The sequence below is a fragment of the Crassostrea angulata genome, chromosome 9 (genome assembly GCF_025612915.1).
Source record: "Crassostrea angulata isolate pt1a10 chromosome 9, ASM2561291v2, whole genome shotgun sequence".
In the NCBI taxonomy this organism is placed as follows: domain Eukaryota; kingdom Metazoa; phylum Mollusca; class Bivalvia; order Ostreida; family Ostreidae; genus Magallana; species Magallana angulata.
Window position 1 is genome coordinate 18,681,758 of NC_069119.1, and position 144,179 is coordinate 18,825,936.

Sequence of the window (144,179 nt, forward strand, 5' to 3'; positions counted from 1 at the left end):
TTCCTATATCTACATACAGAGCAGCTTCCCTTCTTAGATTAATACAATCGCAACTTCTCGGGCCTTTCCGGCAAGCTCGGAAAAACACGTGTTTTTCCGAGCTTGCCGGAAAGGTCCGAAAAGTTGCGATTGAGATTAATAAAGTCTAAAAATGGCCTCGACCATCCAGCTCTATTAAATCTCATACTGTTGAAAAAAATTTCTTCCACTGGGACAACAAAAATGTTCTTCCCAGTCTAAATTTCTTATATCTCACATTTACAGTAACAAGCATTAGTCGTAATTCTTTTTACGCATATTTAATTTTTAACCATTTCTTTTTGCTTTAAATATCATACTAACTGAAAAATTAACTATGCCTATCCCTCCCTCACGTACACAATCTACTTTAATTGTTTTTCTGTATTTATATATTATACTGAATATGTATGAAATATGTCTACAATTGAACCCATTCTCTCGTTCTTTCTCTATTCAAAACAAAAAATTAATGGTACACTGGTCTGTGATAAACATTTGGAAGAACACATCAAACTCCATGTCCTTTATGAGCTCTCCTTCTTTGGTCTTCTTTAGGAAGTGAAAATACGAGACGGCAACATCTTTTGGGTTCCTGTAAATGTGAATGATTTTACACCGCCTTTCAATAGAATCTCTGGGCATATGTCGAGGCAAAAGATGGGACACTCGAACCCCATCGGGCACCTGCCTGAGTTTCTCGACAGGTAGCCTGTCAATCAAAGGCGGCGATTGTTTAGTGAGCTCTGAACTGTTATTTCTAAGCATGGCCACGATTTCATAACACCAGTGAGTTCCTGTAGTGGAGAATGATCATAATAAACATCCATTACATTTAAGAAGTTAAAAACACTGTAACACTGTCAACCATTACTTAATCAAATAATTGATGCTTTGTTCATGAATGATTCAGTATCAAATTAACGACTTAAGGTCAGACGCGACCTATCTTCCGTTATTTTTTCCCATCTCTTTAATGTTAGATTTCTACTTTGTATTTCAAAATCATATTTTCATATTATATATTTTTTATATTTGTGTATATGGTTTCAATTAGAGAGATATACTATGACTTTATTAATAAGCATTCAATTGTATTTTTTTTTGCAATTAAAAAAAACGCAAAATATCATAACTCCAAAAATAGCCTGGGTTTTTGGACATTAAAAGCAATTTAAGAAGAAATAATCTTACATGAAAAATTATGTAACACTGAGGAACGTTGCGTTTGTCTTTAAAGAAATGAACGTAAAAATTCAGAGCAGTATTTTTTTTTAATAGGCGATCATTGAAAGTTCATTTAAGCCTCATGGTTTTGATTGTTTTTTTACTTGGCTAGCCAAATTTACCTTCAAATGTATGAAGAAATGTTATGGACATTATTGAGAAATAGAAAGCAAATATTACAACTAATACTCGTACATTCGATATAAGGATGTGTGGATCTGAGCATTCTGAAATGGAACATCAAGAGAACAGGTACCACTTTAGCGAAAATTGCGTCAATAAATACCATTCATTTTACCAAAAAAAAAAAAAAAACATGCTTCCTTGCTCATGATAGTAAATTCAATAATAAATTTTATAAAATATTAACGTTTATGATAAATTCAATTTTTGATACAAAATTTGAAATACCCGAAAAAAAAGTATTTATCTGGATCTTCAATGGTTTTTCTTCAATTCATAGGAAATAAATTCATTTTTAATCCTAATGGTTTAGATACTATTATATTTTTAACTCGCTTTGAACAATGTGCAAATTGTTGTGAAGAACTTAATTGTTACTTTAATTGATTTGATTTTTATCTATCATATAATTTTGGTATCAAAATAAAAAAAAATTGTTTTGATGATTATCTTAAATCAACGTATCCATCAGTTGTTTGTGACTGCCACATGAAAATTTTAATTGCACAAACGTGTACATCACTTACAACGAAACGAACATTTATCTATATTACGTTGGGAATAAAGAAATGCATCTTCTTGTACATTTAATATAAGCAACCAATTATTGATTACAACAAATCTCGACAAACATCAATTATGATAAACAAGTGTAGCGTAAATTAAATCATGTCATACACAATATAAGTACATGTACATACAAGGATAATCATAAAAGAATTATAACATAGACTGACCAGATTTTGGATATGCTACAACAAAGACATCACTCTCCTTGAAAGTCATTCCATTGAGTTCTCTCAGTTGATTGGCTATGTTCCCAAATATAATTGCAGGAAAGCGAGTTCCATCATACTCAACAGCACGAAACACTACTTTCCCTGTCGGATCTTTCAAGTCCCGTTCAGTCATTATAGTAGAAAGCAAATAATCCTCAAAATAAATGCTGCGTTAACGATATATCTATGCTTTTGGATTGTAAAGCCTGCAAAATATTGTTACATAAAAAAACAAAACAATCTCGCCTTCTCGCATTGCTGTGTTTTACTACAGGGTGTTTCATAATATGTTTATGTTTCAATTCTCTTTCCATCCGACGCTTAAAAAATAAAGAACTTGTTTTAATTTTTCGGAATTGTTTCTCCTTTCCATTAGCAGCCAGTAGAAAGCCGAGTGGCATCCTACCAAGCTATTCCCCAACTTAATCATATTTACAATCAGAGGAAATCTCTGTGTGAAAATATATAAGATGATAATTATTTGGCAACATTTTAACCCATCTTCCCTCATTTGGGTATTGTCTTTGATCCCCGTTGAAGCAATAGGTTACACTAAACGTTCCTATTAAAGTTATATGCTGAATATCATTCATGCAACTTGCGATATACATGAACAATAATTATCATTTTCAAATTGCTTCTTCTTTTCAAAACAACTCTAAACATTTAGCTTTTATACTCTTAATTAGGTGCTTTTTCATTTTTATATAATCATGTGAAAGAAAAGAAATCCTTTAATAGCAAAAGTTCTTCTGATTAAAAAATAAATAAATGTTTATTTCATTAAATGTAGAACATACAGTGGTGTAAAGAATATTGTGTAAGAGGATTCAACAGTGAAGTGCTTTCTGTGTGTTAAAACTTGAAAGTTAAGTAATCAATTCAGAAATCACAACAAATCACAAAAGATGGACATTTGCAGTCAGAAATTGCATGCAAAGAACACTACCCCAATGTATTTGTAGTTCGTTTATTAAGCTGAACATAGGAATACTGTTCTTGGCGATAATACACAACGATTTTACCCCCCCCCCCCCCAAAAAAAGAAAAGAAATGGGCAATTTAATTATGAATCAGATATAATACTGAAAGCAAAGAAACGTTTAAATTTACCTATTTACATCGTTAAATGTCTCATCTGTTTACAAAAATCTTTAACATCAACATATTATATCAAGAAACAATTCATATCATGGCTTTGCATTATTTATCTTCGTGTACTCCTTAAAGAATCACACAACATTGAAATAGTGTATGCTACAGCATGTTATACCGGTATGCAAGCATTATCTCAATTTGATCACTGCGGCTTATGTTTATTCTGTTTTATCATTTAATAAGATATGTACAAGTATATAAGGACAATCTAATGATATGCACATTGTAAGATTTCTTAATCTGCATATACGTAGCCGCCAAGGCTTATAGAAAACCTTGCATTGATTGCATTGGGAATTCACACACGAACACACAAAACTACAAAAGTTCAATTGCAAATTATGGGCTTATCGTGGTTATAAAAGTGTTTCGTTCTCAACTTTGACAATAGTGAAACCCCCCCCCCCCCCCCCCAGAATTTAGGTATAATATATCACATGTATAAATCCTATAAAGACTTACCTTTTTACCGAATGTTAATCATTCAATTATAAAATCAGGCATTGTTCAGAATACAACGAATGAAAATGATAACAATTACACGCCCTTACCATAAACATAAACAGATGAGTCTTTATAGTACGAGGCCGCCTCCTGCCGGACGTTGACGTTTTAAATGGGTCAAGTTTGTATCACTTAAGATGGAGGACAACTGTTAAAATGTTTACTTAAAATTTTCATTATGTCTCATATATCAAATATAGTCAAAACCTTTTTTCTTATGGTGTGTAATGACTTGATATTGGGAAAATATAACTACTTATTAGTAGACACGCTGTCTTTCAGGCGGTTAACCGTATTTTTTTTTTTTTGCTGTTAAATAAGTGATGCTATTGGAAACGAAGTAGAGACACGTGATGCAAAGCATGACAGGCGGACATATATTTTTAGAAAAGTGATAATGATATTGAAAAAAAAAAGAAAACAAAAGAAAACAAAGAAAATAACGTCAGCAGACGGGAGTGTGGTGGTGGGCATGATAAAGAAAAGACAGATAAGAATTGTTTTTTTACATTTCAAAATTTTGAAACTTTGATTTTTAGATTTAGTAGTAGGCGGACATAGATTTTTTGAAAGGTAATTTTTGCCTAGAAAATTATATTTCAATAATAATCCTTAACATGTTAGGTCAGCGATGGCACAGTTTGGGTGTGGGGTATTACCGCTGAGGATGGAGACCGGACGATTTCGGGGGGAATCCTGTCATTGAGCGCACTTGTAAATTCTGTATCTTGGACGAAATAGAGGACAAATTCCACTTTCTTCTAAAATTTGCTCTATATAACAATCTCAGAAGTGAACTTTATCAAAGTGTTAATTTTTCGAATAATTCGTATTTATCTCAAAACAATCTATTTCAAACTCTCATTTGCAACTTCCCAAGACAAACTGCTAATTTTAATTTTAAACATTCTGGATTCAAATTAAGGTGGCTCTATACACCCACAGTTTATTCCAATTTTCAATAGACGACCACAAAATATATACTTATCAAATATTAAAATGATGATAGGGGTACTATAGGTATTTTTAAAGAATTTTGAAATGATTTTTCGTGTTTTTGTAAAATAATTTTTAAAAAGTTTACTATTATCAAATTGAGAGAATTTTTTTTTTCATGTGATGGATATTTTCTCCGGACACCTAAAAAAAATATAATACTTCTTAACACTCAAAAATTTTATTATTGCAATTTTTTTTTAGTATTTCCCCAAAACATAATTTTTCATTTTTTCTTACTCTGTCGACAAATCTGAAAAAGCTGCTTGATGTTACAAAAAAATGTATTTTATTAACCGTGACATAAAAAATTTAAATAAAAATCATTGCAAATAAACACAAAAAATATTTTTAATTTTATTTGGTATGAAATTTCCTCAGGTAAGAGTTATCGTTCCTAAGTCCCAAGGCCCAAACATCTTGGGGGCTTTTTATTTCTGAGTTAAAAATAATTTCCTAAATATCACGATGGAATGATACATACATACATATTTCACTATAGGCCTATATAAGTGAATTTATTAGCTTTAATGCAAAAGTAAGTAAAATGAATAAAGTGGAAAATTAACTATTAGGATATATGTATCCCAACCTGAGAGAAATTCAAAGCCACCCTCCTATCCCCTTATGATGGTTAGGAACATCTGTCAATATTAGTGTGGATTAAAGTATATTATAATTAAAATACTTTCACCGGTTTAGAATTTTCTTTCAATTATTCAACCAAAAAATACGTTTTAGAAAATTTTGGAAAGTTAAAAATTTTATAGTCCTCAATGGGATTTGAACTCATGACCTACAGGATTGTAGTGAACCCACTAACCCACTGAGCTACGCTGTAAGATGTCGAAAATCGGAAAGAAACTATTTTATTTAATATTTAAAAATTCAACTTGATTTTATTGGGTTTTTTTTCGATAAAAATAATAGGACACAACGTGAAGGTGTCACATTACTGGTAAGTAATGATTTTTCAATTAACAAATTAAATCGAAGACAATTCATTTAACAAATTTGTTAAAAGAGCGGTCCCCATACAATTCGCCTCAGTTTAAATCAGCCAGTACCGGAATTGCATGCTTCCAGATTTACTTTTTTGCGTACTGCGTCTTCAAAAAGTGGTGTATAGAGCCACCTTAAGACAAAGTAAATTCTCGCGCATGTTTTGAAAATATTTTACATAGTGTTCACAGTGACTTATAGGTCCAATGGGCCGGGCGTTTGATCTAATTGTATACTACTCAGTTGTAAAAGATGTGACACATTTCACTGTAATAAATAAGTGATGATGATGATGATGATGATGATGATGATGATAATGATGATGATGATGATGATGATGATGATGATGATGATGATGATGATGATGATGATGATGATGAAAGGTGATAATGATATTGAAAAAAAGAAAAAAAAGAAAGATATATGTGAAAAGACTGAAATCAGACATTTCACATTCTTCTTGAGATATAGTTTATGATTTTGTAAAGCTTATAAAGGAAACATATCTTTTACTAAATTCAAAGAATACTAAAATTAAAAAAAACCAACCTCATCCAAATATATGTGTTCAGTGTGATGAAAAAACCCAATGTGGCTGTAAAATTGAAAATTGATGTAAAAATAAGCACAGTTTTTAGAATATCTTATACAATCTTTTAATTAAATCATATTTGTAAAGCTGGATCCAAGCATGGCTAATTGTCCAAAACGCTTGAGATATTGCTGAAAGCAAAATTCAATGAGGAAATATTACAAGTATTAACTGATAACGTCATTTTATTTAACTTTTGAAATATGGGTATAACTTGCCGTTTAGTGTGCCGTTTTATTGACCGCTTGCAAATGTCGAAATGAAAGAATACTTTTATTGAAAAATCAAAATGTAATCTTAAGATTTATTTCATATAAATACATATTGTGACTCTCCACTTACTCTGAATGTCAAAATCTTATGCAAATTTTAAATTAGTGGCATTGAGCGTCGAAAAATTGGAAATTAATACAAATTTCAGATTGAAAATTTTGTTTGATTAATCGTTTAATATTAATTATTTATATTGCATACGTTTGTTTTACCCGAATTCATGTTACCATATATGCAAGAAAAAGCAAAGTACAAGAGTATCACGGATTTAATCTTTATATAAAGTTCAGGTTATATGTAGGATCATCTCATGTTTGAAGCACTATCTAAGTTACTTGTACATGTATTACCATGTGGGTGAGGCTCTTTTACATGGACGGTGGCTGGGTGGCCTCCTTATGAAGACGAGCTCTGTATAAAAATATAGTATGCTAAAGACCTGAAGGATAAGAATTTTCATGATTATGAGAATTATCCTTCTTTTTTCTTTTTGCTTGTAAAGATTTTTTGGGGGAGGCTGCCATCCCCCCTTTTATTTAAAAAAAGAAGAAAACAACGATGTATGTTCCTGAAAATTACCGTAATAATAGTGAATAAAATAAATGTGAGCATTCATCCAAATGAGTGCAAGTTACAACTGTTTCCTATATCTGAAGAAAAGTCTTCAATCTTTAGCTTTGAAAGATTTTGAGAGGATTTTGGTAAATTCAGCAGATTTACAATAACTTCAGTTATAGTAATTTCCCCTTATTGTGACGTCAAAGTTCACGTTGGTTAAGTGTCGACTGACTCTTTAAAACTCCCATGAGAAATAAAAGTACGCGAAGTTTACTGTTTTATTTACTTAAAAAGCATGATGTTCTTAAAATTACACATCTTATATGCTTCTTAAAAGTTTTTCTTTTGTTCTCGCGAAAACGTGAGGTTGGAATCCTTGGTACTTTGAATTGTACATGTGGGTCAAAATCTACTGATGCCGAAAAAATCTATCGGATCATTGTGTAAACCTTTGTGACGTCACTCAATTGTTTTTAATTGAGAGTGTACTGAGGTGAACTTTAGAGGTAACAGAAACTGTATGTCTTTATTGTCTTGCTGATTCTCATGAGAGTGTGAAGTGGTGAAAATTACCATGATTACAGTGAACTACTGGAACGATTAAAACAATGCATTACTGGTCCGATTTACTGACGCCAAAAAAAAAATCCGTTGAATGAATGTGCAACTTAAGTCCGAATTTTCTATTCACATACGCCTTGCCAGTAGAGCTCGCTTCGTGCCAGCGAGCTGCGCTCGCTTTAAATGATAAAAATAGAGAGTAAAAAACTTTCTCATATTCAAAACAGAGCTATCATGTAATATGTACTATATAAAATGTCAATAAATTGTTTGTTTACACCTTTATTAAGTCAAATTAAGTCAGGAAAAGGTAAAGATAAATAGTTCTAAAGATGAAAAAAAAGAAAGTTAGAAAAAATAACATTAATTAACAAACATCTTTCACATAAACCTTCATTGTTTCTAAGAATATCATACATGTTTCCAAAAACCCATTAATTACCAGATACAAGTAAGATCAAGTGCACTTAAGCTATAGATAATAGGCCCTTTTTCAGTGCCCTTTTATGTAGAAAATATCAACAAATTGCTTTTTTCTCGTAATAGTTAGGCACTGATGAATACTTCCGATTTATATGCACGTTTAAATTTAGCAAAATTAGCATTCAGTTTAAAAAATTGAGGATTTTTAAATGCCTATGAATAATCTAAATTCGGAGACATCGAACCGAACCTACTTGAATTGTGTCCATTTAAATCAGAGGGAGGAGAGATTTAAATCAACATTGTTCTGTATGTGGATCGATTGGCGAGTTTGCTGAATTATGCATTTTAACATTGTTGTACGTCTGGAAAAAAAATGAATAAAGTTTTGAAGTTGCATATTACCATAGTGACCAAACAAACATTCCAGACCATACAAAGACGATGGAAAGCGATTTAAAACGTGTCAATATTTTACAGTGAGCACATTTGACAAACCTGGATAGAACCCACGTGATTGTTTGAAATAATTTATTCCATGCGTGGGTTCAAACATGGGTCATGCATGTAATAGCTTTTGCTTGCTATAGGAAAAATCTTGAAATTTTCATACGTTTTTCATTTTTAAGGTACCAGCCTAATGTAGTACAAACTTCTTATTTTTACAGGAGTTTTCTAATGTATAATGCGTATTTTGTCCACAAGTTTTTACTCGGTAGGGCTGGCAGTAAACAAAGGCTTTGAAATGAATGCCCGTCCTCGATTTGCTATACAAAATCACGAATATCGGCTAACTTCTTCTATGTTGTAAAGCTTCGTGCTTTTTATACACAATAAATTCAGCGCTGAAACCTGTTAATTCTTATAGAATAGATATCAATAGACAATGTTAGGGGGAAAAATGCTTAATTTGAATCTTCATTTTTTTTACTTTTTACCGGGGCCCATAAGTGCACTCGTCCTTTGAAAGATGTATCTGTTTATTCATCGTATATGTTACCAAGCACATTGATTTGACAAAAATGAGAAAGAAGCTTTATACAGATGATGTCATTTCAATGTTAATGAGTGCTATTCTGGTCAGTTCAACTAAACTTGTTAATTAATTGCCATACCTTTAAATTAATTACACAACTGTTATTTACCAACGTGGTGATAATTGCATAGATGAAGTCTGAGGATGGTTTTTCATCATGGTTTTCTAACAGGTTAATGTAGAATCAATTCAAATTTTGGAAGAGTTTTCTCTTCTTTAACTTTATTCCAACATCAAAAGTGTCATGTTTTGAACGATGTGAGATCTGACACATATTATTGAAAAAGAAAAAAGAACATTTGAATTTAATTATTAACTTAAGGTATTGAACGTAAATTGAGATAACTCTTTTAAAAGTCATTCCTTTTCTCATAACTGCAAATAACCTCAACATACACATAGCATAGAATACGACATACACTTACTTCGTTTGACTTGTATATAAGCCAAATGCTCTTAGATTTGGAAAATATACTGCTGTATTTAATATCATATTTTTTAAAAACTTTTTTAAAAACTTTTTTTTAATCAGAGAAAAAAATAAACAGTTTTCATTTTCATATATGCTTTGCAAAAGAACGCCGTTTTACATATGTACCACTTAAGACAATACGGAGAATTCGAAGAATGATTTATCTAAAACTGAAAGAATCATTATAAAAAAGTAATGCTGCGAAATATTTGTAGTAAGTTACAGATGCTAAAATAGTCAGTTTTGTGGCCTTTATGCGATAAAAAGATGCCAGTTTTGGCATTTCATTCAAAAATAAAACTTTAGAGTTTAAGTGAAAAATAATAAAAAAATAAACAGGATGTATATTTAAACGTTAAAAGTAAAAAATAAAAAGTATAAAACAAAAATAAAATAATATCAATTCTGTTTAACTATCAAAGATCTATATAGAAGTCTGGCAACACATAGTCACAAATTTTCGTAAAATTTTATACATGAATACACATTGGAGCCTTTTTTCCTTATCAAAGTCTATCACACTGTAAAGTATGTAGAAAATCAGTACAAGAAGTTAACTACATATATGTTATCCGCTTCTTTAACAAAATTGTAGGTGGTGGAAACGCTTCCTTATTATTGCATTGCTTATTCATCGAATTTTGATAAATGTCCCCCAAGGTTGCAATTTTAGAACGCAGTAGTAGGTGGAAACCATTCCTCATTTCAAAATCCCATTGTGCTTCTTTAATGTACCAATATCATAAAGCAGATTATATACACAAAGCCGAGATTGGATAATTTGTCATTAGCACAACATCATCAAACATGCATATAATGTTTAAAACTGTTAATAAGCCTGGTTATACATATACATTGTATTGGTTAATATCTTGAGACATGAAAACGTCTCTGCCCCCTACCTCCCAAGTTTTTTTTTCAGTTGATTTGAAGTTATCCCATTAGGTTTATCTTTGTTTATTTTAGAATAACAAGTATAAATTGTAAAAATATCACATTGTTAAGGTGTGTTTATATCCCAGGAAAGGTAAGCTATGTGTACGAAAAAACCTCTACAAAATTTAAACACAGGTATCATCCACTATATCCATCCTCTAGAAACTTTTTGCATTCACCGTTAAACTTCACAATTTTAAATGCACCAAGAAAAATAAAAGAAGAATTAGATAAATAAAAAATAAAAGAAAAATGAAACAACTTTAAAAATTGCGAACAATGACGTCATATTAAAAACGACAATAGCTGCTATTCCGGTCAATGCAAGGTTTTTATACGAAAACTGATGATTCATTACCACCTATTAAAATTGTTTCCGTTTTTTTTTTTATTTTAGTTACAATCTGGTGTTAATTAAAGATATGTTATATGACGACATTGTGCTATCTTAATTTTTTTCACAGATGAAAACTATGATAAGTGAATAAATTTCTCTAACATTTATTCCATTCGGCCTTCAAAGGTGTCAAATTTTTTAAAGAGTTGCCAGGCAAATGTGTAGTTATGCACATGACTCTACTTCGGGTTGTATGAGTAATTTAGAGACTTACTCATCAGAAAACTGAAAAAATAACCAATAAATAATATAGCGGCAATCTATTAATAAATACACTTCATCTTTTTGACCAGAATTGAAATCATTGTAGCAAAACTTTTTAATCTGTTAGTATGTTAAAAAGAACAGCATGAGAATAGGTAGTTATATATAGAATAAATGATACATACCAACTAGCCACAAATACAACCTTATAAAAGTATATTTCTGGATTTAAACTAATCACCGTATATAAAACGTAAAGATGATTATTTTTGTTTTTCTTTGTGTTTTCACTTTAAAAAATCATGAAATAAAATGCAGATTTCATCTTGGTAGAATTGCCCAAATTAATTTTTTCTGTAGCCTTATTTCACAAATGAAATGCCTTTTTGCACAACAAACACAAACAAAACAACTATTCAAACATTTAAGAAGTTTAAGAATAAATTCAATTTGAAGGTTTGGCAGACAACGCCCCCCCCCCCCCCCCCAAGGAATGTTTGTTTGGTCACTATGGTAAAAAGCAGTAGGTAGAAACCCTTCCTTAAAATGCCAACAATGCCTTGCTTTGGTTATCTCTCTATGGTTATCATAATTATCGCAAACTTGAAATCAGGATTCGTCGAAATAAACACAGAATTATGAAAAACATGCATACAACGCGTAAAACTGTTTATGAGTATATATATATATTAAATATATAGATTCGACTGGCTTAAACAAACATAAATGATATCAAGAAATGAAAAACTGTGAATGTCGATGGGTTATCCCAATCAGATTTTATTTGTTGGTGTTAAAGCTTCAAAAGTGTGAAATCTATAGCGTGGTTACAGCCTGTTTCAGGTTAATGTTTTTTTATGTTAACCTTAACATAGTTGAATCACACGTTCGTTAATTTTGACAACTACGTTCTAATATAATTTTTTATTTACTAATATTTAAATACATAACTTCATAATCTAAGTAATAACTGTATTGAGTCTTTAGTTATCCGACAATCTTTCCTAAGTACACAAAGATATCTCTGAATTCAAACTAATCACCATATATAAAAAGTAAAGATGATTATTATGATTATTTCTGTTTTTCATTACTATTTTTACTTTTAAAAAATCAAAAATTTAAATGCAGACTTCATCTTTGTAGAATTTACGAAATTAAATTGTTTCTGTAGCCTTAATTAGCAAATGAAATGCCTTTTTTTAAATACTAATTTAACACACAATACAATTATTCAAAAGTTGAACGAGGTAAAAAATATATTGAAGGTTCGGTAGACCAAAAAAAAAAACCCCCCAAAACAACAACAAAACAACAAAAACAGAAACAACAACAAAAAAACATTCCCTCCCCCAAGTGAAAACCAGAACCCCGAAAAGTATTTAAAAAGCAGTTGTGAAAAATTTAATTCTTACGCTTACTTTTCCATGTCGAAATCGTGTAATTTGATAACACTCAGCTCATTTGTGTCTTAAAAAATATGAAATTGAGGAAAACAATTATCAAATTTTTAAAATGGCTGTAAAAAAAATTAGAAGATATCATTGAACACTTTTCATTCTAATAGCAAGGTAAAAAAAATGGTCAAACATTCGTACAATTTGAAACAGCATCGCCATACCCCCCCCCCCCCCCCCGAACCACGAAATCAGGACAATACAGTAGGTGGAAACCCTTCCTTATATTGTCAACAATGCCATGCTTTGGTTATCACGGTATGCTACTCAAACATATCGCAAACTTCAAACCAAGATTCATCGAAATTAAAAAAGAAATATGAAAAACATGAATCCGACGCGTTAAACTGTCAATAAAGACATGTCAAATTTCTCGATTCAACTGGTTCAAACAAACGCGGGCGATATCAAGAAATGAAAAACTGTGAATGTTGATGGGTTCTTGGGTTATCTCAATCAGATTTTATTTGTTGGTATTCAAGGAATAGTGTTAACGCTTTAAAAGTGTAAAATCGATATTGTGTGGCTACAGCCTGTGCTAGGTTAATGTTTTAATTTATATTAACCTTAATATAGTTTAATCATAGGTTCGTTTACTATGAAAACAACTTGCTAATATTTGGTGTGTTTTTTGTTAATATTTAAATACAGTACGTCACTATCTAAGTAAAATCTGTATTTAGTCTATAGTTATCCGACAATCAGACTTATGTACCAATTTCTAAGCAATCACATGTACATATAATTTAGTTGAAATCAATCCTTGAATCTTTAAAAGAATTAAATCTGCATTGACAATCTTGACAGGAAAAATAATTTGAGCTCTTTTTCAGTTTCAAATTATAGCAAGAAATAATATGGTTTAAACATTTTAAGAACAATTGTTGATTGATATATCAGCCGACCGATACTATCATATAAGTATCCCCCGATACTAAACAACTGTTGAAACAGCGATCGTCAAGCTCTAAGAGAAGATATGCTTCTTTGACAGAAAAGTATGTGGATACCTCTCATAATATTTCTAAAAAGAACTTCGTAATACTGCATGTATCTTATTTTGTTTTTTCAGCATTGATTAATAATCAATTTATCAATCAGATTATGGTTGCCAAAGAGAAGCCAAAGACTTCCTGCAGGTAACACAAAAAATTAAACATACCTACAATGTATTAATAGGTTAAAATTAAGTTCGGATCATATATCTAGATGCCGGCTGAATCATTTTCATTGAAAAAAGTTCAGGAAATATCGATGATATGTCAGTGTGCATTTGTTTAACATGGAAAAATAGGAAGTATACTGATATGAAATCATAATTATGTAATTTTTAGATAGATAAACTCGGGGAGCTTTACATGTTTTCAACGAGAAGAAGATAGAGAGATCGCCAATCTTCAAATACGACTATTAGTAATATAGAAAAACAAGTGTTATATATATTGGTCTATTGTTTATTGTTAGGTCATTGTTTATAGAAGCAAAGAAAAAGAAATAGTTATTAACACATGAGCATAGATAAAAACCCGCAACAATTATACTATAAATAAGGTTCCACTTTAATACTGCGTAATTGTCGAAAACCATGTCTTACTGTTTGTTGTAGCAAAACCCCAAAATATGTTTTAATACGACCCTGGGTATATCATTGAACATAAACAACTTAAAACATGTAGCTTATTGTTCATGCAAAGGGTTTTTTTTTATATCATTGACCCTTAATAACTAAATAGGTCATTGTTCATGCAAAGCATATTGCAAGAGAAATACATTTCTTGATTTAGATTATTCTTCATATGAATCATTGATATTATTTGACTTTTACGTTGATAGTTGTGTCGTTCATTATAACACGTGATGATGTCTTCATATTTAGGCATAAGTTCTGGCTTGAAAATAAGGAGAATTTTAAGTGGCTTTTTTCTTGTCGTGTTAAAAAAAATCATTTTTAAAGTCTATTAATTTTTTGTATGTACTAATGGAAAATTGAACTTTAGATATAATACAATGATTAAAACAAGTCCAATTGATTTGTTTTGTTTTGATCAAGATAATAACAAATACATGTTGCTTTGAATTTATGCATAGTTATGTTTATTTTCAATTAATAAACACATTCGCATCGATTGCTGCTTGAACAGTGGACAAGCCTACATGCCTCTCCTAAATCCGAGATAGAAAACCCATCACAGTCCTTGATACTTCTGCATGACCCTTAAAAATACAAAGAAGAAGAAAAATATCAATAACGGGCTCTTAGGCCACGTCGCGCACATGAGCAACAATCGACCACGACTATAGAACTGATAAAAAAGAATCCACAGCATTTCACTTTGTATATAAACTAATATACTTTATGTGTGTTTTGTGGTTGTAATGCTAAACAAAAATGTCATATTTGCAGATTTAAACAGTTTAAATTTTGATTGGTATATTTTTTTATCATGAAAATCAGGGACCGCGGGTTGGATGTCGGGAGGAAGTGGTCTGATGAAATGACCGTTGGAACCGCTGTCTGGCGTATATTTAATTTGGCATAAGGAAAAAATTAAACGAATGAGGTAATAAGAGTTTTTAATATTTAAGATGTATTCATTTTGTTTTTTACTGTCATATTTTACTGTGGTTTTAAAAAGGAAATAAATAAACTACGTTTAAAATAATTATGTCATTGTTTTTTAATGGAAATTTTCAAACTTGTCTTCATTGTAATTATGTTACAAGTATTTTGTTTTATAAATAAAATTTAAGAGTTTAACGATAATCAGCCAAATATAATTTTTGATTGAAAGTCAAACGTTTAGCATTTTGCTCTGATAGCCTAACCCATTAACATATTTCAATATCTATCATATTTAAATTACTTTATTTTGTAATAGATTTGATTTTCCAAGAAAGCATTGTTAAATAAGGCGTTAAAATCTCGACCCAGATACGTTTTTGTACGCATTTTCAAAGAGTCGTACTTTCAGGAAATATGTGTCAATAAAATCATCATATTACTTTTGTACTTACTTCCAACTTGTTCTGGATCTTCTTCTTTCCAGAATTTTTCATCCGCCTGAAAAGAATCAACCTTGGTCCCATCTTTGGCCTTTATTCGCACTAAGTGAGACAATTGACGGTTTGATAAAGTGATGGATTATATCAAAATGTTTGAAGAAGTTTTGTTATTTTACATTAAAGTCTTCATTTATATCCAAACTGTGAAATGAATTTACTAAATTTTAATCGTAGTTTTAAAAAAAATCTAAACAATTGGTTTTTTTTTCAGCATTGCATGAAATCGCTTTTCAACTAAAACTTTTCTACATACTTACTTAAACAGGAGATATTAGATATAAGAAAAGCTAACAGCAGAATTCTCCAACAGCACATGTTGACTGGCGGAATGCTCACGATAAAGTAAAGAACAAGATGATGTTTTTAGCTCACCTGAGCTGAAAGCTCAAGTGAGCTATTCTGATCACATTTTGTCCGTCGTCCGTCTGTCCGTCTGTCTGTCCGTCCGTCCGTCCGTCCGTCCGTCTGTAAACTTTTTACATTTTGAACTTCTTCTCTAAAACCGCTTATCCAATTTCAACCAAATTTGGCACAAAGCATCCTTATGGGATGGCGAATATAAATTGCAGAAATAAAAGTACGATCTGTATTCAAAGCGGAGAAAACCTTGAAACTGTAGAAAAAGGGGGGTGCATTTTTAAAAATCTTCTTCTCAAGAACTACCGAGGCAAATTCAACGTAGTTTAGCATAAATTATCCTTATGGGAAGGAAAATATAAATTGCAAAAATTAAGGTCTAATTCAGTTTCAAATCTGAGTTATTACGAAAATAATGATAAAGGAAAGGCGTGTTCAGCTTCGGTTCGGTTCGGCATCCGGTAAAATGGGTAGGCAAGACTTGGCCTGGTCAAAACAAAAGATTGGCAGTTATTAATCTGCCAATCTCATTAAAATTTCAGGATATTTGATGGACCAGTTATATTTGTATTCGCTGTAAATATTGCCGCAAAATAATGCGTATTTGGAATTGACGATTGCCGATCTGCCCCGGCTTTTATTTTGCCACGGCCCGGGTTTGCATACCCATTTTACCAAGACTCGTATTCCATACTTCTAAAACGAGGTTCTTTGTTTAAAGCAGCCATGACATTATACGAAAAAGGGTCGATCTGACTATGATGAATTTGCTTGTTATGCAACAGTTCGTGTATGAAGGGAAATTTTTGAAACATGCAAAATATATTGGTGCCGGTTTTGTGAAGTAAATTGAGGCTAAATATTTCAATGCGTTGACAGATTTCACACATGACGTTGGTGTTAGCTTGTTCTGATTTTCGTTTCGTTTTCATTATTTATGCTTTGTAATTTAACCTGGGAACTCTTGTATTTCGTGATTTTTACGTATCAATTCAAACAGAGACTTCGGTAAATCAAACAGTTAACTGTTTACCTGCGCAAATTAAGCAAAATCTGATGTATCAAAAAAGTACTGAAATACAATTCATTCTATCGGTAATTCGGCTTTATCTTTTGCGTAATGGTAGATTAATGCAATAGGTTTTGTTGAGATCGATGCTCGGCATTTTCTCGAGTTTATTCAGTTTAAATAGAGTTTGATATCGCTGAAGGAAATATGTAGGTATATATACATGTATATATATGATTCATTTCGAAAAAATAAATTGTGTTCTTTATTTGTTATAGTGCATGCATGTTTCTTGTGTTTAATTGTTTACAATTTCTATTTACTAACCATATTTGAGTGTTAAGCTTCGAATTATAAGCAAGATACAGAGATTTGCTTACAATTCTATGTTTGTACACAGATCTTAAAAACTAAAGATTGAAAAGGTAAAAAATTTGTCAATATTTATTAATAAATCAATATTTATTAAGAAGTCTGTTCTGCCAGAAACCAATTTTAACAACTTATTGTATTGTAAACTTAACCTTTTTTCGTCATTATTACTCCTACTGTACATGTGATCCTTGACTGTGTTTGTGTACATTTGTATAAACTTATTTTGAACCTTAAATACCAATGAACTGGTCTTGAGTGAATAAAAGAATTGAAAATCTTAGGCCATTCTTTTTTTCCATTTTAAATGCTGAATAGGAAATACCAAGTTAAAAATCTTAAGCTGAATGTAATAAAGTCATATCAACAAAATATGACTGAAACCTAGGGAAACTGTGAGCTCTGTATCTTGCTTATAATTCTACGATTGACGCTGAAATTTTGGTTGAACATTAGAAATTCTATATGAATTAGAGTATGTTAAATACTTGTACAAACAAAATAAAAGAATGATATTCTGTATATACCTACTCTCTGGGGTCCCCTCATTATACAATAAATAATGTGAAATCTACATCAATTTTTATAGTTTTTCAGACACGAGTAAATAAAAACGACTTCTTTAAAACAGTTTCCATAGTTCTGACACATTTCTGTTATAAGGATAAAATAATTATCGCTATTCCTAAGAAAATATCACAGCGGAAAATTATCCTGGTTTGTACGCGAGGTAAATAACAGTCATTTAATTATAATGGAGAAGACAAATTAAATTTTTGAATGTTTTAATTTGAGGAATTGAGCACATTGAGGTACAATTTTCTTCTTCACATCTGTACATGTAGGATTTTTAAAATAAAATACAATAACTATTATATATTTTTTTTAAATACAATAACAAGTAAGTAGTTGATGAAACAAATGTACCTATATGCTCTCATATATTTTGATCGCTTTACAAAGTGGGGGGGGGAGGGGCAGAACGAAAATATAGGGAATTGGAAGTTTTATACAACTTAACAGTGTACCCCTACCAAATGTTTAGTTTTATATCTTGCGTAGGATTTTCTTATTCTGGTAAAAAATAGTATTTCATAAAGGTACAATGTCAAATATTAGGTGTATGCAAAAATAAGTGTAAAATTCGAATACTTGACAATATTTATTTTTTGTTATTCTACCGAGGGACCATATGGCACAATATCTTTTGAACGCCAATTGTTGCTCAGGTGAGCGATGTGGCCCCATGGGCCTCTTGTTTTATAAAGTAGATACAAGAAAGCACATCAAACATCAATTAAAATTGATTAAACCAAATGCTTTTTTCTATCAAAGGACAGCTGTCTTTCACATAAACAACTGACGCAAAGTGATATCTTTCTAAAGAATCACGAAATCATTGATCAAATGTAAATCTTTTTCAGTTTAACAAAGACATAGGTTTAGATTATTATGTACATAATTGTATGGTTATCAGTTTTCAACAGATAGAAGTCTTTCTTTACATTAATTTTGAAAGAAATGTTAGAAAAGTCGATATATATCATTTTGACTTTGTATGGCTTTTAGAAACATGATGTGGCATGCAGTGTCAAATATTGATAATATGGGTTAACTGCATTAAGTGCATGAATACACCATTTATTGTACGCCTTCTTGCAGGCGCATATTGAATAGCCTTATAATAATTAATTTGATAATCTTTTCGAAAAGAGATTTTGAAAAATATTTGCATATTTTTGATAAAATTACTTCAAAAGGCATTGATATAAAACATAAATTTAAATTTATTTTTATGGATTAACATTTCCAACATTCAAAAAATTAAACAGAATGAAAGTGAATCCAACTTGATGTACATGTACCTGACCAGCATGAAGATTAGGGGACTGCGATGTCAAATCTTATTATAATTTGTTCTATTTTGTCATCACGGACATAACCGATGTAATATTAAAGCATAAATGGCCGGCTGCTTCATTGAATTTGACTAGAATCTGTATAGTAATTGTAATGTTATTGACGGAGATCTAGGCAACATTTGAACTGTTAGACCTTAAGATCTAGACAGAAACACACATGACCATTAGTCTTTGGCAATATTTCTGTTTCAGGTTCAACAAATCATACATAACCCTTATACGCAGTCAAAAACCGACATCAACCTAAAAAAAATGAAAAATCATAAAATATCCTAATTCTGATAACACATCTATTCTAGCTCCAAGATGTTTAAAAGAGAAAGTTTTTTTTTATTTCTTACAACTACTAAGAAAGATAGACCATTCAAGAAAATAAAAGAACACCATCGTTTTGATCTTCTATCATTTATTTGTTGCCGTTATGTACGCAGAAAAAAAATGACTACTGAAATCTTTCGATTGTATAACTACTGCAGTGTGGCGTATTCAGTTTGTAAGTAAATATTATCATTTTGAAGCACATGGTACATTGATGTATACAAATTTTGCAGTAAGAAGAAACAACGTGTTACAACACAAACAATGTCATTTGTGAAATCTTGTAGCATGCGTTCACTCAATTTACAATAGATTTCCACTCAATCGCCCATTTGAAATCATTAATTCCTGCAAGGACCTTTAAAAATGAAATGTGTTTGACCAATCAATTATGTTTAAATCAAAGTTATTGACAAGAATGAATATTTTTTTTATTTAAGAACAGTATAACTGTAAATCTAAATACAAAACAAAGCATTAATTTAACCTTCTGTAAAACTGAATCATTTGACCAGGAGAGAGAAATTAGACCAGGAAAGAGCTAGGCCATGAAACTTAATGTTTCGATGACCGTGGTCATTTTAAGACCTTATAAACCTCCTAAAAAAGAAGAGCTCTATATAAAGATATACAAAAACTTTCAAATTTTAAAGCTAACATATTTGGAATTTTCTTTACTTATTGACAGTTTATGGCTTAAATACATTTTTTAATGATGGATTATCTGATGGATAATTTGTTGACCATGCAGTCTCCTTAACAGTTATACGTTACTTAGGCACACAAAGAGTCCGCTTTTAAACACTTTAAAATAGTCTCTTATAAAATCTGTATTCTTTTTAAAAGGGTCGAATGGTCATCGCCAATTTTAGACTATTTTGATCTCCTTATAAGAAGAGCTTTGAATAATAAAAGGAAATGTTCAAACTTCAAACTTAGTATATATTGATTTTTTTTTCCTTTATCATTCCTTCATCATCGAAAAAAAAAAATAACAAAAAAAAAAAAAAAACAACAAACTTTTTATCATGTACTCAGGTGGCACCAACATATCATCTCCAGTCGTAATATGTTATCATAAACGAAGCCGCAACTTGTGTTCTCTGATTATTAAACGCATAAAAATAAACTATTTATCCACATAAGAGTTCTTAATCTAAAACATATTTTAATTATGCCATTTTGTGAGTGATGACGTCGGTGCAAGAGAATTTACAATTGGTAGTATAATTTCATTTTTACTTAAGGAATGAATTCAATATTTATTTGTTTCATACGATATAAAATGGTTTGGGGCAGTTTACGCTTTATTAACCGCGAAGCGGTTGATAAAAAAGCGTAAACTGTTTCAATTATCAATTATTATCTCAAACTCAAGAAAAGTGACATTCAACACTTGTTTTTAAAACCATTTTCGCTAAATGAGTAAAAACGTTAATTTGTAAAACTTTAACAATGATCAAATTGTTTCATTATGTTTAGTTGGCAAATCAAGGTTAATCCAATACCTATTCCTTTCGAAAGTGTGAAAGACCTGTTGTACATGTGTTAACACGATTGAATAACCATCCCAATCTCAGCTACTAATTAACAACCAAAACGTGTTAAACTGTTAATACACGTGATTCATTATTATTTTCACTTGTATTTAATCCCTTTGTTTTAGTTTTTGTTGCCGAACCCAGGTCAATCCACTACTTTTTAGTTGGATACTGTGAAAGACTAGATTAACTCTAGATTGTGATAACTAGATTGTCAAACTCTCTCCATCTTACATCTAAGAGGCTACTACTCACAAACAAAATGTGTCAAACTTTTAATGCTAGTGACTCATTGCCGTTTTTATGATAAACTTACGAATGAAAATGAAATGAAAATGTTACCAGATGTTTTACTTTACAGTGAGGTCTAATGAAGGGTCAATATATAAACCATCCCCCCTTTTTTTTAGAGTATGATTATGAAAACTCATTTTGATACAAGGAAAATATGAGGTTTATTTTTAAATCTAAAAATATCAAATAAACAATCAAGAAATATTTCCATGAAAATTATGCCCTCGTAGCATTCCTGTACAATAATAATTTAAATTGCAACAAAAAAGCGTTGTTTCAACCACTATTGAAATAAAACCACTATTGAAATAAATTATTTCAATAGTGGTTGGGAATGCATTTCATTAGCTATAGGACAATCACTTTGCAGCCACTATTGAAATACAACAACTATTGAAATAAATCATTTCAATAGTGGTTAAGGATGTATTTCATTTGAAGAATCACTTTGCGAGCACTATTGAAAAACAACCACTATTGAAATAATTTATTTAAATAGTAATTGGGAATGTATTCCATTTTATGAATCAACGTACAGACACTGTTGAAGTACAACTACTAAAAAAATATTTTTTCAATCGTAGCTTAGAATGAATTTCTTTATAAATACTACTTTGAAAATTTATATCTTTTTACCTTTCTCTTTGTACAGAAATTTCATTATCTATGAATATTGTAAATTATTTGTACAAGAGTGAACATCTTGTAAATTGCCAACACTTTTATTCAAACCCACTGTATATTGAATAACTATTTATTGATAAATATTATTATTTGTTATATTCAGTAGTATATTCTCACTATATAACTCTATATAGACAAATAGTCAATAACTGTAATATTAGCTCGTCCGAAAAATATTGACCGGTCAATATTTTTTTGATATTGACCGGCTAGGAATAATATCTAGAGAACATTCCCTCTATTTCAAATAATCGCCTCTGATTTGTTGATTCGTAAACGATGACGTAAATAACTTTTCGCGACTCCAAAACAAGGTGACGTCATAATAGACACCAGTCAAGGCAGTAAACTAAAGACGCGCAATGCGACGATTTGCTATCATAACGGATATAAGGATTTGCGAATTACTGTGAAATGAAATCGGGTAGAACCTCTGTTGGTCGGCGGAATATCACCAGTGACCGTTTGATGCTGATGATATTTTGAAAATGAACTTTGCACAACATTGAATTCGTGAATTCTTTGTTGAGCTGAAAAAATTACGGCAATCTGATTTCAATTACTTTCTTAAATTTTGGTTTGTTTCTCATATAACAAAACAAATGTTGACTGTGTTTTCGGGCAACATTGATTATATTAGCCCCCTTGGGACGAAAATATTGCCCTCCGCTTCGCGTCGGGCAATATTTCGTCCCTCGGGGGCTAATATAATCAATGTTGCCCTCAATCCCAGTCAATATTTGTATAATATATCAGCATTGAGAAAATTATTTAAATAGTGGTTGGGGGTGTACTGCATGACGACCACTATTGAAATATATTATTTCAAAAGTGGTTTGGGATGCGTTTCCTTTCAACCACAATTGAAATAATTTATTTCAACAGTGGTTGTATTTAGATAGTCAGGCTACTTAGTGATTCTAATGATGAAATAATTCCTCAACCAGTATCTGAATAATTTTTCTCAATGCTGATATATATAATAGCATTTATTTATAACAAAATATTGAATTATTATTTGCAAATTGATACTTATAATGAAATACATCCACGACCTATATAAAAATAAATTTATCATAAATGTGATTTGTAAAATGAAATTTATTCCCAACACAGCAGTTATTTTTATAATGAAATACATCTATAACCACCATTACGATAATATATTTCAATACAGATAATCATAATGATATATGTTATAGAATATTTTAAATGGTGTTTGTATTTCAATAGTAGTTGCAAATTATTTCTCATAATAAACTTCATAACCAACCATTATTGAAGTAATTTATTTCAATAGTGGTCGTAATAAAATTCATCACCGACCACTATTGAAATAATATATTTTAATAGTGATGCATATAATTACATGTAAAAATATTTTACAATTTTCATAAAACATGATATATCTTAAGAAAGAAAAAGATAAAGAAAAGAATATGAAAACAATTGGTTATTTCTGCACAACAGTGAAAATCCTAAGATAAGTACGTTAAATTCATAGTCTCGATTATTATTACCGCAAATACGAGGATTGTCCAAAAAGTTCGTGGACACATGTGATTTCATTCTAAATAACGACGCTATATTTAGAAAAGTATTAAAATATTTTAATATAGACTATAATAATGCATGTGTATAAAATTCAGAACAATGTACATTCTCATAATGTAGTTATCACTACAAAAACATTGCCTGTACAGGCCGCACGGCCCAGTCTGACGGTTACACGACGTTTTTATAACGTCGTACGTAGCGCGTTGGTTTCTGTTACTTTTCAACGTAGTCACCTTTGCACTGCAAACACTTCTTACACCTTCTTAGCCATGAATCGAACACATCCAAATACCATTTACTGTCGAATTTAGATACAATGGTTCGAGTAGCATATTTAAGTTCATCAGAATTCTCAAATCTTACTCCTCTTAGCTGTGATTTGATGAAAGGAAAAATTGCAAAATCCATCGGAGCAAGATCCGGACTGTATGGCGGGTGTTCAAGAAGATTGAATCCTAGGAGTTTGATTTCCAGACACGTGGAAGCTGCCGTATGTGCAGGTGCATTATCTTGGTGTAGGATGATATTTCCAAGGTCCACAGCCATGGCAGGGCGTTTTTTCTTAATTGCCTTAACTAAGTCGCGGCGTAACACCTGTATTAAATAAAACCAATGTTTCGTTTGGTACACTGTATGTGGATTTAGAATATGTGGGTTTATTAATATATATCATCTCCAGTCGTAATATGTTATCATAAACGAAGCCGCAACTTATGTTCTCTGATTATTAAACGCATAAAAATAAACTATTTATCAACATAAGAGTTCTTAATCTAAAACACATTTTAATTATGCCATTTTGTGAGTGATGACGTCGGTGCAAGAGAATTTACAATTGGTAGTATAATTTCATTTTTACTTAAGGAATGAATTCAATATTTATTTGTTTCATACGATATAAAATGGTTTGGGGCAGTTTACGCTTTATTAACCGCGAAGCGGTTGATAAAAAAGCGTAAACTGTTTCAATTATCAATGATTATCTCAAACTCAAGAAAAGTGACATTTAACAATTGTTTTAAAACAATTTTCGCTAAATGAGTAAAAACGTTAATTCATAAAACTTTAACAATGATCAAATTGTTTCATTATGTTTAGTTGGCAAATCAAGGTTAATCCAATACCTATTCCTTTCGAAAGTGTGAAAGACCTGTTGTACATGTGTTAACACGATTGAATAACCATCCCAATCTCAGCTACTAATTAACAAACAAAACGTGTTAAACTGTTCATACACGTGATTCATTATTATTTTCACTTGTATTTAATCCCTTGGTTTTAGTTTTTGTTGCCGAACCCAGGTCAATCCACTACTTTTTAGTTGGATACTGTGAAAGAATAGATTGTGATAACTAGATTGTCAAACTCTCTCCATCTTTCATCTAAGAGGCCACTACTCACGAACAAAATGTGTCAAACTTTTAATGCTAGTGACTCATTGCCATTTTTTTATGATAAACTTACGAATGAAAATGAAATGAAAATGTTACCAGATGTTTTACTTTACAGTAAGGTCTAATGAAGGGTCAATATATCAACCCCCCCCCCCCCTTTTTTAAGAGTATGATTATGAAAACTCATTTTGATACAAGGAAAATATGAGGTTTATTTTTAAATCTAAAAATATCAAATAAACAATCAAGAAATATTTCCATGAAAATTATGCCCTCGTAGCATACCTGTACAATAATAATTTAAATTGCAACAAAAAAGCGTTGTTTCAACCACTATTGAAATAAAACTACTATTGAAATAAATTATTTCAATAGTGGTTGGGAATGCATTTCATTAGCTATAGGACAATCACTTTGCAGCCACTATTGAAATACAACAACTATTGAAATAAATCATTTCAATAGTGGTTAAGGATGTATTTTATTTGAAGAATCACTTTGCGAGCACTATTGAAAAACAACCACTATTGAAATAATTTATTTAAATAGTAATTGGGAATGTATTCCATTTTATGAATCAACGTACAGACACTGTTGAAGTACAACTACTAAAAAAATATTTTTTCAATCGTAGCTTAGAATGAATTTCTTTATAAATACTACTTTGAAAATTAATATTTTTTACCTTTCTCTTTGTACAGAAATATCATTATCTATGAATATTGTAAATTATTTGTACAAGAGTGAACATCTTGTAAATTGCCAACACTTTTATTCAAACCCACTGTATATTGAATAACTATTTATTGATAAATATTATTATATATATCAGCATTGAGAAAATTATTTAAATAGTGGTTGGGGGTGTACTGCATGACGACCACTATTGAAATATATTATTTCAAAAGTGGTTTGGGATGCGTTTCCTTTCAACCACAATTGAAATAATTTATTTCAACAGTGGTTGTATTTAGATAGTCAGGTTGCTTAGTGATTCTAATGATGAAATAATTCCTCAACCAGTATCTGAATAATTTTTCTCAATGCTGATATATATAATAGCATTTATTTATAACAAAATATTGAATTATTATTTGCAAATTGATACTTATAATGAAATACATCCACCACCTATATGAAAATAAATTTATCATAAAAGTGATTTGTAAAATGAAATTTATTCCCAACACAGCAGTTATTTTTATAATCAAATACATTTATAACCACCATTACGATAATATATTTCAATACAGATAATCATAATGATATATGTTATAAAATATTTTAAATGGTGTTTGTATTTCAATAGTAGTTGCAAATTATTTCTCATAATAAACTTCATAACCAACCATTATTGAAGTAATTTATTTCAATAGTGGTCGTAATAAAATTCATCACCGACCACGATTGAAATAACATATTTTAATAGTGATGCATATAATTACACGTAAAAATATTTTACAATTTTCATAAAACATGATATATCTTAAGAAAGAAAAAGATAAAGAAAAGAATATGAAAACAATTGGTTATTTCTGCATAACAGTGAAAATCCTAAGATAAGTACGTTAAATTCATAGTCTCGATTATTATTACCGCAAATACGAGAATTGTCCAAAAAGTTCGTGGACACATGTGATTTCATTCTAAATAACGACGCTATATTTAGAAAAGTATTAAAATATTTTAATATAGACTATAATAATGCATGTGTATAAAATTCAGAACAATGTACATTCTCATAATGTAGTTATCACTACAAAAACATTGCCTGTACAGGCCGCACGGCCCAGTCTGACGGTTACACGACGTTTTTATAACGTCGTACGTAGCGCGTTGGTTTCTGTTCCTTTTCAACGTAGTCACCTTTGCACTGCAAACACTTCTCACACCTTCTTAGCCATGAATCGAACACATCCGAATACCATTTACTGTCGATTTTAGATACAATGGTTCGAGTAGCATATTTAAGTTCGTCAGAATTCTCAAATCTTACTCCTCTTAGCTGTGATTTGATGAAAGGAAAAATTGCAAAATCCATCGGAGCAAGATCCGGACTGTATGGCGGGTGTTCAAGAAGATTAAATCCTAGGAGTTCGATTTCCAGACACGTGGAAGCTGCCGTATGTGCAGGTGCATTATCTTGGTGTAGGATGATATTTCCAAGGTCCACAGCCATGGCAGGGCGTTTTTTCTTAATTGCCTTAACTAAGTCGCGGCGTAACACCTGTATTAAATAAAACCAATGTTTCGTTTTGGTACACTGTATGTGGATTTAGAATATGTGGGTTTATTAATATATATAGTAATTAAATAAATCAAAATTAAGATTAGAATGTCCGGGTATTAAATTTATGAATTACGATATGCTAAATGAAGCTAAATGGACGTTTTTAAATCTGTAATTACAATTTAAATGTGATGAAATGGATAGTTCTCTACCTTGGAGTAGTATGCAGCATTCACCGTCTGACCGGAGGGTACAGCGTGGACCAAAATCATTCCGTGCCGATCAGCAAAGAATATGTACATTTGTTTACCCACGGATTTCGCAACCTTCGCCTTTTTCGGTGCTGGTGAACCACGGTGTTTCCAAATGCTGGATTCTGTTTTTGTTTCTGGATCAAAATGATGCAGCCAAGTCTCGTCCGTAGTAATGATTCTGTCAAGCCACTTCTCTCCTTCTCTTTTGAAATTCTGTATGAAAGCCTTACTTGTCTGCATTCGTCTTTTTTTGTGCTCATCGGATAAAAGTCTGGGCACCCATCTTGCGCAAACACGACTCATACAGAAGTCTTCAGTGAGGATATTAAAAACCGAAGATTTGCTAACATCACTTATTGATGCGACTTCTCTTAACGTCAGACGTCTGTCCTTCATGACAATGTCATGAATGCGGGATTTCGTTTTATCGTCACAAAGCAAAGGCCTTCCACTTCTTTCAGCGTCTTTTAAATCGCAAACTCCATCCGAAAATCGTTTGTGCCACTTGTAGACTAGTGATCTTGATATGTGTCGATGCCTTTTTGTGTTCTCCACCATTTGTTTCGTTTCGATAGGTGTTTTCTCCGAGTCTACGCAGAATTTAATGATGGCGCGCTGTTCCATGCGATCCGCCGACTTCGCTTTTTCTGGCGTTTTCAAAGACATGTTCTTGCCGTAAACTCCTTGAAATATCCTCTGCTCAATTAAAAACGGCTTTAAATAACGTATAAAAATGAGGTTCACAATTCTGACTACGTCACAGTTGAATATTTTGACGTTTTTACCTGTATTAAAAATACTGTTAATATTCTTATCTGAAAACTCAATCTCGAAGTTTGGACAATTTTGACAATGGGGCGTTAGTGCTTTTCGCGACACTTTAATACAGTAAAATTTAAGTTTAATTTTAATGAAAACATTCAAAACTACTTTAAATTTAATTTGTAATTTTATGACAAATATGTTGGTATACAATATGCATATATAAACCCGTTTAAAATAACAAAAACGCGATTGTCCACGAAACTTTTTGGACAGCCCTCGTATGTCTTAAAAACCTTTATTATCAATTTGAAATTGTTTGTTAGATAGAAACAATTTTATGTGCACGTTAATATGCGAGAATTGGTTATTTATTTCTGCACACCCGTGACAATCGTAAAATTATACCATATTTTTTTTAGTCTCGGTTCTTAATACCGTAAAATATGCAGGTCTATAATACATTGTGTGTTTGAAATTGTTCATTAGATAAAGTGTTTCTTGCATTTCAAAATAGTTTGCAAAAATGATGTACAACTTCTTTCTTTCCAAATGATTACAAAGAAATATTCATAAAAAGTTCATTCTCGTCTACGATTAAAAAAATAAATTAAACATTAGTCTTCAAACGTGTCTGTAAAGTGATTCTTATAATGAAATGCATCTCCAACTACTATTGAAATAATTACTTCGATAGTAGTTGTACATCAATAGTGGTTGTAAAGTGATTCTTGTAATGAAATACATCCCCAACCACTATTGAAATAATTTATTTCAATAGAGGTTTTATTTCAATAGTGGTTGCAAAGTGATTCTTCTAATGAAATACATTCCCAACCACTATTGAAATACTTTATCTTAATAGTGGTTTTCTTTCAATAGTGGTTGCAACAAAGCATCGATACGGAACCGAAGAAATATAGTTCAAATTCTTTTAACATAACAATTGCCTGTGCAATCAAATGCTTCTCCGTGTCTTTATCAAAAATATTTCGACATTTCGATGGTGATTGATCTTTCCTTTTAGTTAGAGTGCAAAGACGGGGAAAAAGTCATTTGATTACTGTTCAAATGACTAAAACTGTTTTCGAAATCGATCCTTTATGCAACAACCAATATTTTTAGAAGGCTCCACGGACCATTGCATTGTCATTTTTTGTATCTTGAATAAAAGCATTTTGCAGTCAAAATGGATGTTTCGAAGATCGGTGAGTTAACTTAAGAAATGAAGATATTAATTTTTCTATTGATCGACGTAATCAAAAAAAAAAAATTGACCGGAAAACGTTTTCCGGTCAATTTTTTCTTTGATACGTGGATCAAAAGAAATATTATTTCTTATCATTTAATAAAACATTTTCAAATAGAAAAATGTGAAGTGTCATTGATCAAAAATGTAAATAATGTAAAAGAAGCGGCGCGTATGAATACAAAACAACAACAGCAACAATATTCAAAGTGGATGCGCCTTCAGCTGATGCAGAGCTATTGAGCTGAATTTAATGGATTAAACACAACTAGTGAGTTAAAATCTGAACCGGCCGAATTGAAAACGAAAGGAAAATACATGCGATAGCTTGTGATACATGTGTATTATTCACTGTGCAGAAAAACTCGTACAGTACCCGCAACGTTATTTTTTACAATCCTGTCCTATCGTATCGTGTATCAATCCTATCGTATCGTGCGTGTATACTGTTCTAACGTGCGTTAATCCTATCCTATCGTGCGTGTATACTGTTCTATCGTGCGTTAATGCTATCCTATCGTGAGTTAATCCTATCAGGTTTATCGTTCAATTTTAACAGTTTTTCCGTTTATCATATCGTGTTAATCGTTTTGTGCCTTTTCATAAGCAAGTAAATTAATATATTTATTTCAAAGCTGCAATTCGCTCAGTGCGCCGTATACGAAAATTTATTGAACAAGAATTGTAAAATCCTTTTCAGCAATCTATAATGATACTAATTTCTTAATTTTTTAGATCAAAATTAACCAATATTACTTGTAAATCATATCTGTAATAATTAAAAATGAAAACTAAATGTAAATTATCGAGGTTCTTATGAACAAGGTAACATATTTACCTGTATATCGAATATATTAAATCGTATGCGAGTGTATACTTGCGTAAACATTAACTTTTATGCAATATAATGTGTGTTTTATGCAAAATGTTTTACAGAAACAAAAGTACCGGTATTTATGATACATGTATAATTTATATTTAATTAAAACCAGAGCTGAACCTGTTATTTTCTGTGTGATAGTTGATTTTGGGCTGAAATTTTCTCGGCAATCGGTGTGTGGTAAGGGTACTACTAAACAGAGAACTCTAGAGAACTTTAGAGAACTCTAGAGAACTCTGGCGATTTTTTCATATTCAAAGTATTTAGAACCTATTTTTGCATTTTATATGATAAAAAAAAGTTGTATTTTAGTCGAAATATATATTTAAAATATTTGGATTTAAGTAAATATTAATTATTTCACGCAAAACATCAAGTTGGGGGAGACTAAATTATTCAAAGGATCTCGATCCCGAGCAGTTTACAAGTCCATTAAAATTACTTTTTTTTTTAATTCTTTCAACATTTAATATAATTCTTGATATGGATTTTATTTAAGGTTAATTATATTTTATAATTTGTAGCGTTAGTGTCTTTATTCTCCGTTTGTGATTTGTTATGATTTTAATTAAGATACTGACTTTTTGCTTGTCGTCAACTTCAAATCTTGATATTTTTACCGGAGTGTAATAAAACAACTCTTCTCCATGAATATGCATTTATAAATGGACAATCGAAAGAATATCCGAGATCCACTATGGCACAATTCTGGTGTGGTTACACATAAAGATACTAAGAGTTTCAGCTTGGAGTTGCCATCAAATTTAAAATTTACAACGATAAAACAGTCTGACAGAAATCATTTTAAACGAATTAGTTTGACTTACTAGTATTTCCCTACAGTCTCAAAAAGAAATGAAAGTATTCATTTAATCTATACTTTTGATCACTTGAAAGTTAATAACACCTCTTATATACAGTCTTTGCATGTACACGCAGTTTGTAGAAAAATTAGAAAACATACAGAGACCAAAATTCATGTCGATTGTATCAATAAAAAGATATGATAATATATTTGTGTTTTCAATAAATACGGCATAATTAAAAATAACTTTTACAAGTAACAAAACATCAATTGTGAGCAATAGAATGATTAACTAGTCAATAAAATTAAATGGAAGCAAAGTCACGACACAGACAGGTTGAAACATTAGATACACCAAAAATTGTCGAGATGTTGTCTCTTCATGGCATACGTCATAAAATAACCAGGGGTAGCATCAAAGCATAGGTCATTTGAATTTGTTGGACTGTACATAATAGCAAGCGCAGCGAGCTCTACCGGCAAGGCATGTGTGAATAGAAAATTCGGACTAGTTGCACATTCACATTGATTGGTAGTGTTACCGCAGACAAAGACACTAGAAATTGTAAATATTAATTAAGTGATATAAAGGCTTTAAAAATAGTGCATGGATTGCCTTTTCCTTACAGAAGAAATTAGAGGGGCATGTTCACGATTGTGGTCAAATTCTATATTTCTGTTTAAATTATTTACAATATGCTTTGGGAATACATTTTTAATGATCAATTGAAATTTAAGAGTCATTCGTTAAGTAAAAAGCAAGATACATTTTTTCTGTACAATAATAATAACGTACGTAAGTTGTTATATTTATAACAACAGAATATGATCATTGAATTGTGATAGCTTAATATATATTATGTTGTGTTTTTACGTGCATTATTTGACCAATGGCTTGAGGTAACCTGTATAAAATTTAATTCTGGTTGTAATGCGCTTTCTGATTGGCTAAAAACTGCCCCAAACCATTTTATATCGTATAAAACAAATAAATATTGAATTCATTCCTTAAATAGAAACAATGTCTAAATGACATTAGATCGGGATCGGAGTTTGACGATCACGCCGACTAGATTTCCTTCGGGAATTTGTCTTTAATTAGTTTAAAATCAACTTTAATGTATGTAGTATTACATGTTACTGAACAGATATATGCATAACTAGATACGATCTCGTTACGAGTAACGAGTAGGTCTTCCTTGCGATTTCTGTTTTTAATCATACCATGAATAATCGATATAATTTTAGAATCCCCCCCCCCCCCACACACACACACTCTTTCAGATAATGTATACAAATCCCTAATTACGTAATAAATGGATGTTGCAATGAGTTTTCCAGATAGATATTGCTACAATTAACAACTTTGCTTTTATAATGCATTACGAAATCTTAATCGTTTTTATGTAATTTGTAATAGACTTTACGAGTTTCTTGCCCCCCCCCCCAAAAAAAAGGGGGCCAGCCCCTTTTTCTTGATTTCTTTGAAAAGGTCTTAAAAATACTAACATTTTTTGTTCTTACACCCATCTAAAATTGTTGATCATTTTTGAGATACAAATGTATGAACATTTTAGGGGCCAGCCCTCTAGATCCTTAATGGGGACAGGAATTCGTGTTTTGATAAGTGGAATCGATTTAAATCATAAATTCAAACATTTTCTCTTCTATCATGTCTAACAAAAAATGTCTACTTCTTTAGTTATATTGCGTATAAGTTTAAGTACTTTGGCCCCTAAAAATCCCTAATTACGTAATAAATGGGCGTGGCATTAATTTTTTCTAATAGATATTGGTACGATCAACAACTTTGCTTCTATATTGCATTACAAAATCTTTATCGTTTTTAAGTTATTTGTAATAGAGTTTAAGAGTGCCTTGGCCCCTTAATAAAGGGGCCAGCCCCTTTTTATTGATTTTGTTAGAAAGAGCTTTTAATTTTCTACCACTTTTGTTATATATGTCTAAACAAAATATCAACTGATAAAAAGATATAAATCAAAACGTGTGAAAATTTTGAATGAAAATTCGTGCCCAATTTTCGTGCCCAGGCGAGCTCCAAGAAATGGCGCAACAGGCATTAAACAACTACATGCTGCACAACTTCAAACTATAGTCTACCTATCTTGAAAATTTCAATTTCATATCTCTTATGGTTTCCGAGTTTATAGCTGCACAAAATGGGTCGTCAAAAATTACAAAATGGCCGACAATTCGGTACCGGAAGTGACTACGAAAAAATTAAGAAAAATGTATTAAGTTTAGATCACGCCCAACCAGCTGTGAAAAAATGGTTGAGATCGGTCGAATAGATTTTGAGAAATCTCGTGCACAAAATTTGGAAAAAAAAAATAATAATAACTAGATACGATCTCGTTACGAGTAACGAGTAGGTCTTCCTTGCGATTTCTGTTTTTAATCATACCATGAATAATCGATATAATTTTAGAATTACCCCCCCCCCCCCCCACACACACACACACTTTCAGATAATGTATACAAATCCCTAATTACGTAATAAATGGGTGTTGCAATGAGTTTTCCAGATAGATATTGCTACAATTAACAACTTTGCTTTTATAATGCATTACGAAATCTTTATCGTTTTTATGTAATTTGTAATATACTTTACGAGTTTCTTGCGCCCCCCCCCCCCAAAAAAAAGGGGGCCAGCCCCTTTTTCTTGATTTCTTTGAAAAGGTCTTAAGAATACTAACAATTTTTGTTCTTACACCCATCTAAAATTGTTGATCATTTTTGAGATACAAATGTATGAATATTTTAGGGGCCAGCCCTCTAGATCCTTAATGGGGACAGGAATTCGTGTTTTGATAAGTGGAATCGATTTAAATCATAAATTTCAACATTTTCTCTTCTATCATGTCTAACAAAATATGTCTACTTCTCTAGTTATATTGCGTCAAAGTTTAAGTACTTTGGCCCCTAAAAATCCCTAATTACGTAATAAATGGGCGTGGCAATAATTTTTTCTAATAGATATTGGTACGATCAACAACTTTGCTTCTATATTGCATTACAAAATCTTTATCGTTTTTAAGTTATATGTAATAGAGTTTAAGAGTGCCTTGGCCCCTTAATACAGGGGCCAGCCCCTTTTTATTGATTTTGTTGGAAAGAACTTTTGATTCTCTACCACTTTTGTTATATATGTCTAAACAAAATATCAACTGATAAAAAGATATAAATCAAAACGTGTGAAAATTTTGAATGAAAATTCGTGCCCAATTTTCGTGCCCAGGCGAGCTCCAAGAAATGGCGCAACAGGCATTAAACAACTACATGCTGCACAACTTCAAACTATAGTCTACCTATCCTGAAAATTTCATATTCATATCTCTTATGGTTTCCGAGTTTATAGCTGCACAAAATGGGTCGTCAAAAATAACAAAATGGCCGACAATTCGGTACCGGAAGTGACTACGAAAAAATTAAGAAAAATGTATGAAGTTTAGATCACGCCCAACAATCTGTGAAAAAATGGTTGAGATCGGTCGAATAGATTTCGAGAAATCTCGTGCACAAAATTTGGAAAAAAAAAATAATAATAATAATAAGAAACAGTACGAAAACAATAAGGTCTTCCGCTGGAAACGGAAGACCTTAACTAGATACGATCTCGTTACGAGTAACGAGTAGGTCTTCCTTGCGATTTCTGTTTTTAATCATACCATGAATAATCGATATAATTTTAGAATTACCCCCCCCCCCCCACACACACACACACACTTTCAGATAATGTCTACAAATCCCTAATTACGTAATTAATGGGTGTTGCAATGAGTTTTCCAGATGGATATTGCTACAAATAACAACTTTGCTTTTATAATGCATTACGAAATCTTAATCGTTTTTTATGTAATTTGTAATAGACTTTACGAGTTTCTTGCCCCCCCCCCCCAAAAAAAATAAAGGTAGCCAGCCCCTTCTTCTTGATTTCTTTGAAAAGGTCTTAAGAATACTAACACTTTTTGTTGTTACACCCATCTAAAATTGTTGATCATTTTTGAGATACAAATGTATGAATATTTTAGGGGCCAGCCCTCTAGATCCTTAATGGGGACAGGAATTCATGTTTTGATAAGTGGAATCGATTTAAATCATAAATTCAAACATTTTCTCTTCTATCATGTCTAACGAAATATGTCTACTTCTCTAGTTATATTGCGTCAAAGTTTAAGTACTTTGGCCCCTAAAAATCCCTAATTACGTAATAAATGGGCGTGGCAATAATTTTTTCTAATAGATATTGGTACGATCAACAACTTTGCTTCTATAATGCATTACGAAATCTTTATCGTTTTTAAGTTATTTGTAATAGGGTTAACGAGTGCCTTGGCCCCTAATTTAAGGGGCCAGCCCCTTTTTCTTGCTTTGTTTGAAAAGGTCTTGAGAATACAAAAATATTTTTTTGTTCTTACACCCATGTAATATTGTTGATCATTTCTGAGATACAAATGTTTGAATATTTTAGGGGCCATAAGTGGAATCGATTTAAATCATAAATTCAAACATTTTCTCTTCTATGATGTCTAACAAAATATTTCTACTTTTCTAGTCATTTTTTGTCAAAGTTTAAGTACTTTGGCCCCTAAAAATCCCTAATTACGTAATAAATGGGCGTGGCAATGATTTTTCCTAATAGATATTGGTACGATCAACAACTTTGCTTCTATAATGCATTACAAAATCTTTATCGTTTTCAAGTTAATTGTTATAGAGTTTAAGAGTGCCTTGGCCCCTAATTTAAGGGGCCAGCCCCTTTTTCTTGATTTTATACGAAAGGTCTCATGAATACTAACATTTTTTGTTCTTACATCCATCTAAAATTGTTGATCACTTTTGAGATACAAATGATTGAATATTTTAGGGGCCAGCCCTCTAGATCCTTAATGGGGACAGAAATTCGTGTTTTGATAAGTGGAATCAATTTAAATCATTTATTCAAACATTTTCTCTTCTATGATGTCTAACAAAATATGTATACTTCTCTAGTTATTTTTCGTCAAAGTTTAAGTACTTTGGCCCCTAAAAATCCCTAATTACGTAGTAAATGGGCGTGGCAATGTTTTTTACCTAATAGATATTGGTACGATCAACAACTTTGCTTCTATAATGCATTACAAAATCTTTATCGTTTTTATGTTATTTGTAATAGAGTTTATGACTGTCTTGGCCCCTAATTTAAGGGGCCAGCCACTATTTCTTGATTTTTTTGAAAAGAACTTTCGATTATCTACCTTTTTTGTTATATATGTTTTGACAAAATATGAACTCATAAAAAGATACAGATCAAAACTTATGAAAAATTTGATTCGAAATTCGTACCCAATTTTCGAGCCTTGGCGAGCTCATAGAAATGGCGCCTCTGGCGCCAAAGAACTACATTGTGCACAACTTCAACCTATGGTCTACCTATCCTGAAAATTTCATATTCCTATCTCTGATAGTCTCTGAGTTTATGTCTGCACAAAATGGGTCGTAAAAACTGACAAAATCGGCCGTAAATCGGAACCGGAAGTGCCGATTTCAAAATTTCAAAAAACTTCTAGAATTATGACCACTGGCTATCATCTGAGAAAAAATGGTCTAAATCGGCCGAATAGTTTTAGAGAAATCGCGTGCACAAAATTCGTGGAAAAAAATAATAATAACTAGATACGATCTCGTTACGAGTAACGAGTAGGTCTTCCTTGCGATTTCTGTTTTTAATCATACCATGAATAATCGATATAATTTTAGAATTACCCCCCCCCCCCACACACACACACACACACTTTCAGATAATGTATACAAATCCCTTATTACGTAATAAATGGGTGTTACAATGAGTTTTCCAGATAGATATTGCTATAATTAACAACTTTGCTTTTATAATGCATTACGAAATCTTAATCGTTTTTATGTAATTTGTAATAGACTTTACGAGTTTCTTGCCCCCCCCCCCCCAAAAAAAATGTAGCCAGCCCCTTTTTCTTGATTTCTTTGAAAAGGTCTTAAGAATACTAACAATTTTTGTTCTTACACCTATCTAAAATTGTTGATCATTTTTGAGATACAAATGTATGAATATTTTAGGGGCCAGCCCTCTAGATCCTTAATGGAGACGGAAATTCGGGTTTTGATAAGTGGAATCGATTTAAATCATAAATTCAAACATTTTCTCTTATATCATGTCTAACAAAATATGTGTACTTCTCTAGTTATATTGCGTCAAAGTTTGAGTTTTTTGACCCCTAAAAATCCCTAATTACGTAATAAATGGGCGTGGCAATGATTTTTTCTAATAGATATTGGAACAATCAACAACTTTGCTTCTATAATGCATTACAAAATCTTTATCGTTTTTAAGTTATTTGTAATAGAGATTATGACTGTCTTGGCCCCTAATTTAAGGGGCCAGCCCCTATTTCTTGATTTTGTTGAAACAAACTTTTGATTATCTACCACTTTTGTTATATATGTTTTAACAAAATATCAACTCATAAAAAGATACAGATCAAAACGTATGAAAAATTTGATTCGAAATTCGTACCCAATTTTCGAGCCTAGGCGAGCTCATAGAAATGGCACCACTGGCGCCAAAAAACTACATTGTGCACAACTTCAACCTATAGTTTACCTATCCTGAAAATTTCATATTCCTATCTCTGATAGTCTCTGAGTTTATGTCTGCACAAAATTAGTCGTAAAAACTTACAAAATCGGCTGTAAATCGGAACCGGAAGTGCCGATTTCAAAATTTCAAAAAACTTCTAGAATTGTGACCACTGGCAATTATCTGAGAAAAAATGGTCGAAATCTGCCGAATAGTTTTCGAGAAATCGCGTGCACAAAATTCGTGGAAAAAAATAATAATAATAATAATAATAACTAGATACGATCTCGTTACGAGTAACGAGTAGGTCTTCCTTGCGATTTCTGTTTTTAATCATACCATGAATATTCGATATAATTTCAGAATTACCCCCCCCCCCCCACACACACACACACTTTCAGATAATGTATACAAATCCCTAATTACGTAATAAATGGGTGTTGCAATGAGTCTTCCAGATAGATATTGCTACATTTAACAACTTTGCTTTTATAATGCATTACGAAATCTTAATCGTTTTTATGTAATTTGTAATAGACTTTACGAGTTTCTTGCCCCCCCCCCCTAAATAAAGGGGCCAGCCCCTTTTTCTTGATTTCTTTGAAAAGGTCTTGAGAATACTAACAATTTTTGTTCTTACACCCATCTAAAATTGTTGATCATTTTTGAGATACAAATGTACGAATATTTTAGGGGCCAGCCCTCTAGATCCCTAATTGGGGCTGACATTCGTGTTTTGATAATGGGAATCGATTTAAATCATAAATTCTAACATTTTCTCTTCTATGATGTCTAACAAAATATTTCTACTTCTCTAGTTATATTGCGTCAAAGTTTAAGTACTCTGGCCCCCAAAAATCCCTAATTACGTAATAAATGGGCGTGGCAATGATGTTTTCTAGTAGACATTGGTACTATCAACAACTTTGCTTCTATAATGCATTACAAAATCTTTATCGTTTTTAAGTTATTTGTGATAGAGTTTAAGAGTGCCCTGGCCCCTAATTTAAGGGGCCAGTCCCTTTTTTGATTTCTTTGAAAAGGTCTTAAGAATACTAACAATTTTTGTGCTTACACGTATTTAAAATTGTTGATCATTTTTGAGATACAAATGTTTGAATATTTTAGGGGCCAGCCCTCTAGATCCTTAATGGGAACAGAAATTCGTGTTTTGATAAGTGGAATCGATTTAAATCATTTATTCAAAAATTTTCTATTCTATGATGTCTAACAAAATATTTCTACTTCTCTAGTTGTATTGCGTCAAAGTTAAAGATCTTTGGCCCTTAAAAATCCCTAATTACGTAATAAATGGGTGTGGCAATATTTTTTTCTAATAGATATTGGTACGATCAACAACTTTGCTTCTATAAAATATTACAAAATCTTTATCGTTTTTAAGTTATTTGTAATAGAGTTTACGAGTGTTTTGGCCCCTAAATAAAGGGGCCAGCCCCTTATTTTTGATTTTGTTGGAAAGAACTTTTGATTATCTACCTCTTTTGTTATATATGTCTTAACAAAATATCAACTGATAAAAAGATATAAATCAAAACGTGTGAAAATTTTGAATGAAAATTCGTACCCAATTTTCGTGCCCAGGCGAGCTCCAAGAAATGGCACAACAGGCATTAAACAACTACATGTTGCACAACTCCAAACTATCATCTACCTATCCTGAAAATTTGATATTCATATCTCTTATGGTTTTCGAGTTTATAGCTGCACAAAATGGGTTGTCAAAAATTACAAAATGGCCGACAATTCGGTACCGGAAGTGAATACGAAAAAATTAAGAAAAATGTATTAAGTTTAGATCACGCCCTAACATCTGTGAAAAAATTGTTGAGATCGGTCGAATAGATTCCGAGAAATCGCGTGCACAAAATTTGGAAAAAAATAATAATAATAATAAATAATAATAAGAAACAGTACGAAAACAATAAGGTCTTCCGTTGGAAACGGAAGACCTTAATAATAAGAAACAGTACGAAAACAATAAGGTCTTCCGTTGGAAACGGAAGACCTTAATAATAAGAAACAGTACGAAAACAATAACGTCTTCTGTTGGAAACGGAAGACCTTAATAAAGCATTTATTAGCCCTTCTAAATGAAAAAAATCCCAGAGTTCTCTGGAGTTCTTTAGAGTTCTCTGTTTAGTAGGACCGGTGTGGTAATGAAAATAATGATAGCAAATCGTACGCTGAAAGTGAACCTGCGGAAATATTTATTTAACTTGTATGTAATATAAATCGTTTTTAATGCATCATTTTCTTACACAGAAAGAAATGTATTTATGACAAATGTTATATTTACTTATTATTAAACAAGAGTTTGATTTTTATAATTGAACCCGCTATTTTCCGTGTAATTTGATCTCGGGCTGAAATATTCGCGGCGATCGGCTAGGGTGTTCGGTATTGAAAACAACTATAACAATTCAGAAGATTATTTGATTATTTAAGCTCATAATTTTAGTGAAAAAAATTAACTGGTCATTTTTATACATTCTATAAATAATGCAGCGATGATTAACAAGTCGGTAATTGTTACTAAATAGAATTTCCACGTAAATCTTTATTCGTGCGTGTTCTATCTCAAATTCTGCCATTAACAGATTATTCGTGTAAATCGTTTAAAGCGAGTATACGTTTATCATGAACATCGTTTATCCTTTCCTATCGTGTATCAATCCTATCCTATCGTGCGTGTATACTGTTCTATCGTGCGTTAATCCTATCCTATCGTGCGTGTATATTGTTCTATCGTGCGTTAATGCTATCCTATCGTGCGTGAATCCTATCCTATCGTTTATCTTGAAAAAAAATAACGTTGCGGGTACTGTAATAAAACTAGTTTTCATGTGAGACCGCTGGAATATGCCACTGTACATAACCATCCAAGGAGAGGCGATCGTGGACAAAAATAGTTGATATGTAGACAAAGAATAGTATGTATAAGCGACTTTTGTAAACGCTGTGGTAACTAGATAGCCAATGATGTACTTAAATGGTTTATCTGCCGCTTGGAATACGCCGAAGGAGTTCATGCATTACCCGTAGCTTTTCTTTCCGATTCCTATTCTGATGACCGATCATGTACGTGTGTAAATTTAAAAATTATCGTTACCAAATTTGAACAGCAGTGTTACCGTGAAAGTGTATAGGCCTAGGCCTATATGTTTGTTATAATATTCCTGAAAAAGGAACAGCCAGCCTCGCTGTAAATGTTGATTAATCTCAAGCAGACGAAATCGTGAGAAGACGCTTAATTTTCTATTTCGTGAATCAAATAATGTGTTTTGTTTATTTTTGAAGGTTAAACTTTCAAGTTTTTATGTTTATAAAGTTGTATTTTGTTTGCTGACAATAAAACAGACACAACTTTGCATTATGTTGACAGTGTTTATTTTGGAAATTCCCGTTCTATAAATAGTGTTAGATCAAAACAGTTGCGAAAAGTGGATCCGGGAAAATTTTTATTGATACAGGTATCAAAGAAATTGTTCGACCAAGCAGAAGAGCCGATATCTCATCAAATCAATAAATATTAAATGATATAAAATTCTTTCTTTTTTAGAAACATGCATTTCAAGTCTTTTATAAAATTAATGTGTTTATTTTAACATTTTTGAAGTAAAAAATGCACATATCTCTTATTTATATATTTATTTTATTTTTATTTTACTGCTTAGAACAAGTAAGTAGTATCTAGAAATTAAGTTGTAGATCAAATAGAATAATTGATTCTTAAAAAAATCAATGTTATCCACATACTATCAGAAACACTCCTTCAGGAGCAGTGCTGTGAACAGGAAATACAAATTCAATGACAATGAGTACCATATTTGATGTTGAATTTTTCAGTTTTACACTGTGTAAGAAAATGTTAACTTTCTCATGAACCGAGTCAATGGACACACTATTCCCGTACTATTTTAAAATCAAGATGTTTCAGTCTTCAACGTAATTCATTACAAAAGGTATCATGATTTTTTTTTTCCAAACCAAGATTTCATATAAAAAGTTTGCACACTCTAACAATATCACTTAATGTGGTTTCATCATTATATCATTCGTTGAATACCAATTTTCGTGGATTTTGTTAATAACTTGATACAAGAAATTAAATGTTCATTGAAGCGCAATTTTTATTAACACTTTGTACTGATAGGATCATTGGTTAAGAATTTACGCATCCTTGAAACTGTGATTTTCACTTTATCCACGAAAATTGATGCCCTTGAATATTAATGAAACCACAGTTTATTATAGATGTACTGTTCTTCGGTCCTCCCAGTTAAGAATTCTATTTAACAATTATATTAAAAAAATCCAGTGTTATAAAGATTACGACATTTTTTACTAACATATACATAAACGAAGTTAAAGCACTAAATAAGTTCATGGTAAAGATGTAGATAGTGTACACACACTGACGTACGTTGTTCTAGTTTCTTCTGGAACCCGTTTCCTTTTTTTCTCTTGTAATGGTGTCAAGTACTGTAGAATTGATTTATAATACTATTAATTTTTAAAGATGCCAATCCTATATTATTCCAAACCATCAGACAAAATACGTCATGATTAAAATTCACTGACTTTTATAGCGGTATTGACATGGAATAAGTGGCATAAAACATTGCCTACATAGAAGAAGTCTGGAACATATCATAAACCTAAATGTTAGTGGCTACTTGAATATAAGAGACATATATGCATTATTCTTTTCTGTCCTATATATACTTAATATTGATATAAGCGATTTGTCCGTTTTTTCATTTCTAGATACCGCATTTTAGGGTTATGAGAATATTTTTAACTTAATAGTAAATGAAAATAGCCATTATCTTAATAAACTTGTATTAAATAAATCTCATGAGTCTTGGAATATGTGTGTTTGATTTTTGCAATATGGAAATTGAAATTCCTATGTAGGGTATCACATGTTCTTTACAATCCCATATTTCGAAATATATCTTTACTCGCTTTACAAAAGATTGTATAGAAATATATATTTATTACTATTGTACATGTGGTTTTCTTTCGAATGTTCAGCTCCCATTATACAAGAATGCTATTGAAACACATTTTATAAAAAGAGATAACAACTAGAGACGAGCTCGTTGCAAGCAACGATTAGGTTTTCCGTCGTAGCTGCGTCATACTTGTGACGTATTACAAAAAATTGATAGCTGACCATAGTACAATATTAGATGTGTAAACACTGAGAAACAAAGTATTATATATCTGTGACTGCGTATATTTTACAGTGATAGAGAATTCGTCTGGATCTGCATCGGCCGTGTGCAGTACGAACCGGGTGAGGGAATGTTGGCGTAAAGTGTATAAGGTTGTGGCGCGCTGTGGGCCGTAAGCTAAAACGAAGGGTAGGTTTGCCGTATTCCCGAAGGTCCACCAGTACACAGTTCCAGAGAAATAAACAGGCAATTGATGCAAGATTCCACATTATTGGACGAGACTCAACGATGGCAACATTATAACAATTTAACAGACAGACATGTTACAAACAATTCGGATATGGCCAGTAGTGGCCTCCGGACTCAAGACTCTGGGAGAGTCGGACGTGGCCGGGGCTGGCCGACGTATTCCAGACTGCGCATTGACAATTGTACATAACTATATATAAGAATCTTAACAATGAGTATAAATTGACAGGTAATGATATAAGTAAGCTGAGTGAAAGGTTCACAGATATAACAGAATAAATCACATATAAAGTCTGAAAAGTGTCAATCACTAAATAAAAAAGTAACTTTGTAAGATATGAACTGTGAGAAAAAATTACGATTTTTACAAGTAAAGTCAACAACAAAAAAATATAATTAAACAGTGCAATTTGCACGATGATGCTACATGTTTATAAGCAAATACAGATCTTAACACATTGTCTCTAGTTTGATTCGCCGCATTTTATTCACAGAGTGGGACTGTGGTTATGCCCGGTACGAAGGTAAAAAGACCATTGGCAAACGTTTTACACGCATTTTTATCAAACGCAAGCGCCAATGAATCTCTTAGTATATATGCGGAGATCCTGGAAATTTTACAAGGGGTTTTGAAGAATAATTTTGTATTTCGAGGAGGGGGAACATGCGCGGATCAGAAAATTTTTCCGGGGTGGGGGTTGAAAAGTCAGACGGTTATTTGACTTTGCCAAGGGATGTCTGAGGCATATTTGGTAAGTTTATAATGTACACGTAATTGAAAGAAATTTCGCTGGGGGGGGGGGGGTCTGGAACCCTTCCCCTTCTAGATCCGCGCACGGAGAAGACCAATGCCGGTAATTTTACTATAATTTTAACCATTTTTATTTAAATATTCATGTTCATAATTATCAAAAAACCAATATAACCTTTCAAAGCAGTTAAAACTTAAGATACGAACCATTTAGTCTCGGTGAGTATTGCGTCCGCGTACGAAAATAATGGCAATTTTCAAGAAATTCGGATGGACGATCTGTGTCCTAGGTCGTCCATCCGATTCTTTTTCTGACTAAAAGCTACAGACCTGCAGTTAGAGATTGTCAAACTCTTATTAAGGTTTTCCGCTCTCAGCGGAAAACCTTACTATTATTCTGAAAAAATTTCAAATTTCTTATTATTTTTTTTTTTCTTCTAGACGCCAACTTTGATCCTTAATATCTCGCTCGTTTGTTCACCGATTGTTTTGAAATTTTCAGGACTGATAACATGCCGCGTGATGTTGTCGTTGCATATTTTAGTTGAGGAAAATCCCTATCCGGTTTTGAGTTATTCCCCTTTTAGTAAAATTTAACGACCTCTTTTGTCCAGGGGGTTTAGCTTTAACGATAACTGGCAGAGTCTCAAAGATGGGCTGGTTTGGAAGCTGATACATTGAATTTGTGCGAGATATATTTTATTGATTATTTAAATGCAAATAAAAGGGGTGGTATAGATGTTGAAACCAAGGTAAGAAAAAAATTCAAAAAAATTCGCGTATTTTCCGTGTTAGTTTTCTACCTGATAAAAATTTGTTATAACATGTATTTTAAAAGTTCTTGGTCTTACCCAGACCTTTCATTCGGTATACAGAAAAAGGGGCTGGCCCTTATAATTACGGAGTTAGAGGCGTCCAAAGTTTCTTGTCAATAACTTAAAAAGGAATAAACATTTCTAATGCATTATTGAAGCAAAGTTGTAAAGCAATTAATTTTGAATCCTTCTATAGTATTCAATTTCATGTCTTCGTAATTTATAGTCAGTATTTGCAGAAACAATTGTTGTCAGTTCGGTCCATTTTTTGTGGGGGTGCGCACGTTTATGAGGTTATGAAAGGGCTTCTTGTAATGCACTAACTGATACATGTAGCGCGCAAAAATAATTCCACATAAAATTCCCAAATGTTTTTATACATATGTACATTTTCATTTCATAATGATAAACCTCTTTGACCTTATTTTGGTTGTTTGTTTCATAACTGTGCCCCTGTCTATATTTAGATGCATTACGAGACTCAGGTAACCGATCGATACGAGAGTCGCTAGCTGTATTCAGGCCGTCGCCTAGACGACAGTGCATGTGCTTGTAGAGCTGGACGTACACGTTTAACGCCCCACTGTGTTACTGTAACAGAGACATTTTGAATTGTTTCAATACTGGGAGATGTGTTAATAAAATGGTTCCAATGCATGGTAATTAAACTCAACTTTTCTACAATACATACGTATACACGGCAGTCATAAAAAGCACAATGTGTATTACTGACATGACAAATGTACGCTGGCAATATAAGCAATATAAACGAACGCGGGATTGCTCCCGATAGAACAATTCTTTTAAAGCAAAAAAAAAATACTGATTTGTGATGGATATAATATAATTATGATCGTGGAGATGATTTTAAAAAGTGAACTTAATATTCGTATACGATAATATTTGAATCCAAAGCCGCTAATTTTAAATTACGGTTATTAGGGATATTAATTATGACTTGCCCCGCGTTTCAGGTTTTTTTACTTGCAAAACATCTACAAACGAAAATACCAAACAACCTTCAGCAGCAACTTATAAATTATTTATTCCATACACAATTCTAAAGAGGTAATAAAATAAATTTTATAAATGCTTTATACTTGTATTCGCTATCTTCCATGGAAAAAAGTGGCATGGAAAAAATGTTGTTCAATGTTCATCAAATACGCTGTAGCCTTAGCAATCAAAAATAATTAACAAACTGTATATTGATAGATTGACATATCAACAAACATTCAGACCCGCAATGTGATTTCTTACAAGTTCTATAAAACGTAGACTCAATGACTGAATTATTTACCGTTTTCCGTCTGGGTTATTTTGAATCACGTGTGTACGTTATGTGAAGCCATATAGATGAACACTTTAAGTGTTTAATTTTTAAAAGAAATTGTGTACAATGAAATTCCAACAATGTATATGGTGAGGCCAGTCAGACTGATACTGGTTCTGCTTGTTCTACAAATAGCGAATGTAAGACGAAGTATTTGGGTGTTATATTTTAAACAAATATAAGTATTGCTTTCTTAAAAGCTTGCATTACTCAACAAAGTATTTTATTGTAATCATTCTTAGTTACCTTAGCTGCATATATGTACCGCTCGGTCTGTATCCAGGAAAAATTGACTACCATCCGAAATTTTTCATACAAGGTCTACAGACTTGCAGCTAACATTACCTTTAAAAATACATTTTAGAATTTGCCACTGTTTATAAATTCATTAAAAAGACACGCAGAATCAAGTGGTAATATGTCGTTTGATATGGGATTTATGACGTCTATTTATATTGTTTTCATTAAAATTATTTCAAGCTTGTGGGTGGAATGAAATCAGTTTCACATGTTATATGACATAAAGATGTCCTCTCCCCACTTTTTCTCGAAGCAACTATTCTATTTTTATAAAATTTACATAAAAAAATTGAATTATCATGGAGTTGCCCCCCCCCCATTTTGGTAACATGTAAAAAAAAATGGTATGAGAATCTTGAAATTATAAGTGAAATTTTGAAAATTTTGGAAAATTCGATTTTTTTTTTGATTTTTTTTGCTTGTCAAGATTTTTTGGATGAGTTTGCCCCCCCCCCCCTCCCCACTTTCAAAAACGATGCTACGTGCTTGGAAATTACTCATTTCTTTATTCCCCTCTTTAATGAACAAAAAACTAACAAACATAACCGATCCAGATAAATATAATTACATATATTAAAAATAAACTTAAAAAACAAACTACACATTCATCCTTCACTCACAATATTGCCTTTTCGATATTTGTCATCGTTGTAGACCCGTATAACAATCTGTTAAGTAGGTGCTTGCACGATAAAGAACCCCTTGCAGATCTACATTTTCATTAACGCATACAAAGAAAAAATATATTTTGATTTATTTTTGAATTTCTTTTGATGTTAAAAAAAAAGAGAAGAAATTGGTTCTCAGTTTCTCTTTATGCCTGTTTGTTAGCGGTTAATCCAAGTTCATTTTGAATATCCTTTTGTAATTTAAAAAATGCGATGTAAATTTTTTTTCATGCAATATTTCGGATAAAGCAATGAAGAGTTGTTTCTTGAAATTTTATTAGACCATAAAATTGTAAAATGCTAACATTGAAAATTGTGCCCGATTTCTTTCTTTTTTTCTAAGGTAAAACTTTATTGATTTAAAAAATGATTCTTTGAGACAAACAGATTGACATGATCAATAAGAGTTTGACAATCTCTAACTGCAGGTTTGTAGCTTTTAGTCAGAAAAAGAATCGGATGGACGACCTAGGACACAGATCGTCCATCCGAATTTCTTGAAAATTGCCATTATTTTCGTACGCGGACGCAATACTCACCGAGACTAAATGGTTCGTATCTTAATTTTAAGTTTTAACTGCTTTGAAAGGTAACATTGGTTTTCTGATAATTATGAACATGAATAATTAAATAAAAATGGTTAAAATTACAGTAAAATTACCGGCATCGTTCTTCTCCGTGCGCGGATCTAGAAGGGGAAGGGTTCCAGACCCCCCCCCCCCCCCTCCAGCGAAATTTCTTTCAATTACGTGTACATTATAAACTTACCAGATATGCCTCGGACATCCTTAGGCAAACTCAAATAACCGTCTGACTTTTCAACCCCCACCCCGGAAAAATTTACTGATCCGCGCATGTTCCCCCTCCTCGAAATACAAAATTATTCTTGAAAACCTCTTGTCAAACTTCCAGGATCTCCGCATATATACTAAGAGATTCATTGGCGCTTGCGTTCGATAAAAATGCGTGTAAAACGTTTGCCAATGGTCTTTTTACCTTCGTACCGGACATAACCACAGTTCCACTCTGTGAACAAAATGCGGTGAATTAAACTAGAGACAACGTGTTAAGATATGTATTTGCTTATAAACATGTAGTATCATCGTGCAAAATGCACTGTTCAATTATTTTTTTTTTATACTTTACTTGTAAAATTCAACATCTGTTTCGTAATTTTTTCTCACAGTTTATTTCTTACATAGTTACTTTTTTTATTTAGTGATTGACACTTTTCAGACTTTATATGTGATTTCAAAGAGACAGAGTGTCATGTCTCAAGGACTGTTAATCTCTTAAAACAACATTGTGCAATTATCAGATTTTCATTTCTTGGACATCAAAGACTCATTGAGTTTATTTAATTATTTTATATCTGTGAACCTTTCACTCAGCTTACTTTTATCATTACCTGTCAATTGCAATTTATACTCATTGTTAAGATTCTTATAAATAGTTATGTACAATCGTCAATGCGCAGTCTGGAATACGGCGGCCAGCCCCGGCCACGTCCGACTCTCCGTGAGTCTTGAGTCCGGAGGCCACTTCTGGCCATATCCAACTTGTTTGTAACATGTCTGTCTGTTAAATTGTTATAATGGTGCCATCGTTGAGTCTCGTCCAATAATGTGTAATCCTGGATCAATTGCCTGTTTATTTCTCTGGAACTGTATACTGGTGGACCTTCGGGAATACGGCAAACCTACCCTTCGTTTTAGCTTACGGCCCACAGCGCGCCCCAACCTTTTACCATATACACTTTACGCCATCATTCCCCCACCCGGTTCGTACTGCACACGACCGATGCAGATCCAGACGAATTCTCTATCACTGTAAAATCTACGCGGTCACAGAAATATAATACTTTGTTTCTCAGTGTTTACACATCTAATATTGTTCTATGATCATCTATCAATTTTTTGTAATTCGTCACAAGTATGACGCAGCTACGACGGAAAACCTAATCGTTGCTTGCAACGAGCTCGTCTCTAGTTGATTATGTCAATTTGTTTGTCTCAAAGAATCATTTTTTAAATCAATAAAGTTTTACCTTAAAAAAAAAAGAAAGAAATCGGGCACAATTTTCAATGCTAGCATTTTACAATTTTATGGTCTAATAAAATTTCAAGAAACAACTCTTCATTGCTTTATCCGAAATATTGCATGAAAAAAAATTTACATCGCATTTTTTAAATTACCAAAGGATATTCAAAATGAACTTGGATTAACCGCTAACAAACAGGCATAAAGAGAGACTGAGAACCAATTTCTTCTCTTTTTTTTTTTACATCAAAAGAAATTCAAAAATAAATCAAAATATATTTTTTCTTTGTATGCGTCATTGAAAATGTAGATCAGCAAGGGGTTCTTTGTTGTGCAAGCACCTACTTACATATATAATGTAACAGATTGTTACACGGGTCTACAACGATGACAAATATCGAAAAGGCAATATTGTGGGTGAAGGATGAATGTGTAGTTTGTTTTTTAAGGTTATTTTTGATAGATGTAACTATATTTATCTGGATCGGTTATGTTTGTTAGTTTGTTTTGTTTATTAAAGAGGAGTAATTTCCTAGCACGTAGCATCGTTTTTGAAAGTGGGGGGGGGGGGGGGCAAACTCATCCAACAAATCTTGACAAGCAAAAAAGAATTTTTTTTAAAGAATTTTCTAAAATTTTCAAAATTTCACTCATAATATCATGATTTTCATACCATTTTTTTACATGCTACAAAAAAACAGGGGGGGGGGGGCAACTCCATGACAATTCAATTTTTTATGTAAATTTAAAAAAAAATAGTTGCTGCGAGAAAAAGTGGGGAGAGGACATCTTTATGTCATATAACATGTGAAACTGATTTCATTCCACCCACAAGCTAGAAATAATGAAATAATTTTAATGAAAACAATATAAATAGACGTCATAAATCCCATATCAAACGACATATTACCACTTGATTCTGCGCGTCTTTTTAATGAATTTATAAACAGCGGCAAATTCTAAAATGTATTTTTAAAGGTAATGTTAGCTGCAAGTATGTAGACCTTGTATGAAAAATTTCGGATGGTAGTCAATTTTTCCGGGATACAGGCCGAGCGGTACATATGCAGTTAAGGTAACTAAGAATGATTCCAATAAAATACTTTGTTGAGTAATGCAAGCTTTAAAGAAAGCAATACTTATATTTGTTTAAAATATAACACCTAAATACTTCGTCTTAATTCGCTATTTGTAGAACAAGCAGAACCAGTATCAGTCTGACCGGCCTCACCATATACATTGTTGGAATTTAATTGTCCTAGCATTGCATTGCTCTGCATGTACACAATTTCTTATAAAAATTAAACACTTAAAGTGTTCATCTATATGGCTACACATAACGTACACACGTGATTCAAAATAACCAACACGGAAAACGGTAAAGAATTCAGTCATTGATTCTACATTTTATAGAACTTGTAAAAAAACACATTGCGGGTCTGAATGTTTGTTGATATGTCAATCTATCAATATACAGTTTGTTAATTATTTTCGATTGCTAAGACTACAGCGTATTTGATGAACATTGAACATTTTTTCCATGCCACTTTTTTCCATGGAAGATAGCGAATGTATACAAGTATAAAGCATTTATAAAATTTATTTAATTACCTCTTTAGAATTGTGTATGGAATAAATAATTTATAAGTTGCTGCTGAAGGTTGTTTGGTATTTTCGTTTGTAGATGTTTTGCAAGTAAAAAACCTGAAACGCGGGGCAAGTCATAATTTATATCCCTGATAACCGTAACTTAAAACTAGCGGCTTTGGATTCAAATATTATCGTATACGAATATTTAGTTCACTTTTTAAAATCATCTCCACGATGATAACTATATTATATCCATCGCAAATCAGTATTGTTTTTTTTTGCTTTAAAAGAATTGTTCTATCGGGAGCAATCCCGCGTTCGTTTAAATTGCCAGTGTACATTTGTCATGTCAGTAATACACATTGTGCTTTATAAGACTGTCGTGTAAACGTATTGTAGAAAAGTTGAGTTTAATTACCATGCATTGGAACCATTTTATTAACACATCTCCCAGTACTGAAACAACTCAAAATGTCTCTGTTACAGTAACACAGTGGGGCGACGCGTTAAACGTGTAAGTCCAGCTCTACAAGCACATGCACTATCGTCTAGGCGACGGCCTGAATACAGCTAGCGACTCTCCTATCGATCGGTTACCTGAGTCTCGTAATGCATCTAAATATAGACAGGGGCACAGTTATGAAACAAACAAGTTGCTGTCCTTTAAAAAAGGACTACAATACGTGGACCATTTGCATGTGTTTCCAACGAAAACGTGAAAGCCTTAAAATTATCAGAGATTCCACCGACTCTAGCCCTCTGCTTTAACCACTAAATTTGTACGTTGCATTACGTATACATGTATGTATAGCTCTGACTTTTATCTCAGAATTTAAAGGGTTCATGCTTCTAAAGTAATTATGATCTATCTATGAATGAAGTTTGCATGTATAGTATCAGGCATTCAGTGAATTCTACTATTTGCGCACACACTACGATTCGCACTACTTCGTTAACTATGCAGTGACAGCTTTGTGTAAATTAAAAAAATTCTTTTGATGCATTTTTCTTGAGATTTAAACTTTTATACAGTGACATAATTATTGAATCATAGTTAAACTTACAAAAAATTTAATCGGGAAGTTCTCTAACCTCGCCTACTATAAAAATAAAGTTAAGTTACATGTGTATTCAGATTTCAAAACATTGCAAATTATGCTATTTGATGCATGTTGTAGTTTCGGCATAACATTAACTTATTTCATAATACTGATAGTTCATATCACATGCCAATCATTTTTTAAAAGGAATACTTTGTTTCTGTACTGTTTACCGACAGCTTTACAATTACAGCGCCTTTGAACTTAAATGTGCATATATGGCACGGAATCCCGATTCTGATTCAGATAAACGTTTGCTAGCCTGGTTCCCTGAGCTACCCATTACGCACAGGAACCAGGCTAGCTCATGCGCAGGCTGAATTTTTCCCATAGCATCCGGTTTAACCTCGCTTATATATTTTCTGCGTGGACCTCAGGGTCCACGCAACAACAAAAATAAGGTCAAAGAGGTTCATCTATATGAAATGAAAAAGTACATATGAATAAAAACATTTGGGAATTTTATGTGGTTTTATTTTTGCGCACTACTTGTATCAGTTAGTGCATTACAAGAAGCCCTTTCATAACCTCATAAACGTGCGCATCCCCACAAAAATGGACCAAACTGACAACAATTGTTTCTGCAAATACTGACTATAAATTACGAAAACATTAAATTGAATACTATAGAAGGATTCAAAATTAATTTCTTTACAACTTTGCTTCAATAATGCATTAGAAATTTTTATTCCTTTTTAAGTTATTGACAAGAAACTTTGGACGCCTCTAACTCCCTAATTATAAGGGCCAGCCCTTTATTCGGCATACCGAATGAAAGGTCTGAGTAAGACCAAGGACTTTTAAAATACATGTTATAACAAATTTTTATCAGGTAGAAAACTAACACGGAAAATACGCGAATTTTTTTGATTTTTTTCTTACCTTTGTTTCAACATCTATACCACCCCTTATATTTGCATTTAAATAATAAATAAAATATATCTCGCACAAATTCAATGTATTAGCTTCCAAACGAGCCCATCTTTGAGACTCTGCCAGTCATCGTTAAAGCTAAAACCCCTGGACAAAAGAAGTCGTTAAATTTTACTAAAAGGGGAATAACTCTAAACCGGATAGGGATTTTCCTCAACTAAAATATGCAACGACAACATCACACGGATTGTTATCAGTCCTGAAAATTTCAAAACAATCGGTGAACAAACGAGCGAGATATTAAGGATCAAAGTTGGCGTCTAGAAGAAAAAAAATAATAAGACATTTGAAAAATTTTCAGAATAATAGTAAGGTTTTCCGCTCCCAGCGGAAAACCTTAAATATACCATTCCATTTATTCGTTTTAGAGTTAAGTGAAATTAGGACAGTACATACTGGGTAAAATGACCCATATAACACAACCTTTTAATACTAATAACAAGGTTAGTCAATAAATCGAGGAAAAATTTCATTAGCCTAGATTTAAAAGGAAAATATTATTAACAATTGCAACCTGGCCTATTTTTCACTTAGATAGTCGGACTTGTTTTAGTTGTAACCAGCCCACTCTTTTTTCATTAAATATTGTAAAGTACTGTAGATCTGATTGACAATACAATTATTACTATACTATATCATTACGAAAATACAAATAAATGTGTTCCATTTAAGAAATCAACGTACAGACACTGTTGTAGTACAACTACTAAAAAGATATTTTTTCAATCGAAGCTTAGAATGAATTTCGTTATAAATACTACTTTGAAAATTGATATTTTTCAGCTTTCTCTTTGTACAGAAATATCATTATCTCTGAATATTGTAAATTATTTGTACAAGAGTGAACATCTTGTAAATTGCCAGAACTTTTATTCAAACCCCTGTATATTGAATGATTATTTATTAATAAATATTATTGTTATACTTTCATGTTAAATACTGAAATCTGATTGGTTAAGACGCAGTTAATAATATTTACTATTACCCTCAGCGTTAGCAACGCACTTGGCAACGGGTAACATTAAAAAATGTTACATGCGCGAAAATTATGCGCGTACGGTTCGCTGTAGAATTCACGTTATTCCTATATAAAAGCAGTAAAATTTTCTTAAAAATTTTAAAAAAGACATTCAGTATAACAAAATAAATAGTGCCTGTTTGGGAGGATAACAGTTGAAATTGACACCCCGAGAAAACCATTGTCAACCTCCGCTTCGCGTCGGTTGACAATGGTTTTCTCGGGGTGTCAATTTCAACTGTTACCCTCCCAAACAGGCACTATTTATATATTATATAAACCAGCATTGAGAAAATTATTAAAATAGTGGTTGGGGGTGTACTGCATGACGACCACTATTGAAATATATTATTTCAATAGTGGTTGGGGATTCGTTTCCTTTCAACCACAATTGAAATAATATATTTCAACAGTGGTTGTATTTAGATAGTCAGGTTGCTTAGTGATTCTAATGATAAAATAATTCCTCAACCACTATCTGAATAAATTATCTCAATGATGATATATATAATAACATTTATTTATAACAAAATATTGAATTATTATTTGCAAATTGATACCTATAATGAAATACATCCACCACCTATATGAAAATGAATTTATCATAAATGTGATTTGTATAATGAAATTTATTCCCAACACAGCAGTTATTCTTATAATAAAATACATCTATAACCACCAATACGATATTATATTTCAAAAAAGATAATTATAATGATATAAATTATGTTATAAAATATTTTAAATTGTTGTTGTATTTCAATAGTAGTTGCAAATTATTTCTCACAATAAACTTCATAACCATCCACCATTGAAGTAATTTATTTCAATAGTGGTCGTAATAAAATTCATCACCGACTACTATTGAAATAATATATTTTAATAGTGATGCTTATAATAACATGTAAACATATTTTACAACATTCATAGAGCATGATATATCTTAAAAAAGAAAAAGGTAAAGAAAAGAATATGAAAACAATTGGTTGTTTCTGCACAACAGTGAAAATCCTAAGATAAGTACGTTAGATTCATAGTCTCGATTATTATTACCGCAAATATGTCTTAAAAACCTTTATTATCAATTTGAAATTGTTTGTTAGATAAAAACAATTTTATGTGCATGTTTATATGCGAGAATTGGTTATTCATTTCTGCACACCAGTGACAATCGTAACATTATACCATAATTTTTTAGTCTCGGTTATTAATGCCGTAAAATATGCAGGTCTATAACACCTACATTGTGAATTTAAAATTGTTCATTAGATAAATTGTTTCTTCCATTTCAAAATAGTTTGCAAAAACTATGTACAACTTCTTTCTTTCCAAATGATTAAAAAGTAATATTCATAAAAAGTTCATTTTCGTCTACGATTAAAAAAAATAAATTAAACATTAGTCTTCAAAAGTGTCTGTAAAGTGATTCTTATAATGAAATGCATCCCTAACTTCTACTGAAATAATTACTTCGATAGTAGTTGTATTTCAATAGTGCTTGTAATGAAATACATCCCCAACCACAATTGAAATTATAATTTATTTCAATAGAGGTTTTATTTCAATAGTGGTTCCAAAGTGATTCTTCTAATGAAATACATTCCCAACCACTATTGAAATACTTTATTTCAATAGTGGTTTTCTTTCAATAGTGGTTGCAACAAAGCATCGATACGGAACCGAAGAAAATATAGTTCAAATTCTTTTAACATAACAATTGCCTGTGCAATCAAAAGCATCTCCATGTCTTTATCAAATATATTTCGACATTTCGATGGTGATTGATCTTTATTTTTAGTTAAAGTGCAGAGACGGGGAAAAAGTCATTTGATTACTGTTCAAATGACTAAAAACTGTTTTCGAAATCGATCCTTTATGCAACAACCAATATTTTTAGTAAGCTCCACGGACCATTGCATTGCCATTTTGTGTATCTAAAAAAAAGCATTTTGCAGTCAAAATGGATGTTTCGGTGAGATAACTTAAGAAATGAAGATAATAATTTTTCTATTGATCGACGTATCAAAGAAAAAATTGGCCGGAAAACGTTTTCCGGTCAATTTTTTCTTTGATAGGTCGATCAGTAGAAAAATTATTATCTTCATTTCTTATCATTTAATAAAACATTTTTCAAATAAAAAATTGTGAAGTGTCATTGATCAAAAATGTAAATAATGTAAAAGAAGCGGCGCGTATGAATACAAAACAACAACAGCAACAATATTCAAAATGGATGCGCCTTCAGCTGATGCAGAGCTATTTAGCTGAATTTAATGGATTAAACACAAATAGTGATTTAAAATCTGAACCGGCCGAATTGAAAACGAAAGGAAAATACATGCGATAGCTTCTGATATTATTCACTGTGCAGAAAAACTCGTAATAAAACTAGTTTTCATGTGAGATCGCTGGAATATGCAACTGGACATAACCATCCAAGGAGAGGAAATCGTGAACAAAAAAAGTTGATATTTCGGCAAAGAATAGTATGTATAAGCGACATTTGTAAACGTTGTGGTAACTAGATAGCCAATGGTGTACTTAAATGGTTAATCTGCCGCTTGGAATGCACCGAAGGAGTTCTTTCATTACTCATAGCTTTTCTTTACGATGACTATTCTGATGAACGATCATGTACGTGTGTAAATTTAAAAAATATTGTTACCAAATTTGAACAGCATTGTTACTGTGAAAATGTATAGGCTTAGCCCTATATGTTCGTTTTAATATTCCTGGAAAAGGAAAAGCCAGCCTCGCTGGAAATGTTGATTGATCTCAAGCAGATGAAATCCCCGTTCTAGAAATAGTGTTAGATCAGAACAGTTGCGAATTAGGACAGTACATACTGGGTAAAATGACCAATGAAACATAACCTTTTAATACTAATAACAAGGTTAGTCAATAAATTGAGGACAAATTTCATTGACCGAGATTTAAAAGGAAAATATCATTAACAATTGCAACCTGGCCTATTTTTCACTTAGATAGTTGGACTTGTTTTAGTTGTAACTAGCCCACTCTTTTTTCTTTAAATATTGTAAAGTACTGTATATCTGATTCACAATACAATCATTACTATACTATATCATCACAAAAATACTTCATTAGGATTATTAAGCATTATACGTGTTGAATGATTGGAAATTTATTAGATAAAGCATTTTATTCTTAACAGGATGATAATAAAAACTTAGCTTGAACAGATATCTTTTCTGGTTTCTTTCTTTAAAAATTCTCTCTAAACTTATCGATTTGTCGGTTACATAAATCATGAATATGGTATTTTAATTTTTTTTCTTCATTTTGATTTCCAGAAATCTTAACCTCAAAGGTACGAGGGTTTTCACCTAATAAAATTCCAACACCCCCCTCTTCAATAAACCCAAATCTTTTCACCCATGATACCAAAAAAAAAAAATAATCCCATTAGCCTTCATTAGAGAATCATTGGGATATCATTAGGATAAATTACATTTTGTAGGAGGCAAAAAAATGCGGTGAAAAAATCTCAAGTTATTCCAAAACATTACCAAAGTTCTATTATTTGTCTAAATTTAGTGCGTTAATACTTCTAGGAAAGCAAACAAAATTTAGTTTCACTTTAATTGATTCAAGCTGCCACTACGCAATGGAATAAAGGTATTAAGATATAATGTATATGGTTTTGTTTCAATGTAAATGGTAAATAGTAATATTTTTTTTACACTTTTAACAACAATGCTTTTAAGTTTTTTTTTTTCAAATCTTGTGACCATTCGAATAATAGTTGGGCCTTCAGTATTTTAAGGTTTATCAATGCCCTCGGGAAATAAGATTTTTTGAATGGAATAAATATTCATATTTCCCTCATTATCATGCAATAGATTTATAATATTCATTTTTAACTTGATATAAAGAACAAAACTTACCAATTCAAACCTGTAAAACTTCACCTCAATATCTTCCATTGTCTATCCGTGATAGTAAAACCCACATTCACATTGTTTATGTAAAGATTTAAGCTACTTTAATACATTTATAGAAATATTATTTTCTTGATAGAATCCTTTTTTTTAGATATCACATTAGTTCGTAATTCGGTAATTCAATCACTAAATCTACCCATATATAAGAGATTAAGAATAAAATACCGTTTTCTCCAGAGGACTAACATTAAAAACACAACAAGTAGTCTATAATAGGTACCATACACGAGTAAGACAATTCAAAAAAGTTTATGCTTTTGAATTATTTGATAACTGATTGGCATTGTCGCCAGGTTGAGAGACATTTGGTTTTCCATCGGAAGTACTACAATGTTCTGGGAAATGAAATTATTACGAGCATCATATCGACTTTTTTGTCAAGAGTTCAAGTAAGGTTGTTTTTAGTCGCTGAAAATTCTTGTAAATTGAATTAAAAGGTCAGTAGATCATATTAAGAGGTCATTATATTAAATTGATAGGTTACAGGGGTCTTTCAACCTATTTTGTCAAAGATCTCATTTAGTCACATTAAAAGATCCCAAGTAATAGCAATACTAAGATATTCTGACATTTCTTTAGCAAAAAAATCATCAACACTTCAAATCTAATTTGAGACTAATGTCTGATGAGTACTTTGAATTCTATTAATTCAGTTAATATCATTTAAAAAAAAATTACACACTCTAAAAAATCACTTATATTATAGATGTATTGTTCTTCGGTCCTCCAAGTTAAGAATTCTATTTAACAATTATATTAAAAAATCCAGTGTTATAAAGATTACGACATTTTTTACTATCATACATAAACGAAGTTAAAGCACTAAATAAGCTCATGGTAAAGTTGTAGATAGTATACACACACTGACGTACGTTGTTCTACTTTCTGCTGGAACCTGTTTCCTTTTTTTCTCTTGTATTGGTGTCAAGTACTGTGGAATTGATTTATAATACTATTAATTTTTAAAGATGCCAATCCTATATTATACCAAACCATCAGACAAAATACGTCATGATTAAAATTCACTGACTTTAATAGCGGTATTGACATGGAATAAGTGGCATAAAATATTGCCTACATAGAAGAAGTCTAGAACATATCATAAACCTAAATGTTAGTGGCTACTTGAATATAAGAGACATATATGCATTATTCTTTTCTGTCCTTAATATACTTAATATTGATATAAGCGATTTGTCCGTTTTTTCATTTCTAGATACCGCATTTTAGGGTTATGAGAATATTTTTAACTTAATAGTAAATGAAAATAGCCATTATCTTAATAAACTTGTATTAAATAAATCTCATGAGTCTTGGAATATGTGTGTTTGATTTTTGCAAAATGGAAATGGAAATTCCTATGTAGGGTATCACATGTTCTTCACAATCCCGTATTTCGAAATATATCTTTACTCGCTTTACAAAAGATTGTATAGAAATACATATTTATTACTATTGTACATGTGGTTTCCTTTCGAATGCTCAGCTCCCATTATACGAGAATGCTATTGAAACACATTTGATAAAAAGATATAACAAATATACCATGCCATTTATTCGTTTTAGAGTTAAGTGAAATTAGGACAGTACATACTGGGTAAATTGACCAATGAAACACAACCTTTTAATACTAATAACAAGGTTAGTCAATAAATCGAGGAAAATTTTATTGACGCAGATTTAAAAGGAAAATATTATTAACAATTGCAACCTGGCCTATTTTTCACTTAGATAGTTGGATTAGTTTTAGTTGTAACCAGCCCACTCTTTTTTCTTTAAATATTGTAAAGTACGGTAGATCTGATTCACATTACAATTATTACTATACTATATCATCACAAAAATACTTCATTAGGATTATTAAGCATTATCCGTGTTGAATTCTTGGAAATTTATTAAATAAAGCATTTTATTCTTAACAGGATGATAATAAAAACTTAGCTTGAACAGATATCATTTCTGGTTTCTTTCTTTAAAAATTCTCTCTAAACTTATCGATTTGTCGATTACATAAATCATGAATATGGTATTTTAATTTTTTTTTTTCATTTTAATTTCCAGAAATCTTAACCTCAAAGGTACGAGGGTTTTCACCTAATAAAATTCCAACACCCCCCTCTTCAATAAACCCAAATTATTTTATCTTTTCACCCATGATACCAAAAAAGAAATGCCATTAGCCTTCATTAGAGAATCATTGGGATATCATAAGAATAAACTACATTTTGTAGGAGGCAAAAAAAATGCGGTGAAAAAATCTCAAGTTATTCCAAAACATTACCAAATTTCTTTTATTTGTCTAAATTTAGTGCCTTAATATTTCTAGGAAAGCAAACAAAATTTAGTTTTATTTTAATTAATTCAAGCCGCCACTACGCAAGGAAATAAAGGAACAATACTTAAAGTATTAAGATATAATGTATATGTTTTTGTTTCAATGTAATTGGTAAATAGTAATTTTTTTTTTTTACACTTTTAACAACAATGCTTTTAAGTTGTTTTTTTTTTATCAAATCTTGGGACAATTAGAAAAATAGTGGGGCCTTCATTATTTTCAGGTTTATCAATGCCCTTTGGAAATAAGATTTTTGAAGGGAATAAATATTCATATCTCCCTCATTATCATGCAATAAATTTATAATATTCATCTTTAACTTGATATGAAGAACAAAACTTACAAATTCTTACTTGTAAAACTCTACCTCAATATCTTCCATTGTCCCCCCGTGATAGTAAAACCCACATTCACATTGTTCACGTAAAGATTTAAGCTACTTTAATACATTTATAGAAATATTATTTTCTTGATAGAATCCTTTTTTTTAGATATCACATAAGTTCGTAATTCGGTAATTCAATCACTAAATCTACCCATATATTAGAGAGTAAGAATAAAATACCGTTTTCTCTAGAGGACTAACATTAAAAACACGACAAGTAGTCTATCATAGGTACCATACACGAGTAAGACAATTCAAAAAAGTTTATGCTTTTGAATTATTTGATAACTGATTGGCATTGTCGCCAGGTTGAGAGACATTTGGTTTTCCACTGGAAGTACTACAATGTTCTTGGAAATGAAATTATTACGAGCATCATTTCGACTTTTTTGTCAAGAGCAAATCAAGTAAGGTTGTTTTTAGTCGTTGAAAATTCTTGTAAATTGAATTAAAAGGTCATTAGATCATATTGAAAGGTCATTATATCAAATTAATAGGTTACAGGGGTCTTTCAACCTATTTTGTCAAAGATCTCATAAAGGAACATTAAAAGATCCCAAGTAATAGCAATACTAAGATATTCTGATATTTCTTTAGCAAAAAAAAAAAAAACAACAACAACACTTCCAATCTGATTTGAGACTAATGTCTAATGAGTATTTTGAATTCTTTTAATTCAGTCAATAATTTCTTAATACAATCTAGCTAATTTCTTAAACAGTTTATTTTAAATGGTATGCACATTAGATTTTCAAACCAATTATCATAAAATATATGATAAAGAATCCAATATAAATATGTCAGAGTTAAGATTTTTCATCAGTCTGATTTTTTTTTATAATGAAAGGGAAACAACAATATGTATTTAATTCGATAAAAAGGGGCATGATGGTCGTGGCCATTTTTAGACTGTATTGAATTCCTTTTAAAGAAGAGCTCTACATACAGTTAAAGGAAAATACTCAATTTTAAAATCTAACGTTTTCAGAGCCTTTCTTTACTAAAACATAAATCAAAGCTTAACAAATCATGTCAAAAAATTTGAGGTTGATCTGATTTATAGTTTGTTGATCACTCGGCCTTCTTAAACTAGCAACAAAGTATGCCACACCACGTGAATTTACATGCGTGGGATGCCCCTAAAGACACTTAGCCGGCAGGTGGTATCAAACACTAAAAAGTAATTCATGATAAAAAATGTCATTTAAGAAGCAATAACCTAATTATTTTGTAATGTTAGTTACAAATTTTATGCCACATCATAAAAACTCAAAATTAGGATTTGTTTCAACAGGTGGACCTCTCCTGGAATGAGTTCAGAATCAAACTGTTAATAAATAGCGAGTAATAAGTAAACCGCAAAAAATATTTCAAAAGCAAACAGAATGACCTATATGAATCTTCATTTTGAAGTAATATTATAAAACTCGATTGACATTTTTGTGTAAGTCGATACTCATATTTTTATATTAATGTCTGGTTAAGCATAGTGAATAATTGTCACCACTAATTGATTTCTAGTACATTTGGAATGCTCATTAATCAAAATAAATACCTGCTAAAACCAACTAAAATATAATATAAGAAGATATGAGTCTAAAAACAAAATAGGTTCTTTTTAAAGACGTATTTAGTCTTTTCATGTCCACAACCAATTGCTGCGAAATTCAAAGACGTCCACTTTAACTGACATTATAGTTAGCAAAAAAAGATATATGCACTTCAAAAAGCAAGCTGAGCTTGAAAAAGCTCGAAAAGAGTTTTTCTGGTCGATAAAACACTTCATGCCATATGTATAAGTACAGAAATATTGAAATTCTCTTATTGTTCTTGTAATTATAAATCATTTATAGTGCCTCTCTAGAATCAGAGATGTAAAGGATGGATACATAGTTTTCATGCCAGTATAATTGTATATAACACTCACTGTGGTAAATTTATACTATTATATTAAAATAATAGACTCGAATTTTTTAGCTTTAATACAGAGAAATCGGAAGAGTACTGTCATTTGTTTTACATATTTTAAACATTCTTGGCACTTGAAGATAACCAATTTGTTTTTATTTTTTCTCAATCAAGCTTTGCTAATTAATAATCAACGAACATTCTTTTAAAAATTCGGAAATCATATGGATTTTTCTGATTTTACAATCTTGCGCATGCACATTACATTCACGCTAAATCACTGGAGGCTCTTTATAGTTTTTGTTCCACTATATTACATTTGCATGGATAAACCCAGAAACGATATTACAAATACGTGTAAATTTTCATTGAAAATTTGTCATATACATATTTTGTTCATCAAAGGAAATACTAGCTGCAGGTCTGTAGCTCCCGGTCTCAAAACATTCCCATTTTTTTCAGACTGGGAGCTACGCACCTGCAGCTAAGGAAATACGGAAGATAGCTCGAACTCGGTGCATTTAATAAGAATAATCACAATAGTTCCGAATGTCAGCTCGAATCGAGTGAAAAACGTTGCTGGAGAAAGCGTTGAATTCTTCATTAGTATGAATCAAATTTTTAGATGAAAGGTATTTACAGCCTCAAAATTGTTTATTATGGATAATTTGACTGTTATTTTCAATGCAATTTCGTTATTTTTTTGCTACATTACGGGTATATGGGAGGCATTTTAACTGTTGTGAAGGCCTGTGCCGAGACACAGTTAGATTATTCTAACTGTGGAGAGTGTAGTGAAATTAATAGCATTATTGTAGGCCTAAAGCTTTTTTATGTTAATGGCAACAGTACGGTGTGTCGATGTATTTATTTCGTATATGTCCAATATCATATACAATCTCAACCCGTGCACGCACGGGTCAAAGTCTAGTATTTATTAAAAAATAATAATGAGCGAAATTAAAAACTATTGCATACTTTTAAAATCATTAGTGACAAGTAAGTTCTGACCCCATCTTGAACATAGCAACTTGCTGAATGCGCTCTGGAATAATGCACTATGCAAATCCACTGAATATTTCCAAAACAAACAGACGGGCAAATATGACCAGAACCTTCAAATGTACAAACATTAGTTTACTGATAATTGTAAAAATAATGTTAAGTTTAATTAATATTTGTAATTGATGCACAACTGAACAAAATCCAAATTTTTAAACCATCACAAGCACTTATAGAATATTGTAAGAGGCTGCAATATTTGTGGGAAGCTGGGTACGGGGATAAAACAGTTATAACGAAAGGAACATGGTCACAAAGGGATCGTAGAAAAAAACTCTCTCTCTCTCTCTCTCTGTCTCTCTGTCTCTGTCTCTCTCTCTCTCTCTCTCTCTCTCTCTCTCTCTCTCTCTCTCTCTCGCCATGTTAAACGCAGTAACTGTTTCATTACCTTTCTTCCTCTCTTCTCTCAAACGTGGAAAAAGTTTTATGTGTCTTCCTTCTTGGAGGATTTCTGTCACTTTTTTCCTCGTCAGTTGTATTTTGTGTTGTGGAAACAGGTTTTACTGATTAAAAATTTTCAAGTTGCCATTCATTCTCTACCTTTTGGTCACTTATTAGCAAAAATATTTTAGATTTAGATCACAACTTCTAATTAAACATAAATCATTACTTTTGTTCATGCATTCCATCTAACAGATTTAAGCAAAGATCAATAAAATATGTAGTTTTCAATATTTTTATATTTTGTTATTTATGGATAATGCGTAACAAAAATGTTAGGAAGAGTTTCGACACATTTGGGCAGCAGTATATTATATTTATGCTTTAATGAACAAATGAACAAAATTGAACTAACAGAAATAAACAAAGAATTCTCAAAACATCTTTCAGTATCTTAGACGATAACTTTCTGCGAGATTAAAATAAATTCTGTTTGTCTGGATTTCTAAAAATATAATCTATATTTTTAAAATTTAATAAAATAATGGTTTGAGTAACAAACTTGTTCTTTTCGTACGCAGTACGCATTTTAGCATAATCTTATTGAACAACAACAGTCGCAAAAATTTAATGATAATAAATTGATTGAGACAAATGATTTGATAAACAATCAATATGAACGACTTCTTATAAACAGCAAACCAATTAGTAGTTTATAAAATTCAATCAACAATCTTTCAAAATTTTGAAAAACAACATTGAAACAGGAAGCTTTATATTAAACATCTTGCAATGCATAAAAACAGTTTACAAACAATTGTTTAAGGTAACTTGATGGTCAACAAATTAACCATCTGATCTTTCCGAAATTTTCAGATATGATAGGTTCAGTTATAAAGTATAATTTAAAGAAAAATATCAAAATATTTTAGATTAAAAATTTGAATATTTTGCTATATCTGTATACAGAACTATTCTTTTTCGAAGATTGATATAGTCATCCAGCCGTCTTAACAAGACCATTGCGAAAAACTTCAAGATTATTTCAGTTATAAAGTATAATTTATCAAAGAAAAAAATCAAAATATTTTAGATTAAAAATTTGAATATTTTGCTATATCTGTATACAGAACTATTCTTTTTCGAAGATTAATATAGTCATCCAGCCGTCTTAACAAGATCATTGCGAAAAACTTCAAGATTATTTCAGTTATAAAGTATAATTTATTAAAGAAAAAAATCAATATATTTTAGATTAAACATTTGAATATTTTGCTATATCTGTATACAGAACTATTCTTTTTCGAAGATTAATATAGTCATCGAGCCGTCTTAACAAGACCATTGCAAAAAACTTCAAGATTATTTCTTAATAGAGAATTATTTCAAGCTTGGAAATGCATGTCAAGTGTAACATATGATTTATATGAAATAAGCGATAAAGGGTTAAGGTAAGTTTAAGTTGTTTTTCTTATCAATTGATAAGTTTTTTGTAATCAACCTATACAATTTAAATTTTAGTATTGTAAAATATTAGATTCTCCAGCAAAATTATACCGATTTCTTCTTTATACCCACCTTAAACTCTAGACGATATAGTAAGAAAGATTTTAGGTACGAATATCCTTATTTAAGATGTTCCTAAGATATATGTACAGTCGAGCTAAATCTTAAGATAAGTTCTAATTTGATATTAGATGTCCCTTACTTTTTTCCATTTTTTACTTACATGTAAGAACACTCTTAGGAATCTTTTGTAAACATGCTCATCAGACGGTAATAGGTCTAATTTTCATAGAACTTACTGTAAGAATCAACATGTTTGCCGCAGAAAAATAAAGATTGACATCAATTGTTTATCGGAAATCCTATTATCTTTTGTGTATTTTCTATTTAACTAATTATTTCCATATTGACATTTCATTTACTTATATGTATTTGTCATTAAAGATTTTTGTAGCCATACAAAAACGTTATTAAGGCATACGTAATTGCAAAGTATCAAACTTGTGTGAACGTGACACCCTTTGCACAGAATATTTTGACAAATTCTTAAAAAAGAGACATAATTGTTTCAAAAATATTTCTACAAATAACACAACATTAATCTATTTTCTAATCTTTATATTTATCAGCACTTAGATTTTAAGCATTATTTCGCAATTGGCAATGCAATATATTTGGTAAACGGCCTCCATATTTCATATTTTTTTTCTAGGTCTTAAGTATTAAACAGTTTATAGCAAGAAGATGTTGAAGGCTTCAAATATTTATATGTAAATCCTTCCAGTATTATAGATGAATCATCATAAATGAAATTTTTTTAGTTTGTGTGATATATTATATAAGTCTCTTCATTCCAAAATTAATAATAATTACGAAGTTACAATAGTGCTTTAATAAGTAATCTGAAAAAAAAACATGCGCGGAACATTTTTGTGCAATATATATACAGTATTTGGCACGGATAGAACTGTAGCTCTACTGTTCGTTAACCCGAATTTCTCGTAGAGCTGCAGCTAGGTTACTGAGAGTGAAATGTTCCTTCAGAGGGATAGCAAAATATATTTTGAGTTCAACATCCAAAAATTTCTTTTTTAATTTTCAGAACAGACATCACTTATCAGAACAATTAATATCAAAACAACAATATGATCAATTTTAACTAGAACACAAGCGATCCATGTATCCATGTTGTAAAAACTGTGTTGAATTTAAATCATAATATATTTTATTGTACTCAACCAAATCTATAAAGATATGAAATGTTAAAGCTGCTTGGTCCGATTTTATATCAAATTTTATGCACGCTTTTAAAAAATGGTTATGCTTAGTATATATGTAATAAAAGATATTGCAGTAGTTTTTTCTAGTCAATTAAGCCAAATTTCAATGAAGAAAAATACGTACATAAATTTCCTAACAAATAAACGACATAAAAGGGTACAGCGTTATTTTGCCTCATGTTAAATTTCAACCCTGACGACGAGACGGGTATGGTTGTATTACGACTTTGACATCGCATTAAATAAAGGTCACAGTAATCAGACAAGGTACAAATAAACATGTGTACGTTTTGTTCGCTAAATAAATATTTCTGAAGTTTGGTTTCTTTACAATCGATGCATATCATGTGGGTTGAATAACCCCAATCATTCGGGGGAAGAAACCAAACGGTTTCCTTTTCTAAAAATTCCCGTGATGCACTTTGGTTTGTTTTTTCTTTTGCCCAAAAAGAAATTATTTTTATTTACTTTGATATTTCTAACTTTGAAAGGAGACTGATTCTGCTCGTGTAGATAGGAGAAAGTCCATAACTTTCGAAGATAATTGGTTTGTATGGAAACAAATTAATACTGTAATAACAACAAAAAAAATCGGACCAAGCAGCTTTAACATATGTCTTGCTTTTAGAACAATCCTATACGTAAAAAAATTAACACAACACGACTTTCTATGGAATGTTGCTACCTATGTCCTTGGTTTTAGACTACTGTTGGGTAAAAAACCTAGAAAAAGCAGGACAAGTTGTACTTACGTTTTGCCATACCTTAACCCAGCATGTATCTATCTATATTGGGCCAACGTTGGCTCAACAAAACCCGCTGTGTTGGGCCAACGTTGGCAGTCTTCGTTGGGCCAATGTAATTTTGCTATCTGCCCAACGATGGCCCAATTTGTTGGGTCAACAATGGCCCAACGTAAGCAATATATGACACATGCCAATAACCAACAGTGGACTAACGTTGGTGTAGCTATTAAATCTTTTGGTTGATGTTGGCCCAACGTAGGCCCAACTTGATCTCTTATATGTTGGTAATGTGTTGGCTTACATTTCAATCTGGTTCCTTTTCTGTAAATTTTTTTAGCAAATAACTGGTCAACACTTAGGTTATCTCATTTTCCTCAGCTGACAGTATCCTTGATTTTGTTTAAATTATTTTTCCACACCCCAATCAATTAAAAAGTTGGTAATTCAATAATATAACCTAGCTCAAATAGCATGAAAGTAAAACTTATTAAAGATTAATAAAACATTTGAATGAAATATAAACTTTATTTATTTATGAAATGGAGTATTAATGACTCTTTGTTTTTCAGTCTGATTCATCAGCCTCGGCCTCAGTTCTGGCATTTTCTTTCTTTTTTTTGTGCGTCGTTTCCGTCCACCATCGCGGTCGATGGAATATCTCAGCCAGTCCTTAATCACTTTTTCAATATCGGCCTCTGTTGCATGAGCACAAAATCTGTTTAATTTTCCCCACAGCCTCTGTAAGAGATGTTTAAATAAGTAATACACCATATCCCTGAAAAATTCTAAACCAAATGGCGTATTGGAATTGTATGCAAAACAACAAACTCACCATGTAATGTATTTGGATAGAATATTTAAAAGAATATATAATTATACACAATATGATTTAAAACGGAACATGCTTTTTAAGAATAAAAAACAAAACAAAGCAAACCAACTCCATTTGACAGCATTACCATAATTAAAAAAAAATGAGGAGAACTTACTTAGCACATTAGGTTTCAACTTAAGGGCTGAAAACCCTTTTTTCTTGCCCTTTCCCTAACAGTTTAGTTGCTGTGCAAGGTTATTGGTCTGTAGAAAGGAGAGGAGCCGTCTCACCCTGGACTGGAGAGAGTCTCCTCCTATTGCTGTTAGATTTGGCAGCTTTAATAAAATTTATAGTTATTATTTCTGTGTGACTAAATATTTTTTAAATATGAAAATAAAATGCAAGCATATGAGGACAATGAATCTTTTATACTTATGATACCCCCCCCCCCATAAATTCATAAAAATATGTGACATACCAATGCTCTCACTACCCCACTGTCTTCTAATTGCTCTTCCAAAGCATCCAAGTTGTCCAGTGTCTTCAATGGAAAATCAGTTCCAAGGTCCAAAGTTTGATCAGTCTCTGCAAAAGGGAGCTGCAACCTCAACTTTTACCAGAATATTCTGCCAAAGTTTTGTGTTGAAACGGACCTGCCCTTTTATTTCTTCAATTATAGAAATAATCTTGATATCTGTGGCTAGAAAGACAAATATAAGGATCTCTTATTAAAGGTGAATTTATCTAGATCTTACCTTAAATATCACCTTTAATAATGATAAATGGGTGCAACAAAGATGGGTTTAAAAACTAAACAGATACTACTGGCTTTGTGGACACCTCAGGTGTTTGCCCAGGGTGATGCAGCTGTCACAGTAGCTGATGAGGGTGAACTGATCAGTCTTGACGGATCAATCCTTCTTTCTGGCTCATTTTGTTTTGGCAAATTAAAGATGATGATGATTATAATAGAAATGGTTGAGGAGTCACTGGTTGGGGTAGTTCGGGAAGGGGTGGAAGATCCGGTAAGGATTTCATATTATTCCGTGGGGACCTTCTTAACTTTATCAGTTGTGTTGAGTCGTCAACCTCTTCATCCTCTGATGAAGATTAATTGTTGTATTTTGGATTGGTTCTGAAATTTACATAAGAGTTTTTCCCAATTTACATATATACATATATAAAATCATTCTATCAAATTTGATTTGTTTTGTAATAAATAATGTACCTTAAAGTTTTCTTTCTCTTCTGGTCCTTTTCTTATTTCGATGCATCCTCGCCGTCTGTTGTTTCAAGAGACGACGTCACAACTGCATTGGCAAGTTTAGATCTTGCTTTGTCAAAGTTGTCTTTTAAAATTACAAAAACAACATGTAATTAACACTTTGCATACCATTGATTTTCACATTTTAATTAAGATAAAAATACACGTGTACTTAAATGGAAAAAAAGTATCGATTAAAACATACAGATTTACATTTTGATAAATTTTTTAGCTCATTTTAAGATTAAAAAAACCATGAAAATCATTCAAGAAATTAAAAAGCTTGAACTTTTTTATATGATATATTAACCATTAACAATAAAACATTTATCTTACCAGATTCATAGAGCACTCTGATATCTAAGCACATCAAGTCTGCCCCAGGTTTTAAACACTGCTTTTTTGCACTTTGAACTTTTGTCATGTTTCTCCACATTGGCCAGTAAGTTTTTCTCTTGTTTTCTGTCAGCCATGCACTTGGTATGACCACTTCTTCTAGGCGATCCGTGAATTCAACCACAGCATACATAGACCTATCATGGATATATGCATATATACATATCTATATATAGTAAATGACAATACATAAACATATAAATGCTCATGTTCAGTTCCAAAGTTATTCTAACATATTGATAAACACTTTTTGTGACCTTGGTTTTAAGCATCCCAATTCATATCACCAAATGTTACTCGTAAATTGAATTGCTAGAAAGCAATACACATTTTGATTTTATTTGGTTCAGTTTTGAGAAACTGACTTGCATTTCTAAATCATGCACCGTCTGAATTCCAAGTAAATTTGATGAGACAGGTGTACCAAAAAAATCTACAGTATTCCTGAATGCCTGATACACAATGAAAACATCAGCATCTTTTTTGGTATCAATTTTTTCACAACCACAATCTTTCAATTCACATGAAAACAACTATCTTTAGCATTAAGGTTTATACTGTAATTGTCAGTTTCCAATGACCTGTACTGGATGCCATTTGCTAGAACATCATGTATTGGCCCTAATGCATGCTCTCTTTTTAAAATTGGATATTCCTTCGCTTTCTTGTTGGACGGATTCATGTAACTTTGTTCAGAAAGTCGACGTTTTATCTGCTGCAATGCAAAAGATGGTTTACGAGCCATGCGTTTCAGCTTTCGTAAGAAATTTTCAAATGGGAACGATGACATGTTGTCAAGACTGCCATATTTAGCAGCATCATTTGATAAATGAACCAGTCCGTGCACATTATAAACCATCATATCATTGCCATACAACTGACCAAAGTGATAAACAAAGGCAACAAGAAGGTCATGTGCATAGACATTGTATACATTGCATAAACTTTCATTCAACAAAATGTGCATGGCAACACTGAGGAGCAAGAAATTTTTGTATATGTTGGGAAGTACAGCATTCAGTAAGACTAATGGGCCAGTGTACATTAAGAACTGTCTAAACTCTGTTGCCTTCCAGCTATCAATGACATCTAAAGAACGGGGTTTGCGAGAAAATTCACATGGAATATAATTCTTTATAGAGAGCAATGAATCGGATATTTGATTAATATCTTGTGACCCTAACCGATACCTTAAAGGGTCCTTTTTCCACAATAAGAGCATACGTTTAACAACTCCTAGACAGACTAGGTGCATGTAATCAAGGGGGAACTGTGAAACCATGCCAACATTCAATTCTACAAAAGGTGATAAGCCTTTAAGATGGTCATCGTCTTCTAAAGCATTAAATGATACATCAGTTCTTAAAGGTGCATTGGTTTCGGGAAAAGTAATTTTACCAACATGAACGCCAGACTGTGTACACTTATCACATCCTGAATACCCGGAATGACCCTTGATACACTTAACAAATGCTTTTGCTGGTGCATTACAGATTGTGGAATCTAATTTCACATTGAAATGTTTGTCATTTAGGTCAAAACCATTGTCAGTTTAGTGCATTGAATTCGCCAATAAATTTTTGCAAATAATCATTCAAATTACTTGGTTTGCTTTGCCTAGAAAAAAATACTAATTATAAAAGGTGTTTCGTCACATACGTTTTGAACTTTGCCAAGAATCGGCCAAAACTGATCATTTGTACTCTTGAAAAGTGGTAAGCCATCAATATTTATTTGAAGAGAAAAGCTGAATACGTCACCAAGTATATGTAACTGTGACTCAGCTCTCTGTGACAAAGGACTATATATGGTTTGAGCCTAAAATGGCCCCCTTAAACGAATATTGTCATTTTAATGTAAATCTTTGTTTTAATTGTACAAATATACATTTGAAGTTTTTTCACACTTTTCATTTCGATTTTTGTGGCCCTCTCCCCAAGCTTATGGGATAGAGGTTTTTCCTGTTGGAGATCAGAGTAACTTTCATCATCTGTTTATCTACAAATATTTTGAGGATGAAACATATTTTCAAAATAATTGCCTTCTTCAGGCTCACAATTTTTTTTACACCTTTCTATGGTGTCGGTCATGTCATCATCACTTTTATAAGTTATGTCACTTGAGTCAATCCCACTAGTATGTACCATGCCAGTATCCTGGGCACTAGCACCCCGTGAATAATGTACATGACTTTGCCCTTCTACACCCCCAGTTTGAAATGAGTCCTGGGACTCGTCAGATTGGTTCTGTAAGTCAGACAAGTGATCTGAAATTCGTGAGAGCATTCCTCTCCTTAGAGTCCAGTATGATTCAATTTTATCAGACATTTTTGTTCAAAAGCAAGGTCTTTCAATTGCCAAATCTTAAATATAAGTTAATGATACGTTTGTACTTAAGACAGATCTATGTTTTGCAAATAATCTTTAAAAAATTGAGTTTATCTCAATAAGCGTCATAAATCGATTTAAATGTAATTACTTAAACATGTATAGACATGTACGTGTGTGAATCCGATTGCTAGTATAAAACTGAACATCAATACCCTTAAACTTTGTACATCTATTAAGTTTATATAATTATATCATATCTTACAAAGTAATTCACAGCAATATTAAATTGGAATACAGTAGTAAAGTCCATGCTACATTGTGTATATACTTATACATTAGAGTTACCAAAAATATATTAAAACATGTAAAATGCATACTTACATCAGTTTATTGTGGTGATATAATGGTCCAGGCACCAAAAACTAAATGTGATTTCTTTGTCCAAAGAACACGAGGTAGTGGTGGAAACTAACTGACTTGATATCAAGTAACACGAAAATTGTGTACCTCCGTTACCACAGCAACTGACCAATGACCCGCTGAGACAGAGAGGGAAGGGCAGTTTTAGAGATGACCTAATTGTATCTTACAGAGATGCTTCTAAAATTAGCACAACCCTTATTGCAGCAAGAATTTTTATTTTCATCAATTGTCTTTCTAGCATTAGCTAGAGAAAATACTAGGTGTATATGTAAATATATAGATTTAAACAAGAATCTTTATTAGTTAATTCAAATTAAAAACAATTTTTTAAAAAATAGTTATATAATGCAGTCTCATGCACATTTTTTTCTCTCTCACACTTCGATTTGTACTTATAAATTGATGTTAAAAATGTCCCAATGTTGTCAAATTTCTATTCATTACTTATAGTTTATATACATAGAATGATTTTATATGTATTGATTCAAAGATTACATGTTGGGCCACCGTTTGGCCATAGATCCCAAGACTAGTTTTGCTTTAATTCGTTTATTTCTGTGCTTTTTTACGTTCTTTTTTGATTAAACAAGTCTTATTAATCAGGATTCATTAAATTTAATCCCATTTGGTTGATGTTGGTTTTACACCGGTGGTGGGAATAGATCGATAAATTAACGATTACATGGAAGTCCAACGTTGGCCCACCGTTGGCTCGAGCTAATGAGACCAACCTACATATTGTCACAGAATCTCAAATAAGTGTAACAGTGGGCCAATGTTGACCCAACGTTATGTTTCCAACATACATTGACGTTAAGTGTGTCAAATGTACATTGGCCCAGTGTTGGCCCAACGTTGTTAACACAACGCCAACCTTACAACCCACAGCCAATGTTGGCCCAACAATGTCATGCTATCCGGGTTATTGTATTACGCATGTTGAACCGAGCACCAAGTATTACTCCTTCATTCTAGGCCAGTAGAGTACAATAACTACTACTTAATGAAAAAACTCAAAGTTTTTGCGTGCGTTGTTCGTATGAAACTGCTAAAATCTTGTTATAATTGACATGATTATATTGAAAAGTACAATGTCCCTAAGAAATCAGAAAGAAAAAGCCCTTGTTTCAAGGGTGAATTCTAACAATAGAGACTTCAGTCAAAGAGTGTAGTTTGAAAATTTTTGTTTAATTTATTTTTCTCTCATGTACAATTAATCTCTCTCGTCAAATTATGACCATTTTTTCTTGTATACTATAGAATGAAAAAAAACCCTAACGTAACAATATAGAAGATATTTCCATTTATTAGAAATGAGCTTAGTAAATTTCAACCAGTGGAATAATATTTCATGTGCACACATATATTCTGTTTTACCCTCTCTAATGCTTACACAAATAAATGTGTAATAAAACGACTCCAATATGTCTATATTCATATGGAAAAATAAATATATTTTTTATTATCTAATTTTGGTCTGATCGAAAATATGTTACTGCAAACTTTTTTGAGAAAAATGAATGTAATTGTAAGTATTTTGTAATTCAAATCCATTATAAAATAATTTTGAACAGAAGAGTGATGGTAACTATTTCTCTATTTACTTTTGGTTTGTTGCCATAAAAAGTATGATCATCATGGTATTGAAAAAAGATAACATATTGAATGACAGTGCGAGTATTGGCATGTAAGTACTTTATCATATACATAATATCCATCTAACTCTAGATCTATCGCAACTTATCAGTCCCTTCCGCAGAGCTTAAAAAAAGTCCCACCTCGAACAGGAATCGAGCAGCGATATTCAGTAATTGTAATCAGCTGTATAATCAATTACATGTTGTTGGTTGATGATGCATAATCAGTTATCATCCATTTTCCTGATTACAAGTATTTTTTAGTTAAATTGATTACTCTGAAAACAAAAGGCATGTAATCATGTAATCATGATCTTTTATTACGTTTATGATTACAATATTTATATCAATTTTTTTAAAAACGTAAACCATTAGAGATATATGGACCTGGTGAATAAAGTCCAGTCTTAAAACTGTCTAGCAATATTCCTTTATTGCCCTTCAGCATTTTTAAATTCATGCCATTCACCTTGCAACGAAATAAACTTGCTTACACTAGCTACATGTATTCAAATGTCACTGCTTTTTGGGAACGTTAGAACACATTTTACATACGTTGCTTCAATACTGAAAACAATCATTACAGGGTGACTCTGAATTTCACTTGGTAAGGATAAACATGCTAATCAACATATTGATTTTCCTTAAAAAACAAGATCTCAAACCAGTTAGATGGCAAATCTTACGTGACTTACATTTTCACAGAAATCATTCTATCCCTGACCTCAAATGCAATTATATTACAAAACGTTTAAGTATTACAAATTGACAAAATGGAGTCACTTTCAGTTGGTTAATGTATTATATTATGTTGATAGTTTGTAAAATTTTTCTATTGAGTATGTTTGGGTATTGGATCAGGTTCAAAGAATTTTAGCACACATGTATCTTAACCGTATTTATTTTAAGTTTCATAAAGGAAAGAGTGGACGCCCCCATTTGTTATACATTTGAGCTTGTTTTCCGCTAGTCGGAAAGGTCAGAGAGTTGTGAATGTTATCTGACTTTAATATAACATTAATTTTGCCCTTTATAATAAAGAAATTATCTTTGTCTAGACAAGTTCCGCTCGCCTAGTGATAAACATTTTTCACCTATTTTTCAACGGAAGACCCTTTTGTTTTTCTTCGGTTTCTTTTTTAGTTATTTTATTTTTTAATTTTTTTTCTGACTCTTTCTCAGCTTTATATCTCAAAAAGTTTTCATCCGATTTCAATAAAATTTTCACAGCTTTTGTAAAGTTACCGTGCCTCAAAGATGTTGAAAGTTTCAGCATTTACGTCACTACCGTTCAAATTTGACAGCTACATGTATTTTTAATTTTAAAAAAAGTCATTTTGTCCGGAAGAAATTTCCTTAAACTTAAAAGATATTGCGTTGAAATTTCTACTGAAGGTAGATGCATCAATTCTTTGGTGTACTGGGGGGGTGGGGGTGGTTAAACAATTTTCATCAATTTTGCTCAAAACCGGAAGCATGTCCAATTTTTCGAAATTTCATTTTTTTAACAAAATGAAAAAAATACTATAGTGTTATAGAATTTGCCAAAAAATTTTAATTTTGTAAATTATACAAAATTGAAATTAGTATAGACGATTGTACTTCTCGTATGAAGCCAATCAATACATGTAGATACACCACAACATGAGTAACTTAATATGTAACTACATGCATATAATTATGTAACATTTGCATAGCATAAGCAATTTAAGGTGGTATAAGACATCTGTTGATATTAATGTAATTTAAGTACATTATAATTAAGATACTTTAACCGGTTTAGATATTTAACCAAAACATACGTTTTTTTTTTTTTTTTGGAAAGGTAAAAATTTAAAAATCACCATTGGGATCCAAACTCATGACTTACAGATTCGATTCGTAGCGAACCCTCTTACAATTTTTATAATCACACACAAAATCAATGTTTGTACTGCTACATGCCTTAAAATGTTGGATGTGGTGTAGAAAGCAATGTAAGTTCCTACCCGTTGGAAAAATATTCAGTTTCAATAGATGTTATGCAAAAGTTTAGACATAATTGGTCCTTCTCATAAAAATAATCAAGGTTATTTACTAAATGACGCTACAGTATCCTGCATTTGTTTGCTCCAAAACCAATATTTTGAAAAAAAAAACTTTACAAATGAGGTAAGCAATAGATGAAATCATGAAGAAGATAAGTAATAAAAAATAATAATGTAGATACAGGTTTGACACCCAAATATTAACTCGTTATAAAAGTCATGTTTTTCAGCAAAAAAGGGGGTTTCTCCGTTTATTTTTATCTAGAAAACATCGATCGCATGTTTGCTGAAGTACCAATTTTACTATGATGTGTGAAACTAAGATGGATTTTTAGCAAACATGCGCCCTATACCTCTGAAGGCCAAATATAAAGAAAAAAGCAATTTTTTATTTGTTTCAAAATTGCATGTTTTTGTAAATTCGGTGGCGTCAAAGATAAACGACTATTCGACAATGGTGACTACATTTTGATAAAGGATTATTGTGTTAAAAAATGTTAATGTATTAAAATATGTTTCGAATATGATAGTATTCTTTTAAAAAAGGGGGATATCTTTGACTGTATCAAATTTAGTTCGTTATGAATGAAATTCATTCACAAATACATATACCATATCATGCATAAATAAATTTCACCATTTGTTTTAGTGTGTAGCTTTATTAATGATTTTCGATTTCCAATTTAAATTTCATTACTGCGCAGTTGTAGGGTGGGCTAAACATGTTATGATAAGCCATTTGATTGTGAATTGAGAAGTCATTTCTTTTAAACTATTGTATTTTTTATTTTACCCAACATACTTTATATTTAAAAGCCAAAATCATTTTCATCACCACAAACAACCTATTTGGGTCTTCAAACAAATTTTAACATTAATTTTTCATCTGTAACCGTTGTTGTCATGACAGCAAGGCCAAGTATAAAAGGGTGCTTTGCTTCCTTACTTCTAAAAATCTATGAATTTGAAAACTGCGCACGAAATCGGTGACCATGTGCGGTCACCAGTTTGTATTACGTGTATAGTATATATAGAATAAATATTTACGTTTTACATAAATGCATAATCATGTGATCCTTCATCCTCACACTGTCAGGGGTCTGAGTCCACTCATGGCCGTTCAATCCCTGACATTGTGGGGATGGTGATCCTAACACCCAACGTGAAAACAAAGCTTTTGATCAAAAAAATAATAACTGATTACATGTATCATCTAAAGTGCAATGTACATTTATTGGCTTTATACGAATAATAAAATTTCTTTGTCATTATTGAATGAGTAAGTTATATCTTATATAATACTTCATCAACATTGGTTTAACACCTCCTGGCAGTCTTGACTGGTTAAGTAGGGAAAGAAGGGCACTCCGCACCTAAAAAAACCTAAACTGAAATTTTAGCTCTTTTCTATATAAGTTGAGGGGGTAATATAAACTAATGTTGAAATTTTTTTTATGTATATGTATGTATGATATACTCTAAGTACCTACTAGGTTTAAGTAAATGTACCTTTTTGGTTTTAGCTTCAGGTTCATTATACATCTAGTTACATGTAAATATGCTATATCTATACTCTACAACACTAGTGTTTTCGTTTCAACGGCATCAAAGTTCTTCGTTACAAAAATATCACATTGACTTTGGTACAAAGAACAAATACACTTATGGGCCCAAGTAAAAAGTGGAAAATAAAGATTGAATTAAGCATAATGATCTATTGATTTTTAAACCATAGTAATCAAAAATTTTAGCGCTGAATTTGATGTATATAAAAATCACGAAGCTTTACAACATCGTAAAGGTCAGCCGACAAACGTCATTTTATATAGAAAATCGAGGACGGGCATTCATTCCAAAGCCTTTGTTTACTGCCAGCCTAACCGTGTACAAACTTGTATTAAGACAAAAGACGCATAATATATTTAGAAAACGCCTGTAAAAAAAGAATTTACCTAAAATACGAAAAAGGTATTAAAATTTCAAGGTTTTTCCTTATCAAATCACAGCTATAACCTACGTCACCCATGTTTAAACCCACGTATTAAATAAATTATTTCAAATACTGTGAAGTCATCATTGTTCGTGGGAGATAAATGTTTGTAGCTTTTGTGGGCAACCCTTGCCTACGAATTTACATCCCCGCGAACCTATGCACAATGATTTGTTAATATTTATTAAAATTATCATGACTAAACTATCAACGAAATTACGTCCCCACGAACCAAGAAAATATTGGTTTCCCAGGAACATTGACACTCACAAATAAAAATGATTCCACAGTAAGTACATCAAGACTGGTCCATTTTTATTGTAAAAATCTATGTTACGTTAGTTATTATCTTAACGGTCCTCGTTATTCTTGTCGTTATTCCCTTAAAATAAACTAGTAAAAATAAAAAAAGGTCGTAACAGGATGGAACTTTACAATTCGATCAAATGAAAATTGAATGAAATGTATCTAAAACGTGTCCTTTTAGTCATCTTTTAAGACCATTTAGAAAACATTCTTTTTACAGAATGGCACTTGTTAATTCTGTGCAATAATTTTAGGAAAAAAAGAAAGGCATGCATAATATACACACAAATCCTACAGAATTGTTAATGTTCGTCGTAAAACTTCTCATTGAACTTTGATATTTGAAGCTGTTATCTCCATCAGGGTCTATTTTCCATTGAACCAATAAACACACACTGTAAAAATAGGAGTAAGTGTTTGATATATAAAGAACCAATGATACTGCATGTTCCTATACGTGTTAATTGAGGGCTCTCTATAAATGTAAAAGCTGTCTTAATGATCATCACTGCAACTGCTCTTATTTCAACGAAACAGCGAAGATTTATCAGGATGGCAATTGTTCTTCCACAATCATTCTCTTGTCAGTTGACTGAAAACAATGATGACGATGGCTGCTTTACTCAAACTAGCTTGAAACCAGTTTTAACTTGCGCGAGATCGAGTAATCTGTATACCAATTCAATCAGGACGATAACCTTTTTAGAGGATCCAGCACTAAGTAGAAGATGTCCAAGCCGGATTTCGTCCTGAGCTTTAAAGGAAAAAAATGGCAGAAAAACTGACCCGTTTGAATTTTTAACAGTCAAAGTTACAATGTAACTTAAAAAATATGCGATTAAATCAAACAGGAATTGCATCCCACTTCAGGAAAAATCACTTCTGAGGAGATCAAGCGAAGAATAAAGGATCGGAGTCTCTATGTGGAGTTCAAGACCAGCATGAGCGATCACGAATGTGTTTGGTTTTTTCATTTGACTCTATAGATCTTGTATTTCTTTAACGTTTTTGTATAACATGCTTTCTAATATTGATATTTGATTGAATGTTCAATTGTATTTATCTAACTATATACAAAATAAAGCATTGTAAATGTGAAAAAAATAGCGTTATATTTTGAGTTTTGGATTGTGTCGGGAGAAAAAAATAATTGCAAGCCATTTTTTGCTGTTCAAAAGAAGCAAACCGCAATTGTTATCTGTTAATAACAGATCTGGAGAAAGCGTTCTGCATACGTGTACATACTGACATTATCTGCTAAGAACGTTGTTCAGGATAAACCAAAAAAAAAAAAAATCAAAAATTCATTAAAGAAATTTAAAATTGAGGAAAAGAAAATGTTTAAAAAAAGAAGAAACGAATTATAAGCATATATGAGGATAGACGCTGAGTAATATGTCATTAATAGACAACAGACCAGATTAAATATTTTTAACGGATATAAGTCATTTAAATGTACTTTCATTAAATAAAGAAATACACTTATGTTGTTGTTAACCCTAACTTTAGATTAAATACTCTCACGCCTTGTATTCATTTTCATTGTATTTATGATTGTGGTTGTAAGGAAACCCTTGGATATTGGATTTTATTCATAGCGAAAATGAATCAGTCGATCCATGTAAAACACAGAGAGATATGAACTCATTGTTTATATCAACACATATAGCTTGTGTTGCCGTAGTCAAGATGAAGATACCTCTGAATCCCTGCTAGGAATATTTGAACGCTGAGCTTATGAGCTTAGGTATTGATCTTTTGTTTTGCTTATCAATATCAGTAAAAAAATGTCTTTGTGAAATGCAATATATCTATTTTATTCTGTATCTTCTTTCTGAAATGTTAGTTAAATCTATTAAGCAAAAAACCAAAGAGAAATATCTTGATGGTGTTAGTTTTATCTTGAAAAAAATGTACATTATTTTCATGTTGAAATATTGCAAGGCTGGATATATCATTTGTCATTTTTGCAACATGCACTGAAATTATCTGTCTTTAAGCACTTGATAGGATGTTCTGGTTTTCTGGACATATAACCTGTGTTATAACCTCTGAAATATATTTTCAAAACAACACTTTATTAGAGAATTTGCTCCTATTTCTTAATTAACATATTATTGTTAGCAATCTCCGCATTACCAGAGATAAAACATATTTTTTTTTTTAGAAAAAAATACTTTTCTATACAGTATTTGACAAATATTTTTAAAGACAACGACTAACAAATATATATATATATATATATATATATATATATATATATATATATATATATATATATATATATATATATATATATATATATATATATGATCTTTTTTAATCCCAATGGTTTGTAGGCAGCAACATTCTCTACGTGTTTTAGTCCTTAAAGTTATAACATCTTTTGATTTTTTATATAACATCAATCGATGCTCTGTTATGTTCATACGTTAAAACATATAATGCCCATGGTTTTTTTTGTTGTTTATTTTCCTTGTTCCATTCATTTTGTTTAATTATACTGCTCACTTATATAATGTAGGTGTTTTAATTTACTCATTTATTGTTTGAATTATTCACTGAAAATAGTACTAGTTAATGTTTCTAAAAGGAATGGATGAAGCATACTAAACTAATGAACTATGAATGGCATAAATGTATTTACTACCTTTGTTATGATACCGTATATCCGGTGATTTTCGCGATGATCCATTTTCGCAGTCTCTTTCAAATCGCAAAATATTGAATACGTAGAAATTATATCCTGCATCATTTTGTATCAGATATTTTCAAAATCGCAAAAAATGACTTACGTAAATGTAAAATGCTACATATTTCCCCCATTTTCGCAACTTGTGTGACATGCCAAAAAACCCGGATATATGATATTACAAAGCTTGATATCATACATGTATCATTGGTCGTATTCCATATATACACTTAAATTATATATTTTAGTGCACTTGATCAGAATTGCTGGTTTAGAAGAATAGAACGTTCATCCCTGTGTTCATTACTTTACCCATAAGATGTATGAAAAATATTTTCAACACAAAAACACCTTAATATTTTTATTTCAATCCTTTTCGACGCTTTAACTCAATGAGTTTTGAAATAGAAAAACATGCTTATATGATTGATATTGAGCCATAGGATGATAAGTTTCATGCATTTAAAATGGTTGTATTGAATGTTCTTCACGGTGAATGGTTGCTACAGCTGTATCTTTGACATAACTGTTTTTCAGGCATCCAAATAGGTGTCAGTAAATCAATTTATTACTAAAATGGTTTCAATGCATTTAAAACAATCACAGGTTGTTCATTGTATGAAGCATATGGACATCTACTGAACTTACGATGAATAATTTAGATTCCTAATTAAACGCGGGAAATTAATATCTGCGTAAAGTGGCAAGAGGCTCATCTTGCAGATTTTAAAATCTCGATTTTATTTTTCGAACAGATCGATCCAAACTAAATGAAACTATGATAAAAATTTCGCGCTCGCGATTTTATATTCTCGCGATTTGATTCAGAACTGTGGAATCACGGAATTAGGTTCTAGCGTAAAATAAGAAATCTACAGTAATAAATGTATGCTTTAATAAAAAATAGTATAAAATATCGCTGTCGTTCGCAAGCATATTGTAATGAGGCGAATGCAATAATGGAAACTTTCAGGAGAAGTAATCAGATATATTTTTTACCATCAAAGGTGAACCTACATATTAACATTTTTCTTCCTTTTATTTCTGGGCGGGTGTAATAATTTTAAAAAAAAAACTTAAAATGAACTGACCGACTTATCTGAAATTGATATTAGTACATCAAAACTAATCCATTTTTCTTTAAACAGGTCGTGTTACTTAAGTGATTATCTTAACGTTCATTCAAATGAAAAATAACGAAAATGTATCTAAAATGTGTCCAAATGGCATAGCTCTGCCATTCAGACATATTTCAAAACTATTCAGTCAATATTCTTTTTACGATATGGCACTGGTTCATTTTGTGCGATAAATTGATGAAAAAGAGAAAGGCATGCATAATATACACACAAATCCTACAGAATTGTCAATGTTTGTCGTAAAACTTTTCATTGAAATTGGATATTTGAAGCTGTTATCTCCATCGGGGTCTTTTTTCCATTGAACCAATAAACACACACTGTAAAAATAGGAGTAAGTGTTTGATATATAAAGAACCAATGATACAAGATGTTCCAATACGTGTTAATTGGGGGCTCTCTATAAATGTAGAAGCTGTCTTGATGATAATCACTACATTTGCTCTTATTTCAACGAATCAGCGAAGAGTAATCAGTATGGCAATTGTTCTTCCACAATCATTCTCTTGTCAGTTGGCTGAAAATATTGATGACGATGGCTGCTTCACTCAAACCAGCTTGAAACCAGTTTTAACTTGGGCGAGATCGAGTAATTTGTATATCAATTCAATCAGGACGATAGCCTATTTGAAGCACTAAGTAGAAGATGCCTGAGTCGGATTTTGTCCTGAACTTTAAAAGAAGAAAATTGCAGAAAGAAACTGACATGTTTGAATTTTTAACAGTCAAACACAGGATGAATGACCATCTTTAAGTCCTCCTTAAAGATAGCTTAAAGGTGTTTAAAGGTAGCTTAAAGACGATCTTTAAGCCACCTTTAAGCTAACTTTAAGCTATATGTATTGCTTAAAGGTGGCTTAAAGAAAGAGTAATGATGGCTTAAAGGCAGCTTAAAGACTATCTTTAAGCCACCTTTAAGCCACCTTTAAGCTACCTTTAAGCCACCTTTAAGCCATTTAAAAAATTTTATTCAATATTGTGCTTAATTTCCAACAAAATGTATAAACTTTATGAAAGAAAAGGTATTAAAACGGTTTTTGTTCTAGAAAGAAAAATGAAAAAAAAAACCCCCAAAAAAACCGGCCATGGCGAGAATTGAACTCGGGAACCTTAGTTTACTAGCATCACCACACATCCTCTGCGCCACGACAACTTAGATATATATATATATATATATATATATATATATATATATATATATATATATATATATATATATATATATATATATATATATATATATATATATATATATATATATTTATAGATATATGAGCGTTTTTATATCCTATATATCAGTGGTTATTGAATCACTGTATTGAATGTGTTTACTTGAAAAGATTTTGACAAACCATTCAGTTTGTAACAATCAATTATATCTAATTTATAAATTACATGCATGCATGTATTTAGAATGAAATACGGAACTTGGTCTTCAGTGAACAAAAATATATTATATCTAAATGGAAACCGTTAGGTTCACTATAGTAGGCTTTCTTAGTTAATACATTTAAACCGAGTAGATATATCTAATTTATAAATTACATGCATGCATGTATTTAGAATGAAATACGGAACTTGGTCTTCAGTGAACAAAAATATATTATATCTAAATGGAAACCGTTAGGTTCACTATAGTAGGCTTTCTTAGTTAATACATTTAAACCGAGTAGATATACGTTCATCTAATTTATAGCAATAAAAATGTAAGAAAGAAAATGAAATCATTTCTTTTATTAAATGCATTGATACTATTAGTGTATTTTGTTCAATTTCCCGCAATTTCCCGGTTTTCATGATAGCGGCGCCGTTCCAATATGTTTAAATATTTACATGTAATTGTATGTACATGATTTTTAAACAATCAATTCTATAACAAACAAAATTACCAATTACCGGTGACGTATTTACTGCATGTGGCAATTGCAAATGACTTGTACATACAATTGTATGATGTGCCAGGCCGGGTATATTTGACATATTTACCCTTATACATATATTTAAATAATCAACCCCTATTTATGATCACCGGTACATTAATTAATTAGCCTCAAGATTTTACTCTTACATACATGTATCGTTAATTTGTAGACGTAACATCTTTGAAACCCAGAGCTAGGAAATAATACTTTGAAAAAGAATTACAAATGTAAATTAACTTTTATTCACTAGACTTATCGTATTCTCGTACATACTAAGATTCAACGCCTTTAGAAACCCTGACGTGCACCTGGGCACACGACACACCTGTTGTGTATATCTTGTATATTCTGTGTTAGTTCCAGGGGTTTTCATAAGTTGGACAAACAATAGACTTTAATTAGATATACACAAACATGCACCTGGGCACACGACACACCTGTTGTGTATATCTTGTATATTCTGTGTTAGTTCCAGGGGTTTTCTTAAGTTGGACAAACAATAGACTCTAATTAGATATACACAAACGAACAAAACTATGTCTAGACAAACAAAGCAGTAATATCCTGTCCGATATAACAAAGGCAGTTGAGAGTCTTTTCATCTTTAACATGTATCTAGCAGATCTAGAGTTAGAAATAATGAAAATTGAAAAAGAAATACAAACCTCAAACGGATTAATAAATTAAATCATGAATTTTTGGTTCATTATCTTTATTTTGTTTAATAACCGGATGAACTGAGAGAGAGAGAGAGAGAGAGAGAGAGAGAGAGAGAGAGAGAAGAGAGAGAGAGAGAGAGAGAATTTTTTTCACCGATTAATTTATAATAGGAAACAAACATACTTTAATTAGTTTTATGCACATATACAGAGACTGCGCTCATCCCTACAATAATTACCCCCAAAAAATTATAAAGAATTTTATAACGGCAATCTGTGTCCATCGGAGCAGTGCTGATGATAGCGATCTGTGTTTAATGGAGCGACGATTAAAACCGCCTGGAACACCCCCCCCCCCCCCCCTTCATTGGAAATCATATTATCACTCGGATGACCCCCTCCCATCTCTATAAAAGAGCTTTTGCATTTAATATATGTTTTTATTGTTCAGCTTGATCAATATTGACTTAAAGGCCACTTAAAGACAGTGTAAAGGCAGTGTAAAGAGAGCGTAAATGCCACTTAAAGATGCTTAAAGGTGGCTTAAAGGTGGCTTAAAGAAGTTTGGACATTAAGGACCTATAAGCACTTGCTTAAAGGTGACTTAAAGGCGGTTTAAAGGTTGTATAGCCTTTAAGCTCCTTTAAGTCACCTTTAAGCCACCTTTAAGGACTTGCTTAAAGATGGTTTTTCGCCCTGTGAAAGTTACAATGTAACTTAAAAAATTTGCGATGAAATCAAACCGGAATTGCATCCCACTTCAGGAAAAATCACCTCTGAGGAGATCAAGCGAAGAATAACGGATAGGAGTCTCTATGTCGAGTTTAAGACCAGCATGAGCGATCACGAATGTGTTTTTTTTCAATATTTGACTCTATAGATTTTGTAATTTTAATGTTTTTGTATTGTATGCCTTCATATATTGATATTAGATTAAATGCTCAATTGTTATTCATCTAAATATATACAAAATAAAGCATTGTAAATATGAAAAACCAGTGTTATATTTTGAGTTGTTTTGGATTGTGTCGCGAGAAAAAAATAATAGCAAGCCATTTTTTGTTATTCAAAAGAAACAAACCGCAATTGTTATCTGTTAATGACAGATATGGGGAAAGCGTTATGTTATGTGTACATACTGACATTATCTGTTAAGAACGTTGTTCAGGATAAACCAAAAAAAAAAATCATCAAAAAATTCATTAAAGAAATTTAAAATTGAGGAAAAGAAAATGTTTAAAAAAAGAAGAAAGAAAAAGAAACAAATTTTAAGCATATATGAGGATAGACGCTGAGTAATATGTCATTAATAGACAAGAGACCAGATTAATTATTTTTACGGATATAATCATATCAATGTTCTTTCATTAAATAAAGAAATTAATACACTCAAGTTGTTGTTAACCCTAACTTCTAGATCTACCACTCCCACGTCTCGCATCTATTCTCATTACATCTATTCTCATTACATCTATTCTCATTACATCTATTCTCATTGTGGTCGGAAGAAAACACTTGGATATTAAATTTTATTCGTAGCAAAAAGGAATCAGTCGTTCTATGTAAAACACAGAGAGATATGTGTATGAGCTCACTGTTTAATAAACAAATACAGCTCTCTTTTTTTTTACAGTAGACACGATGGAGATTCCTCTGTATCCCTTTTAAGAATCTTTGAACGCAGAGCTTATGAGCTTAGATTTTTGTTTTTTGCTTATCAATATCTGTGAAAATGTATTTGTGAAATATCTATTTCATTCTGTATCTTTTTTTCTGAAATGTTGCTTAAATTTCTTTCACAAAAAGCCAAAGAAAAATATCTTGACGGTGTTAGTTTTACCTTGAAAATGTTTACATTTCAAGTTGAAATATTGCAAGGCTGGATATACCATTGGTCGTATTTGCAACATGCACTGAGACTATTTGTCTGTAAACACTTGATAGGAAGTACTGGGTTTCTGGAAAGAACATACAATGTATAGCTAGTGTTATAACCCATGAAAAATAGTTTCAACAGGCCATGTTACTTTAGTGATTATCTTAATGGTCAGTCAAAGGAAAAGTGACTGAAATATATCTAAAATGTGTCCAAATGGCATTGCTTTGCCATTCAGACATATTTCAAAACTATTCAGTCAATATTCTTTTTACGATATGGCACTGGTTTATTTTGTGCAATAAATTCATAAAAAAGAGAAAGGCATGCATTATATATACACAAATCCTACGGAATTGTCGACGTCAATGTTTGTCGTAAGACTTCTAATTGAACTTTGATATTTCAAGCTTTTATCTTCATCAGGGTCTTTTTTCCATTGAACCAATAAACACACATTTTAAAGGTAGGAGTAAATGTTTGAAATATAAAGAACCAATGATACAAGATTTTCCAAAACGTGTTAATTGGGGGCTCTCTATTAATGTAGAAGTTGACTTAATGATCATCACTGCACCTGCTCTTACTTCAACGAAACAGCGAAGAGTTATCAGTATGGCAATTGTTCTTCCAAAATCATTCTCTTGTCAGTTGGCTGAAACCAATGATGACGATGGCTGCTTCACTCAAACCAGCTTGAAACCAGTTTTAACTTGCGCGAGATCGAGTAATCTGTATACCAATTCAATCAGGATGATAAGCTATTTGGAGCATCCAGCACTAAGTAGAAGATGCCCGAACCGGATTTCGTCCTGAGCTTTGAAGGGAAAAAAATTGCAGAAAAAAACGTATCTGTTTGAAATTGTAAACAGTCAGAGTTACAATGCAATTTGAAAAATATGCGATGAATTCAAACCGGAATTGCATCCCAGTTCAGAAAGGATCACAACTGAGGAGTTCAAGCGAAGAATAAAGGATCAGAGACTCTATGTCGAGTTCAAGACCATCATGATCGTATCGAATGTGGGTTTTTTTCTTTGACTCTATAGATCTTGTATTTTTAATGTTTTTGTATTGTATGCCTTCATATATTGATATTAGATTAAATGCTCAATTGTTATTCATCTAAATATATACAAAATAAAGCATTGTATACATGAAAAACCAATGTTATATTTTGAGTTGTTTTGGATTGTGTCGCGAGAAAAAAATAATAGCAACCCAATTTTTGTTATTCAAAAGAAACAAACTGCAATTGTTTTCTGTTAATGACAGATCTGGGGAGAGCGTTCTGCTTACGTGTACAAACTGACATTATCCGTTAAGAACGTTGTTCAGAATAAACAAAAAATATCAAACAATGCATTCAAGAAATTTACAATCGAGGAATAGAAAATGATAAAAGAAAGAAAGAAAAAGAAACAAATTTTAAGCATATATGAGGAAAGACGCTGAGTAATATGTCATTAATAGACAACAGACCAGATTAATCATTTTTACGGATATAATCATATCAATGTCCTTTCATTAAATAAAGAAATTAATACACTCAAGTTGTTGTTAACCCTAACTTCTAGATCTACCACTCTCACGTCTCGCATCTATTCTCATTACATCTATTCTCATTACATCTATTCTCATTACATCTATTCTCATTACATTTATCATTGTGGTTGGAAGAAAACACTTGGGTATTAAATTTTATTCGTAGCGAAAACGAATCAGTCGTTCTATGTAAAACACAGAGAGATACATGTACATGTATGAACTCACTGTTTAATAAACAAATACAGCTTTTTTTTTTTTTACAGTAGACACGATGGAGATTCCTCTGTATCCCTTTTAGAATCTTTGAACGCAGAGCTTATGAGCTTAGATATTTGTTTTTTGCTTATCAATATCTGTGAAAATGTATTTGTGAAATATCTATTTCATTCTGTATCTTTTTTTCTGAAATGTTGCTTAAATTTCTTTCACAAAAAGACAAAGAAAAATATCTTGACGGTGTTAGTTTTACCTTGAAAAATGTTTACATTTCAAGTTGAAATATTGCAAGGCTGGATATACCATTGGTCGTATTTGCAACATGCACTGAAAGTATCTGTCTGTAAACACTTGATAGGAAGTACTGAGTTTCTGGAAAGAACATATAGTTAGTGTTATAACCCATGAAAAATAGTTTCACCACAAAGACTCTTTATTAGAGAAGTTGCTCCTCTTTCTTACTAAACATATTACTTTTGGTAATCTTAGCAGTACCATATATAAAACATTTTTTTAGAGAAAATAATTTTCTTTACAGTATATGTCAAATATTTTTAGAATTAACGACGAACAAATAATCACATAACAACTGTTTTAATCCGACTAGTTAGTAGGCAGCAACATTTTCTACGTGTTTAAGTCCCAAAATTTAAAACATCTTTTGTTTTTATGTAACATCAATATATGCTTTTTTATGTTCATAAGTTAAAACATATAAAGCCAATGGTTTTCTTTGTTGTTTATTTTTCTTGTTCCATTCATTTTGTTCAATTATACTGCTTTACTAAGTTAGGGATATATAACTCTTACTAATATAATGTAAGTGTTTAATTTACTAATTTATTGTTTGAATTATTCACTGAAAAAAGTCCTAGTTGCTGTTTCCTAAGGGGTTGGATTAAGCATACAAAAGAAATAAACAATGAATGACATAAATTTATTTTTTAGTACCTTTGTGATGATTCCGTATATCAGGTATTTTTGGCGATGATCTATTTTCGCAATCTCTTTCAAATCACAAAATATTGAATACGTAGAACTTTTATCTTGCATCATTTTGTAAAAGATATTTTCAAAATTGCAAAATATGACTAACGTAAATTAAAAATGCTCTATATTTTTTTCCATTTAGCAAATTTTGTGACACGCGAAAAAACCTGGATGTATGATATTACAAAGCTTGATATCATACATGTATCATTGGTCGTATTCCCAATATGCACTAAAATTATATATTTCAGTGCACTTGATCAGAATTGCTGGTTTGGAAGAAAAGAACATTCACTACCGTGATCATTACTTTACCAAAGAGATGTATGAAAAATATTTTTGACACGAAAACCTCTTGATGATTTATTTCAATCCTTTTCGAAGCTTTAATTCAATGAATTTTGAAATTAAAAAAATGCTCATAAGCTTGATATTGAGCTGCAGGATGATAAGTATCATGCATTTAAAACGGTTGTATTGAATGTTCTTCCCGGTGAATGGTTGCTACAGCTGTATCTTTGACACTACTGTTTTTCAGGCATCCAATAGGTGTCAATAAATCAATTCATTACTAAAATGGTTTCAATGCATTGAAAACAATCATAGATTGCTTATTGTATTAAGCATATGGACATCTACTGAACCTACGATGAAAACTTTAGATTCCTAATTAAACGCGGGAAATTAATATCTGCGTAAAATGGCGAGAGGCTCATCTTGCAGATTTTAAAATCTCCCTTTTATTTTTCGAACAGACCCATCTAAATTAATGAAACTATGATAAAAATTACGCACTCGCGATTTTATATTCTCGCGATTTGATTCAGAACAGTGGAATCATGGAATTAGGTACTGGCATAAAATAAGAAATCTACAGTAATAACTGTATGCTTTAAAAAAGAATAGTTTAAAATATTGCTGTCGTTCTCAAGCATATTGTAATAAGGCGAATGCAATAATTGAATATTTCAGAAGAAGTAATCAGACATTTGTTTTACCATCAAAGGTGAACCTACATAATAACATTTTTCTTCCTTTCATTTCTGGGCGGGTGTAATGATTTAAAAAAAAAAACTCAAAACGAACTGACCAACTTATCTGAAATTGATATTAGTACATGTACATCAAGACTAATCGATTTTTCTTTCAACAGGCCATGTTACTTTAGTGATTATCTTAACGGTCCTTGTTAATCTTCTGTTTTCATCAACTAGTAAAAAAAGGTCATAACAGGATGGAACTCTACAATTCAGTCAACAGAAAAGTGACTGAAATGTATCTAAAACGTGTCCAAACGGCATAGCTCTGCAATTCAGACATATTTCAAAACTATTTAGTCAATATTCTTTTTACGAAATGGCACTGATTCATTTTGTGCAATAAATTGATGAAAAAGAGAAAGGAATGCATTATATACACACAAATCCTACAGAATTGTCAATGTATGTCGTAGAATTTCTAACTGAACTTGGATATTTGAAGTTTTTATCTCCATCATGGTCTTTTTTCCATTGAACCAATAAACACACACTATAAAGGTAGGAGTAAATGTTTGAAATATAAAGAACCAATGATACAAGATGTTCCAATACGTGTTAATTGGGGGTTCTCTATAAATGTAGAAGCTGTCTTGATGATAATCACTACATTTGCTCTTATTTCAACGAAACAGCGAAGAGTTATCAGTATGGCAATTGTTCTTCCACAATCATTCTCTTGTCAGTTGGCTGAAAATAATGATGACGATGGCTGCTTCACTCAAACCAGCTTGAAACCAGTTTTAACGTGGGCGAGATCGTGTAATTTGTATACCAATTCAATCAGAATGATAGCCTATCTGGAGGATCCAGCACTAAGAAGATGCCCGAGTCGGATTTCGTCCTGAGCTTAAAGGGAAAAAAATTGCAGAAAAAACGTATCTGTTTGAAATTGTAAACAGTCAGAGATACAATGTAACTTGAAAAATATGCGATGAATTCAAACCGGAATTTCATTCCTGTTCAGAAAAAAATCACTTCTGAGGAGTTCATTCGAAGAATAAAGGATCGGAGACTCTATGTCGAGTTCAAGAATAGCATGTTGGATCACAAATGTGTTTGGTTTTTTTTATCTGACTCTATAGATCTTGTATTTCTTTAATGTTTTATGTGGTGCATTGTTTCCTGTATTGAAATAAGATTAAACTTCAATTGTTATTTGTTTAAATAAATACAAAATAAAGCATTGTAAATGTGAACAACAAGTGTTATATTTTGATTGATGGAAAAAGTTGGAAGCAAAAATTTATCAAACAATTTTTGGTTGTTCAAAAGAAACAGACCACAAATGTTTTCTTTAAATAACATAAATGAGTAAAACTTTATGCTTGGTTTATACTGACACTATCTTTTAAAAATATTGTATCAGTTAAACAAAGACTGGTACAGTCATTTCATGCATATCTTTTACAATTTAATGCTATGCTATGGTATGCGATTTTAATGATATGCTATGAGATTTGTATGCTATGCTATGAGATTTGTATGCTATGCTATGAGAAATTGAAATGAAGGGCTTAAAGATATGGTATGCTATGCTATGCTATGGTATGCTATGAGATTTGAACAAAAACGCCTCCATACACAGAAGAGTTCCACACATTTCGAAGTAAAGTAATAAGAAGCCAAAGTTTACCTCAAATCTATCATGTAAACATTTATTTGTTCAAATAAAAACATTCAAAACCGAGTAAAAATAATGTTGTATGCTATGCTATGGTATGCTATGGTATGATATGACGAATGCGATTCTATGAGATTGTATGCTATGGTATGAGATTCCAATGCTATGCTATGAGATTTCAATGCTATGCTATGAGATTTCAATGATATGCTATGCTATGGTGTATGTTGTAAAAGATATGCTTGAATTGACTGTATTAAAAAAACAAATTCATTGAACAAATTTGAAATTGAGGAATAAAAATGTTAATAAACTACGCATATATATGCTTAAACGCTGAGTAATATGTCATAAGGAGACAAAAGGCCAGATTTATTATGTTTACGTATACAAGTCTTATTAATGCAGGGGATAATGAAGAAATTAAAATATTCATCATATTCTTTTTATCCGTTTCTACCAATTTTACGTCCTTACTGCCATTATGTGTGTAAGAGGACACTTGGATAGCGAATTTTATTCCGTGCAAACACTGATCTGGTCGATACTCGTGAAACACAGATAAACATGTACCCAATGTTTTTGCGACACATACAGCTTTTTTCAAAATTGATACGATTAAGATTCATTCCTTTGTGTCTCTGCTAAGAAATGTTGAGCGCAGAGCTAACGAGTTGATTTGGATTATTTTCATACATGTTTTTTTGTTGCGAATCAATCTCAGTGGAAAGTCCTTGCGTGATGCAATTTATTTCCTTCACTGTAAAATCATCATTGTTCGTGGAGGACCAATGTTCGTGGATTTCGTGGGTAACCCTTGTCCACGAATTTAAGTCCCCACGAACTAATATACAATCATTCGTTTTATATTTATTAAAATCATCCCTATTACACTACCCACTGTCCCCACGAACCAGGAAGGTTTTGGCTACCGACAAACACTGACCTCCACGAAAAAATATGATTCAAAAGTATTTTATATCCTCTTTCTTAAATGTTTCTTAAATTTATTTCCCAAAATGTCAAAGTGGAAAATCTTTTAGTTTTACTTTGAAAATATAACATGTATACATTTCATTTATGTATTGATTGTATTTTTCCATTTTCTTTAACAATAAAGTGCTTTCTTGGGTGTTGCACGCGGGTTTAAAAGCAGCTTCAGTGAATCTGCAATGATTGCTATCTTGACAGCCCGCATGCGAACTAATGAGGACATTTTGCTGTCTATATCTATGTTTGATTTTTTTTCAAACAATATTCAATAAAAAGTGTGTAAAAGTACCATATTTTCATCATTGTCGATCGAAGGTTACAAAAAAAGAACAGCCAATTTTTACATTATATATTTAGGCTCCCATTTTAACAACAAGTGGAGCTTTATCACCAAATCAATGAAAGATAACTCTGATTTTATTAAACAATGCAATTAAAATTATTCATTAAATGTGTAAGAAAATACATGTATTCTATTTATACAGTTTCAGTTGCTTAACTTCATTGTGTATATTTAAGTCTTGTTACAATCGAACTCTTTAAGAAATCAAGGAAATAGTAAAGGAATGCAAATATTTCCACATACATTTTTCTTATTTTCTAAACTGACTAATAAGTTTTTCCTGATAACAATAGTTGCAACATTTCATACTATTATTTTATCCAACATGTAAGATATATATTCATTGATTATAATTTAATTTGCTCCACGCAGTTTCGTGTTAATCATCATGCTTAGTTTTAAACAATTTAACGGAACATAGTGTGGGCAAACATTTATGTGTATACAAAACACACTTCAAAGGTATGTTTCTTCCTTTTATTCACTTGATGTTCAAATGAATAAAAGATTAAGGAGGCTGGGTGCACTGCCAACAACTTATCCATCAGATATACCTCATATATTTAGCTATGATTTGTTTTGCTTATAGCCCCAGTTTTTCTCCCATGGGAGAAACCTTTTTTCATCAGGGTCTGCTGTCAACAAAAGGTTACAATCCAGTCAGATTTATGACTCTGCAGTGATGCTCTGCCTAAAAAGCTACAGCATTACTGAATGAAATAACAAGAATGTGTTGAAATATATTCGCACTTTTGTACAAGGTAAGGAAAACTAAGTGGGTTTGAATGCCTTGATCTTACTAATTTTAAAACACCCTTGTCCGCAAAACCTTCAAGATATTGAAGATGTGGAATATAGTTCAGACTCGGACTCTGAGAGTGATAATGATGACTGATTATTATGTAAATATGGTTTATTTGCTGTGATAAATAATTGCTACTGTTAATTAATTGTATTAAATTGAGAAATTTTACATAAAAAGTTAGCAATTGGTGTTAACTTTATTTTCTTGTCAATGAAAGTCAGTGATGTACCAGCAGTGCTGTGCTGACGGCTCTGCAACTCAGCTGCTCTATATACAGCTGAATCTAATGCTAGGTGACAGATTCTGATAACAAACCAATTAAATTGAGTTTAAAACAAGCAGTGTGTGTCATACAGTGGCTGCATTAAATTCCCCCGAACTTGGGGCTTTAAAAAATATTTAGTGAAGAAAAATTCCATATATTTTAGCTTTTAAATATGAATAATTTAATTCTGGTTATAACACGCTATCTGATTGGCTAAAAAATATCGTATAAAGAATGTTGCCTACGTCATACATGTAGTATGACTAACGTCAAAAACGTATCAATACGCCTGATGTTACGTTTGAATTTTGTACAGTTTTACGTCATTTTAAAGGTCAAATGACCCTTTATATCTACAAAAAAGAGTAACAAAATTAAATTATCAGCAATGAATTCAATTTTTATTAGTTTTATACGATATGAAATGGTTTGAAACAGTTAAAGCTTTTTTATAAGCCGCTTTGCGGTTTATAAAGCGTAAACTTCCCAAACCATTTTATATCGTACAAAACAAATAAATATTGAATTCATTCCTTAAGTATATTTCTATATTTTTATACAGAGCTCTTTTTTAAAGGAGATCCACACTGTCATGAAATAGCCACGACCAGGCCCTCTTAAAATAAGAAAAAACAATGGACAGTTTCATACATATAACAGACTTCAATTCCAATGAAAGAAGGATAACTTGTATACAGTTTACTTGAAGCATATTTATTATAAAGCTGATTAAAACATTATTTTGATCAGTGTCTCTGTTCCGCTACATGTACAAAAATTTGTTAATTTGCTCAGTAATGGACTACATGATTTAATCTATGCACGTTATAAACTTATGATTTTCACTAGCGTTTGAAAATCTGGTTTAGTTAGATAAAATTCAGATGTATAAAACTTGGATGAGTTAAGGCATCCTACAAATATATGCATGTAAAACGTGATGAAAAAACGAGTCATTTTGAAATTATGTGTTTTATCATTTATCTTCAGTAAATTCGCGTTTTACGTTTGGAAATTATTTACACATATGCATATTGTTGAATTTTGCATAAATGGACCTTCGTTCAAATACGCAACCTGGTGACGTAAAAAGAAAGGGTCTTCATTGAATGTAAAAGTTGTAAGAAATCAGCTTGGCACAAGGGCATGCAATACAAATTCACAAACAAATCAATATTCAGTATCATGGAAAGTAATGTGAATAATAAAATCACTGCACAAATCCTAAACAAATATCTATTTAATTAGAAATGAGACAAACATATAACCGGCCTCTATATTTTTCCTGCATTTCTGAATAAAATCTTACCAATTAAATAGCAGACATTTGTGCAATTATGCCATCAATGTTTAGATTAAATGCGTTGTATTAATCCACACTTTTTAAAAATAAAGTAGCGTATGCCCTTATGCCATAGTTGTTTATCTCTTGTCGTTTTCTTCTTTGAGTTGTAATAGATAATGACGTCATAACATGACGTCATAAAGACTCTTTTACCTTAGATGGATCATCTTATCAAGGCATAGGATAAAGTCAGTAAAATACAACAGTATGGATATTCATTTTTAGCAGCTCATTTGCAGGACATTTCCCATATGCAGCCTTAACTCACATGCGAACCTTATTTTGCATAATCATACACAAGAGCCATGCTACATGTATCGTTTTATTTTATATAACTGTTTAATTAACAACTAATGTGTAATTTATGAATGGTTAACCAGACTTTATGGCTTATACTGAAATGGTGTTGAACATCTTTCATTTAAAACCATAGGAGTAATGAGTCGATTCCACAGACAGAAATTAGTCATTCAGACAGACAGATGTGTTAATGAAATTCAATGTAAAAATGTGTTGAAAAATATTGATTAATGAAATTGCATGACTTATAATATACATTTCACCGACATTTTACCATATTAAAGACATTTTTGTTAAATACAAAAATAAGTTTTTGCGGGTATTTAAGAAACGGCATATGTTTAATATAAAAGGTTTAATTCTGAATAATTTGTTGACGCCAATCGTCGTCTACGTTTTCATTAAGACAGGTTAAAAATACCTTTAAATGGACAAGATTCACATTTCTAAGTTACGCAATTTCACTTATTAAATATTCTATCAACACATTTTTTTCATTAAAATTCACTCACACTCAAAATATCTGTCTGTCAAATCAACTTTTTACCAATGTGGTTTTTGATCCATTTAATAAAAGGACAGATGATGCGATGTGATAAAATGAAGGAAATTCAACATAAAAGGACCATTTTTTGATATTAAGAGCATCTCACATCAAAGCTGTTAAAGGACTGATGTAGAACGAAGTCACTTTTGTAAAATAGTATACAAGTCATGTACTTGTTATTTACCGAACCAATTTTTGGCTTCTTTCCCTATTTACTGATTTAATCAGTTAAAATACAGTTTCCGCTTCCCTAGCGTCTGTAATAGTCGTAGATCGGTCACACAGGATGAAGCTCTGCCATTCAGTCAACTGAATGTTAACTGAATGGTCTAGAAAGGTGACTGAAGGTGACTGAATGGCAAAGATATGCCATTCACTCACTTTTCAGTTACCTTTCAGTCACCTTTCAATTGACTGAATGGCAGAGATTCCTCCTGTGTCAGATGGGCAATAGGGTCCTTGTGGTGATACCATTCTAATTTTTCTGAAGAACTCCATCTACAAAGATACGGAAATGCTGGAAGTGAAAAAGGTGTCCGAGACAATTTTTAAATGTTGCACTTTTTGTTACATCGAGCTTATTGGTAAAAAAAATTACACCAAAATCAAACTTTCTTTATTTAAGGTTTAACACATCGTTTTTCTTAGCACATGTTACAAAGTATCAGATGTATCTATTATACTTCTCCCTTCTGGATAAAGAAAAACTGTGACAGACCTTTACTACCGATAAGTATATATGTGTAATTTGGAGGAAGAATGAACAATCCATAATAGAAGTTTGTAATAAAATACAAAAATTAAGAAAATCTTTATCTTTTTTTATTTCCTACACTATTAGTCGAAAAAAATGACCAAATATATATATATATTTTTTAGATTTTTATTCAAACTTGTCAAATATTTGAATTAGTTTTGCAAAGTTTAATGCCATATATGTGTCAAACAACAGGGGAAATTTGATTTCATGATTGAAAGAATATTTATTTAATCTGCGTTTATATTATTTCTTGGTCTGCTAATTGTACCCAGATAGAAACTAATTAAATACATGTAAATAACAAGACTTAAGCAATAATTCAAATTTCCTTCGATAAAAACTTATCAAAATTAATATCTATTACTTTTGTTATTGATGAAGCATTTACATCACAATGCATATATAAGATTGGTTTTGATTGGTTGAAATAGCAGACTATTTCTTTTTAAGTAAAAAAGGAATCTAATTTTGAAGTGCACAACGATTATACTAAGTCTTGTAATAATTATAACATTTGATAAGTTTATTTATTCTTCATAAATATGCTTACTTTTCCTGACGATATCTTTTGAACCTTTCTTTAAATCAACCAATGAACACTTTCATAGCAACCTAGAGTCGTCAGTAATCCTCTGTAGAAGAACATGTGTCGATTTTTAGGAATACAGGTCACGGGGGTAAATTTGGACTTCACTGCATGGGAATATTGTATACCTTATTGCTGTCGTTAAATAGATGTAGTATGTTGTTAAGACTGCATCATCAAATGACCAACTAATGACTGAAAAGTTCCTATGCTACATAACACCACTGAACTTATTATTATTATTTTTTGCAAAACATTTTACTATTTAGATAAATGATAATATTAAAAGAAGAAAAATATATTTCATTTCATTTCTTTTAACGACAAAAGTGTAAACAATATTTAAAGAAACAGAATGCAATCTATTATTAGATTTGTAAAATTTCTTTATAACATTTGAATGCAACAAAAAAAAAGAAACATTTACCAGATAACATATCAAATAGAATTGACTGATGAAAGTGTAATTACTACATACCGGGATGATATACGTTATTTCCATATTTTCGAAAATATTTGTCAATGGACGACAAACGTGCCTTCGGGTTTTCCTTTAAATAAGATAGAGGTGAAAACGTTTTCAATGTTATAGCTTTATATTTAATTTGAAATATTTTATTTTCAAAAGTAATTTTCATCAAGCTTTATCAGTTTTTTTTAAAGATGAAGTCGCATAACTTCAACGATGTGAGCCATTTTTTATCTGGACAGTGAATGATCCAAACAATTGTTCAAGGCTGTGTGATTCAATATCAGCCGTCAAGTACATATGATCACGCTTCATGACCACTATAAAAAATACAAGAGGACAATAAAAAAAACCGTGTAATCAAGTTAAAAGCAATCAAAATTTATTCATAGAACATCCGGGTTTTTTGGTAATCTGTAAGGTTCTTCATCATAAAATGAGCTCTAGTTTTTCAACATTTAATAAACGCTAAATCTTGATTCTAACCCACATCGTGTTTAAATATATCATGTGGCGAGATACCCTGTGGTAAACAAACTCCCTGGTTAATGTTTTTAAAGCTTATATGAATTCATAAATTCGCATTTTTTTAAATTTCCTTTTCATATACGACTACCGCAATATAAGTTGCCGATTTCTGTTGTTACGCTCTTCGCAACACACCCTCTATATAAGGCCGAGAGCACACTGCATTCGTGTATGTCATTCATCCGAACACCTTACATTAGATTAGGCAGATTTTAAAAAATCCGCTTTTATCAAACATAATATGACCACCACTGCACAGGTAAGGAATATCCAATGAAAGACGAAGCCAAACAGGCTGAAATCCAGGCACACAAATTAAAAGAAAAATCCCTCAATCATTGTAGAATGCTCACCTATGTCGTATTGTTTTAATATCGCACGTGCAAGCAACCAAGTGTAGAAGATTGTGCAGTGACAACATTGACTTTAAAAACTGATAAAAACGATGCTACGTTGTTACCTTCTTAGAATTACTATGTTGGATATAGTGCGGCCGAGATCTACATTAAGATGCAGACGTTTTGCGTGCTATAATAATGTTAAACAGTGAAGTCGGACTTTGAAAACGGAGTCAACGAAAGTGAATTTTTGCAAGCATTTTGAACGCCCTTTTCGGAGTCAACGCATGCGCTCTTATACAAAATGTTGCGATTTTTTTTTTAAATGAAAACGTGGGGTCTACAAGAAATCACCTTGCAAAGTGCAGCATGTGATGGCAGACCTCTTACATGTTTTAAAAGACCCCGGATATAATTTAATATCGATCGTATTTGCACAAAATAGAGGTTTATTTGCATTTAAGAAAGTTATTGATCTCCAAAATTGGATGTTTAGACAATACGTAAAAAGAGATATTTTTGTGTGTTTTTTTTTAATTGGAATTTCATCGTTATGAAAAGGTAATTTGCATTAAGTGTTAATTTTTCGTATTGTATTACAATTTAAAATCACCAGACATACAAAATGATTATTTTTAAGCTTGTAAACGAAAAGTGCTTCGACTACTAACAAACAAAATTGAATCTTTTGGACATGGAAGTGTAGTCAGTTAAAGGAACAGCAACGGTCCTAGATTCAATTGTTAATGTTCTTTCTGAACAAATGGAAGAACGCGAAATGGATGAGAGTAGTGCAGCTGTGTATTCGGAAATAATTTCGGGTAAAAAGTCAGCTAATGAGAAATAATTTAATTCTATTTGGAATTAAAGAACCCCCACTAGGAAGAACAGAGGATTGTATTGAAACGGTTAATTCATTTTGCGAGGATAACTTAGAAATCCAAATCGTCAAAATTGAAAACACATACAGTACATGAAAGAGAGGGTGGGGAAAAAGAGACCAATAATTGCTACATTATAATTCCAAAGAGAAATGGTGCAAAACACAGTTTCAAGCTAAAGGATTCAACATACGGAAGAACGCAACAGTACCCTAAGGAAATAGTCGACAGGAGAAAGAAACGTGTACCTGTAATGCATTGAGCCAAACGTGAGGATAAAACAGCCTTTATGAGGTGTGACAAACATTCAGTAAACAAAAAAACACACACACACACAAAGCAGAGGACAAATCATAGAGTTACTGGGGATGACTAGGGTTACGCCGGTGATAGTATCAAAATTATGTCATGGAACATTCAAGGTATGCCACCACAAAAAATGGAAAATAAAGAATTTAGTACATTTTTTGTATCAAATAATATTGGCATAACTATGTTTACAAGAAACCTGGACAAACAATGACAGCAAAATTGAAATGAACAATTACGTAATGTACCATAAACCCGACCGTTTAAACATAAAAAGGCACTGGATTAGTGGTGGAATAGTTGTATTCATGAAAGATGCACTCCATAAAGGCATTCAATTGGTGTTATCAGACTCTGACGGTATTATGTGGTTCAAGCTTGACAAGGAGTTTTTCTCATTAGACGAGGACCTCTACAGCGTAATTTCAAACAACGAACATATCTTTGATAAATTAACCCAATATAGCTACATTCCAAACATAAGGAAAATTGTTATAATGGGTGACTTAAATCATTGAACGGCTGTAGCATCTGACTACATTATAGACGATTTTATAGACGATTTTATAGCACCAGAGAACGACTATAATCTTTATATATGTGATAAAGAACTAAAGCGTTATTCCGAGGATTACGTAAAAAACAATCATTCGTAACAATGCTACTGGATATCAGCAAATCTCTGAAACTTAGAATTATTAATGGACGACTCCACTCAGATGCGAATATTGGTAAATTCATATGTCATTTGGGAAGCGGCGTAATTGACTACACGTTGACAGAGGAGGAATATTATCAAAACTGTCGGAAATTTGAGTAGAAAAAACACCGCAACCCAAATATATGTAATATCAAAACTGGATATAACATTAATCACAGAGAAGACGGAAAATGTGTAAGCATAGAAAAGTGGAAGTTGAACGAATCAACCCGCAACGAATACATACAGAACTTGAGAACAAATATTTACAGGTTCGAAAACATAGTAAATAATAGGAACCACACAACAGAAGAAGCTATAAACGATTTACTAATCCAATTCTCAGACACACAACTAAATATTGCTGAACCTTTCTGCGAATCTGTAACAGATATAAGACAGGGAGGATCCAGATTCAAAAGACGCAAAGACTCACCGTGGTTTGACGCAGAGTGCAAAACGGCGAAAAGGACGTGGACTAATGCTGATCTCATTGTGTGGCATTACCCTGAGTCGATAAATGAAGAAATTTTTTATCTATATTTTGAGCAAAGACTGTCAAATTGTTTTCACCAAAATTTACGGGTAGAATTTGAAAATGCTCACACTTTACGTTTATATAAATATCTAAACTTGCCTATGCACCCGGCAGACTATCTAAATTACATTTTTATGATAAACATAGGAAAGTCGACTTAGATTATCTTCACATCGTCTACGAATCGAATCTGGTCGATATGATAAAGAATGTCCTATTAATGAAAGGAAATGAATACCATTTTGTTTTGGCTTGTGATTTTTACACGGATTAAAGAAAATCTTATATTAAGAAATACTTCTATGGTAAAATAAATTATTGATTTACTTAGTTCTGACTCTATATCTACGCTAAAAAAACTTGGGATATATGTGTACAAATTTTTCAAAAAGAGGGATAACTTTACCATCAGACGCGAATAAGTGTAAATTAGTTTATAAAAATTTTCTGTTTTGTTGGTCTGATATTTGTTGTTTCACTTTATACTTTGTTTTTATTAACCTGCCTCCCACCTATAACCACAATTATTGTAATTCATTTCTTAAGACTTCAAGAGCCGATTTAGCCGATTGTATGGCGGATGCTCGCGGTACATCACCACTTCTCATAGCTTTCACATATTGGTAAGCTTGTTCAGCCGATAAATCGTTGTGACAGAAGATGGTAATGTCGCATGAGAAGAAATTTGATAGTCAATTTTTTTCTCAGGAAAAGGGCACACCATTTGCCGCAGGTTCTGTGAAATGCTTGCATGCTGGATCTACCTAAGTGTGTCCTTCTTTGCACATCTTACATCTCGGGGTGTTAGGACATTGTTTTTTTAAAGGGGAGTCCTCCCAGCACTGGAAAAATTTAAGTACAGTAAGGGGCGCGTTTGATTAAGGGCCGTCCTTTATGATAGAAAACACACTTCAGACCCACGCATGTACTTGTACGGGGAAGGAGAGTTCCTTCGTTTAAAGCTTTTGATGTTTCCATTCAAAATGCCGGTCGTTTTATGTGGGGGTTTTTTTGGTGTCGGGTCTTTTCATATTTGAGATGACTGTTAAAGCTAAGATTGAATTTGCTGAGCATTTTCAAGACTTTATGGTCATCAGCTGATAGAGGTTCCCCCTTTACTGTTATTTCAAGACTTGTTCATCAGTAGTCGATAAACCCACAAAAGGGCGTTGGTGTCATACATTCTTATGTTTATGTTTCTAATTTCCAAACCTTCACAGACAAGTTTTCTGTGACACTCTGGGGAGCTCTCGTATAGCCTTCATAAATCGCAATCCTTCTGAACACATTTTAGAACAGGTGCTTGAATACCCGGCAAAGGACAATGCATAGTCAGAAATTCAATTATTGTGGTCTTGCGGAGTTGAGAGATTGAGAGTTGAGAGATTCTAAGATACACTGGTTTAATCGTTTACATTGTAGTTATACTTAGTTTCTTCTTACAGTATTTTTAGTATTGACTGCCGCTACAGCGTTTTTTATAACGCTCTGCATATGACAGTAGACTGAGGACAGAGCTTACTCAGTTCTGTAAACACAAGTGTCTTGATAGATAATAGGATTAAAGTCTAACTTCAAAACTTTAAGTTACAAAAAACTCAAAAGTGGAATATACACGTTACATACATACATATTAAGTCTTGAAAATTTTCACACAAAAAGTATCCGGGTTTACGCAGTAAATTCAGAAAAAGAGTCAAAAACAAAGTGCATGGAAAAACACATCCGATTACCTCTGTGTCATGTGACTTCCACCTGCAGATTTTGCCTGAGTTAAACTGCCCAAAGTAAATTGTTTCTGTAGCCTTAATACAGAAATGAAATGTCACCTTTTAATAATAAATAAAACAAACAATGATACAAAAATTTAGAAATACGTTAAGCTGACAAAGAAAAAAAAAATAACAATTTGTAGTTAATATTTTTACGATTACCTTACAAACCCGAATACACTTAGATAAAATTTTGTCCTAAAAAATTTAGGTGTTAAGGGAAAAAAACACTTTAATCTTTAGATGATTGTAAAAAAAAAATAAGAAACCAAAGAATACTTTTTTCTTGCTATTTAAGAACAAGAGACAGACTAAACATTTGTCAAATTTTCGTGCAATTTGAAGCAGCATCGTCAGCCCCCCCCCCTCCCAAAATAAAACAAAAGATAACCTCAACGAAATCAGGACAGAAAAAGAGGTGGAAAACCTGTTTAGATGTCAGCAATGCCTTGCTTTAGTTATCACACTATGATATCTTATACGTTTTTGCAGACTTTAAACTAAGATTCGTCAAAATCAACACAGAAATATGAAATACAGGACTGTTTAAAGACGTGTTGTTGAACGTGTTGAACGGTTTAAAAGTACATATCATAGTTCTAGATTCATCTGGTTCTTAAAAACATGAATGATATTTAGAAATGAAAACCTGTGAATGTCGATTGGTAATTAATTCTCAATATGAATTTTTGTGTGTTAAAAAAAATAGTGTTAAAGAGTAAAGCATTGTGAAATCTATTTTGTGGTTACAGCCTGTGCCAGTTAAAGGTTTTAATTATTTAAAACCTTAACATAGCTGAATCATGATTTCGTTTACTAGGACAATGTTTTATTTCCTAATATTTTGATACCGTATGTCACAAAGTAAAAAGTGCATGGAATCTGTAGTTATTCAACAATCGGGCATAGTTAGGCTGTCCAAAAAGTTCCTGGACAATCGTGTTATTGTCATCTGAAATGGGTTTATATATAAACAGTACCAATCAGACCTAACCTAACAGAAAGTAAACCCCAATTAAAACCTGGGTTTACTTTTGGGGTTTACTCTTGATTTACTACGGGTTAAATAGAGTGGAACCATAGTAAACCCAGTGTAAACAGAGAGTAAACCAAGAGCAGAAGGATGTCCCTGAAAGCAGACGCTACCTGTGTATTTGGAATAAACAAGGGACGGGAATAACAGGCAGTAAATTGGTAAGATAAAAGACGGGTCTTCTTTACACTTCAGTGCATACAGTTGACCCCAATTTTTTTTTTCGAGTAAACCCAAGGTAAACCCGAGTAAACCCAAAATAAAGCCCAAGTGGACGCAAATTTTCAAAAGATAGACACAGAGTAAAGTTAACCCTAATAGTAAACCAAGGGTTTAGTTGGGGTTTACTCTGGTGTTAGGTTTGGTCTGATCGGTACTGTAAATATTGTATGAAGAAATATTCATGAAATTTTAAGATATGAATATTATTTTCTTTTTACAAACATGTCAAAACATCAAAATCTTTGATAAAATGTTTTTAGTATTGTACAATTTATTTTTATACGTCATTTGAAGCTTTTTTAAACGAGCAGAGAATTAAACACGCCAAAAAAGAGACTTCGGCTGAACTCACGGAACAGCGAGACATCATAAAATTCTTTGTTTTCCCTTGGACTGAAATGTCGCATTTTTATAGGTCTAAACATGGCACGTGATTGCCTCATATATCTCTATATTTGTTCTCTGAGAAATAATATAAGGCAATATGGCCGTCATTGGTCGACGGTTTGCTTACTCATTTCGACATATCATAGTATTTTATACATAAAATTACATGCCGTAAGTTCTTAAAGTATTTGGAGAAGTCTTTAGAATTAGATTAGTTGCCCTTAGAATATTGACGTCACATTGTCTGGAGCAGAACAAAATGGCAGCGTCGAAATTTGCTCAAATTTCTGCAGAGGAAAGGGAGAAAACATTTAAAATTAAATAGCAACAAACATTGTAAGTAAACATTGGTGAAGCAAAGATTTTGAAAGAGTATTTGAAAGGTGAGATTGAAAATTTTGAAGAGTCTAAATGAGTTAAATTGGACGAGATGTAAGGCATCTTGTACATGGCTTTGCGTAGGTTATCGCTATTTGTGAATAAATATGTCGCTTGAAAGTCTTCGAGAAAACAAAACACTTATTAGGTTAGTTACTGACTCACTACGGAAATATATTGGGTTGATCAATCTCATAAGAAGGCTTGGCTTCGCCTCGCCATCTATGAGATTGATCAACCCAATATATTTCCGTAGTGAGTCAGTAACTAACCTAATAAGTAATACTCAGTAGTGTTGACTGAGGTAAAACACCGATAGGAACGAAATAAATGATGAAGGAAATTAAAAAAATGTCTAAATATTTCAGGATCACTGATCATAATTGTTACACGCGGTTTTTTAGTTAGTGTTTGCTATCGTACTTTTGTACTAGTCTATGAATGCGGCATTCACTCTCAGGTTAACCAAGCGTCGATGTACGTAAACGCCAGACTCGGCTGCGTGTTCAGTATTAGCAATGTAAATATACTGAGATATAATTCTCCAATATAAGCAGGTACATTGGTCCGATTCTTTTTATATATACATAATTAAAGTCTATATTCAAATATGACAATACTTTCTTAAAAATAGTATCGTTTCTTAGAAAGATATTTGTTCTGTCCACTATCTTTTTCGACAACCCTAATATGTACTAACTTATCAGTATTTACCTGGTAATTATTTAGTTGTAAACCAATCAGGAAACGTTTATTTAAAAAAAAAATTAAAACTGCAATGACAATCGTGACATGACACTAAGAATTTCCGCTTCAATTTTGTACAAGAAAATTATTGGTTTTGTCGTAAAAAACAACTTCAAATTTAACATTTTTACAATTAATTATATTTGATATGTTATAATACAAGTTTACAAGGGTAATTTGCAACTATATTCAGTTTGAAATATTTCAAAAAAAAAAACGAAAAAAATAATAAAATCCTTAAGTTTTGGTGGTATCGAACCCATACCCTAAAAGCCCAAGTTCTATAGACTAACATAATGTCTGGTGCTCTATCCACTAAGCAATTTCATTAACAACAAAGTGCGTTGTTTAAATGCTATATGAGATATTGGCCAAGAATTTACGGACTTATTTTTCTAAAACGTTCAATTGTTTGTCTACAAAATGACATTTTTAAAGTATGGTGGATCATCTCTCCACATTTTTGTTAATTAAAATCGGTTTGGATTCCATTAAACCGCAGTTAGACTATTACAAAAATATGGAGCTCAGACCCACTCTATAAAAGAAAGTGCATTGAAGTTATAAAAAAGACACTATTTTTAGGTTTCGACACGCAAACGCCAGTTTAAATCAAAATATTGCATGAATTTAAAATATTAAAGGGTAACAGACCGATGTTACGTTAAATATACATTGTTTTAGTATTTTTTTTTAAAAGTGTCAGATTTAATATAAATGATATTTTAATTTTGCAGTATCTAATCATTCCTCATATGGGCATCTTACACGCCTTATTCACCCATCTTCTTTAGAATTTTTGCCGAGTAATTAATATATCAGCAAACATTTTCATAAAAAAATCCCATGATACCAAGCACATGTTAGAACAGCTATCGTAAAGCTCCAACAGAGGAAATACCTCTTTGACAGAAAATCAGGTGTATACCTCTCAATAGAATTTCAATAAAACTCGTAATATTGAATGTATATTGGGATTTTTCAGCATTCAATAACAACTCTGACTAAGATTTGGACAAGCATTGCAAAATAGAGGCCAAAGTATATCTGCAAGATTTATTAACACAAAAACCAAACATCCCTGCAATGTGTTAACGAGATGGATTTAATCTGTGAACATATAACTAGATGCCAGCTGATACATTTTCGCTGAACTCAATTATGGAAACATCAGTGACATAAAATGTGTGTTTTATATGAAATATACTGAAGAGTAATGATAGATACATGTATGATATTTTCAGATAAATCTAACTCAGGGGAGCGTCAAAATTATTTTGTTTCGACAAAATTAAGAAAGATATCACTACAAGTCTTCAAATACGACTACTACTAGTGTAGAATGATGTAATTACTGATCTTAACATATTGGTTTATGGTCCTGTTTATGATTCTGGTCCTGTTTATGATTCTGTTGTCAAAAAAGGTAAAAATAGTTATTAATAATTAACCTATGAACATAGCTAAGAAACTCCAAGAATGATCCTAATAACGTTTCACTTCAGTTCCTCGTGATTCCTTACTGTTTGTGTTAGAAAGGCCAAAGATGGATTGAGTACAACCTGGAATGATTCATTGAATTTGAACAACTGAATACTGTAAATTCCTAATTAAACACAAGGAGTTAATATCCGCGTAAAACACAACTTCAAATTGAACATTTTTTAAATTAATAAATTTGATATGTTATAATTCAAGTTTACATAAGGGTAATTTGCAACTATATTCAGTTTGAAATATTTCCAAAAAAAAAAACGATAAAAATAATAAAATCCTTAAGTTTTGGTGGTATCGAACCCATACCCTAAAAGCCCAAGTTCTATAGACTAACATGATGTCTGGTGCTCTATCCACTGAGCAATTTCATTCACAACAAAGTGCGTTGTTTAAATGCTATATGAGACGTTGGCCAAGAATTTATGAACTTGCATTATTTTTCTAAAACGTTCAATTGTTTGTCTACAAAATGACATTTTTAAAGTATGGTGGATCATCTCTCCACATTTTTGTTAATTAAAATCGGTTTGGATTCCATTAAACCGCAGTTAGACTATTACAAAAATATGGAGCTCAGACCCACTCTATAAAAGACAATGCATAGAAGTTATAAAAATGACTTTATTTTGAGGTTTCGACACGCAAACGCTAGTTTAAATCAACATATGGCAAGAATTTAAAATATTTAAGGGCAACAGACCGATGTTACCTTAAATACACATTCTTTTCAATAATTTCTTTTAAAAGTATCAGATTTAATGATATTTAAATTTATTCCTCATATGGGCATTTTACACGTCTTATTCACCCATCTTCTTTAGAATTTTTGTCAAGTAATATATCAGCAGGCAAATATTTTCATTAAAAAAATCCCATGATACCAAGCACATGTTAGAACATCTATCGTAAAGCTCCAACAGAGGAAATACCTCTTTGACAGAAAATCAGGTGTATACCTCTCAATAGAATTTCAATAACACTCGTAATATTGGATGTATCTTGGGATTTTTCAGCATTCAATAACAACTCTGACTAAGATTTGGACAAGCATTGCAAAATAGAGGCCAAAGTATATCTGCAAGATTTATTAACACAAAAATCAAACATCCCTGCAATGTGTTAACGAGATGGATTTAATCTGTGAACATATAACTAGATGCCAGCTGATTCATTTTCGCTGAACTCAATTACGGACACATCAGTGACATAAAATGTAGGTTTTATATGAAGTATACTGAAGAGAAATGATATGATATTTTCAGATAAATCTAACTCATGGGAGCGTCAAAATTATTTTGTTTTGACGAAAGAAAGATAGATATCATTACAAGTCTTCAAATACGACTGCTACTAGTGTAGATTTATGTAAATACTGATCTTAACATATTGGTTTATGGTCCTGTTTATAATTTTGTTGTCCAAAGAGGCAAAAATAGTTGATTAACCTATGAACATAACTAGTAAACCCCAAATATGATCCAATTAACGTTCTACTACATTACCTCGTGATTCCTTACTGTTTGTGGTAGAAAGGTCAAAGGTGGACTGAGTACAGGCTTGAATGAATCATTGAATTTGATCACACTGAATACTGTAAAATTCCTAATTAAACACGAGGAGTTAATATCCGCGTAAAATCGCAAGAAGCCCGTCTCGCGAATTTTAAAATCTCGCTTTTAATTTTCGAACATATGTAAACTACAAGAAACTATGATAACATTTCGACATCTGCGATTTTATGTTCTCGCGATTTGATGGAAAACCGTTGAATCGCGGAATTAAGTACTCGCATAAAATAAGGAATCTACAGTATCTCATAGTTCATGCATAAGGTATTCCACGCGAAAACAAATAGTCCTTTATTAAAAATGTTCTGCACATGAATTATTGATATTTGTCACTCTTTACATCAGATGCTTGTGGGTGTACAACTCGCAATCACACATGATGTTGTTTCCATATTTGTACTTAAGTTCTGTTCTCAAAATAAATTTTTAATAAATTTTAAAGTTAACTAACTTTCAAATCGAACATGCACTATTGGACAATCAAATTTAAGATATAATTCAACGACTAATCAATGACAGTTTTGAGAACAAGTCTTATTGGGTTTTTTTTATTCAGATTAAAACAAAAAAATTTTGCGTATAAATTTTGCATCAAGTGTTTGAAAGACTATATCTTTTTGACATTTAAAGAAATCTACGACATAGATGAAGATGGAGATCCCTATCGTTTAAAAAACACATTCGCATTGGTTGCTGCTTGAACAGTAGGGAATCCTACAGGCCGGTCCTAAGTCCGATTTGGAAAACCCATCACACTCTTTAACACTTATGCATGACCCTGAAGGAAACACAAAACAGAAAAATATCAATTTATGTAGCCGACGAGTTTAAAGATATGAGATACACAAAATAAAGATATTAGTGCCGTGTAGGTCAAGACGGTTATAACTGAATGAAATTAGAATTAAAAGCACACTTTTGTGGTGTCAGGTTTAACATTGAAAGTCATATTTGCAAGTTTGAACGGTATTTTTGTTTTTGTTATATAGCGTTAATTAGGACGAACGTCGGGATCGGATGATATGTGGTGATATCTTGACTGTAATAGCCGCTCTCTGACATGATATATATTTAATTTGACATAAAGAATTAAACGGATGAAGTAATAATAATGGGGGTTTTAAATTGTATGATTTGTTTAAGAAATAATTATGTACGAGGGTTGTTCGGAAATTATTGAGACAACTCGAATATTTTCTTTTCTAATTGACGAATTGTGGTGAAAATTGTCATAGACACTGAAGAAATGCCAACAAATAATAAAACAAAGTAATATTGAAAAGAATATTTAATATTTTGTTTACGACAGTAGATAAACAAGTCGGTGGTCGGGGTACCCGGCGCAGCCATGAACTCGGAGATTTGACAACTTAAACATCTACTTTATAAGTGTCCGTAGAATTACAGTTAATGATAAAAGGAATCAAATTAAATATGTTCATTTTGTTATTCTTTGCGACTAACTTTTGATTAAGTTTCACTGATGTTCGAGTTGATATACGGATATGGTACACATATATTTACCAAACAATAGAAATCTGACAACGACTTTACAATGAATTTTGACGTCAAGGCGGCGCATTGAAAACCGTCAAACTGGTGGAAATCTCAGAAGAAGACCTTTAAGGTCTTTCGATTGTCGTGTGACGTCATTGTGAGCATTCCGGAATATTTTACCGTTATCGGTTATAATAATAGTGTTATGTGGTGCATAGTTTTGCCAATATTTCTTGATTTATACTTGTGTTTAACACATTTTATGCTATGTAAAGTGAAATGACACCAATGTTTAACAATTCATTGAGAGTAGTTTGAGTTGAAATCACTGAATTCAATGAAAAACTGATAAAACCGTATATAGGCAAACTTGACAGAGACCACAATTCATAATTTTTTACCAGGCAAGGTAAATATTTCTTTGCAGATGTCGATAGGATATATAATGAATTACAAATGTACCAATTTTCAGTGAGTTTGAACCATTATTTCAAAAGTTATAGACGTTTTATGTTGCTAAACTGTACTTATTCATGGTTGAAAAATCGTATCAAAATGCAATGTAAATGCGATTGCTTTCATACTGGCAATTTGTAAATGGCCTTAAAATGTTAAAATACTTAAAATAAAGGATTGCGATTAATATCTTTTAAAAATTGCTTTATTATATCGAGATTAGTTAAAATAAATGTGATGTTTGATAAGAGAGCAGTCGTTGCTATAACTGTCCTGATAGTGTACCTGTGTTAGCTCCTACAGCATGAACAAAATATTTGCAACATACCAATATTTAACTTTAATTTGATTGTTTGCATATTAATCATCAAATTTAAACAAAAATTACACAGATTAAACCATAAAAACATCGAGGGTGGAGAAACCTTAAAGGCCACACAATTGCTTAAAAAAACTATCAATGACAAGACAAGGTATAGAGCTTCAGTTCATCATATTTTTTTCACTGATTGTTTAACTAGAGTTAGGCCAAAGGGAATAATTATTAAGTACTTTTGACACACTAACTGTTCAACAGTTCTAAATTACATAAAAAATGAACCACAGGAGACATTCACAGTAAATAAACTTTCGGGTAAAAATAACTCGATTTTTTCCCTAAAAAACAAGAATGAGAGAAATTGTAAATGATGACATCTTGAAATGAAAACAAAAGTTGAGAAATAAAGAATAATTCTTATTTCCGTTCGTTTGTAAGGTGTTTAAAAACACAGGAGCTATAATAAGCGTTAAAATGACGTTGCGAAAAGTTTGCGGTTGCGCCGGGTCGCAGGACGAAGGCACGTTGGTCAGCTTACCAGGAATGATCTATTCATGCCATGGACAAGAAACTTTTCACATTGATAATCTCTATCCTGATTTACGTTTTGGGGAAATTTCAAGAGTTTATCTTTGTTACTAAAAGAAGAGAAAATGTCTCAGAAATTTCCGAACAACCCTCTTTTTCCTTTTAACTGGCATATTTTCTAATGTTGTTTATGAAAGAAAATCAATAAACTACGTTACAAATAATTCCGTAAATATATCTTAATCAAATTTTTAAACTCGTCTTTAAATGTCAATTTTGATTATTCAATTATATTAATTATTTTGTATCTTTAAAAAATATTTTGGGAGTTAAATGATTAACACCCACACTTCACCTTTTGATTACAAAGTGAAAGTTTTGCGTTTTGCTTTGATAGATTTACCCCTTAAAATATTCAGTGATGATATCTAAAAAAAGTTAACTTATCCTTTAAGGCGTCCAACGCCATACTATGTAATCATCTAAATTTGTGGGAGCCAATTTTCGTAAATTGTTGGGATTTTGCTTATTCGTAGGTATGTAATTTCGTGCATACATTAGTTTTCAGTTTCAATAAGAAAACTCTTTTAAAATTTGTTTTCGTCGACGATTTAAATTCGCTGGTGTGGACTATCCATGAATGCCACGAAAATTGAATCACAATTTATTCTAATGAACCCATAGTATATGTGAATTGAATCGTCATATAAATGTTGTACCTACTTCCTACTTGCACCGGTTACTCTTCCTTCCAGATTTTTTCATCCGCCATAAAAGCATTAACCTTGGTACCATCTTTGGCCTTTATATCCACTAAATAAGAATATTTACAATTTTATATTGTAATGGGTTATCTCATTCAAAAAATGCTTCTATTGATAAAAAGGAGAATTTTTTTCTCGAATCTTTGACAAAATTAAGTTATTTTACGTTAAAGATGATTTCATTTCTATCCAAACCCTTCAATGAATTAACGTATTTGGAATCGTTATTGGAATATATTTTTTTAATTTAAAAGATTGTTTTTTTCAGCATTACATGCTATCTTTTTTGTAAAGAGACTTTAAATTCCTATATACTTACTTAGACAGGAGACATTAGATATAAGCAAAGCTAACAGCAGAATTTTCCAACAGCACATGTTGACTGGCGGATTGCTCACGATAAAGTAAAGAATAAGAAGATTATTATTTTATACACAGGATACAAGAAACAACATAATCAAACATCAATTAAAATTGATTAAATCAAATGCGTTTTCTATCAAAGTACAGCTGTTTTTCACATAAACAACTGACGCAAAGTGATATCTTTCTAAAGAATCACGAAACCATTGATCACATGTAAATCTTTTTCACTTTAACAAAGACATAGTTCTAGATGATAATGTAGATAATGGCATGGTTATCAGTTTTCAACAGATAGAGGTATTTCCTTACATTAGTTTTGACGGAAGTGTTATAAAACTCGATATAATTCATATTGACTTTTTGTGGCTTTAAGAAACACCATGCGGCATGGAGTGTTCAAAATTGATCATGTGTGTTTACTGCATGCATTCACCATAATTTGTTTGCCCACTTGCAGGCGTATATTGAACTGCCTTAAATCATTGAAATACAATAGTTTTTCGGATAAAAATGCATATATGAAGAACATTCTGCATATTTTTTAATGAAAATTTTATTTAAAAAATATTTATATTAACTATGGTTTTTATTCTATTTTAATGATCATAAACATTTCAAAAGTTCAAAACAGTTTAATAAAACAAAACGTAATTCAAGTTAAACTTAAGTTTAAAGTTACATGATACGTTTGTTTTGATAAAATATGTTTTTAAGCCATTTTTAAATGAACGACATTATAACATCTGTTTAACTAGGTTTAACTACATACATATTCTTCTCACAGTTAGTAACGCTTTTCTTATTTCATCACAAAGATTTGGCATGAATTTTTTTTAATGCTAAAGATTTTAAATAATCAATGATTGTTGCATCGGTGGAACCACGGGTTTTCTATCCGTTACACTGTTGAAAGCAGTGTAACCGATAGAAAACCCGTGAGTTCCGGTGGTGCGATTGTGGCACATTCAGAAAAAATGATATTTACCATTTGTTTTTAAACGTTTTTCACCAAATTCTTAAAACATTAACTAATCAATCTTCTACAATGATCATATAGATTCATTTCTGTAGACAAATTAATGTTTTATACAACTTGATAGTTTGGACAGCGTAAAAAAAACTAAGGAATATAATGTGTTAGTTTTAACGTGACTGAATAACCACTATCTTATTCAGTAATTAACAACCAAAACATGCAACAACCAAAATATGCGATAATTAAAACATGTCAACGTGCTTCATGTAATATACATGTTCGTTACTTATAATGATTTTATTTGTATTAAACCCATTTTTTAAAAAAATGGGTGTCGTATCTAGGGCCATTTACTTCTAATAAAGTTAGAAAGTGTGAAAGACCTGATGATAACAGGATTGACATACAATCATCATCTTCTCTAAGTACTAGTACGTCGTAACCAAAACGTGTGAAAATGTACACGTTTTAGTCAATTTACTTTATTTTTCGTTGCCAAACCTAGATAATTATAATATTGTTTTGTAAGAAAGTGTGAAATGCAGAAAACATATGTGATAACACGATTGACAAATAATCCCAATCTAAGCTAGTAATTTACGACTGAAATTTGTCAAACTGTTAATGCTTGTGACTCATCGTTTATTTGTTGAATTGAACGTATGTGTGAAATTTTTTACCGGACTGTTTTCATCTTATACTATGGTCAAATGAAAGGCAAATATAGAAAGTAATCACAGTAACCATGTATTTTTACATGACTATAAAATCTAACATTAAAAAATGTACAAAAAAATGATGCCAAACCTTGATAATTAAAATACTGTTCGGTTGGAAAGTGTGAAGTGCAGAAAACTTATGTGACAACAAGATTGGCAAATAATTCTCTTCTAAACCACTAATTAACGGCCGATATTTGTCAAACTGTTAATGCTAGTGACTCATTATCTTTTATATGTTGAATTTTACGTATGTGTGAATTTTTTTTACAAGATGTTTTTACCATCTTATACCAAGGTCACTTGTAGGGCATTTATAGAAACTAATTATGTAACAATTTTTTAAAATGATTATAAAATCTTATATTAAAAATTGTAAAAATATTTTGCGCCTTAGGACGATAGAAAAATTGAAGTCATCACGTTTGTCAAAAAGTGTTGATGCTAGATTACCATGAGTGTCTTTTTTTCTAGTAAAATACATAAATATAAAACAGGTGATTTAGACTCTAATGTATTTTCTTTCAAGTTCTCTCGGATATATCGAGTCGACGAAAATCTTTTACATGTATTTAGCATATGCATTTCGACATCAACGAACTGCGATGATGATGAATGGTCTTCAATCTTTGTTTATTTGCACACCCAGAATAGATAATCAATGTTCAGAATACTTCAAACTATTTTCGAAATCATACAAGCATTCAATCTCATAGACTCTCATTCGTTATATCATACCATGAAATACAAGTACCACACCATTACATACAACATGGTTTTAATTAACTCGGTTTTCATTGATGTCATTTTTAAGAATTAATGTTCGCATTGCATATTTTTGGTAACATTAACCTTCTTATCATTTTAATTCGAAATATTTGGAACTCTTTTGTATACGGAGGCGTTTTGTTCAAATCTCAAAGCATGCCATATCATTAGGCATTTCATTTTAACTTTTCATACCATATCATACAAATCTCATATATATCACATCATTAAAATCGCTTTCCATAAAACAGCTTGAAATTGCATGCATGAAATGATTGTACTGTATTGATTTGTAAAAACATTTTTTTCCCGTTTTCCCTATTAATACATTGAGCACACGGCGGATGTGACCGGTCAAGAGAGGATGCTCACTCCTACATGACACCTGATTCTACTTCTAATTTGTTTTTTAGAGGTCCGTGTTTGTCCTGCTCCTCTGTTGTATCTTTCCTGTGAACTTTTGATTTTGAACACTGTTCGCTATAATATTAGCATCACATGTCATATTTACATGTAATCTTTTTTGAGATTTAAAAAAATTATTTTACACACTAGATAATTGGCGTTGGTATCATAGTTTACTGTGCTACCGTCGTGACGAGCGCAGCTGGCAATAATTACACATACCTTGCACCATTGTCATGTTATTCAGTTGTCAAATATAAAAAGAATTTGAGAGAGATAGGGGGAGAGAGAGAGAGAGAGAGAGAGGAAAAAAAAGATAGATAGACAGACAGACCGACAAACAGACAGATGCAGACAGACGGACAGATGCAGACAGACAGAGAGAAATAGATTTACAAGATTTCTAAGTTAATTTTTTTTTTTTACAAAATACATAGATTTGCTTCTACCAGAGACATAAATAACAGAAATTGACAACTCCGCCATTAGCGTGTTTTGTTGTTGAAAAATGTTAGGGGACCAACTTTACTTTGGGAATTACATTTTAGTTAACTGAGATAATGATCTTAAACTAACAGTATATTGTTTTTATCAAAATGTGGATAGGTTAGACATTTTTGAAACAACAAATTCAAAAATACTATTAATATATGGAAAATATATTGGCCAGCTGTCAAACATCGGCGAAATCTCGGACAAAGGGTAGCCAACTGCCTCATGAAACTCCTCCTTTAATATTGTTTAAATGACATAAACTTATAAAGATATGATATTTTGAATGTTTGTGTAATAGGTTTTAGCTGTTTCTATTTCGATATAATCAGCTGATAATTGTTAATCAGAAAGATATACTGATTTAAACTGGGAACACTTTACAATAGGGATAGCAAGATTTCGATCAGTTGTGTTTGATTTGGTCAAAACTGTCAACAATATATACAATATTATTTTTGGTACTTTGTTGTTATCTGAATTTTTATTTTTTTCTTCCTGGTTCATTTTTTTATTTGTACTTTTTGTATTTTTACTGCGTGTAATTTCCCATTTTCCAATTTAATGGTTTGGCAATATGCACTATCTGTATAGATTTTTCAACTGTTTATTTTTTCTCTTTGTTATTTTGTTTAGTTTAAAATGACCTTTTCATATCTTCCCTACTTATATTTACTGAACATGCATGCAAAATTACCTTAAAATTTGATCAATATGACAGTAAGGTATGACTATTGCTAGTATATATAAAATCTCTCTATCAAAACTAAAATAAAAGTAATTTGCAGCACATCTGAGGCAGGTATCGCAGTCTATACTTAAATAGCTAGTACACGCATTACATATGTTTGATCCACCTCTAGTTTAGCGCGAAAGCACTGTTGCGTCATCCATTACCTTTTTTGTCTTTGTAAACGTATCTCGATGAATCTATAGGTTTAGCTCGTTCTTTTTACCGCGTACCCTGGTTCTTCGAGCTCACTTCGCTCGCTATATTTATAACATGATTATTCCTAGTTGATATCAAGTTTGCTTCTAGCCTAAAGCCTGATGAATGTTTTGAATTCCTTAGTTTCAGCTAATAAGGTTTAAAAAATTTGAATACAGTTGAGCCAAGAAGATTTAACAAAAGTTTTGAATGTCATGCATATTAGAAAAAACAAGAAACAATCTGAATAAACGAGTATATGATATAAAACTCATTACGAATATACTATTTTTAGATGCTTTATTAGATTCAGGATTAATTTAAAACAAATGAAAGGTTATCAATAATACGTGCTTAAATCACTTATGCTAGCTGTAATATCTGCCAAATCATGGGAATAACAGGTGTGGAAGGCCCCGTTTGCTGCTGGTCAGGAGGTGACATACTTAGTCGACAGGGGATAAACTAACATGGAAAATCCATTTTTTAAAGGAAATGCTATTTATCTTTTACTTTGTTTGCAATATCAAGAGAAACAGATAGCAAAGAATGACAAAAGGATGCTGTTTTACTCAATGGCAGTGAAGTGGGATCGCACCTCATGTGATGATTAATTATGATTAGTACAATTAATAAATGCGTGGTACCTGAGCAGAACACACACAAAACAATCCTTTTATCCTTTTAGCAACTTGATTCTTGTAATGATTTAAACTTGCTTATCTCATACACCGTTACCTCTTGATAGATAAAATGATGCTTTGTGCCCTTGAATAACAAAACCCAATAAGAATTAATTTGAAAGACACAATTAAATGCTATTGCTGTTGTTTTATATCCTTATATCTTTCATATCTTGTCTTATAAATCAATATCCAATTGTGTCCGATTAATTACGTTCTTCATTACAACAAATACTGGTCAAAAGTTTAAATCACCTATTTTAAAAAAATCTATTATTTTAAAATAAAACCCCTGTTTTCAAGTCGATGCAATCATCGTCAGCAACGTAAAATGCTTAACTGTTTATGTAAAAAAAATTACTTGACCATCACCGTCTTTGTTGATAAAGCGTTGAGCGCATGTCTAAATCGTTTTTTCAGACGTGTTGTTAAAACACGACTCGATTCGATCGGTTCCTTATGAAAACATAAATTCAATTGTGTAAAAATAAAAAAAAAACTCTAGGGAAACAAACCTTTACGTCTATTGTACAGGTACCTCGTACTTTTCTTTAAAGTTTTGTTATCATTTAAATGACAGAAACGAATTAAAAAAAATCTAAGTTATAATAAATAGCATGTCATTTTTTGTAATACAGTTCATAAAAGTTACAGAAGTAAATACTTAGTACAATGGTCATTGAGACAGAACATTCTAATACAATTGACTAGGTTTGGTATTTTACTGAGGAAAAAAAACATTGAATTGACTCATATTTAAAAAAAACAATTGCCCACAATCTGGTCTATATTTCACTTAGAAAGTTAGTCTTGTTTTAGATGAAACCATGACTTTTTGCGTAGAAATAAAAAAAATTACAAAATAGCGTTGGGATTGTAGTGTTTGATTTTGGCAAACAATGCCTGATAAATGTTTATAATTCCTTCTATTCAGGTAATAAGATTTAACAATTCTTTATTACAGTTGATACAAATGAATTTTACAATAGTTTTGAATGCCATACAAATTAAACAAACAAGAAGCAATTGGCATGAACAAGTTAAACTATATGAAAAAAATTCAACACGAATATTCCAGTTCTTTCTGGATGTTTCATATGTCTCAAGATCAATTAAAAAAAAACAACGTTATCAATAATACCTACTTAAATCACTCATACTAAATCATGTGATATATTAGCATCAATATATGCCAATCTAAAGGAATAACAGGTGTGGACGGTCCCCTCTGCTGTCATTAAGGTGGTAACATACTTAACGAACAGGGGGTAAAAACACGGAAAATTCATTGGTTATAGTTAATATTATTTTTATCTTATCATTGTTTTTGCAGTTTCAAGTCAAACAGATTACAACGGACAACTGAGGGATTATCTTTTACTCAATGACAGTAAAGTAAGATCGCACCTTATATGATAATTAATTATGATAAGTACAACTGAAAGCGTAGGACGTGTGCAAAACACAAACACAGCGACCAATCTCTTACAGTTCATAAAAGTTAAGGCAGTAGATACTTGGTACAATGGTCCTTGTGACACAACATTCTAATACAATTGACAAGGTTTGGTAATATACTGAGGGGGAAAAAACTTTGAATTGCCTCATATTTAAAAACAATTGCCTACAATCTAGTCTATATTTTACCTAAAAAGTTAGACTTGTTTTAGATGAAAATCATGAATGTTTTTGTGTAAAATTACAAACAAATTGTGTTGGGATTGTAGTGTCTGATTTTGGCCTAAAAATGCCTGATAAATGTTTATAATTTCTTCTATTCAGCTAAAAAGATTTAATTTTTTTTTTATAACAGTTGATACAAATGAATTGTACAATAATTTTGAATGCCATACGAATTAGACAATAAAACAATTGGTATGAACGAGTTTATGAAAAAAAATCCAATACGAATATTTCAGTTCTTTCTACATGTTTCATATGTCTCAAGATGAATTTAAAAAATAGTTATCAATAATACGTTCTTAAATCACTTATACTAAAATCATGTGATATATTACACATGAAGTATCAATGTATGGCGATCTAAAAGAATAACTAGTGTGGAAGGATCCCTCCTGTGCCACTATGCTGGTACATGTAACATACTTATCCAACAGGGGGTTTGAAAAGTTTTTGAAAATTCATTGGTTATAGTAAATATTATTTAGATCTTATCATTGTTTGCAGTTTCAAGTCAAACAGATTACAACGGATAACTGAGGAATTATCTTTTACTCAACGGCAGTAAAGTAAGATCGCACCTCATGGGATTATTACTTATGATAAGTACAACTGAAAGCGTAGGACGTGTGCAGAACACCAACACAGCGACCAATCCTCTTCGTCACTTGATTCTTGTCACGTTTTAAACTCACTTGACTATTTAATAAAGAAAAAAATAATGTATATAATTTTCAAATGAATAATAGAATATTTTCGTTGTGGTTTTATATATTTAAATGAATATCCTTTTAAGCTGATGATTACTTTACTATATTACAAGGAAGCTTAAGATACAATTACTTTTATTTTCTTTAGGGGAATCAAAATGGTATGTATGTATAATAAGACCTGTCATAATAAATGTATGAAGAATAAACATTTGTACGACCGTAATACTTATTGAGAAATCAGATCTTTTCTTAAAGAACATTTAATTCATGAGAAACATACAACGTAAAATGTAATGCCAAATTTGAAAGGTTGAGAACAAAAACAGTTATATAACATACATTTAACTAATCAGCGAAAGTATTGTAAAGTATAAAAATAACGTTTTACCATCTTGTTTACTATTAAATAGCATCACCACAAAATAATTATAAGATTTTCTTAGCTATATGTTGTACTGATTGCAAAGCGTGCGGAAAGCTTAACAGCTCCCAAAAAATTTACCAATATTTGTCTTTAATGAGGATTACACGAATATTTACTGATATAGACATAAATTGCACAGTTACCCTGAAAGATCCCCAAAACAAAAATTACATCATGATGTATCATTTTAACTACCGTCATATCTGACTAAATGCTAAATGCATATACAATGTATACAGTTTACTATCGGTCAACAGATTATGTCAGTTATAAAATTTAGACAAATATTTTGAATTTGTTCGAAAGAAGATCTATTGGTACGATGTTTTTAGATGAACTTTTTTTTTCAGTTATTATATTCACGCGTTGACAATAATTGCATTTTATACAATGTGCTTTTGTTAGTATAGAGTACATTTATTCTAACGTCATTATCATGTAATTTTATTTTGATTGTGATTATTAATAAGACTGTGCAATAATTGTGTTAACATTTCAAATATATTTTAACATAAGAACGGTACTGTTCTGGGTTATAAACAATACAAATAAAGATGAAATTATTGCAAGACAGAATAATTATGTTAACCGAAAACCGCACAATTTGTAATCCGGATGTTAAGCACCGTGATTACTTGGTTTTTACATCGGTCTTTTTCTCACGATTACCCAGAGAAACTTTGTATGACTGTGTTCTTTCAAAATGTTTCAATTAGTGTTAAAAAGCTTACCTCTTTTCTAGGGAAGCGCATCGGGGCCTACACCAGATGTGTTTTAGCTTACACATTGTCATAATTTTTATCTTCTTTTCATTTTATATTTTTGTTTGGAGGCGAGTTTACAGGATTCAACACACCTTATTGTTAATGAGCCAGTTTTCTTGTTATTTGCTATCTCAACTTAAAAATAATAAGGGGTTAAAAGAAATAATTTAAGAATACATTATAGTTATATCGATGAAAACAAGGTTGGCATATACATTGAGCAAAAAAAATGTAAACATCATCGGTATATCGAAATAATTATAGAATAATATTTTCATTTTTTGAAACATACTGCGAATAAATTATCAATTGAATTTCGCAGGCCGGGAGTTCTAATGGTACGAATTACATGTAGAATTGCATTGGCAGGTACTTGGGAATTTTTGGAATGGAATTCGTGTAGACTTAGTTTTCATTGATATTTTAAACTCATCATCTAAATGCACAATAAATTATGAGTTATAGTATTAATCTATTTATCATACACGTAATTCCACGAAAAGTTGTACCCATTAACCTATGCATAAATAGCAGTCTATGAATATTGGCTCCAAGAAATCCAATCCTTAATAAGGAAATTAACTCTAAATATCAGATTATTTTTTATTGACAAGCATCTAAATAGCATTTGTAGGTTAGATGCAGAAGACATGAGCAATCCTATCCCAAAATAATGATTAGATTAAATAAACACGTTGTTACAACGGTCTCCGATCAATGAGGCTTGATTCAGTCATCTGTTTTCAAATTGATAATACACGATCACAAAGCAACTATCTGGGATAATAACACGCCCTCTGAACTAAAATATAGCCCAACTACTATATCAAAAAGCATTTATGCATGGAATAGTTGCATGCAAGTTGCAATTTCTTATTATCAAGATTTAATGTGAGTCTACGTTATTGCAATCGGTCCATGCATAGCGTTATTTTAAAAGTGCAATTATAATATATTGTTTTCGACGCTTTGGCAAATGAAAAAGAAGTATATTGAAAGAGGATTATATAATCCAAATTGGTAATCTTAGATTAAATCAAAAATGATTTTAATGTTCCAACATTGGTTTCAAAATCCAAATTTCGTGTTTCATGGAGAGAAACCTTAAAATAAAAGATCATAATTAACTGCTTAAACACAGTGAAGCAACCATCTTAATACGATATCAGATACGAATTGCAGTTAATGTAAAGTAATTATTGCCTTTTCTTTATTTATATCAAACTGTCTATGTCAATTTGAATGTGTCGTCTAGAGCCAGATTAAGAGTGAGGTAACGTACATGTACCAACAAAACTCCATTCTATATCAAAAATTTCGTGATATGCTCCCCAGAAATAAAAGCATATTAAAATCAACCTAACAATTAAGCATTTATATCTCAATAGTGTTAGATAATGTTCCTAAATCAACATTTTAAGTTCATTTTTTGTTCAGTCGATAACGCAGAGAGCAACAAAACTGGTGAAATTATGTAAGGTTAATATATTATCAAAACTACAGAAAAACTACAAGAGGCAATTCAATACATTTGCATCATTAAAATGTCACAATGCTTTATATGTTGACATTACAATAAAAGGAAGACGGTGTACATGCATAAGTTGAAACACAACAAGTATAGGCCCGTATACACTTCCGTACTTTTCCAATACTGTATACAAAATTTGATGATGTAAACAACACAAAAAATTAGTATCATGACATGTTGGATAAGTAAATGCACTTATCAATTTATCATACCTTGATCAATTGTTAACCGATTTCTTTGTAAGGGTTTGTCAATTCATTCAATAGGTGTGTTAACACTTTATATATGAAATGCACTTACAAATTATTTATCACATCATAAAAACAAAAACATGATTCATTATAACATGTGAATCTTTCATGGAATGAGCTTTCTCTCAAACAGGTTAAAACTGGATCATGTAGACCCCAGTCCTGTCAGTTTTTATAGAATTTTTAATCACAATAAATTTTATTAAGTTTTTTTTTTACATTCGGTTTATACAGTATGTCACTAATGTTGACATTGTAGATATGTGACGTTCACATTTTAATAACACGCAAAACCTGACCATGACCCTACAAAAAGCACAAAGTCTTCACTCATAAACGCGTGGAAAGATTAATTACTGTACATGTAAGATTAAATAAAACGTTCAAATTTACACAACGATTAACTTTTACCTTAACCCCCCCCCCATAAGAAAAAAAAAATCAACGAATCAAGATTATTTATACTATATTCAAGCTGCAGAAGCGAACTCAGATCTTTTCTAAAAGAACATTTGACAAGGTTTGGTAATATACTGAAAACATTGAATTGACCCATATTTGACAAAAAAAATGATCAAAATCTGGCCTACAGTACAGGCAACGCGGATCCCGTGTTTCCCGCGCCCCGTCACGGTATAAACACATCGAGGTGATCGGCCAGGTGAGACAGGTATACCGCGTTCCCATCACGGTGACCTCATCATCTACCTGTCCCCGCCACGGTAAAATTATCGATGAAAAAGTATCGTATACAAGCGGGAGTTATCTCCCCGAATGACAAATAAATGGCATGTTTCTTTATATTTAATGACGATATTTTACCAGATTTTGACAGAGATTATAATCGAAATACATGAAGTCTTTTTTACTATTTTTTGTTATTTCATAGCTATTTAATAAATCATTAAAGTATTTAATTTAATACTTGTGCACCAATTGCAAATAAAATATTTTCGAATCCATTATCATATTTTAAGAAGGTCGTTTAATTAAAAATTATCATGAAATGATTTAAATTGCCAATAGAAATTATAAATGTGTACGCAGTGTGATTGTGTTTTCTTAACAATTAATTGGTCCGCCTACATTTGTATTGTTTGTTGTTGAAGTCCATGCGTGTCAACTAATGATGAGCAAGTGATTAAAAATTAGGGCTTCCTATAAAATTACCAACCCGGTATTTTAAGCACGTTCCGTTCATTTCTTACAAGATCTTCTACGTGTAAAGAACATTTTTTGTGAATTTGTGTTGCGTTACTTAAAGTATGGCTCGTTGTTTGTCATTGCGCGAGGATTCCCACTTTCTAGTGCGTTACGTTTGCCACGACAATCTTTAAATGCGAAGCCGTGTGTTCTTCAAGACTCAGTCTGACTTGAATATTCAGTGTTGAAATGAGTATGACGTTCAGTGGGGCCGGCCTGAGGAAGTCGATCGAGCTGTGGTCTTGCATGCTGGATGTGAGCGGGACATGAGGGCCAAGCAGCAAGAGATGGAAGATACCGAGTGTCTACCAGCCTCTCCTTCCTCATCAACTTCTTTGCCACATTCGAATACGCCCCATCGTAATGCGAAAAATCAAATTAACGTGTATCTCTCTGAACCTTAATTATAACAAATAGAGAGTAAGGAGCCTTAGACATACCCAGAGTTGCATAAAATTATGTAATCGAAAGATATTGTGAGTATCCCTTGTCATGTTGTCGTGATGGTGTACCAGCTACCCGCCTTGACCAGTCTGGTGACGGATGTTAGCGTTTGCTCGCGACCGAGTCCCTCTCTCTCTCTAAACAGATACTTTTTTTGAGAAGGAAATGTTGTTAAACCGTTCTTATGTTCTTACACTTTTCAAAGAAATTAAGAACATGTTTTGAAAGTTTTGCTGTTGATATTTCATGCCGATGAAAAAACATGTAAACATTTCAGTAAATGTATTGAATTCATTTTATGTGTGCATGTACATGTAATTTTATTGAATATAAAGCTACTACAAATATGTAAACTAGTTTCCCGTTATCGTAACCTTACCACCCCCCCCCCCCCCACCGCTTTATGACTGTCGAAGTTAACTTTATTTGCCTTTAGTCCCAATTGTTTTACACAAAGGTGTGAAACCATCGCACTGACAGGAAATCACTCTACGCTTGAACGCACAGAATACAAAGGAATGAGGCAGGTAGATAATCTGTGTAACGATTGACCAAGAAGAATTCTACATGCATATCAAACAATTTTACTAATAGTTATATCAAATAATTGATTCAAAATAATCATTTTACTGCGTTCTTTAACCGTGAAACGTGTTTAAGATATTCCTTCCCGCAAAAAACCTCCAATATAAACTAAACGAGAGATAGAGAAAAAACACAACGAATTGAACTTTCTAAACACAGTATATCATGCATCACGAACATTGTAAAAAAACTTAACTGTTAAACATACTTCTTATTTTATTTATTAAAAATAAAACTAATAGAAAGAAACTTTATCATGGAGGAAACACGTGGTAGAGCTAGCGGGCTGATTTGATTGACAGGTGCAGTACGTGGACTCAAATCTGAAATTGCATCATGGATTCAATCACAGTGTACCATATTCTTTTATGAATACTAATTGTATGAATATTTAGTATTGGATATTAGTATATTTCACATAAGTGTACGTTAATTACGCCTAACCCCCCCTCTCTCTCTCTCTCTCTCTCTCTCTCTCTCCTGTAAGGTGTTGTGCGATTAGACGAAGGCGTACGCGATATAGACTTTTTCTTTTGTCGTGAATAGGTGTGAAAACCCTCAAGGGCATGTCGTTTTCTACCCTGAGTTTGTTAAACACTACATGTATACACAGAAAATGATCGTGACTTAAACTTCATATGTATACACAGGAAACGCATACTGAACATAACACTTTATGATTCCATGTGCTTTAACGCAGCACCAACTTTATATATGAATGGTAATTTTATTATTGAACGGAAAAATAGATTTGTTAGTTCCCGACATTTGTTCATTTCTCAATTTTAAACAAACACATGTATTGACAGTTTACGGCGCTATGCGTGTCAACTTATAAAATGAGAAGATGAAATTGCTCTGCATTGATACGAGTTCATGTAATGAAAATATTTGATTTTAAGATTGCTATAAAAACAGGATTATCAACTAATACAATAATAACTGAAATAAGCACGTCAAATACAAAGATGTGTGTTCTTATTTACACATCACAAAATTTAACAGCGTAATAATCATGTTATGTTGTAATTCGAATGTAGTTTCCGATTTCATGAAATTCTATTTCATAAATATAATTTATTAATTTTATAATAATAGCGACCACAATCTATTTACAATGCAGCTGTTATGATTAAATCTGAAGTCGCATATTTGACGTGGATTTACGCGACCCGCATTGCCTGTAATGTACTGTACAGGTAAAGTAACAACAACAAGCAGCAGCAGGAATAACGGTAAATCACACCGTCGTGGTGTCATCACGGTCGCAATCCATACCGCGATCAAAAACTGCGATGGTGTATCGCGGGAACGATAAAAATACCGTGACGGTAACGCGGGCCAATACGGGATCCGCGTTGCCTGTACTGTATATTTCACCTAGAACGTTTGACTTTTTTTAAATGAAATCATCATTTTATTGTCTAAAAAAAGAAAAAAAATATTGCAATGGTATTTTAGTGTTTGATTTTGTGCCAAATAATGCCTGATAAATTTTTATAATTCCTTCTATTCAGGTAATAAGATTTAACAAATTTTTATTACAGTTGATACAAAAAAATATTACAATAGTTTTGAATGCCCTACAAATTAGACAAAAAAAAAAGCAATTGGCATGAGGAAGTTTATGAAAAAAATCCAATACAAGTATCCCAGTTCTTTCTAAATGTTTCAGATGTCTCAAGATGAATTTTAAAAAAAAATTATCAATTATACGTTCTTAAATCACTTATACTAAAATAATGTGATATTTTAGCATCAATGTATGCCAATCTAAAGGAGTAACAAGTGTGGAAAGTCTCCTCTGCTGTCATTAAGGTGGTAACATACTTAACCAACAGGGGGTAAAAACACGGAAAATTCATTGGTTATAGTAAATATATTATTTAAATCTTATGATTTTTGCAGTTTCAAGTTAAACCGATTACAAGGGATAACTGATGAATTATTTTTTTACTCAATGGCAGTGAAGTAAGATCGCACCTCGTGTGATAATTAATTATAATTAGTTCAACTGAAAGGGTAGCACGTGTGCAGAACACCAACGCAACAACCAATCCTTTTAATCACTTGATTCTTGTCATGTTTCAAACTCACATGCCACTTCAATAAAAAAAAATCCATTAATACAATTTATAAATAAGTAAAGGAATATATTCGCTGGGTTTTTTTATATGTATTTAAATGATCATCCCTTTTCGCTGATGATTACTTTTCTGTATGACAAGAAAGATACAAATACTTTAAATCTTTTTTAGGGGAATCAGAATGGTATGTAAGTATCATTAGACCTGTTTGATAAAATAGAATGAAGAATAAACATGTGTACGGCCGTGATACTTATAGAGAAATCAAATCTTTTCTAATTGGACATTTAGTTCATGAGAAACACACAACGCAAAGTATAATGCCAAATTTGAAAGGTTGGGAACAAAAACAATTATTTGAAATACATTTGGCTAATCAGCAAAAGTATTGTAAAGGTAAAAAAACCTTTTTTCTGTTTTGTTTGCTATCAAATATCATCACCACAATAAAAATTATAAGATGTTCCTAGCTATATGTTGTATTGATTGCAAAACGTGCGGAAAGTTAAACAAATTTTTGAGGTCTGATAATTTGTATAATGACATTGTTGAAATTGTAATAATCTTGGAAAATGTTTGAATTTGGATTAAGATAATTCCCAAAAATTTACTTCCATCACAGCATAGAATTATTTGAAGACGGAAGACAATGCACTAGAAACGAAAATATAGAATGACAAACTACTTGTTAGCTATAAATATGATTATTGTAGTTCAAGCATTATATGCCAATATTAGATGAATGTATGTGTATCACAGTTTTTTCCGGGTTTTCGTTCACAATAATAGTTGACTGATAATTAGAGATTTGAATAGATGCTATCGTACGCGTATGTCTATAACTTTTTTCTTTCAGATTTGTTGTTTAAAAAAAAAACACTCGATTCGATCAGTTGCCTTCCTGTAGTTGCAGATGAAAACATAAATTCAATTGTGTAAAAATACAAAACTTCTAACAACAGACCTTTACATCTATTGTAAACGTACCTCGTACTTTTCTTTAAAGTTTTGTTATTATTTTAAAAATGAATGCTACTGGAAATTCAATTATAAAAATCTTAGTTATAATAAATAGCAGGACATTATTTTCTATTACAGTTCATAAAAGTTAAAGCAATTAATACTTGGTAAAATTGTCCTTGTGATACAACATTCTAATACAATAGACAAGGTTTGGTAATATACTGAGGAAAAAAATATTGAACTAACTCATATTGAAAAAACAATTGCTCACAATCTGGCCTATATTCACCTAGAAAGTAAGACTTGTTTTAGATGAAATCATGAATTTTTGCGTAAAATTAAAAAAAAATGCGTTGGGATTTTAATGTTTGATCTTGGCCCAATAATGCCTAATAAATGTTAATAATTCTTTCTATTCAGCTAATAAGATTTAACAAATTTTTATTACAGTTGATACAAATAAATTTGACGATGGTTTTGAATGCCATACAAATCAGACACACAAGAAGCAACTGGCATGAGGGAGTTTATGAAAAAAAATTCATATACGAATATTCCAGTTCTTTCTAGATGTTTCATATGTCCCAAGATGAATTAAAAAAAAGTATTATCAAAAATACGTTCTTAAATCACTTATACTTAAATCAAGTGATACATTACCCATGAAGCATCAATGTATGCCGATCTAAAAGAATAAAATGTGTGGAAGGACCCCTCTGCTGCCACTAAGGTGGTACATGTAACATACATGTACTTAACCAACAGGGGGTAAAACACGGAAAATTCATTGGTTATAGTAAATATTATTCATATCTTATCATTGTTTGCAGTTTCAAGTCAAACAGATTACAACGGATAACTGAGGGATTATCTTTTACTTAATGGCAGTAAAGTAAGATCGCACCTCATGTGATAATTAATTATGATTAGTACAACTGAAAGCGTAGGACGTGTGCAGAACACCAACACAGCGACCAATCCTTTTCGTCACTTGATTCTTGTTACATTTTAAACTCACTTGACTCTTTAATAAAGAAAAAATCAATGTACTTTATAATTTTCAAATGAGTATTAGAATATTTTCCTTGTTTTCTATTTCTAAATGATCATCCCTTTTCGCTGATGATTACTTTTCTGTATTACAAGAAAGAAATAAGTACTTTAAATCGTTTTAGGGGATTCAAAATAGTATATTAGTATCATAAGACCTGTTTGAAAAAAATAGAATGAAGAATAAACATTTATAATATCTATATCACCACAAATAAAAACAATACGTTGTATTGATTGCAAAGAGTGCGGAAAGCTTAACAGATCTGATAATTCTTAGAAAATGTTTGAATTTGGATTGAAACGTTCCCAAAAATTTACTAATATTTGTCATTAATGAGGATTACACGAATATTTACTGATATAGACATAAAAGTTGCGCAGTTACCCTGAAAGATCCCCAAAACAAAAAGTACAACATGAGGTATCATTTTAACTTCCGTCATATCTTACTAAACCAATACTAAATGCATATATATAGTTTATTATTGGTCACCAGATTATGTCAGTCATGAAATTTAGACAAATATTTTAAATTTGTTAGAATGAAGATCTATTGGTACGATGTTTTTAGAAGAATTGTTTTTCAGTTATTATATTCAAGTTGAAATAATTGCATTTTATTCAATGTGTTATTGTTAGTATAGAGTTTATTTATTGTAACGTCATTATCCTGTAATTTTATTTTGATTGTGATTATTTATGAGACTGTGCAATAATTGTGTTACATGTAACATTTTAATTATATTTTTACATAAGAACGGTACTGTTATAAACAATACAAATAAAGATGAAATGTTTGCAAGACAGAATAATTATGTAAACCGAAAACCGTACAATTTGTAATTTTTAAAACAGTCCGGATGTAAACACAGTAAACACTCGGTTATTACATCGGTCGTTATTTGCACGGAAAGGCTAACTAAATATTTTCTCACGATTACCCAGCATACTCTAAAACCCCATTGGTCTGGCCTGGCCTCAAAGTTGGCCTGGCCTCACTTCTGGCCTCAAAATTTGCCTGGCCCTAAATTTTGGCCTGGCCGCAAATTTGGCCTCTACCAAAATTTTTGGCCTCAAATTTATTTTTATATTTTCTTTATACATTTGATGATTTTATTGATTTTTTATTGATTTATTTTCTATGCACATTAAACATCCCACTTGCTGACTTTAGTGTCTTATAGTGATAAGTTATTAAAAATAATAGTTACAATTGAAAATATAGTACTAACAATGCATATTTATGACTGCAGGTATGTCGAGTAATCCACTTTATCAGAGTTTTAGAAGGACTTTATGATAGATTTGATCACGCCCCGACCAAAATTATCACCTCATAATATTCAAAGAATGATTCCTTATTACTTATATTTATATAATTTAAAGCCATTGTAGATTAAATATTTAAATATGAATAAGCAAACCCCGCTGGCGCCCCAATTTAATGGCATGGGTTTTATAGTACAAAATTGATACGTAGTGATATCACAGGCAAAGACACTGGAAAGTGTTAATATAACTAAATATTTTCTCACGATTACCCAGAGCAACTTTGTATGACCGTGTTATTTGTTATTGTTTCAATTGGTGTTTAAAAGCTTACCACTTTTCTAGGGAAGCGTATCTGGGCTTACACCAGTTGTGTTATAACATCATCATTTTCATATTTTTTTTATCTTCTTACCATTTTATCTTTTTTGTGTGGAGGTGAGTTTACAAGATTCAAAACACCTTGTTGTTATTGAACCAGTTTTCTTGCTTTTTGCTTTTTCGACTTTTAAAAAAATATTGGGTTGAAAGAAATAATTCAAGAATGAATTATAGTTATATCGATAAAAACATGGTTGACATATGTATAGAGCAACAACAATCTAAACATCATCAGTATATCAGAAAAATTATAAATGTATATTTTCATTTTTGGAAACATACTGCGAATGAATTGTTTTCAATTGAATATTGCAGGCCGAGATTTCTAATGGTACGTCACCCCCCGCCGAATCCAGCTCTTTGAATCACATGTAGAATGACACTGGCAGGTACTGGGGAATTTCTGAAATGGAATTCGTGTAGACTTAGTTTTCATTTATATTTTTAATCTTATCATCCAAATGCACAACAAATTATGATTTATAGTATTAATCTATTTATCATACACGTAATTCCACGAAAAGTTGTACCCATTAACCTATGCATAAATAGCAGTCTATGAATATTGGCTCCAAGAAATCCAATCCTTTAAAAGGGAATTTTAACTCTAAAAACCAGATTATTTTTTTATTGACTAGCATCAAAATAGCATTTGTAATCGTAGTTAGGTGGAGAAGACATGCGCAATTATATCCCAAAATAATGATCACGATCAAATAATCACGTTGTTACAACGGTCTCCGATCAATGAGGCTTGGTTCAGTCATCTGTTTTCAAATTGATATTACACGACCACAAAGAAACAAGTTGGGATAATAACACGCCCTCTGAACTGAAACTTCTATACCAAAGTGTCTATGCATAGAATAGTTGCATGCGCGTTGCATTTTCTCATTATCAGGATTTAATGTGAGTCTACCTTATTGAAATCGGGCTATGCATAACACTATTTAAAAAAGTGCAATTATTTTACATTGTTTTCGACGCTTTGGCAAATGGAAAAGAAATATTTTGTAGGAGGATTATATAATCCAAATTGGAAATGTTAGATTAAATTAAAAATGATTTTAATGTTCTAACATTGGTCTCAAAATCCAAATTACATGTTTTATGGAGAATAACCTAAAAATAAAAGATCATAACGAACTGCTTAAATACAGTGAAGCAACCATCTAACTACGATATCAGATACGAATTGCAGTTAATATAAAGTAATTACTGCCTTTTTTATTTATATCAAACTGTCTATGTCCGTTTGCATGTGTCGTCTAGAGCCAGATTAAGAGTGAGGTAACGTACCATCAGAACTCCCGCGCGCGCGAAGTTCATTCGATATAAAAAATTTCGTAATATGCTCCCCAGAAATAAAAGCATATTGATACATGTATCAACCTAACAATAAAGCATTTTTATCTAGATAGTGTTAGATTATGTTCCTTAATCAACATTTTAATCTCTTTTTTGTTCAGTCGATGACGCAGAGAGCAATAAAACTGGTAAAATTCTGTAAGGTTAATATATTATTAAAATTATAGAAAAACTACTAGAGGCAATTTAATACATTTGCATCAATAAAAATGTCACAATGCTTTATATGTTGACATTACAATAAAAGAAAGACGGTGTACAACCATGCATAAGTTGAAACACAACAAGTGTAGACCCGAATACACTTTCGTATTTTTCCAATACTGTACAATAAATTTGATGATGTGAACAAAACAAAAAATATTGCATCATGATATGCTGGATAGGTAAATGCACTTATCAATTTATCATACCGTTTTCAATTGTTATCCGATTTCTTTGCAAAGGTTTGTCAATTCTTTCAAAAGGTGTGTTTACACTTTATATCAGAATTGCACTTACAAATTGTTTATCACATCATAGAAACAAAAACATGATTGATTACAACAGGTGAATCTTTCATGGAATGAGCCTACTCTCAAACTGGTTAAAACTGGATCATGTAGACTCCAGTTCTGTCAGTTTTTATAGAATTTTTAATCACAATAAGTTTTATTAAGTTTTTTATTTACATTGGGTATATACAGTATGTCCCTAATGTTGACATTGTAGATATGTGACGTTCAAATTTAAATAACACGCAAAACCTGACCATGATCGCCTTACAAAAAAGCACAAGTTAAAGTCTTCAAACGTAAATGCGTTGAAAGATTTATTACTCTACATGCAAGATTAAAAAAAACGTTCAAATTAAAACAATGATTAACTTTTACCTTAATACCCCCCCCCCCCCCATAAGAAAAAAATCAACGAATCAAGATTATTTGTACTATATTCAAGCTGCAGAAGCGAACTTAACAAATTTCACGTTCTTGTGGCTGTTCTATCTATTACTCATATCCCCGACGATACATTTCTAATCCAAATAAAAATAAATATAAATTCAAGTATAAAATGCTAATAACGCGCGGTATTTAATGTGTCTGCCCGGCTTTGCCCCAAGATTATAAACTTTTTTTTATCATACTTGTACTCAAACTTCGTTTTTCATAGTAGATGTACGAGTACGTGCTCCACTGATAACGACTTTAAAATCCGAAGTTATGAAAATTTGGAGTACGTTCCTCATTCTTTATTCATTTGATGCACCTATTGATTTCTTGTGTTACATTAATTCTACGTAAAAAAATGGACCACTCATTTGTAGAATACTTGGATTACATTGTAGAAATTATGGCCTCAGGGTCATATTTCTCCATGTGGGTTGTAGAAAAATGACCCCGTAGAATATTGACTAAATTTTATTACATATTCTTTATATGGTTAGTTGATTTGGGTCCATTTTATTTCCTTGGGTGGATACAGGGATCGTGGTGATCGGGGAGGGGGGGGGGGGACTACATTGCCTTAAAGCTTCTTGGTACTTAGATTTTTCTATCGTATAAGCTTTTACGAATAACCAGCTTCAGTACGCTTTTCAGATCACATGTCATTGCCTAACGTCATTATTTCAGTTTTTAATTTTTCAATTAAAAAAGGAAAAATTTATAAGTACAGTGTTCAACCATGACTGAGTAAGAACGTAATCAATCTAAATGAAAAAAAAACTCCTACAAATTGTAAACAGGAAATGGTAACAGTAATTTACTGGGGGAAGAGAAAATAATTCATCATGGTCTCTATCACAATGAGAAATTAATTATCAACCATTACTCTGAAATAGGCTCATGATCATCTCATCACATGCGTGAATTCAGAAAATTTTGTCCGGATTTATGGGAAATTTATTACATTTAATAAGTGACCTTAATAATTTTGAATTCCTTATCCCTTAGATCCGCGATCTATTGCATGCGTCATCCAATTTGGCTATTTTTCACAATCAATCCTTTATTGTTACAACAGGCTTAAAAAGAATTTTTAGAGTTAGAACAAATTGCAAATAAACAAGCATTCTGAGAGTATTGCATAAGCAATACACGTCCCCTACCAGTTTGTAGAAATTTGTGAAATCAATGCACTGTTATGCAGAATATCATTTCTTACCGTCTTCTGTACCCCGAATCAACAGACCAACTCGATAACGAACCCGATTGTAATAATACAAAAAACCCTGTCGATTAAATTTACAACAAAATGCTTGACACAATTTTTAAAGAACTTATTTGTTTGTTAAAAACATTACAAGGAATGGTCCACGTAATGCACGATATTATTACTGACTACATACTTTCCTCGTTTATTCAATACACATCGAACCCGATAACGAACCCGAACATTAAAAAATTGGAATATAAAAAATTCATTTTCTCAAAAAGATGTCAACCAGACGCTACAAAAGTGTAAACTTGATCTGTAGTTTGACATTTTAAAGCTGTTCAGCAAAGTTCATATTATTCCGCAAACGCATAAAGAAAAGTAGTGTGGAAAACTGAAGTGGGACAGACTGACGGACGGAGGGACGGACGGACTGGCGGACACAGAGGAAAGCTATAGTCCCCTCCGGTGAAAACCGGTAGGGGATTAACAGTGACACTGAAAAGGGCTTTGTCATTGACTGCATTTGAATATAACTCTGGTACTGAAACACGACATTTGAATGTAATTGATAATACGGGCATATTCTTACATAACTTTAAACTTTACTTTGACTTCCGATAAAAGTGTCCCAGGCAATCATACTCATTTTTAGCAGTTTCTAAAAGTAGAAACAATAGATTTTTTTGTTATCTATCTCGAAAAAGTGGTCTCTTATCTGAATGTCAATTAAGTATAACATCGATTGAGATATATTTGCTGATAAGTAAAACACGAGGTGTAGGTAACTACTGTTAGGACCAGATTGCATACACAAAGAACCATGCATTCCAAACTTACAAATCATAAGAGAATTTCACCTGTTATGCCTAATCGTATTCCATTGTGTACTAGAATTGTAAAGGTTGCAAACTCATGTACAACGTATTATTAGATAAAAATAAAGAAACATATACATCTAAATAAAAAATATAGAGAAAAGGGTCATAATATGCACAAGAAACATGGAACAACATTTTTGAAACCCATTTTAAATCTACACAAGAATCAAAATTACAGTGACTACAATTCCAAATTCTTCATAGAGTTTTTCCGACTAATTGATATCTATCTAAAACAATATGCAGAATCTCCCGTATGTACTTTCTGTAATAACATATGAAGAGAGTATTTAATTCAGCGATGCCATTGATCAATACCTTTTGATAAGAGTAGAGTTTTATGCATGTGTATATTTAGGAAACAATTTAGGAACTTAGATATAAAAAAAAAATGAACATTGCAAAAGGTTTTGTGACCTTTACAGTTGGTTGGAATAAACAAAAATTAGTCTGGTCCCTTGGACCTATTTAGCAAAGCGAGCATAATGCAAAAGGAGAGCGCATGCAATCACATCGTAATGCACATACCTGGGGGGGGGGGCTAAAAAGGCTTAGCGAAGGGGCTCCACAAGGCAGGCATCTAACAACGGCATCGCTTTGTTCAATATATATGTAAAAGGGTAAAACGGGAGGCGCGTACTTAGTTCTGTTCAATTTTTTAATATGTTTTTATATGTCTTTTGCTGCCCCCCCCCCCCCCCGGACACTCACCAAACATGAATGCTAACTTATAAGTGAAGTCAAAATTACATGGGGGTCAGTTTTCAACGTGCGGGGGTCGTAGACAGGTCTGGAGTGGTTTTCTACTGTAGAAAAAGGACCCTACTTGTCATAGAATATTGACCCTGGGGTTTCTCTGTAGCAATGTGACCCCGGGTCATTATTCTAAGGGGGTCACTTTTCGTCGTTACAGGGGGTGGACAAGGAAATACGGTGGCTTACAGGAGATGACAGAGGCGTACAGGGGGTGACGGGGGGCTTAAAGTGGCACACATGGAATGTGTACAGGGGCTGATAAGAATAAGGGGAAGACAGGGAGAAAACAGGGGGTGACAGGGAGTGACAAGGGATTTTCGAACGGACATGTGTTTTAGAGCGTGTAATGGTAGACTTAAAATCCTTTCTTTCTTGATCCAGTATTATTTCTGCGTTATTTTATAAAATGTAAAAGAGAAAAATTATTCCACAGAATTAAGAGCTTTTTCAAAAGATAAATTTGCCATCTTTATTTCTGATTTCAATATTTTATATAAGTTTTTTTTTAAGATAAGCCTTTGAATTCATTTTTATTATACTTGTACGTAAATGTACTTTTTACACATATATTTTTTTCCAAAACAAGATTTAGAAAATCTCTTAAATGAAGAGGGGCATTGAAGAAAATGACTTTTCACATACTTGTTTATGGATCTGTTTGTTTTCATCAACTTTTTTGTCAAAGCAATAACATTTTTATTGTTTGTCGATGATAGTAGTTCCTGCACATTATTAAACAGTGCTGCTTACAGATGATTAGAAAAGGGAAAAAAGAATCTGGACTTTTTTAAATTTGAATATTTTTGTTGGATCAATATCATTTGTCTGAGTTATTTTATATTCGTCCGAGCAAATCCTAAATTATCAAAACAAATGTTGATGTTTTCCGGACAAGACTTTAATCGTCAAAACAAATCTCTTTTGATGGTTTGTTAACAGACTTGCTACCTAACGAAACGAACGTGTGTCGCATACCATCGCATGTGATAGAAAGAGATTTTGACGGACATGGTTAATAAAGTCATAAAAACCCTGAAATGTAAGTAAATTAAAAGTTTATCTAAATCCCTCGGCACTATGAGAATACTGCATACATGTATGACATCTCATACATGTACATGTATAACTCATGATAGCCTAATTGATAAACATTAAATATAAAAATAAATGAATTCCCCGTTCTCAATCCATCTCAAAAGCACTAATTAACTTTTAAGTCCTAAGAAACTGACAGTAAAGGCGCGATGCCTATCCTTCTGAAACATGCAACCAAAACTAAATAAGAAAATAACGATACATACTTCATTTATTTATTCCCTCTCTTTCTTCTCTCTCTCTCTCTCTCTCTCTCTCTCTCTCTCTCTCTCTCTCTACCTTTTTTGTCACTTACTTATCAGCAAATAAAATCAACAATATTTGATACTATTCCATAGTCTTTTGAATTTTATTTGTTATTGTAAACCATAAAAATGCCTCCTAGAAAATTTTTAATATTATTAGTATGTTTAAAATTAAAATAAGTTTACTCTCAGCAAAATTATTGTAGCCATACAAAAATATTTTTAAAAAAAAACTGAGATCGATCCTACATGCAGACATGTACACAATTCAACTTTCTGGTGCAGTGCACGTGTGTTTCAAATGTTGCTGCTTATGACCTGTGTTGTAGACTACTAGGGGGTAACAAACCTAGAAAGTTGTATATACATCATGCCATCCCTTACTGTATCACGTTCCTCGAACCAACCACCAAGTTACTCTCCTTCATTCTTCTCCAATAGGGTAGCATATCGGATTGTTGTGATATCAATGTTATTTTATAAAACAACAGAAAGTTAGTTGTCAACGTGGATTATAATTACTATGACGTAAAACTGCTAAAGGCTTGATGTTGTTGACATGAACATATTAAAAAGTTCAATGTGCTCATGCCATTTTATGTAAATTATAATATCCGATTTGAAATTAGAATTATATTAAATGTTATCACCGATAGAACCAATATGTTTACCACATAAAGATAAATATCGAGAGAAATTGTTTACTGGTAGTCTTTTGTGCAATCCAAGTTAATGATTTCCTTAATGACAAATCATTGACTTATAGGCGTTTGTCTTATATACGCCTCAAAGTGATATATGTGTTGAATGATAATGCATACTAATAACAGACATCTCAAATTTCTAAGTGATAGCATGTATTAGAATAACGAGAAACAGAATAAATTTTATAAAAAATCACAGATGTAATAAGGTGGTCACAAAGAATATGATCATTTTACATCAAATCTGTCGTTTTTGATAGATAATTTAATATTTAACTTTTGCTTTTTGTGTTTGGATCTTTTTTCCACATCCATGATTGTGTGTGAAGCGAAGAAGAACATCTTAGATATTTTCAATTATTTGATGTAATGGTTTTTACTTTACTTTTAACAATCTAGATAATATTGCTATAAAATAAACCAATAAATAAATAGAGTAACAGTGGCTGCATATTAACTTGAAAATAATCTCCAGAAGTTATGGTCAGTCATATATATAATATTTTTCAGATAAAAAAATTAGTTTGAAAATAATAATTATGAAAAAAATGAACTAATAGGAACATGAAAAACAAAAATATTAGCCATACAGTAGCTGTAAATATGATTGTTGTAACTGTAAGTTAGTATTTACACGTACTACGATTGACAATAGCAATAAACGGTACTTATTAAAAAATATATATTAAAAACATATAACTAGTTCTGTGGATTGCAAATATTTAAAAGAAAAATAGTTTTAAAAATTCGTTTACAAGGTTAAAACTGTAATCTTGTTGTTCTAAAATTATTGTTCTATAAAATAGAAGTTATAAAGATAGACAGAGGCATATGTATGTCAAACATGATTGCAAAGTATCAAACTTGTGTGAAAGATAATAATTTTATTCATATTTCAAAAAATCCATACTCTTGTTCTTAAATATTACTTTCCTGAAAACGCATTGTTTTGATAATATTAATTAAATAAAATAACATGTGTCCTAAAACGTTTTGGACAGCCTCTGTAAATGTATAGCTATAAACAAAATTAAACTACCAATCTCGTGGACATGTTGAAGACTAACTGTCTTCTTACATAGAAAACCCTGACCTGCGAATTTTCTTTTAGCTCATGGGCACCCGGAACTACTCGGATGTCTCGCGTATGCAACAATAACCTCGTTTGTATGGAGCGTAGCGGAGAAGATTGCTGATTGAGCTAATGTGCGCCGCCATATATTGGCCACAATTATATTCTACAAAGTTGAATCGTTCATTAAATGAGTTGCACTTTCCTATGTTCATTGTCCATAAACTCTATCAAAATCAAAAGTATTCCATGGGAATTTTGTTCAAATAAAAATAATTGACTCGTTTTAAAATCGTTTTATCTATTATTACTATAAAATGAATCGAAAATCAGTATAATGCCGCAAATGATTCAAACAAAGGCCAATTGGACCCAGCAATGAATTGTGTTATTGAAGTTGGACAACGAAGTTACTTGGTAGTTATTTACAGTTTTGTAAAAAAAAAAAAAAAAAAAAAAAAAAAAACCTATTCAATTTAAAAAAAAAAATTACTACTTATCTTTACTTCGAAAAAAAATTAATCAAATTTATTTATTATGGACAACTAAAGCTGTACAAATTTAGCCCTCCGGAGTAACTGAAGCTATACTGCAGCTTTAAATGAGAGCTTTTTTTGAATTACATGACTTGAAAAAAATAATAATGCAGTCTTTCAAGCTCGTAAAAATGCACTGATTTTCGACTTATCTTTCACTTTCTGACAGTCTGTAGAGTCGTTTAAATACACCTTTCAATTTTGAATTTTCATAAGTTTATCTTTTTGAGAGAAAGAAGGTGGGAATAGGTTTAATCCGCTTATTCTTATCATATAATGCTTGTAAATAAAAAAGGTGTATAAAACATTTTTAACAAATTAGAGACGCAATATTTGAAATGGCAAAAATACCCGTAAATTTGAATATCAAATAAAATCTGAGTTTGTTTTATTTTTCAGTTTTTGTAAACCTCTACAACATAAAATTGTTTTTATCCAACTAAACTATCACGATTTCCTTATTTGCAAGTGAAAAAAAGGTAAAAAAAAATTATATACGTTTAAATATCTCACGCGTTTTGAGAGGTTTTAAACCCAACGCCAACTGTTGTTGATAAGTTTTAAGCAGGAACAGAAAATATAATTTCTTAGGGATAGCAACCATTTTTCCGAACTCAACACCAACATGTTTTGGACTAAGAATTATTAATCAAAGCAAAACAAACAGCAATATTTTCAATTTGAACACAAACGAACAGTGTTGTACAATTGTGTAGAAATTTAACTTTTTTTTAAAATTATACTCACTTAAATGTATTTAGATAAAATGTTCACACGTTTTTTTTTTGTTTTTTTTTAAATCAATCCCACCTGCAGACATGTACACAATTCAACTTTCTGGTGCAGTGTGTTCCAAATGTTGTTGTTTTTAACCTGTGTTGTAGTCTACTGGGGTGGGAGGTGGGGGTAAACAAACGTAGAAAGTTGTATTTACCTCGCGCCACCCCTTACTGTATTACGCAACTGGAACCGACCACCAAGTCATACTGGAACCGACCACCAAGTCATTCTCCTTCATCCTACGCAAATAGAGTAGCATTTCGGATTATTGTGATATCAATGTTATAAGAAAAATTAATAGTTAGAAAATCACGATTAGTTATTAGAACAATTCAAATATTAATATCCATTCTAGGTGACAAATTAAAAAAAAAATGGCATAAGCATTTACTTTGAAACCACGATAAAAAGTTGAACAAAGTATTAATAGAAATATTTTTGATATTCTGTGTACAATAGTAAAAAAACCCATATCGGTTGTCGTGGTATTCGATGCAGGTACAAGCTTGAAGATTATAAATCTGAAGATCTTCTTTTTAATTGTCAGTAGTGCTACAATTGTCAATAAAAAAAAGTCGAGTGATATTTCTTGATTTTTGCTTTTTTGTGCCTCATAAATTCCTAAGTGTTCGGAGAATGTACAATCATGTCAACTGAGTGATAGAAATGTGCCCACGACGATTTGTCATATATAAATGTCAAGGCAGTGCCTTAAATATACATCTTATTGATCCGAATCTCAAAAAGGACCTTTAATAGCCAAGCAATTGCTTAAACAAAAACTAAACAATTTAAAGGATCAAGGTTTATTTTCGTTTTAATACGCACCTTCTGTCTATCTGTCCATCTGCTTAATTCTGCACAATCACTGAAGTGAGAGATGTACTCCTCCCAGCTTACATTACTGTCATAGGACTCTGGCTTCATCATGTAATTTAATGGTTTGGTGAGCCTTTGAAATTGCTGAATTTCTGTTTGTCTAGGAAAACCACTGAAGGCGCTCAGTGGTGGAGCATGATTTTCTTCATTTCCTCTTTGAGAATAGCTAGCAGACTCCACTAATACTTCTTCATTGTTTAACTTCTGATAGTCATGATATATGTAACCTTGACCGCCATCTTCGAACGAAACCAACTCGGGCATGCAACTTCTACTTCGTGATTGACCGACCCACGTGCACCGGACTCTGACATCTTAATTCCTTTTAATAAATTGTAATGATCATCTATAGTAAATTCATGTCTGACATCTTAACATCTAAGACTTCTGGAATGTTGGACTACCACACTGGACACCAAATGGGCTCGTATCGGGATGCTGTTAAATTTAAGTTTCAGGTGTACAGCAATGTACCACTTTATGAATTTTATGACTTTTCACTTGTTGGAAATGTGTTCAGTCCCACTTATTTTGCTTTTTTTTTATTATAGGGCTTACTTTTCTTAGTAGCATCCTACTTCTGACACCAGTTTAAAAGCCATCTGGGGGTTGGATGGTATTTCTGAATCATCAACATGTATACACATTGTCTTTTGTTTGTCTCAATAACTCGTCTTGTCAGGATGGATTAATAGATTGATTACTACATAAATTCAAGGTATATATTGCTTAACTAGAATCAAAGCAAATGGACAGTTTAACATATGTACATTGTAAAAACTGTAAGGAGACGTTTTGCGGATAGTTGACTTTAAATTGACATGAAATTAAGAATTAAAAAAAAGTAAATCTTGGTATCTTACAATCAAAACAAATACAATTCTGCAGTCTTAGCTTTTGTTTGATGTGAGTAATATTTCAACTGATTACCATGCTTAAATCGGAATAAGAATTTTTTCAAATGTTAGATGGTTCTTATTTTAACACAAATACGCATATTGAAGCTCTCATGAAGCTCTCATTTTATACACGACTGTGCACATCAATTTGTTTGATGAATTTATCTAAGATACATAATACATATTTATTCATTATATTTAGCATTCAGACTTCAGAATTACATATTTAACTAATTTTTCATATGTATATTTATACACACAGGATGAATGACCATCTTTAAGTCCTCCTTAAAGATAGCTTAAAGGTGTTTAAAGGTAGCTTAAAGACGATCTTTAAGCCACCTTTAAGCTACCTTTAAGCTATATGTATTGCTTAAAGGTGGCTTAAAGAAAGCGTAAAGATGGCTTAAAGGCAGCTTAAAGACTATCTTTAAGCCACCTTTAAGGACAACTTATAGGTCCTTAATGTCCAAACTTCTTTAAGCCACCTTTAAGCCACCTTTAAGCCACCTTTAAGCCACCTTTAAGCCATTAAAAAAAATTAATTCAATATTGTGCTTAATTTCCAACAAAATGTATTAACTTTATGAAAGAAAAGGTATTAAAACGGTTTTTGTTCTAGAAAGAAAAATGAACTTAAAAAACAAAAAAAAAAACCACGGCGAGAACTGAAGCCGGGACCCTTAGTTTACTAGCATCACCACACATCCTCTGCGCCACGGTAAATTA

The 144,179-nt window shown here is 31.6% G+C and overlaps 1 protein-coding gene, 2 long non-coding RNA genes and 1 pseudogene across 4 annotated transcripts in view; all 4 read right to left on the bottom strand.

The window, feature by feature from the left end:
• Positions 1-4,003, bottom strand: part of LOC128162364 (sulfotransferase 2A1-like) — a 6,539-nt gene extending 2,536 nt beyond the window's left edge. The window contains exons 1-3 of one of the 2 annotated variants that reach the window (XM_052825524.1): positions 3,917-4,003; positions 2,166-2,413; positions 498-815 (exon numbers count right to left, since the gene is read on the bottom strand). In XM_052825524.1, coding sequence (XP_052681484.1) covers positions 498-815; positions 2,166-2,340 — 493 coding nt within the window. In that variant the 5' untranslated portion in view covers positions 2,341-2,413; positions 3,917-4,003. Of the gene's footprint in view, positions 1-497; positions 816-2,165; positions 2,414-3,827; positions 3,843-3,916 lie in introns of those variants that run through there. The other variant, XM_052825525.1, reaches the window with a different exon arrangement.
• Positions 4,004-68,177: 64,174 nt separating this feature from the next.
• LOC128162180 (uncharacterized) lies at positions 68,178-70,256 on the bottom strand (annotated as a pseudogene).
• A 25,448-nt stretch (positions 70,257-95,704) lies between these two features.
• On the bottom strand, positions 95,705-106,187 carry LOC128162446 (uncharacterized). Its single transcript, XR_008240668.1, has 3 exons — positions 98,962-106,187; positions 98,448-98,618; positions 95,705-97,635 (listed from the first exon to the last, which is right to left on the bottom strand). It is a non-coding gene; the product is annotated as an uncharacterized LOC128162446 (long non-coding RNA).
• Positions 106,188-110,382: 4,195 nt separating this feature from the next.
• Positions 110,383-113,879, bottom strand: LOC128163553 (uncharacterized). Its single transcript, XR_008240819.1, has 3 exons — positions 113,734-113,879; positions 113,374-113,463; positions 110,383-110,628 (listed from the first exon to the last, which is right to left on the bottom strand). It is a non-coding gene; the product is annotated as an uncharacterized LOC128163553 (long non-coding RNA).
• Between the last annotated feature and the right edge of the window lie 30,300 nt (positions 113,880-144,179).